Source organism: Poecilia mexicana, unplaced genomic scaffold (genome assembly GCF_051168715.1).
Source record: "Poecilia mexicana isolate PSO_F unplaced genomic scaffold, ASM5116871v1 scaffold_4, whole genome shotgun sequence".
NCBI lineage: Eukaryota > Metazoa > Chordata > Actinopteri > Cyprinodontiformes > Poeciliidae > Poecilia > Poecilia mexicana.
Window position 1 is genome coordinate 17,488,380 of NW_028263373.1, and position 121,896 is coordinate 17,610,275.

The window sequence follows — 121,896 nt, forward strand, 5'->3', positions numbered from 1 at the left end:
CTTAGTCATACCCAGCTGAAAGCTGAAAAAACGATTTGTGTGCCAGCTAACATTGGGTTAATATTGAGAAATATTGTATTAATCGATTTAGACACTTACACTACACAATCAGTTTAAATGAAACACAAGCTGACAGACTTGCTATTGCATCAAACAACATTTGTGTGTGATAGGTAGATGTTAGGTTTTGGACAGAGCAGTAGGAAACCTCCAGTGTTCCAAGTTGAAATTACATCTCATATTGATTTTTGTTTTATTTTAATTAATTAATCCAGAACATTTAGCATAAAATTCTGGTAAAGATTTTACCCAAAATTCAAATTTCTGTTTATTCATTATTATTTTCTGAGACTAAAGCAACGGGCTAACATCAGAGTGGATGTCCACTGTCCTGAAAATGGGATTATGGTTTATGTGTATGCTTTTTTTATTACCATTTAAATAATGGTCATTTTTGGCAAAAAAAAAAAAAGACTTATGTACACAATTTTTCCCTGCAGTAAATAGGGTTAGGGGGCCATTCATGCTTGCTTTTTGGCCAGGATCTCATGTGAACATGTAAAGCATTTTTGTTGATTGACCCTCTGAACAAAATACACAGCTGGTTTACAAACATCATAATTGTTATATTGTTTGTAATACAAAAGAAATGCTGATTTTTTTTTCAGTTGCTTTAAACAGAAAGACCATCACTATTTTGTAGGAAAAACAGTTTACATGAAAAGCTATGACCTTTTTTTTAAAACTGAAGTCTTGTAACACGACAGGATTCTGTTTTGATCTTAGGCCTTCTCAGACTAGCTGTTATCTTCAGCCTCCGGGACCAGCTAATCTGGATTTATGCTAAATAAAAACACTATGGGAGTCAACTGCAGCTAAGACTTTAACTGCTTATATCCTTCTAAGAATGCATTTGCAGTGAAATTAAATTTTACAGGTAAGATAAGTTTTGTTTTCACCTATCTAATGCATACCAGAACTAAAAGAAAAGGAAAAATGTAAACCTTATGACTTTGTCTATAGAGTACATTTGAGGACAAGTTTGCTGAAATAAAGAAACTCTTTTTTTTTTCTTACTTTGGCACCAAATACATTGCAAAGCTAACAAAAAAGCTGGAAATCATCTTTGTGAGAACAAATTAAGTTAAATTAGAAGTTTATAAAGGTCTCCTGTTTTATTTAGAGGATGTGTTTCCTTTTTTCTTTTTTACAAAGGGTGACTCACTCAGTTTTACAGCCACTAGTCAGGATCCTAAGGATTTTATTGGTCTAGAATGGCTTCCTTCAAGCACAGAGTTCAGGTAAATTCAGTTGAATCACCAGTTACAAGCTATGAAGTGTAAACATACTGGGTAATCTTCCTCTGTTAATAAAACCATATGATGCAGCTGAACCGAGTATTGGAAAAGTCATGCTACATTTATTTCATGTGCTTAGTTTAATACTTTTGAGTGCCTACATCAATCTAAGAGGCAAAACTAGGCAAAATATTTGCCTACCCCACTGGCAGCTGTGCTGTTGAATCTCCAGCAATAAATCTGTATCTCAAAAAATATTTTATGAACTTGAAAGTACACCCCAGCATACCTCCCTTTGAATACATTTATAGTAGCTAATTAATACATTTTAACCACAAATCCAATACAAAGCCAACAAGTCTGGCCCCTAAGCACTTTGGCTCAAAAAAAATGTATTGATGTCTAAGACCACAATTTTACTACTGCTTATTTCATACTTGCTAATATTGAAAAATTGGCATGTTAAATAAAGAAACACTGATTTTATGAGGCTTAAGAATGAGAAAGTGGCATTAGAAAGCTTTGAAAACAATATGGCAGGAATGCTAGCCATCCATCTAACCATTGTCTATGCCAGCTCATCCATGCTGGGTCACAAGGGCGTTACACCTGTGCTCATTGGAAGACAGGCAGGGTAGACTCTGAACAGCTCACCAGTCCATCACACACAAGAAACCATTCACACACACACTCACACCCAAAGACATTTTAGAGACAGTTATGATTTTGGACTGTGTGAGAAACACCGGGAAAGAGTCCACACATGCATGGGGAGAACACAAGACTCCGTGCAAAAAGACCCTGAGCAGGGATTCAAACCCAGGACCTTCAAGGTAACAATGCTACCAACTGTACTGCTGTGCAGTCTCTGCTGGAAAGCTAGCCCTTTCATTAATTCTTTATTCTGACATACTCCATCCTGATTCGGTTGAACAATGAATTCCATATGTCTGATCCCAATAGATAGTTCTCACAAGACTGGACTGAAGGCAAATTACTTGGAAATATCTTTATAGGGAACTAGTAAGCATAATTACATAGGAACAGCATTATGACCAGTGTAACAAAGGCTTACTTATGTTTTTCTTTTAGGATTTTCTGCTCTAAATCTGCTCTGACATTAGTTTAGTGTCCAGCAATGGCACATTTTATAAAAATACTCTACTTATTTGTGTTTGCTGATAGCCGTACAATAAAGCATAAAGTTGGGTCGTGACCCAAAAAGCATTTCTGTTGAGCACATTATAAATCTAAGCTCCAATAAATGCAGAATATATATTATTAAAGGTCCAGCATTATGCAAAATCAGCTCTTTTTTTAGCTTTATGTCATGTTATAATATTATTCCCTCATCAGAAACATACCTGGATTGTTGCTTTGACTCACGTATGTTTGAGAAATATTTTAAACTCCTGTATCGGCCTTGTCTTTTGCCTGCCATGTGTGATGCATGGTAAACAATTGGAATGTATGTAGATTTAGGCAAGTATTGTTTACGAACATTGTGTTAATGTAAATATTGTTACATAAGCAGTAACTGAATGAGCTGAAGTGCAGCAGAAACTCTGACTATAATTTAGACTATTTTGGGTTCACAGGTGTTGCTGCAAGCTGGAATTGTAAGTTTTCAGCTTTGTAGGAACTAAACTTTGGTTCAAAGAACTCAAGTCAAATTCAAAGTCATCACAAGATACAAAACAACTAGTCGTGCCAAAAGATCAACAAGCATTAAACATCTACAGATATTGTTCACAAAAATCCTTCGCAATATTTTTGAGTTTTTACTTTATAGTATAAATGTATTTCATATTATAATAACTTGCAGTTTACTGAAGATCCCAGGTTCACAGCCACTTGGATTTGAACTCCTGTACCAGTATGTGATGTCTTTTCCCATCGTCATATGATTATTTCTCAGGTCATTAGTGCAAACAGATTGTTATGACCTACAGTTATAATTCATTTTGACTGTGCCCTCATCACTGAAGCAATTATGACTGGAGCAAGGGACAAAGCAAAGTGACGTAGGTGCAGTGCTACAGTGTTAACCTGGGGACAGGGTCTGGGTGGGGAGACTATTAACGTGGGAGTCCTTTCCCATTTGAGAACAACTGTCATTTCAAAACAACTGTCAACGTGTCTTTTAACCGTGACTATTACACAGACCTCACCTTCATTATATCATTGGAACCATCACAACACTGAAACTAACATATTCCTCTCCAAACAATGTGCTGTTTGTTTAAACCTAACCAATCACATGGGAACATTTGCACTCTATTAACATGTGCCTAGACTACACACTGCTTGTTTGGAAGATTTTAGCTCTTGATGTGAAAGGAACAATAGTCTGTATCCTGGTGACTGGTCTGGTTTTCTTTTCTTTTAAGGCAAGTCTCGCTTTAAGCTCAAATCTATTAAATTTTCTGCCTCACCCAGGATTTGAAATCCTACCTCACGGCAATTAGCAAAATGATTTGGAGAGATGGATATGTTCTTCATAACATGTAATATAAAATGTTCAAATATTATTTTAGCATGAAGAGACACTGTTTCTCAAAATTATATACTTTGATTACCCATTTCTGTTTCTTTTTGTATTGATTTGTTTTGAATTCTCCTGTAATTTTTTTAGTGCCCCACCTTCATTTAATTCATCTTCACTTAACGTGTGCACCCCTGTTTTCTCTGTTCTTTGCCTTGTCTTTGCATTTTTTGTTTTTCATTGTCCAATTTATTTTTTAGCTTTTGGTTAGTGTTTTTTATTCCCATGCTCACTCATAAAGGCTAACTCTAGGTGTACAGCATGATCTTGAGATTTTAAACTGTAGCTTTTGCACATTTTATAATATAGACTTTTCCATTTATCTTACTATGATCAAAATTAACTTCATGATGTTGATATAGATATTTAGATATAGCATCCAAGTGAACAGTGCTTTTATGCTACTAAAGTCAAAGACTGTTGAGGGAAAATAATGTTTCTTCCTTTAACTTGACTGGTGTTCTGCGTTTGTCCCTTTTCAGTCCTTTTGACCCCAGTCCTGGACATCCTGCCTGTGCCTGTTTTGGTGGCTGTCTCTTTCTGTCCAAATGGAGATGTTCCCTTCCACTGTTGTCAGCAGTGAAATACCTACACAGAAAGGTATGAAATGATTGTTTGAAACTTCCATATCAGTTTCACTGTCTTCAGGACCCAGGTTGTAGAAGAAAATGATGAATTTAATAAATAAGGCTCAAACAGTCCAATACAGGCCAGACGGCAGACAGAATAGCACACAGCTAACTACCGGTAGCAACAGATGAATGACTGATAAAGGAGCAAGCTAACCAGGACTAAAACAGTACAACTGGAGAGCCGAACACGCAACACCAATGACTGGCATAAGACGTAACATTGACAAGGACCCGACAAGAGACAAAGACAACAGGTGGGCTTAAATACACAGGGAGGGTAATCAGGTAACTAGACACACCTGGGAAGCAATCAACAGGGAAGACAGGACAGGAATAGGACTAAACACAGGAAACCTCAAAAATAACTACACAGAAAACACAGAACATAATACTTGGTACATATTACATCTAATGACTGTGATCGCTCTAGAAACATTTCCAAACCATTACACCCAGAAAACTATGGAAATGTACCATCTTTACCTTGTTTTGGTGAAGCTAGAGATGTGCACAGATGCCCTTGGAGATTTGCCTTTTTGAACAAATCTCTGGGGGCATTTAATCAAGTATGGTTTGTACAATTTAGAAAAAGCAGGTAGTATTGGAACATTTTCCTAAGTCATTTAGGGAGTCCATCAGCAGATGTTTTGTTTATCAGCAATCTCCCACCAGAAGCTTGGCTTTGGGCCTTTGTGTAGACCCAACCAGGAGGCTCTACTGGAGTTACTGTAGAGTATGAGTTTCCAAAGCTTGAGTGGAAAAAGAGCCCTTTATTCTGAAAAAAAAGACCACACAAGAGTCACATTTGGCATTAAACTTTCCCACTAAAAGTTTATTGAGTTATTTTTGTTGCAACATTTTAATATCCAGCCCACTATGCAGAAAACAAGTATCCAGAATAGAAACTTCTCACAGTAAAACTTGATCCCCTGAAGCGATGAGGTGCTGGGTGGGTAAAAGCTAGCGGGGAATCCTCAACATGTTATAAATTGTGTGAAGGGGTTTCCCATTGTTCAGGAAGTTCAGGAGCCGACACATGGCAGGCTTTTGCATTTTTTTTTTTCTTCCAGCAACAATACTTGTCTTGACGCCTTCTCCCCCTTCCTGTCTTTTAATGGGCTTGATTCTTCCCAGACAATTTTGTCTCCTCTTTTTATGTTGGATCAGTGGTTTTTCATTTAAACTGCCATCTGGGACTTTAGTAGAGATTAGAGTGAGTGGAACATGTAATAAATCTACAGGAAGAGTCACTGGGGCTCTCTGCAGAGAGATGGATTGCATGTTTACCATACCTATTGTGAAGAAATTCATATTTTCCAAAGAATAAATTTCCCAGTGTTGGAGAGCATGTAGTAATCACTCATTGCTTCAAGAAGACAGCAATAGTGAAGCCCTGTTATAATTAGTCTGTTAAGCCCTAAGGCTTATATTTCCATCTGAAAATATGTAACAAAATAAATCAAGTACAGTTCCACAGTTATGAGATCAAAATGCTAATGTTTTGTACATGTGTGAAGGTTAAACATCAAAGAGTGTTGTTCAAAACACAGTGAATTATAATTTTTTTGATCCACGCCTAATATTTTTTTCTAAATAAACATTGTAAAACAACAAAAATCCTTGTCAAAATGCACAAAAAATGACTGACTTTCAAATTTACATCTTAAAACTAAAAATAAAATCTTTAGTGAGAAGTGTACCAAGCGGAGCTTCATTTTGGCACACTTATAGAAAATGTGCCAAACATGTTCTATAACTCATTAGACAGAATCTGATTAAGTAACAAGGCCAATTTCCACTGTCAGACTCTTTCTGCATTTGACATAGCCTTTGTTCATGACGTTTGTCTTATTTACCATCAAAATGCATTCTCAAACACCTGTTAGTTCTGGAACCATATGTGGTTCCATAGTGTAGAAAGGCTTTAGAAAAGACTTTAGACAAAATTCTACTCAAACACATATAAAGGACTGATCAGTAATCCTTTATAATAAGCGCTTTCATTAGACTTTTAAACGCTTCTCACCTATAGCATTTATAATTATTATAGTGAGCCCTTCAGCAGCAAGGAAAAATAGAACAATGCAAAAGATAATGAGATGACATGTAAATATTCAAAAACAACATTTTAAGTGAAAGAGCCATATCCAAGACCTCAACAGTATGAAATTTTAGCTTTATATGGGTGTAAAAAGGAACATACACTCAACCAACAGACAGTTTCCCACAACTGTTTGTATTGTTGATCCCTATAATTGTTCACTTTCCCAGGGTAGTAATGGAAAAAAACCTTTGTTCTTTGGCAGAATAAGGTGGAAAGCTGGACAGATACTGACTTCATGAGCACAGAGGCCTCAGGTTAATGAAAGGAAGGCGTGGAGTTGCATGGGATGGCAAAATATCACAGAACGGAAAGGGGGTTGTGGGTAATCCCCTTTTTATAGATCTGCCGTGAAACAAACACTTTATTACATTGGAGTTAATTTTAGTCTTACATTGTTAGGTATTTAACCATTACACTGACACTTACGTAAGTTGTTGTTGTTGTTTTTAAAGTCTAGCTGAAAATACATTTCTTTGATAGAAAATCAACATGAAAGTAATTAATACAAGCTATAATTTTGTGAACACATATGTAATAAAGTGACCTTAAACAACATAACTGTTTCAGGTTTTTGTTAGACATGATAAGTAGATTAATCCAGTAACAACATTCTTTAACATCTTTTGTAAAAAGAAAAAAAACAACATATTTCATTAATACATTACTTTTTGCATGTTGGATTTGTAACCTTTTATTTAAAGATGAAAAATAGAGTTTTAAAAAGTGAGTTTTTCCAATCCATTTTCCATATTTTCCATATTTCTGCTCACCCATCCATCTTCCCTTCCACTTCCAGTCATGTTTTGATCATGTATTTCCAGTCAAGCCCCAGAAGGCAAAGCTGAACCACCAGAGATTCCAGTGAGATGTCCTGGTCTCCCCGATCTCACTCTAGGTCTTTGATTAGTTCTTAGTCTGAGTCCTTCCTGAAAGATAATTTACCATTAATAGCTGGAACCCCAGAAAATATAGCCCCCAGGTTCACAAAGCTGTTCCAATCGCTCCACCATATTAAGGTGACAATTCAGAGGGATAAGGTGAGATGTACAAACTGCTAGCTAATGCAGGAAAAACATTATTTATTGTTGCTTCCAAATATTGATAAAATTTGAACATTTTCACCTTTTGTCATTTTACAGTTACATCAGAAGGCAATTGTTTGTGCTGGATTTCGTGCAGGGATGCAGGGTCTCAATGTGAGTGCACATAAAATGGCCTCTGTGATTTCTTCAAAGCTTGGGATATTGTTTTAAAAAACAACATTGTCTTGAACAGTTTTCTGCCTGGCCTGTCTGCTGTGCTACTTGGCCTTCATGATGCTGTCTGATAACTAATGTTCTGTAACAGCACAGCTTTACTTACTGTGATTTATCACAGTAAATATCAGCAGACTCTTAACTGATTAGGCGACTCCTGAAGGCAATTATTCTCTGGATTGTATTTAGTGTATCAAAGTAAAGAACTTTTGACTGAACCATTCTAACTCATGAATATAACTTCACTTAAATCGGTGGTCTGAAAACACAAGTCCTCAAGAGCTGATCTCCTGCAACTTTTAGAGGTCCCTCTGCTTCAGCCCACCTGGCTCCAATATATGCTCATTAGCAGTTTGGCAGAGTTTGACTGCATGCTAGTGAGGCAGTTTCACCATTTAATTCAAGTGTGTAGGACAAGAGACGCATCTAAAAGTTGCAGGACTCTGGCCTTTGAGGAATGCAGTTTAGCACCACTGCTTTAATTCATACCTTGTACTTTGACTGTATGCTTAGGGCTGTTATCCTGCTTGAAAATGAACCTCCACCCCAGTCTCAAGTCTTGTGCAGTCTTCCCACTATTACTCTGTATTTAATTCTATCCACCTTCCCATCAACTCTGTCCAGATTTAATGTACTAAAATATAATGAAGAAAGTTCAAGAGTCTTGAATATTGTCACAAAACACTGTAGGTACCTCAAAAGCAAAACTTTTATCAAGTAATGTAGGTTTTCAGTTTTGCCCAGTGAGCCAAAAGAAAACGATTCCTTTAAACAACCGCTTTGAAATCCACTTCAATCTATCAAACAAACAGAGCAAAGGCAGAGCTGTTTTTATTCCAGTGCCTTCTTCTGATTACAAAATCCATTTTAAAGTAGCATTTGGCGGCATGACCCCTGAAGATCAAAGAACCTCGATTGTCAAAATAGTGACATCATCAATTCAGAATCGTTAAAACATATTTTGGGAGGACCTTGAATATGGAGCCTAACTTAATCTTCAATTACCGTTTCATTACCATGACCTATTCTATACCGTGACATCTGAGAAACTGAATGGACAAATTCTGCTCTTGGATCATCTTCCACCCAGAGTACAATTTTCATTTCTCTGTTGTCATGCTTACTTATGTCATTTGGGGTGGTCTAAAGGGCAAACATCAGCTTGGGAGAGAATAGAGCCTCTCTGTGTGTCTGCAGGACCTCAGAGTAAAGGATAGGATGGAGCATTAAAAGTCCTTTAAAAAATTCATTAGAAGAAATAGTGGAAGAAATGGCAACGCATCCATGCTTCAGGAGCACCACATTTTGTTTTCCATCATACGATACATGAACGTATCATATGATTGAATGTGAAAGAACTCATAAGTGTTTATGTCAATGTTGCTGTGAAATGCCCAAAGATCCATAAATTAGCTCTATAAAACATATATAAAACAAATGCCATTTCAGTGACATAATTTTGATAATTTTTCAAATTGAAATGCTTTGACTAAGATTTTAACAAATTTGTAAACCAGAAGAAAAGTTTTACCCTATGAATAATTAATAGACTAAACTTATAACTATAACTTTTAGATGTGTCTCTTGAGCCACATGTTGCATTCATGCACCACAGAGACACCGTAACATGTCGTAGAGAAAAACTGGACTTAAACTCACAACCTGCTGATCCCAATAACAACCCTTCCCATAGTTCCATAAATCGAAGGCTCTAAAATACCGTGAATCATGTACACAATGCTGTGGTGTTCCCAATCAAACATCTATGATTAATTCTGAAGTGATATGTTTGGTAATGGTTTTCACAACCATCATAAAAATACTTTATGAGGAAACTTTTTTTGTAGGAAAAGGCTGTGAATTTCTCCAGTAAAATTCATGATATTAGCTAATTTATGACCAGCATCACTGTGAGAAATCCGATGGCTTGCGGTAATTAAATTTCCAGCGTGGGGAGTTGTGTGTTGGATGTGTTGTGAGAAACACAACATAGTTTCCTGTTTTTGACTGTATGCCAGCAACTGCTACACCAATTTTTGCAGTTAATGGTCCAGTGGCCTAACAGACCATTGTTTACTTTACCCTGATTTTAAAATAAACAAACATACTTTATTTGTGTTCTGTAGTGTTAAATAAATTTCCACTTCAGTAGTACAATTTGGCTAAGTTTTTTATTCCATTGTAATTTATTTATTTTTTGGCATATTTTAGTAATCTGTAGTCACTTCGTCAATTTCAGCTTCATCAATTTAAAATGTCTTATCATCTACAAATGAAGCCTAATTTAAAGTGTTTGTCTTTCTGCTCTGCTAAACCTAACTCTATCCCTAGGCTCCACAAGATTAGTTCACTCCTGGTTCACATGTTTAAATCAGATACTTGTTAAAGTATCTGATTTAAGAAGTCTGCTCTGACTTAACCATCAGTAAGTCAGAGCAGGATAGAAAAGACTAGCTTCGATGAATTTATTGTGATTTGCAGCACGGTATTTGCATTACGATCCAAGTAGCAGAAAACTATTTTCACATAAGGCCAATAAACATACATCACATTTACGCCATTAAAACGATTTAAACGATTTCAGTAACTGCACAACTGAAGCAAATTTGGTAAGGGCTAACTTATTTTTATGTAAAGCTTTTGTTTAGAGAGTGCATTCACTTTTTGCAAATAAACATAAAAAACGAATGCCTCAATTTAAAATCTTTTAGACTTCCATCTGATTTTTCAATGTGGTAATAGGCCTTGTGATAGCACAGCAGCATCAACCAGGGGCTAAAACAATGAGAATAAAAAAGGTAGTAGTCTGTTCATTTTATGTTTTCTTTCAAGATATTTTAAAAATATCACATCATAATTGTAATAATATTTATTGTGGCAGCACCCTCTGGTGGCTATGAATGGATAAACAAAGTATCGTGACAAAATACTTACAAGAACATACTACACATATGAAAGATTACACATGAAGGCCAAGCAATTTTTTTATGCACTCTTTTTATAATCAAAACCAGAGGACATCCTTGAAAATCAGTTAACAATAAATAAATAAATATGTTTCTTTTACCAATTTCACATTAGCATGGCATTGAAAAATGTCTAAACACAATAACAAAACTTATACGGGTCTTGAATTTAGTAATATTAGTATCCAAAGGCAAATATTATTTTCTTACAGTTTGACATGATTGTTCAATAAACATTTGTTTTAAATGTTGACAAATAATAATGTTAAATACAAATCATTTTTCTGGGATAAGATCTTATGGAAACTTCGCACTCAGTTTAAATTCAGTTAAAGCCTTTATGTCATGTTTATTGAAAGAGTCCTAACATCCTCCAATCAAAGTTCAACTTTTACACTGTATTTGCAATGAAAGGCATTTATAAACTGCTTTTGTTGTCTCGCCAAGCACTCAGAGCACTTTCACACAACAAGTTACATCTGCCCATTCATGTACAAGTGCACAGAAATCAAGTAACTGGGGTCTAATGTCTTGGTAAAACTGATCTTACCCCTAAGATGACGACATTACCTCCCTATTGAGTAATGGCCATAACCTTTTCAAAGCAGATAAGTCATTTTAACTCACCAAGAGTCCTTTTTGTGGCTAAATGGACACTGAACTGGGCCGATTACCATATATAAAGTAATTACATACTACCAGGAACTGCCAGAGGGCAATAGCCAAATAGCTTAAGTAGAGAATTACAGAAACTGGACTGTTTTGTGGACAAACAAGACATTCTAATAGCCAACGCATAATAGATGGAAAACAAGTATTTAGCTTGGCTTTAGGGTGAGGAACAAACCAGTCTGACGGATATGGCCCGTTACCTCTAGAGCTTTCTGAAGAGCATGAAGTCATGTGTAAAGGTCAGTATGTATGGACCTGCACAATGAGTGTGCATGTGTGTGATTGTCTGTCCTGTATGTAGGCCTGTGATAGAAGGCGACTTCCTGTCAAGGTTGTACTTCACCCAATGACTCGAGAAGTTGTCCATCAGTCTATACAAGGATAAGCTGGTAAAGCAAAACTTGATCGTGAACAGCATCTTCATGACATTCACACTGAAGTCTTACTTGAAACTCAGTTTAAATGAAACTGTGTGGATTTTCAGTATCTCAGTATCTCTTTCTTTTCCTTCCCTGTTTTTCCTGTAGCTGTGAACTGTCATTCCCATGCGGTGCAGGCGCGGTTTTACCCTAGTCCAGAAGGAAATTACTGGGAAAACATCTTTGGTTCCCACCGTCTCTGTAGTTATACTCTTTCCCAGTTTTTACAATAGGCTTGTTTGAAGTCATGAATGAAAAATAACAATACTTTCTTGGTGGTGAGAGGTTTAAGTAGAAATTATGAATCTTCTATAAGTACTTTAGGGAGGTGCTGTGCTGTCTCATTGTTATTATCCCCTATTTGAATGATTCAAAGTTGTAGTAGAGATTATAGTGAAGAAGTAAAGTCCTTCTTCAGAGTTATACAATATTTGTTTGAGGTAAAACAAAAATACCCCATTTCAAAATTAATAATGTTAAACTGTAGCCTATTGTGAGGTTTGAGACACACTCTTTGGCAATAGGAAAAGAATAACTGAATTACAGGCTGAAGGTTTCAGCAGAACCTGAACTATTTTTAAGTAACAGGGTTGTTATAGTAACTTTATGGTAGTTTTATGTCCTGATCAAATTATGAAAGAAAAAAAAAAATCAGGTAATTTGAATCTAATGTCGTTAGTGTGGGTGCCAAAAGCTGGTGGTTGGATAAGTTGCTTGTGGTTAGTTTCAAGAGAAGAAGTTGTCATGCTAAGAGAAAGAAGCCTCAAGAAGCTAAGAAAAAACACTTTTATCAAAACCCTTTTGTATGTTGGGCTTGCTCATGCTGATGGAAACAGTAGATGAAACAGAGAACTGAAAATATCAAAGGAATTATTGTAAAAGACCAGTGGTTATTTTGATTGAACTCGATCTCAGTTGCGCTGGTCGTTCGATCCACCAGTCTCTCCAGCGAATTGGAACTATATAGATAAAGTAAAGTGAATTGACATATTTAGTTAAATGAAATTCAACGATTTCGAATGATCACTGACAAATATGTAATTTGTCTTTCACAGTATATTTACAAGAGCATATGCTACAGACTTTGCTATTCTTGCAGTATTCTTCCCATTATTTTTACACGTTTGCAGAAGAGGGCTGCATTTCTAGGTGCTTGATTTTTACATACCCGTGGCCATGGAAATGATTGTAACACATGAGTTCAGGAATTTGGATGAGTGACGAAAAACCTTGGTAATATGTACAGCTCTTAAGATATTGTTGGGTAACTTGATACATTACTAATGGCATTTAGGAGTTTCTGTGCATCTAGTTGCCAAGAATACAGATTACTGTTTGCTCTTCACATCAAATTTAAAAAAAGTTCTCAGAACATGCAGTTTCATTGAGTCATACGGTTTTAAAAAAATGTATGAGGTTCTATATACTCACCATTTACTTTTAGGCACATTGCAGAAATGCTGCCATTACTCCACCATGGCAGAATTAAATCCAAACGGTCTTATTCGTGCAGATATATAAATTATTAATCATTATCTAAACCTCCTATTATTTGACTCAACATTGGTATTTACATCCAAGAACTTCAAAACATCTCCTTTATCATGTCTTTGAATCAAAGTAAACCAAAGCTTATTACACAAGTCACAGTTGATCAAACCTCCAAATGGATGGACTAATTTTTACAAGTCCAGTTACTTGAGAGAGTTGTATTCGCTCTGCTTCTTCACACTCAATACTTTGGAAGATTTATTTACCAAACCTCCATCCTTACTGGTTTTGGGGATTTTAGTTTTTCAGAGAAGTATCTGACAACTTCTGTCATCCTGTGTCTGTGACTTTTTTTTAATTTTCAACTGAACACCACAGGTACATTAACTGAAAAATCTAATGATTATTGGTTTGTGTTTTATTGACAATTAATTCAGCTTTTTTTTTTGTAAAATAACAGAAAATATAACATTTTTCAAAAGCTTGAAATTTGGCATGATACTGTCAACAACCAACTGTTAAATTGATCTTATTTCCAAATAATTAGTTGCACTTATTTGCTCCAAACGGATATCCCAGTCTTGCTTGGCTTGTTTAAGTGATTGACTCTATATGCTTCCTCATGTTTTGCTCATGTTTTTTAGCTTTGGGTCTTACCATTATTCTATGAATTAGATTCATGTCCCTTTGTGAAAATTAATTTTAAGTCCCTATTTATAGTGACAGCATGTTGAGGTTGAATACAAAAGCAGCTTTTTTTCCTGAATAACAGAGCTGTTCCCTGTGATATTGCAAAGAAAAAAAAGGTGATTAGTGCAGAATTTGCTTAATAATTACAGAAAATTAAGCTCTATTGATGTTCGTAAATGAAAGCTCAGCTCGTCAAATGAATAAATAATTGCTTTCATCAAATCAGACGTTAACAAACAGCCCACACTGGGTTTATTCCTCTACAGCTGCCTAATAGCCCTCCAACCCCTCTTATACATGCCTGACCACTTAGACAATTACAGAGTCTGCCTGTTTTGCCTTGAGAACTTTTGTCAGTTTATGATACTTCACTTAGGAAGAAACAATTTGGTGCCCCAATGAGACAGCAGGGTAAAAAAAAATCTCCATAAAATGTTTTGTTACATAGTACAGGTATAACAAGGGCTCTGTATAAAGACTGCCATAGTCTCAAAAAGTTGAATTTGATGAATTTTGAAAGTGTTATAAAGTATTCAAACATGCATGGTAAGACTCGTAGGGTGCGCAGTGACCTTTTGGTCATGCTTAGGAAATTCAGTAACTCATGAAGCATCAGGAATTGTAAGGTTTCTATACATAAAGCTTCACTGGGATAAACAACATTATCTGTATGAGGAGCTATGCTGAATCCTCTCCCTGCACAACTAAAACTGGAGTCAAAGTCGCATTTCATTAGACTAAAGGTGAATCTGTTTCTTAAGAAAGAATTGTGATGTAGTCAAGTATGATTTACACATTTCTCATCCTGATGTTACTGGCTTTTATTTTCAATTTTGTATGCATTTATTTTGTTATGTGACCAAAAGCCCATCTAGTGACAGATATTACAAAACAGCTTAATCTATAAATGTTGAAATATAGGCATACTTAGCACTAGTCCGAGTACAAATAATACATTTTAAAAAGTTCAACAAGTATGAAAAGATTTCCAAAGCACTGTTTTAGGCCACTCATACAGTAACACTCAAAAAGTGTGTGTAAAAACATCTAGGAGAGGTGGGGTGGGGGGGGAACCAAGTCATGACGTTTGTTCTAGAGCTTTTCTTTTGTTTTGTTTTTTCTTATGATGAATGATGATGAAAAATAACAATTTCCATCAGCGTCAGGCCATCATGTGCCCCCTAGATCCTGTTTGATGTCTCTTTCAAACAAAAAGACACAAACCCCCCACAGAATAAAGAACAAAGGCATGAAACACTTTTCCATATAAATGTGGAGTGGAAAGAACTCTAAAACCAGAGTAAGAGTGAGCAGATGTGCCCGACATGGAGATGACACCATGTTGTTGGCTTTACAAAAAAGCCACATGTGTCTGATGTTGGGGACATGTAAAACATCCATCTTCGTCCGAGCAGCAGAGAGGAAAAGATCTGTGGTGCTGAAGCTGTTGGTTCTGTTGTAATTTTCTTTTTTTGGTGCTTAATTGTCAGCAGCGCCACTCCTCCTGCTACCTTCTGTGGCTTTTTGGGGACAGATGGAACATGTCAGGCGAAGAGGAAGAAACCCAGATGTCAAAAGCACAAAATGAAAACATAAGACATCATCTTAAAGGAACTCATACTGAGGGATGCATGGAAAGTTTTTTACTTCTTCTCTGGCATTTCTTCTCAGCTTTATATGTTGTGCAAGAGGTTGATTTAAAGGGACAAAAACATGTGGATAAAGTGCTTCTATTCTACTTGTTACCTGTCATATTTTTTTAAACAACCCAAGATCGTATTCTTGACATGCGGCCTAGCTTCTCCAAGTTTTAAAGTTAAAGACAGAAAGCAGGCCTTTTCAAAAATGGCATTAGATTGGAAGATCCTTCCACAGCATTGGCCGCAGGCCTGACATTAAGCTCAAGTTCCCATCATGCATTTTAGATGGGACACTTGAGGTTAACTGACCAAATGCAAACGGAGCCAGGAATAAGACCTGGTGAAGTGGCAAAGTAAATGTATCACACACCTCAATGTGAAGATGAAGATAGGAAACTAAACAATACAATTCAATTATCTTTATATCTAATATGTGCAGAAAAAAAGAATAGCTATGTTCTAAGTTCTAAAAAAGTAACTTTGAATACTATTTATTTAGCCCAACACAAAGCACATGTGTAGAATACTTCTGTTAAAGAAATATTACCTAACTCCCTGCAAAGGGAATCAGGCAGTTTTAAAAAAAAATCACAAGGGAGACGGTCCAATGTCCATGTTATTTGCAAACATTTCTGAACCTCGATATTTTTTTCTTCTCAGAAATCCAGTATGAAAAGCAAACAAAACAAGACATGTTCTGGTTTTTGTTCTGTCTTGATGATTCATTTTCATTTGGTTTCGTTTTATTTTTATTTTGAAAATAGAAAGAAACAAAAAATTGACCTGTTTTATTAAAGTGCTTGAGAGGAATTGCTGTATTCTGTGATCTTCAAAAGTTTTGTTTCACAAATATGGAAAAGATAATGACCAAGAACACCAAGAAAAAAAAATAAACATAACCAAAAATTTGTAGGTACTTGGACAGCCATAAACTTTATTACGGTTCAAACATCCTTCAGATTAGCACTGTAAAGTATCTTGCTGGAGAAAACAAGCTGTGGAAAGTGTTATAATATGTGCATTCAATATGTTTTTATATTTCCCTTTGCTGCTGAGTTTGTTGTGTTTATTTCTGTTATTTTATGTGTTCCAAAAAAATGAATAAAATTTGAGTTTATGTACATTAACGTTTGAGCACAAAACAGCTTTAAAGGAAAAAAGGGGAACACAAGGAAGACTCATGGTTTTCGGTTTTTCACTACTGGTTTCTGTCGCGGTCATCGTCTTAACTTCTTAATTAACTTGTGACAGAAAGCTATGGGTCTGGTGGCTCTGTTTTTCATGTTACCATATTGTTTGCTTGGTGGCAGAAATCAAAACAATTCAAGGAGATGTGATAAATCTCTGGATATGTTCAGAACTCCGTTAAATATTTTTCTTCAGACTGTATGTGGACTGTAATGAGTCTAGTTTTGTTTCAATGACAGACTTCAACGGTTTAATTTTGCTACAGGGAAAGCATCAGAAAGGTTAACATTGAATTGGATTAGACCATATAGTCATGATGACCTGACCTATATTTCAAGAGTCAGGAAACTTCTCAGGCCGAGACCAGCTGCACAAGCAGTTCAGGCAGGTTTTTGCTGCCTATTGATCCTGATCCAATATGATCTGGTGTTAATTCCCTGTTGAAAGCCACCCAGTCAGTCCAGCGATTTCTGAAAACCACAAGGTTTACATGAACAAGCTCTGCTCCCGAGAAGAACCCAGGAACTAGGCCGGTAATAACAGACCTCTGGGAAAAAAAAAAGAAGAGAGGTTTTGACCAAAAGAGAGGGTAGGGAAGAGAGACTCACCCCATTCACCCTGTCGTTTTCCTTTCCTGCAGGTTTTGGGAGAATGCTGAACATGCTTCATGTGCAGCCATGTAGTATTAATTACACCCTACATTTTTGATGGCCGGGGTCATGTAACCTGCTGTCTATTTATCCTACAGGTCATTTGCAACATTGGGCCTGGTTTCAGGGCCAAGAGAGGAAGCAAGGAACGAAATCTAAGATGAAGGAGCTAAATTGGTAGCAAATGTAAAGCTTCCAATTCCAAACTGCCCATTGGCCCTAATGCGTTTCACAAGCACCGTACTCACCGTAGTCCAATACGCGCCGACTGGTTGCCTCTGAAATAATATTTCAACAGTGGTTGCAGACGCTAAACCGGCGCCATCTCTCAGCTTGGGTTATTCCCACCAAAGTGCTGCATAAGGGATTTAGATTTTTTTTTTTTTGTGGGGGTGGGAAATATTATGTCTTAGTAGTGATCAGAAAGTGAAGCAAGACTCATAGCTAAAAAGCTGCAGGTTTGACTTCTGCCTAGATAATTTCTGATGGTGTGAAAATGAGGGGGGGAAACAAAATCCACAAAGGTAAAAACCCTGTAAGTCTTTGAAACCATCTAACAAAGGTATCTTTATACAAAACAAACTGAAAATACACCTATTGACAATGAGAAACCATTTACCAATACTTTCAGTGTTTCAGGTAAGTCATATTTGAAGAACATATTTTCTTAATGTTTGAGATCGGTGCCTTAAGGATGTTTTTGTTGGGGATGAGCTGCCATTCTGCTGCAGCCGAACTCTTAAGTGATGAGTTTGACCATCTCATTTCCACTTAAACGGCTCAATGGAGTCCCATTTGCTCTCTGCTATCCTGCAGCCAAAAAGGCTCAATAAAAACCAATGAGCTGATGCAAACAGGAGAACCTAGTTGTTTTCTTATACAAACAACATATGGTTTTTTCAATGTGGCTGCACATGGTAGCACTGCTTCAACTTTATTTCCCTGCCTGCATCAAGTTTGTCCTCTGGCCATCTGCACTGTTAAAGTTGCTTCTAAGTTTTTTGTTTGTTTGTTTGTTTGTTTCCTTGTCAACACTTCAAAAACTTTGTTCAGTAGTCAGTGGTAACATTTATCCAGAGGTTGTTGTTATCTTAATGGCACATTTCAAGTCTACATCTAGAGTTTATTTCTTGTGAAGATTGCCAATGAGAAGTGGAAGAGATGTTTCGAGTCGCATGTCTGTTATTATAGCAGCCTCTTTTGGAAGCAAATATCATGTTGCGACCATTTATGTTAATGTTCCTAAAGCAAACAGTCTCATTTCTCTAAAACAAACTCCTCTAAACAAGTGAATTATATTTCTTTCCATTGGGTTATCGCTACTGAAAACTAAAAGAAGAAACAGTTTTTACATTTTTCTAAGGTTGTAATATCTATTTAGTATCAGTACTACAGTTAACATTTAAATTACACTATAGAGTAGACAAAGAACCAGCAAAAACTAGTAGGTAATAAAATCCATGATTTAATGTGTGATTCATTATTAATAAATATCTATTGCAAATATTTAACTACACAAAACAAACTCACAAATTGAAAATAACGCTAGCTTGAAAAGATGATCGACCCTCTCACTTAGTTAACAGTTTTTTCACTTGGTGATATCTAAGTACAGTGGAAGGGTGCCTAATATTTTCCAAACACACACCTCCCTCAAACTTCAGGAATTCCTTTCGGTTTCAAAAATGTCAACAAACTATCACTTTAGCCAGCATAATTGCTTTATTCTAACTGTGTTTCAAACATTTCAAATAATGCAACTATTCAGCTGAATAAAATGGAAATGTTTGTGTTCAAAATATGACACTCTGACATGAAATCCTGAAATTGTAAATTGTGAATTATGATATTTATGATATTTACTCTTATTAAACTCTTGGTGTTGAATGACTCAAGTCTGAGGAAACCATTGAAACTGCTCTGGAGCAGGAAAACTATTTTATGTAACAGGTATGTGCTACACCCATTATAGATTACTGATGGCTTGATTGTCTTTAGCACATTTTCGATAAAGGTGCTTTTGATTTCAGAAAAAGATAAGGATGCATGTTATGTTTCATCAGCCTTGCACTGTGCTGTCAGGATGCTGCAGTTTCTTGAGGAAGTATCCCCTCCCCCAAGGCAAAGAGAAATTAATTATCTACTTATAAATTGGTTCCATGCAGCCCAGATCATAAAAAGCCCACTAGCTTTCAGGTAGCTATATTTCTTATTTGAGAGAGTAAATCTAATGTTTTTTTGATTTTTTTCTGTGGTTTTCTGAGATCAGGGAGATACAATGATGCAGATAAAGTATAAAGATGAAGTTCAACAAACAATAGGCTTTTGATAAAACCATTTTCTCCCGTCATGCAAAACCATCTACACCTAATGCAGCAGGCTACTGAGCTGAAATGTAAAGATCCATGTTAGAAAACTGCAAATGAAACAAACCCGGCATTGACACCAGAAATGTTGTAAACTCACTTGTTACTTAGATACAACCTTCAAAATTATTTCAATCAATTAATCCAATAGGAACTGTCAGGCTGCCCCAGGGCAACTCAGGCTATAATGCAGCTTACCTCCATCATTGTGTGAGTGTGTGCATGAATGGGGTGAATGACTGGATAGTGCTAAGTGCTTTGGAATCTTCAAAGCAGACTGAGCTAGATAAAGCTCTTTACAAGCTCAGGCCACTTAAGATTTAATTAATATTACACATCGGGCCTTGTCATATAAATCCAATGAAAGAAAATGTATTTCACTTTCTCTTCATTTACGCCACTTCTGCATACTACGAAAGCCCATTGAGAAATATCTCTGGTCTATGGTTGCTGGAATCTGATGTTTGTTGCTTCTTAGTCTAACTTCCTGCTGGCATTACTCTCTATCCACCCCGATGAGTTAGTGAAGATGCAAGCATTTGCCATTTTAGTAGAAGAAATGTCATTATATTCGTCTAAGGTTTTGACAGAAAAGTTTGCGTGTAAATTAAATATGACTCATGCATGCAGGAGTCAGACATCCCTCTGAGAATGTGATACAAAAGGCTCTTTGTATTCATTAAAATCCTTCCAAACATTTGTTGTAGCTAGATTGATGTTTGACACAGAGGCCTCTTCCATTATGGAGACAAGCCAAAGCAGCACGGCTGCCCATTCATGATTGTTTGGCGAGTCAAAGAAGAGTCGGAAAGTTTGTAACAACTTCTGTGGATCTGTCCGTGTGATTGCTTCCATTGCACATTAACAGGAGAAATGATGGCTTTAATCTCTGGTGATGAATTATGCACCAAAATCACCACTAGGGGGCCTCAGGATACATAGAATGTGAGCCATTTCCATATTCTAAAATGCAATCAAATCATCTACTGTCGATATGATTTGATTTAAGATCACCTGTTTTTCTAATTTTATTCATTATCTTGGGGGTTCAGAGCTTTAGATGATATTACATAGCATCACATATAACACTAGTTAGGGGAGTTACTGCTTCCTGATATGCTTGCTTACACATATTTACTCAAACTAAGCTAATTTTTGTCAAACTAAACAAAGACAATGACGGAGATTTTAGAAATCATCAATGAGATTTCTCACGTCATAGTAATCAGCCCTTACTATGAAGTGTGTTGCTACCCTCTGCCTGACATATGTCTGTACTACACATGCTCTCCTACAGTAAAAAAAAAAAAAAAATAAATAATAATAATAATAATAATAATAATAATAATAATAATAAACAGGATTTAAAATAATAGAACAGTCTGAAATAAAAAAAAATTTCAGTTGTGAGTAGTATTTTTTATCTGGTTGAGGGAAATAGGAAGACTATTTATGTTATGAATGACTGAATGGAAAAGGGGTATGATTATATAAGTTAAATCTCATCATAATGCTTTTCAGACTCAGTCACCAAACAAGTGGTGTACTTACATGTATTTGAGTATGTATATTTGGTAGCAAGGTATTGTATTTTCACTTAGAAATGTGAAAGTCTTTGTTATTGTGTTTTGTTGGTGAAATGTCTGTCTGAAATAAAATGATCAAAGGGAAAGCATACAGATGTGTAAGGAGTCACCTATGAAAGAACCTAAGAGTAAAATTAATACTAAATACTACTGAATTTGTAATGACCGATGATTGACTTAAAATAGGTTTTGAGCACGAATTGACTACAAACTACATCTCCCACAATGCATTCCGATTGTTACCAGCCAAACATTACGGCTTCTCGCCACTAGAGAGCAGCAGAGTCACCTCAAGCTGCTTATTGATTTTCCCAACGAATAAAACTGAGATGTCGACAAGCTAACATCAAAACCATAGACATAATATAAGGATAGACGCCTCATGGACCGCTCACGCCTATTGTCGCTGACGAGATTTAGGGCGGCCATCTTGGAGCGGTACTCCGCTCCACTCAGCCTTATGTGTTTAGCAGGCACAATGATGTATCAGCGCATTTAATCGATCATAACACACTTTTTTGTTTCTGTAAACCATATTCAAACATCTATCAAAGCAACATTTATAAACAATTGTATTTTTAAGTATGTTTTTAATACATAGTTCATTATATTTAAATATGCTTAGTGGCTATAACAATAGAATAGGAATGGAATATTCTGATATCGATGTATGAAGAGCATATTACAAAGCACACACCCGTTCATAATTTATTTAATACATTTAGTAATATCAATACATATTTATATAACTATACAAACACTAATAAATAAAGATTAATAATGGCACAAATAAATAATGATTAATACTGAATTATATACATATTTATATAACTATACAAACACTAATAAATAAAGATTAATAATGGCACAAATAAATAATGATTAATACTGAATTATATATATATATATATATATATATATATATAAAATAAAAAAAAAATATATATATATATATATATATATATATATATATATATATATATATATATATATATATATATATATATGTTTATATGTATATAATATGTTTTTCAGCCGACGAGTCCAAAATCCGATGTGAGATTCAACCGTGCTGCAGTGAATCCGTCTCTCTTTATAGAGACGGATTCACTCTATATGAATAGAGTGAATCCGTGTGAATTCCTCACACCGTGAGGAATATTTATTCCTCACGGTGTGAGGAATAAATAGGACATTTATTCCTCACACCGTGTCTTTAGGAAACTTTCAAAACAAAAACGGAAGATTTAGGATGTATCTTACTTTTGACAGAGTGAAAGAATATAAATAATAGTCTTTACCACCTGTGTAAACTTTGCCGGTGAATGTTATAACACATAATATAAGTTTTATAATATGTGTTATATTGTTTCATTTCTAATATAGGCCCTTGTGTCAGATAATCTAAGCCAATGTTAGAGAATAATTAATTTTTTTTAGATTAACAGAATCTCAGTTAGCCTTCATAGCGGGGCTGAACCCGTATTACACCAAGCACTGTAGCTAATATTAGCTGGTATCTCGCCGGTGGACATAAATACAGTAAAGTAATATTCTAATCACAATATATACACAATAATATGTCCATCTTACTTGTGAAATGTTGTCTGTGGAGCCCTCACATCAATAATCCATCGACCAGAACAACAATATCCCTCAGTGCTGAGGCATCTTCTGCTGTTTTGATTGAGCAAAGTAGGAGGGTATACCGCTCCAAGATGGCCGCCGTATTTCCTGCGCCGGAGCGGTTCATGAGGCGTCTATGCTTATATTATGTCTATGATCAAAACGTCCAAGAAAAGAAAAAACGATTTACAAGTAAGACTGTGAATGAAGATGTGTGTGAGTTGGTGTCAGGGCGGCAGGTCGCGCTAGACTTTTTTTGTTATCTGTTATCTTGACCGACAACATAAAAAAAATCGGTCATGTACTATTTTTATCCGTGAAATTACAATCATATTAACATCGGCTATTTAGTCGCATTTTATGCGGTTTAGTTAATATTCACCGTGAATCCAGATCCCATTACAGATTAAGCAGATAAATGTATCAACATTTTTCTCGTAGTGACAAAAACCACTGACTGTGGCCCCAATAACTTTTAATAAATTAAATTAAGCGACTTCACTTAAATTAGCATCACTTCACCCGCTGGGGTCTGAACGCACTTCCTCCTGGTTCCCATCTGCAGAAAAATCTGCGCTAATTCATCAGTCAGTTGGATCTGTCTGATCCAAGCAGATCAACTGAACTCTGTGAGTGTTTAACCCTGAGCGGTCCGGTGTGAGCTTTTACCAGGATTTTTTTTTTTTTTTTTTTTGCGTGGTTTCACTTCTCCGAAACGGACAGATGTTACGTCGGCAGCTCCTCCAGAGCGCCGCTCCCCTGGGTAACTTGCACCCAGAAGGCTCCATTTGTTAAATCCGCTGGATGAGTTACTCCCAGCGGTTTTTAAGTCTTCGCAGTCCGCAGTGGTTGAGCTGCGGACTGCGCATGTTACAGTCTAATTAACTTTTGCATCGTCATTTATTTCCTCAAGATAAACTACCTGCTCCTCAAATGGATTAACACAACGTTGCATTCTCTTTAGTTTTCTCTGGTCTGTAATGGAGACTTGAATTTAACGTGTCATTTCAACCAAAGATTTGTAATGCGCTTAAAAAATAAAAATTGATTTTATTTTTTTTAGCCATGACTCTGTAGAACCATTTTGAAGTGTTGATTTTATTTTTGAACCATTTTTAATTTTGAGATGTTGATTTTATTTAACCATTTTTTATTTTGAAGTGTTGATTTTATTTTTGAACCATTTTTTTATTTTGAAGTGTTAATTTTATTTTTGATACCTTATTTATTGTAAAGTGTTGATTGTATTTTTGAACCCTTATTTATTTTGAAGTGTTGATTGTCTGAAAGACCTTAGACATGAATTGCCCCATATGGGGTTTGAACCGATGACCTCAGCATTACCAGCACAGTGCTCTAACCTGCTGAGCTAACTCACCTACCTTACAAACTGTTGAGTTTCCATGGATTTAAGAATAACTTACATGATCTTACCACAATGAAGATTTGATAAAAGTGCTTATATTCCAATGTTTTTCAAAACAACATACATGATATTTTATTTTCCAGAGATTTTGTATTTTTAAGTGTTGATTGTATTTTTGAACCATTATTTATTTTTGAAGTGTTGATTGTATTTCACAGATATTTTTAATTTTAATGTGTTAATTTTATTTTTGAACCATTTTTTTATTTGTAAGTATTGGTTTTATTTTATAGCCATTTAGTCAAATCTCTGCAGAACCATTTGTCTCTGCTAATGACATCTTTAATACAATTTTTTGATCCCAGGCTTAGTTTATTGACTGTAATGTGAAATTGGACACAAGTATAAGTTTGACAGTTTGTTCACCAAGTTACTGTGCTCTCTGAGAGGATCTGTGGTATAAATATTTGACATTGTTCCATGCCCATCATTGACATTAGTCTCTAACAAAATGTGGATCATCTACCAGGAAAACTGCAAACAGCATGAGTTTCTATAGTGTAGTGGTTATCACATTTGCTTCACACACAAACGGTCTCTGGTTCGAAACCAGACAGAAACAGATTTTGCATGTTCTATTCATCACAGGTGTTTACTAAAGGTCAACAAGGGTTCTGTGGTGTCATGGTCTGTACTCTGAATCTAGGCATCTGAGTGCAAACCTCAGTTGAAATTTTCATGCGCTGCACCTAACATCATCAACTTTGGAACCTCAAACTGAAACAAAGCAGAGAAGTTCAGTTCCTGTAGTGTAGTGGTTATCATGTTTGCTTTACACGCAAAAGGTCTCTGGTTCAAAACCAGACAGAAACAGTTTTTGTAGGTTATGCATCTCTTGGGGTGCAGTGAGATAACAAGAGCCTTCCTCTTTTGTGATGGTTCATTTGCCAATCGACTTCAATGTAGGCTTCTTTGAAATCGAAGCTACTTTACTTCAATTACCAATTGGCAGTTCAATGGCGTAATGCAAATGTGTCAAACTCAAGGCCCACCGGCCACATGTGGACCCCCAGTATTTTATAGGCCATGGAAACTCAAATGCAATATTTAAAACTTCAATACATAAAATCAGTTATTTAACAATATGAGGTGGTGCTTAATTTATTTTTAGCATTGTATTTTTATACATTTATGCTAGGGCTGCCCAAGTCTAGTTTTCCAGAGCTACCATCTGCAGCTTTAGATGCATTCCTTCTCTAACACACCTGGATCATTGACTCATTATAAGCCTCTACAGAACTGAATGAGGGAAGTCAACCTTTTGTCTGGGGTGTTTTAGCAGGGATGCACTCCTGATTTGTACCGTCAGTGTGGCCCGTTGAGGGTGGCCAATATGCTGAAGTGGCCCTTGGTGAAATTGAGTTTGACACCCCTGATCTATACCATGAAACATGTCGCCACAAAGTCACTGTAATATAAAACTCAAGGAGTTCAGTTTACATTTGACCTTTTAATACAGAATGAAAAACATAAAAGGAGATGAAACAAAAATCTGCACAGCCATTAACCTGAATTATGTGTAGTAATACAATGTTACAATGTCTTCCTTTATGACACGTAAAACCAATGACATATGATGGAGTACATCTGATGAAATTCAAATTATTGTGCATAAATACAGCAAATGACAAAAGGAAGGCAAAACGTCATCACAGCATGTAGTGTGCCTTGTACCAGCTATTGAGAATGCAGAGCGCCAACAGATAACGGCGTCATAATGTCATCATCTAAAGACGCAGCAGTGTATGGACACACGTAAAAAAAAAAAAAAGTGATTCAAACTATTTACATCAAAAGTCATAAGACACAATATACATGATCTGCCTCATTAACGTCAGACATCCTGAGGCTACGGATTGGCAGTTCAGTCACTTTCTGATGATTCACTAGCTGATGAAGAAGAGGATGATGATTTGTGTTTTCTTTTTCTCTCTTTCTTTTTGTGATGTTTCCCATGCTCCTTTTTGGGTTTTTTGCTTTTCTTCTTGTGACTTTGTTTCTTTTTCTTTCTCCTGTCTTCCTCGTCTGACGAGGAGCTGGATCTGCTGTGTTTCTTTCTCTTTTTTGGTTCGTCGTCACTGGATGATGCAGATCTAAGTGAAAATTTAAAAAATAATAATAATTGAGACAAAAGGAACATGGACAGCTTTAGTTATTGGTCATGTCCTGTATGTACATCAACCTTACAAAGTGTCATTATGAATATATATTTCTGCACTCTTCTCACATCAGATCAAGAGCATTTAAGATTTTATGCTGACGCTGAAATGTGTTTTTTAAACTAACCTTTTTCTTGATTTTCTGTCTTTGCTCTTCTTTCGTTTACGTCTCTTTTTTCTGTCATCTTCATCATGAGAATCTGAAACATAACATTGTAGAAAGGTCAGTGTTCGAAAAAAAAAATCTTAATATTTTAATAACAGAGCACATGTATTTCAGAAGAACATTTTACTATTACAAGCATTTACATATAAGCCTCACTGTAATTCCTGTTCTGAACAAGGCTGAATATGGTTGTAACAGCAAAAAGTGGAAGATGGGAAGGGCTGTGAATACTTTCCAGATGCAATATAAATAACTAAACTTCACATTAGAGCTCAATTGTGTTTTCATGTTTGTGATTCATGAACAAACACACAAGACACACATAAATATGTAATTTGCAATGATGACAGCAACAGTGCAATGTATTTGCATAGCTTTCTTAAAATTATCTATATGAATTTGTACTTGAAAAATGCTTGACACGGAATCCGACCTTTTTGGCGCAGCACACTTCGACCCAATTTCTCACTGTGCTGAGAAGCAGGCACGTCGTCTTCACTCTCCTCGCTGCTGGTGCTGCTTACATCCAGAACAATGTCCTTCTGGGGGTCGACTCGGACGAAATTTCGACACTCGAATGTTAAATGGCCCGCTGCAAAACAGGTGAAAAGAGAGCATTAGGATAAAGGAACCACTGGCATCATTTACAGTTGAGGTCAGAATTATTAGCCACCGTGATGAAGCCCCACAAAACTCTTAATATTTTCATTGACACTGACCAAAATAAAAACTGTTCACACTTGTATTGCTTCCAAAAGAACAAAAACAAAATCTCTCCTTTGCCTTCTCCCAATCCTCTAAACAAGAGTGGCAATCAAGTGAACATAACCTGCACAATTCGAATTAACTGCAACTTCACAACGAACAAAACCCCTTTAGAAGTAAAACTGCATTATAATTAGTACAGAAAACTTGTTCTCTGAATTGTGGTGTGAAGCTTTACTTACGATATCCACATTTCTTACACCCAGCTCTGATGTTGTCCTTATTAGGTCCTGAAAGAAAACAAAAGCAAAAAAGTTAAATAATTAAATACAGACCAGTGGGCCTTACCATAAATAATGAAGATATATATTTGTTATAACACATCCATTGACTGACATTCAATAGTAGTAGATCAGTAAAACGATAGAAAAAATCTTTTTGTCTTAGAACCCCTAAACCCCTGCTAAAATTATACTATTTGTTAATTCATAAAACTATGCAAATATCAGACAGTGCCTTCTGCTTAAAAGAAAAATAAGGTCTCAGGAATAAATTGCTTAACTATTTGGCATTTAATATTAATACGGATATATCATCCGGTTAGCACTACTTTAATTGTAATGTTATTGTCCAAGCCTTTGTTTAACATCACTCCGATAATAGTAACCAAGAAACAACAGAAATAAAATACATACCAGGGAGCGCCATTATAGTTTATGGGACAAAGCCAATGCTGTCCAAAAATGTATGTTGTTTAAGCGCGAAGGTGTCGACAAGTCCGAAGGCAAAATACCGTCGGCCGGAAACATATATTTCTAGAAACTACCAGGTTCCTCTGTCTTCTTCTTGGCTTTGTATGTTCGAAGCTTTCAACATTGTGCAAAGCCGCCATCTTCTGGTTCGTGTTGAAAATGCGACGATAGTCTACACGTACTTTATATATTATGGAACCAGGCTTTTAATCTTTTCCTGTTTTTTTTAGCTAACTAAATAAATACAAACCAGGCAAAAAAAAAAAAAAAAGAAAAAGAAAAACAACTAACAAACAAAAAGCATTAACAAAGAATCTAGTAATCTAGTTTTTTCTTTAAAAGTCCAATAGTAAATTTAATACTTGTGATGTTTTGAAATTATTCAACTAAAATCAAAAATATATTTTTTAAGGCCTTTAGACCTCTTATAGGTCAGTTTTTCTGTTAACATGATATAACACAGTTGGCTTTTCAATACATAATACCAAACTTTTGATTTTAATGAACAATATTTTTTGTGCTTTTGTCTGCGGGATTGCTAAATCTTGAGGACATTTCTCCCTTTGTTATATGAGTTGCACTGTTCCAGATACATTTTTTATTTATTGTGCTCATGTTTCAATCTAGAATACGAGTTGGTTAAGCAAACTGATTTGTTCAAATGTTGCATAGTGCCATGTAAATTAACAAATTACAATTTCCCTTGCAGCTTTCACTAAGCTGTCATGAAAAATATGATACTCCATTTCATTAATTCATTAAGAAATGTTAATGTATCAACATCTAAGCTTGTGTTTATTTTTATGAAAAAGAAAAACACTTAATTCCAGGTAAACACATGATCTCACATTTTATTCAGCACCTTTAAAACATGATAGAACTCGTAGTGGGTCCTATGATGGTGTTCTGGCCACTTAATGCTGCAGCAAAGCATCAACAAACCATGATGATCCTAGCTCGATGCTCCACAGTTGGTATGAGATTCTGTTTTTGGAATGCTTCATTTGGTTCACACCAAGCATGTCTTATTGTCAAAATAATTCAATTTTGATTTTTTTAAGGAATTTTTTAAGCATTGTTTGGTTGAGTGTTGGGGTAAACCTGACCCCAACACTTTAACTAGGCTTTAAAATCCATATTGGATTTTAAAGTTTAGCTAAGATGAGAAACCTCTGAATTTCCAAATTGAAACGTTGGCTTCTTGGTTAAAAATATAACAGATAGTTAGTTACATGACTACAAAATTCATGTTGTCATGAGTTTTGTTTTAAAATGTCAGGGTTTGGGCACTTGGAAAACCTGAACTGAGGTTGGACTTGTTATAAAAACATTGGAGAACTATCACTTTAGTCTTAGCTCTCTTTGCATACTGATCTCAGAGTTTATTTCCAGAACACTTTCATGTTTTAGTATCAAAACAAACCTCTATCCACTGGAAAGCCAAAGTCGCTGCTATAATTTGTGCAGCAAACAGTGCCAGTTTATTTGTAGTTCTTGTTGAAGAGATTATACCAAGCTTGAGAACTAAATATGCAACTGACAATTTACATGTTTATGCTTTCATTGGGCCATGTGCAAATACTTGCATTTAATTTATTAATCACTAATTTTCCACACATTTTCCAGAGTCAGCATCTTGTCTACAAGAGCTGAATCTGCTTTTGGGTAAGTCAACATCCCTGGCCTTTCTTCCCAGGCCATAAGAAGAAGAAGCCATGGCCTTTTTTATTTTTTTTTTAATTGAACCTTTTAAAAAAATAAATAAATAATTCATAGTACTTTTGTCAGTACTCAAGACAAAAATAACCTGTGTGTCATTTATTCTCCTGTAATTTTTTTAAAGTCACTTACAGATGTTTGAAACTGTGCAGACAACCTAAAACTAACAATGTAGGTCAAAGTGCTGAGTTACTGTTCTGGGCCAGATGAGCGTTTTAGGGTGCCAGATGGGCAGTGGTCGACGTGCCAAAGACTTTAAACATCAGATAAATAGTATTTGTTTTGCTATCCCCATCGCTCTAAACAATAAAATAAAGTTTTTAGCAATCGCTGCACCTTTTCATGATTGATTTCCCAGCAGAGCCCAGTTGTGGTTTTTTGTCAAGGGTTAATCGACGACAGCCAGTCTGGCAAATGGAAAATGCTGACAGATGTGGGGCCCCGACACATGCTCTCATCATTATGTCTGTGGCCGTGACACAAATGAACAGAAAGACTTACACACACACGGGTACTATCTAAATCCTAAGCTTCTGATGATGCCACATGTCTTTGCAAAAACTAAAAATAATACTCAATTTGAACTGCAAGAAAATATGAAATTACTACTCTCCACGAATCATTGGACTCTTAACAAGTTGATTCCTATCTCCTAGCTCAGCTAAGACACTTTGATCAGATACAATTCTTCTCGTATTTTGCTCACGGACTTCAACTTCTCTGTTATTCAAATCCTGGAAGAAAGTTATATTTGACATTTTAATTTTAGTACCTTTGTTTTCTATCACAACTCCTTTAAAGTTCTTTCATCTGAAGGCCTTTGAATACAACACATAAATGTCATTCCACTTTTTTAGTTTGAAATTGAGTGGTTCATTTGATTGATTGTCAAATTTAAATAAAAGAAAAAGTGCTACCTTATGAGTAAGGTGTAGTTTAAATGCAGCACACCTTTCAACATTTACATCAATTTTAATCTCACATCTTATATTCTGTACAGACGTTGATGAAACAAAGCTGCGACACAGTTCAAAAGTACACGCTTTATCTCTGCTGGTTTACGGCCTCAGATGAGAGATTAAAGCAGCAATCATGACTCAGAAACATACAGATGTTTTCTGAGATTGGTTTTGTGTGTGTGGAGCTGTGAGGAGAAAGTCTGTAGCTAATTCAATTTGTATTGCTGGAAACTGCGAAGACCTTTTGCAAGGCTAAAGGTTAAAAGTCCTATAAGTCCTATAAAGTCCATAAATGCTTTACATTTGATGAAACGTAAAACATATGTCTGAAAGGAATGATGATACTGCTTAATAAAAATTATGTTTAATGTAATATGGGTGCTCTCAATCGTTCAAGCACAACAAACACAACATTTCACAGAATTTCTTTTGTAATGTCGAGGTATTCAGTAAAATGAATATAGATATTTTAATAAAAGCCAGTCTCTTTTACACCTTAGGTATCAAACCAGCAGGTGACAGTGTTGCCAAGTAGGTAGTTACACATATGCTGATCCATTTCAATAAAAAAAAAATTCTCTAAAAAGAAAATGGTCCTTTAAAATATATGACAGAATTAAAGCACTTTCATTTGAAAAACATTTAAGAAATGTAGTATGACTTTCAGGTTTCATCAAACTTCAAATAGTTCAGACATTATAAATAATTTCCAAGGTTTTTTCATCCATTTCACATGACTTTTATCCTCTACAATTTAACGCACAAAAATAAAATAAAATAAACTTGATAGGGGGAAGAAGATAAGAATGAAAGAAGCAAAGATGTACTAACCTGGTTGTCCAAGTGTGAATAATTACGCTTAAATTAATAATTATGACACACTTTTTGATAAAATTTCTGATTTTAGTTTTCTTTAGTAAACATGATAAAACATAAGCAAATATAGAGTTAGCTAACATAAAGCTCAGGTGTTCTTGAAGGATTTTTCTGACAAAATAATTTAATATTTCAAAGGTACTAGCAAGGAGACGGGTACAAAAATAAAAATTAAAAGAAAATAAGTGACCACATAAAAACGTGGATAAAGAAAAATCAAGCCAGTAACACTGAAGAAGTTCCACCAGCCAAAAAGTGTTTGCCAGAAAGCTGAAGATAAAGATGGATTTCATTTTCTAGAATCAAAGCAACCCCGAGCATTTTCAAATAAAAGCAACCATATTCAGAAAAACAAAAACTTTTAAAGTTTTGGTATGAGCATGTCCGAGTTGTAAATGACAGAAAATCTGTAGGTTCACCGGAGGTGGCTGTGAACTTAAGATGTCCTCACAAAATGAAATATTTGGAGAACCTTTTTTAGAGGTGGAGTTTTCAAGTATTGTCAAATCTAGTTGTGGCATGCTCATAAACATCTTCCAAAAGAAAAACAAACTACAAAAAAAAGGGCTAAAATTAAATTCAAAAGTAGTTTAGCAGTGTATAGTTTGAGGTTGTGTGCATGATGTGGCACACATCATGCAGCCAATCAGGTCATTGTAGGCTTTTTACAACCTTAAAAGATTTGTTCACTTTGCAGTGAAACTGCACATGATGTACGCCAGCATAAAAGCGGAAAAGGTTTGTTAATGATTTGTTATGGCCTTTGAAATCCACTGTATGCTGCTGCTCCCATTTGAGAGTGTATTCATGTCATCTGTTGCATTGTATTTTTTCTAACATTGCTACATTGCTATATTACTATATGTTTTTTTCTTCTTCATATTTTTCATTGACTTGGAGTTCTATCTACAAATGTTAATGTTATGGAATTCAAGTCAGTGTTATTTGAAAAAGAAAGTTACATGAATAGACATGTAACTACTTCAGAGAACATTTAAGTACTTCAACTCAGGGTTTTTTTTTTAAATCTAAAAATATATGTCTTATTTCAAATCTAATTTCTTAACAGGATGTATTAATTTATCACATCAACCCTTCATTAATTGCCTTCAATAAAGGCTTTTTGTAAACATATGAAGTAAAATATAGCATTGAAATAATGTGTACACTCCCCCCCACAAACAAAAAAAAAATCAGTTTATAATGTATTCCAAGTTTGGGAGCCAACATTCCAATTTATAATTCACATCTCTGGCACAAAGATTCAGCTACAAACTGTGCCTATACATAAGTGGTCTGGTGGTTCCTCAAATCCCTTTTTCCCCCCCAACCAGAATGTTCTTGTTGCCTAGTTTTATGTTACCAAGGAAGTGCCTGGAGAGCTGGACTGTGCGCGGCAACATGATTAAGTATGACAGGGTTCCTTTCACTGACACAAGACAAATTCATATACTTTCCCTGTTAAGCTTTATTTAATTCCAGAAGAAATGTTTGGAGCTCCAAAATTAAAATTTATTTGTCCTGTTGGAGAAATGTAAGAGTGAGTTAAATTTATTGGCAATCTGTCCAGTGGCCCTTTACCCAAAAGGATATATCTGACAGTAATAAATTATCTAAACATAAATATTAAAATTCATTTTTGGCTAGCAGCTAACAGTGGAACAGTTTTGTATTCACAAAAAAATAATAACTAAAGGATAAAACCATATTGTTCCTAAATAAGAAATGCCTACACGTCTTTTTTGTCTTTGACACATATAAAGGTAAACCACGGGAAATTCAGGAAATTCAGCAGCACTCTGCTGCAGGGTGCTGTTGATAGATGCTATCAATTTACAAAAGCTGATAGCATCTATTTCAAAGCAAGATCTTATTTTAATTTATTCATCCTGGTGAAAGAGTCAAAGTGGTTCAGTGAAGAAGATAAATTCTAAAATTCTCCCTAAATGTCCTAAACTATAATGTTCCCTATAACAAACAAGACGATAGAGGGTGCGGGAAACCTGTGGTTAATGCTACATTACACACAGGTCATCAATAAAGTCAGCAGTTCACTTAATTAGAAACATCTCCATATTTCTATGGGTGGTCCATTGTGGTTCCAGAAAAAATGTCCATGGTATGTCTGAGCGGTAATCCATATGCGAGTGTGCTACCTAAAAGCTCAGTTTGGAAAACGAAATGAACAGCTCTGTTGTAGTTGAGTGAAGTAGCCTGTCCGTCTCACAACACCTCCACCACATTCACTGCAAGCACTCTCTCTGGTCAGCACCTGGAGACTGCAGAGGATGTTTTTGGACAGAAGCTTGGCTGGATAAATAAACCTATGTCTGACCTCAAGCGCCAGTCACAGAGTTTTCTAACCTCACGACCTGACACGGTGTTCCCACATCAGGCCTGGGTGGTCAATAAGGAAAGAAAAACTTTTTGGATTATTTCAAAGTGTGGAAACAAAAGAAATGAGGAAAAGAGAAAGACAGGATTGGGCTTTCAATTTATTATGACTCATCCTTGTTATCGTTCATGTCCCTTTAAGATAACTAACAACTGATATGTGAATGTTTTTTTTTCTAATTTGTATGTGACAGTGGTTTCTTTGTTGTATGACCGTGTTAGCCAAATAGCAACATTATATGTTTATTCAGTCTACAGGTTATTTGACACCTAAAACAAATCCCTCATTTGATTCTTATGTTTTTTATACTATTGTAGGACTTCTCTGCGCTTGAGGGGCAGATGCATTTTGCACTGAAACTTTCCATGAATCCACAGCTGGGAGTCTGATTTATAAGAAGCACAAGGCACACCAATGTTTACGCGCAAAGAGTCTGAGCAGGAAACTGTTTGCCTGCTGTGAGTCTGAGTGGTGTAGTAGCTGTGTTGCAAAAAGTTACAATAAATCAAGCTGTTTGGATACCAACCAGGTTTTGACATGATTCAGCCTGAGTATTTATTTTTAATAATTCTTAATAATAACCAGTAGGAGTGCATGTGGGATATAAATGACTGAGCAACAACATTCTCTACCAGACCCTTAAACCATTCAGAATGTACCCATGTGCTGCCTTTGTGACAATGAACCAATACTAGTTTTGAGGATGTACAAAACTAGTATTGGTTTTGGGAATGTCTGAGAATTGTTGAGAAATTTGTGCTCTATCAAGTCCAGAGGAGAGTGCACTGTGTTCAGAGCAGAAAATATCTCCAAAAACTTTAATGGCTCCAATCCTTGCACCTTCCTTCTGTATCCCTTTTAGATTTATTGTCCTTTTAATTTTCTATGCCTGTCTGAACATTTCTGTAATATAGCCTCTTTATTACTACATTTGTGGTAAGTGCCAAGTTGATTGAGAAGCAAGGAATGCAAAACAGGTTGACCACAGTTGTGTCTGCTAATTAAAATCCTCCTTACATCAGACTTTGCTTGAGCTGTACTGTAAACTTCTATGGTTTTGTGCATTATCCCCAATTCTTGTTTATTTTACCGCAATTCCCAAAAACTCTGTGTCCCACATTGACTCATTTGAAACAGTTCAGGCCCTTCCTGCAGCCTAAACCCATGTAAGCTGCTGACAGCGAAGCATTTGAAATGAAAAATGAAACACACTTTCATTCTAAGTGAAAGTGTGCAAAGTGAGAAGTTGGACAGAGAATCGGGGAATAATGAGCGGCTTTTTTGATTTAATGGATATTTCTTAAACGTTGATGTGTTTCCACAATATTTACCTGTCCTTTTGGATTGAAACATGAAGTATGTTGAGGGGCTAAAGTTATCTTGCCACTATGAACTTAATTGTTTATGCTTATTTTGTTTTTTGATCATTGAAGACACTCTTGGTTGTATTCAAAATTGCCCATTTCCCGGGGAAAGATAACAAAGGTGCTATTGTTTCCTGTTTTAACAGTAATCCAGCACTTTTTTTCCATCTTCCCTGGGAATAGATATCACTGTCTCTGATGCCTGAACAGGATGAAGGATTCCCAGGAAGTCAATGACTTTCTTACAATCTTACAAGACACATCAGTGACAACTAATCCTCTCACCATGCAGACAACTTTCGGCTCAGGTCCTTTGAAGGTAAAGATCAATTTGGTCTGTGAATCAGGGAATTGAAACGATGACGTAAAACCTACCAGGAAGTTTTGCAAATGCATGTGTTTATTAATGTGTGCCATTTTGTTGGATTTAAAAATATATCCATATTATTTTAGAGAGATATCACTGAGGTATCTGCACTTACACTGTTTTTCTTTACACCAAAATGTACTTCAGTAACAGTGATTCTGCATTGTTCTCTGTCTCCTTCCTGTTCTCTCGGGAAACTAAGAGAACAGGAAGCAGATAGTCGAGGGAGATAGTTAACAAATGCCGAGTTTGATTCTTCCTGACTAATAAGAAGGATTAATTTCCATTGTTGTTACCAATGCTTGGTCAAGATAAAGTCGGTGACTTTCTGGTTATCTTACAAGATTCTGCAAGCAATGAGTAATCCCCTCACTCAAATCAAACAACTTTCTGCTCACGTCCTTTGAAGATATGGATCAGTGTAGTCTGAGAGTCCTGTGAATCAGGAGTGCACAGGTTTAGCTTTCCGCTGATGTATCCAAGGAGAAAAGTTTTTCTTAAACTTTTCTCCAAGGAGAAAAGATGATAGTTTGTGAAAACATGGCTGGTGCAGGACCTGGCTGGTTTACCACTATAGAAAATAGCATGAGATATATCATTATCAAAAACTGAACTCAAAACTGATCAGGAAATCACTCAAAAACTTGCAGAGAATAAAACATTTGGAAGACCTTGAATAAGTGAAAGCCCAGATCTTCATGCCACTGAGATTCATATATGTGTCTCATGTTTTTTCATAAATGCATTTTTTCCCAGCTGCAAGTAATTATTCAGATTAATGTGTATCACTTTATTGGATTAAAAAAACTGATCATGTTGGATTATAAATGTTTATATATCCCTATTAGTTATATAGTAACATGCTTGTGTCTGGGCTTCAGTAGGTGCCTTTCTTCTTATGTTCACATGTTCAATTCATGGTTATGCAGTCTCTTTAATTTTCTTAGTCAACACACACACTCATCCACCCACACACCTACACACACACACGCACGCACACCCACACACACACACTAGCCTTATTGGAATAGTTCCATCTTTCTTTTATGAGTCAAATTAAAAGTAAGAGAGGCCCCTTTTTCAAAGATATCAGCCTGTTTGATGTTAAGGTAGTTGCCTTTTTCTGTCGCTGATGGGAGTAGCTTGTGGTTCTTTACCTTCAAGTGCTCCCCTCTTCATTTTTCATGTTGGCAGTGAAACCTTTATGACTGTCTGTCAAAATATTCTGAGATCTCAGTATTTCTCATGCATGTGTCCTGCATTGTTTCTGGTATCTAAAGGAAGGGTTTTTTGGGACAAAGACAGAACAGATTACTGGCACAGTTGCTGATTTAGCTTAATTGTTCCATTAGTTGTTACTTTGGTTTCTCTCTAAAAGATGGGAGCCTGTCTTTTCAGTTACTATGTGCTTGTTAGTTGAAATAATTATTTTTTAAGTTCTCTGTTATTAGTTTTGGGGACAGATTCCCCTTATTTTTAAAAAAAAACTAGGGCTGTGTGGTCTGGCCTTACCACAAGTGTAACCTTGCTTTGACAACCTGAACCTAAACATTTCCCAGCATGAGCTGTAATCTAAGCGCAAACTCTACCTAACCACTGTAATTTACACAATCTTTAGGTTCAAGGAGCCTTGCATGTTACACAGAGGAAGGGGGAGAGAGTATAGCAATTATCAGTGAGTTCTGAGAACACAGTAAAAAACTGTAGGGTGAATTTAACCAAAAATGTCAAATTGGCAGCAAGCTGTAGTTAAAAATGCAAACACGTGACTCCAGAATTTTATGCTCAACTCTACATAAAATTCTGCTTGGAAATGCTTATTTTACTTGTACTTAGTCTGTCTAGGTCACTTTATTAGGCACACTTTGCAAGTAACTTGTTAGTTGAACTGCCTTTTGCCTTCAGAACTGCAATCATTCTTGGTGCCATAGATTGAACAAGATGATGAAAACATTACTCAGACAGTTTGATCCATATTGATATGATAGTGCCACATTGTGGCTGCAGATTTGTTGGCTGAACATTTTTGATGTAAATCTCCAACTTCAACTCATCCAAAGGACTATGGAGGCTCATTCAAGAAACCAGTTTGAGGAGATCTGTTTTTTTTGATATGGTGCATTATCCTGTTGAAAGTAAATGTCAGAAGGTGGGTCTGTCCTGTCTGTTACTCTCCAGTTTTGGCGAGTCTGTAGGGTCAGATCTGCTTCGAGGTTCAGTGTTATGTGGGTTTTAATTTCAGTACATCATGCACACAAATAATCTAGCAATCATATAAAACCCAGCTTCAGCAAAAGTCAGGATCTGTTCTCATGCCAGAAAAAATAATTACCCTTATGGGGCGGATATTTTTCATACATATGGACATTTTCTGCTTGTGCTGTGAAGAACAGGAAGCTTACCTAAACCAGTCCTAGTTTGGAGCAAAGCTCCCTTCTGTCCAGTTTCTGCTGATTTGTGATCTCAGTCAGTAGTGAACACAAGTCACCATCTGCTGCACTATAAATATACTCTCAGTCTTCACCAGAAGCCAAGCGTTACTCCTCTACTTTGTGCAAATAAATCACTATGTTTGCTATAAAATCATTCATTCTTTGGAGATAGCAAGCGAAAAATAATTAACAATCTCAAAAATGTGTTACACCATTTTGTTTGTTATGTGGGTGTTTTGCTCCGTTTTTCAAAGTCTTCTAAAGTGGTTTTGTTTCTGCTTCTATTGTGAACGTTCAGGCTTTACGTACACAGCTAAAACCAGATGTTTACACACTCTGTGTAAGAAACACACGTAACTTCTCTGGCTGACTATAAAACAGACTAAACCTTTCTAGTTTTATGGAAAATTACCAAAACCGTTTCTGTATCCTGAAAGTCAAAATAGAGAGTAAGAGAATTTATTTGATCACTATTTTTGGTCAGAAGTGGACGTGCTCTTCCTTGGCATTCGATGGAATTGACTTTATAACTCTATGACCTGGGCCAGACATTTTATATCCTTCCACACACTTCTCCCAGTAGTTTATTGGGGGTTGAGCCCATTTCTCATGACAGAACTGGTGTAACTGGTTCAAATTAGTGGGGCATTTTTCATGCACACACCTTCTCAGCTCTGTCCACAGATGATGTGTGGGACTGAGATCAGGGTTTTGTGAAGACCACTCCAAATCATTGACTTTGTTTTTCTAAGGACAACAAGTCAATGATGTGATTGGGTGATTGGATCATCATCCATTTAGAAGATCCATGTGCCGCCGAGCTTTAACTTCCTGGCAGACGCCTTGAGATGTTGCCTCAGTATTTCCACAAAACATTCATCACTCATGAGGCCTTCTCTTTTGTTAAGTGCATCAGTTTCTCCAGCAAGAAAACTCTCGCGACATGATGCTGCCAGCCCCTTGCATTGCAACTGGCTTAGCACCAAAATGCATTGAGGATCAGTTGTCGCTCCTCCCAGACCACTCAGGTCTTCTACTTTATGTCTCTTCTGCATCCCCAAAATCAGAACTAAACACAGAGAAGTGGTTTCCAGGTTTATGGTCCTCTAATTTGGAACAAACTTCCAGAAAACTGCAAAAAGGCTTAAATCAAGGCTGAAATCCCATTTGTTTTTATGAAAAATAAGTCTAACATTACAATCTGTTGGCTGTTCCTTGACTTTGCATAATGGCCAATATGGCACTCCACAGGACATTTTTCCAGAAATTAAATATGTTTGTTCAGGTGTGTATTTGTAGACATATTTTGTGTGTGTGCGCGCGTGTGCGCGCATGTACGCGTGTGTGTGCGTGCATGCGTAAACATCAGAGTACATGAAAAGGAATAAAACAGTCTCCTAATAAAACATGTCTGTTGTGATTATGGCATTTAGCAAATAAAAGTAACATTGGCAATGCTAACTGAACATAAACAGCAAAAATGTTGTCTTATTTATCTTCAGACAGTAAGAAACAATGAAAATGCTGTTATTTAAAAATTCTATGTAAATATTTGTTTTCAACTGTATTCCTCAAACAAAGGCATGACAATGGCTTTTGTTACTGAGATGAGAAACAGCCGCCAGGTATTTACACTTGTCATACATGAAAATGAATCTGACAAAACGGTCTATATTCTCACTCAACAGCAGAGTTGTACAACAAAATGAGCAGACAAACATGCCTGCGCAGGTTTTCCGGTTTTTGCACACGCCTGCTGGTATTTTCAGTTCATCTGCTGTGGGCAACATCACGTGGTTTCTTCAGCCCGATTCCTTGTATGATTTTATTGCAGCCTTGATTAGATACATGTGACTGACTTGAAACTCCTGCTGGCAATACATGACTGACTGGAGAAAAGCAAAGATCCTCCGGAGCTCTGAAACGTAACAAAGATTGAGTCTTGTGGGTTCGCGAGGCAAAAAGGCGTTCACCGGGAATTTGATTCCCCATCACTGTGTGAAACAAGCTTGGCCTAGCTCACCTCATTTCATAAATTCACTTCTGAAGATGTTTTTGTTTTTGCAAGTCAGCTCCACTACCTCACAGAAGAAAAATGCTTCACTTGCCACAGAAAAAAACTGCCAAGATGAGTTAGAAAGAGGAAAATATTGGGGTCTCGTACGCTGCAGAAGAATTCAAAGAGGGGGAGAAATGGAAACCTGACCGACTGACTTAAAAGCAGAGCACATTGTGATATTCTCCAGAATAGCTTGGACAATTCCCCTCTTTCTTCCCTTAGACTGCTTTTCATGGGGACGGAGCAAGTAATGGAAAGAGCCCAGCTAGGATTTATATCTCGCTGGATGCCAACATAAACTGGGTGCCCAATTTTTCTTTTACAGTTAGGTAGATTACTGAACGCTAGAATATTTGGACTTTTACCACATCAGAAGTTAATTCAGATCTCTATCATGCATAGAGCAAGAAACCAGAGAAGGTAGGAAAATCACAATTAATTCAGTGCTCAAAAATAGTAAACCAGAGTTCGGGCATTTCTGGAAATCAGTGTGAGCCGAGGGTCTTAAATGCCACACAAATCTTGTGTGGTCCTAACTTTTCAAATTCTCTTTCTGTCTCTCCTCTGTCTCTTCCTCCTTCTCTTAGATTTCACCCCCTCCTCCCTTTTTTCATGGCTCTGAGCCTATGAGCTGGCGAAGGCCCTTCCTTGTTACACACCCCAGCGGGGCTTTATAAAGGAGGACTGGAGGTCTCACCAGCCACACACAGTCTCTGCCTTTTGGTCTTGTTTCTTCTTCTTCCTCAGTCTCCAGGTTGGATTAGGGATGCTGATGGAACTTTGCGGGTCCAACAATTTTCAGGTTATACTTTTGGGCCTCATCATGATGCCTGCAGGCCTGGCCGCTATGGACAGCCAAGGTGAGAAGATGACAGGGTCAGGATATTGGTAGTGTTTGCGGGCAGACTAGAGCATACAAGCAGGTAACCACAAGCTGGAAAGTGTGGGTTTGTGACGGCAGACGTGTTGTTGAGAACTGCATGAAGGCATGGTCACGGCTCAGGTGTGTGGGTGTCATGGAAAGTCTCTGCAGATGAACAAAGCCTTGAGTGAGGATATTTTTTGCCTGTGTCGGTCTGTTTATGTAAAGTGTTGGACCTTCTGTTTGACTTTCCGTTGTTCTAAAGATTTTCTGGGTGAATGTTCTTTTTTTTTAACTTCACCGACTTGAAGCTTCTTAGTGAGAATGAATGGACAGAATTTTAACTGTGTTGGCAGTTTATGCTAATTCCCTGTGTAAACCCTGTTCTTGTTTGTCTTAGGGCAAAGTAAACATCAACATGTCAGAAAATGTCTCAAATAAATGTTTATGCACATATGCTGCCCTTGCACTCCGTTTTATATTTCTTAACCTCTAAAAATGTTTCTATTTTTGAACAGGCTTTCATGAACTTGAGAAGGACCCTTCCTACTGGGACTCAAAAGCAAAGGCAACATTGGATGCTGCACTGAAGCTCCATCCTCGACAACACCGGGCTAAAAACATTATTCTATTTCTTGGCGATGGTAGGTAAATGTTCTTTTTGTGCAAAATTACTTTATTTATGATATCTGAACTAAGTTTTTATACTGTTCAAAACCAAGAAAATCATTTCATGTCAAATGTTTAAAACTCATTAATGTCAAAATGCTTACATGTTAATGGGTTGATGAGAACACCAGTGTCATCATAGATTACTGGTTAGTTATTGAAGGATGCATCTTACAAATAAATAGTTCTGACCACCACGTTTTGTGCTGATAATTAAATTTTGTCGTAGCCTGAAGGTAATAAAACTTGACATTTCTCAAGACAGTGGGATAAGACAGTAATGGCTTTTTCTCATGATGACTACAAATTATTTTTGAAATTGGAGCAAAGCAAAAGCCTTCCTCGGTTTTCAAAGAACAGGCAAGTAATGTCACAAGGTAATGCAACTAACACAGTTCCGTTACTCTGCCCACTGTTTTAAATTGTTAAGTGGGCTCTTAAAAGTATACACACTGTTTTTTAAAATGAAAAATTAGGTCAAAATATCTGATTGTGCTAAGGTATCAATCAGAAGAAGGGTGGAAAAAACAAACAAAAAAAAAATACTGAAATGTTTTTGTACAATGGCAAAATGAAGATTTTCTCAATAGCTGGAGATAATATAGTACTACAGGGCATTACAAAAACTGGATGTTTTGTCAAGTATCCTTCAAGCCTGAAATAAGGAGTAGAGCTCCATACAGAAACACGGAATTTCAAATAAAATAATCAGTTGTTAAACAGTTATGGCCTGACGAAACCAAATTTAAACCTTTGGACACAATTCCAAAAGGTAAGTTTGACGTAATCATAATGTAGAACATCACTAAAAGCACACGTCAACAGTGAAGTTTGGTGGTGGCAGCATCATGACTTGAGGCTAGTTTTTTTTTCAGATGGAAATGATTTTTTTATATATATAAAGGTGGATAAAGTTGTAAATGAACCCAAATGGCTGTCAGGTGTCTGTCAGACAGCTCAAGATAATGAAGGATTTTGCTTTTAGCTGTTTTGTAAGTCATGCCTCCATTCAACAAACCTCATGAGAGGAAAATTATAGCTTTGTAGACATATTTTCCAAGAAAATATGTGATAAGATCCATCCATCCATCCATCCATCCATCCATCCATCCATCCATCCATCCATCCATCCATCCATCCATCCATCCATCCATCCATCCATACATCCATCCATCCATCCATCCATCCATCCATCCATCCATCCATCCATCCATCCAAAAAATGTGCTAAAATAAAAAAGAAAACACATATTGTGCTCGAAATACATTATAGTCTTCAAAGATTACAAGTAATAAAGCGTGACAGTTTGGTTGACTGAAGTTGGAGAAAAGGTTCAAAATACCACATATGCATTTACTGATTATTGGTTAAAGAGTAGATTTCCCTTGGAAACGGCTTTGGTCTCATAAAAATAAATTAGCAGATGTCTATTGTATGCCTTTTAGATTTTCTTTCTTGAAACACATTTATAAAGTATTTTGATGTTCCTTGTAGATCATTTTGATTTCTTTTTGGGTCCATTGCTACATTTATTGGCACCGTTTACTGGTGAAAGAGTAAAGAGTATAATGGCAATGGCCACAACTGCTTTTGCCTGTGCATGAACGATCCATTAACATAAGAACATAACATAAGTGAGTTCAAAATGAAATTGCATTGTAATGTTTTATATTTTCCAACTTGAAAGGGCACCTTTGTGTTGTGTTTGCTGACTTCTATAGTCAATGCTGAAATGTTAGCCTTGTCTTCTGGCACTCCCAAGTAGAGTCAGCTACAGTGAAAAGGAGACCATATACATCTGGATTGGATAGAAATTCTTATTGTGTGTTTATATTTACAGTCGACAAGGCATTAAATTCATCTTTGCAGGAGAAGCTGTTTAAAGGCACATGGATTAAAGAACAGTTTTCCAGTTAACTATTGCAGTATCTGTTTTAAATCAAACTCAGTCACATTTCTGGGTGGTCGGGTTCAGCTTTCTTTGTGCATCTCCCCTGTCTGCTGTGCCCAGAGCCTGTTCTAAGTTTTACGACTGTGATTTTTGAGTTAAATTTCCTGCAGCTGCCTTAACTCAGCTAGGATTTGTTTCGTTTAAACGGGCAAAGATAGAGCAAATCCCTTAACTGTTTCACATAATTCACTAAGGTAAAATTAGTTCCATCACAACAGAGTGCTATTTTGATCTGGAAAGACTTTTTTTTTTTTATCTAAAATTTGATTTTGCTAGTTGCATGTTTTCTTTAGAGATTTACATCTTCATAATATTTTTAGTATTTACACAAACTAGAGAAGCAGTTACAAAGGTAGCGGCATAAATTTGTGATTGATTGTTTCATATTATCAAACTGGTGGCAGATAATCTGCACAGTATGTGCTGTGAGTTTATGTAATGTCAAAAGGGCGATGAATGCAGAAGCATTGCTGGCAAAATATGTGATTAATTATGTAATTGCTTTGAGATAACAAAGATGAGAAAAGCAGATGGGACATAAAAATGAACTTTATTTGTCTGTCATCCTTCGGCAGGGATGGGTGTGTCTACAGTTTCAGCAGCACGTATCCTGCGAGGTCAGAATGAGGGCGGGTCTGGGGAAGAAACGGAGCTGGCCATGGACACCTTCCCATATGTCGCCCTCTCTAAGGTAGTGACACAAAGTAGAACTGCTGACATAGAAATGATAAAAAAGTTTTAAAAAATCTTAAAATTTTCAGTTTAAAATATCCTTAGGAGGTGTTATCACCAAGCTTTAATATTTGTAAGTAAGTCGGCACACCCATTTGTAAAAGAAACCAACTACTTTTTGGCATGATTCGGTTAACTTCTGTTAATCTCCTTTTTTCTGGCTGAAACTTTGGTTTCAGTTTAAAAGTAATTCTAGAGTGTGTGCGTACCACAATCTGCTCCAACAATGGCAACACTTATTTCATATGTTTTTTGTTTGTTTCTTCTTTTTTTTTCGTATGGTTTTCAAATTTCAGGCACACCTTGACTTGAGCCCTGACATAATCTTGAAACGGTTTGTTTTGCATCTCACAGTGTAGTTCATCTCAGCCTACTGAATCTGATTTGACCTTTTGGAGCACATTGAGCTCTTTGAAGAGTTGGGACAGAAAGATGGAATGAGTAATTATGAAGGATTTGGGTTAAGTCTGCCAGACTCCCAGGGGAACCTTCTAACAATTACAGTATTCTGTGAGACGTTTACTGAAACTACAGCTCATCCAAAAATAACGTCCCAGGTATTTTTTTCTAACTATTTTTAGACGCTTTGGTAGTTCAGTCAAGGGAAGGAAAAAAAATTGTCTGAGTTGGTTATCCACACTCACTTACTCCATATTTTTTTATTAAATGTCCGTGGTTTAAAATAACCAGGAGTTTCCTTGACATTTCCAATAGCAAAGAACTCTAGTATTTCCTTTCAAAACACATTGTCCATTAGCTCCCAAGGAAGCCATTAAAGCTCAGTCATCTTTTATTCTTGCTGCTTTATAACCATTTTTCCACTTATTCACATTCATCAGCCAAAAAAGTTAGTTAAAATTATGTTTCTTTAAGGTGCTTAACAGTTTGCCAGGAATTGTGCATTAAGCTCTTTGACCATTGCTATACCAAGTGGAAAAGAGCAGCATAAATATAAGTAAAGTCATGATTCCTACCAACTCACATTTAACTACACAGTGGAACATTGGCAACGTTGTTCTTCACATCCCCTGATTGTCCAGAGGTATTACTTGTGAGCTGGCTGGAAAATCTCACAATATTTCCAGAGTTACTGCTTCATTAGTGTTCTCATTTCCCTCTCCTCTGAAACAGCTCAGGAAAACTGCAAGGTTGCTAAGTTTAAAATGACAAACTAAAGGTGAGCATGCAAAAGCATAAATGCAATTTTACTATTCAGACTTGCTTTAGCCAGCAAACTCCATAATAGAATACTAATCACTTTCACAGAAGAGAAATGGTAAAACTTTAGCTTTGCAAATGGAAAATCTGAAGTAATTTACCTTATTTACCACCACAGACACACTTTGAGTATGAGACTGTGAAGAGAGAGCTGTGCTAAATTTTAAGCGCACACATGCATGCATTTAAATCTTCCAACTTAGTTTTGGCTGCTTAGTAAAATTGCACTGTTCATTATGAATAAAGAGAGAGAAGATGAAAAACAGAAGTGGCACTTGGCTTTCCAACAGCATGTTGCATCTTGTCTTTTAATGAGCATGCACTGCTACGTAAGTTCTTAAACCACAAAACTGAAAGAGATTTAAAGGATTTTGTTAATTCACCCTTTAATTAAAATGCTGACAATAGGCTGTAAGTAGTGATCACAAATTCTGGGTCTCACATCGCTTTCTGGGCAAGTTTAATCCCTAAATTATTGTAACTTGAGCATTATGGAGAGGTTGAGTATTTATTAATTGCAGTTTGCTGTCTCAACCCACAATCATGACAGATTAAATCTTTGTGATAAATATACATATATATTTTTTATTTACTCGACCTTGGAGATCTTTACCAAGAAGAAGTAACATTTGATTATTGTGAGACTCTGGTGTCAACACAAGGTGCTGTTATTGCTTATGTTGCATTGTATTAGTTGCATATTTGTTCTGAATCGTCTTAAAAGTAAAGCAAAAAGATCTGTATTTCCAAAAACATATCCTGAACATTTCAAAATATTTAGTGCAAATTCATGCTGTGTTGCTGTTTTACAGCACCTTAATTGTAAAGTACTTTAAAATGAAAGAGATCTATTTAAAGGGATCCATGACTAGTTAAGCATATTGGCCTTAAAATGTTAGAATTTACTTATTGACCTAAAAGTGGTGGTGTTTTCTGCATAAGAACTCACAATTACTTCGAAGATTGCATATCTTCATTATATTTTTCAAATAAGCAGGTTGCCTTCTTTTTTTTTTTACCTGCACAATGCATGCCAGGCAGAAGACGTGGTTATGTTAAAGTGTGGTTCAAGTCTACAAACAAAAAACAAGAATTCAAAGAGGAGGAGGTCATGAGGGCAACCCAAAACCATAAAACGGCCTCAAAGGTTTCATGAGCCGTTTTATATGAGATATCTGCTGAAACAAACGTGACCGGCTTGTAATCGACTGTGTTTACTATAATAGCTAGAGCTAACGCCACTAGGATGAGCTAACTCGAAATTAAAATCTCAATGGATCTTCCTGGTGATATGAAGGTTAATATAAAATAATAAAAAAGGACACTGGAAAACAATGAATGCGTGTTAAAAAATGTTGATAAATCATACAAGGGTGTATTTTTAGACCGTGTCCACTTTACATTTATTTGTTCAATTGTGTTCTGTTTCTGAAGACCTACAGTGTGGATAAGCAGGTTGCGGACAGCGCCAGCACGGCCACTGCCTATCACTGTGGGGTGAAGGCCAACGCCAAGACAGTTGGACTCAGCGCTAAAGCAGTGGCCTATGAGTGCAACACTACTTTTGGAAATGAGGTCTACTCAGTACTACGACGTGCGAAAGCCCAAGGTACACGCAGTAGATCACTGACAACAGTGGGTGTGCTTCATCTTGGAAAGGTCAACCAGTTGAAACTGCACTCTTATCTCAAGATACAAATTAACCATACTTACTTAAGATGAAAAATGTGTGGGGTTAAACAATCATCCGATAAGCATGTGGTGTCACTTATTCTGGTTCTATGCAGTGGACAGGAATAGCTGCAGTGGTCCACTTCTGTAGTGGTCATTTTGTTCATTTATGAAAATAAAACAAAAAACAGATATATTTCTGATTTGAGTATGTCTCTCTGGGTTGTGCAGGTAAATCAGTGGGTATTGTGACCACCACACGTGTTCAGCATGCCTCACCAGCTGCAGCGTATGCCCACTCTGTCAGCCGCAGCTGGTACAGCGACGCAGACCTTCCTTCCAGTGCTCAAAAACATGGATGTGTGGATATCGCTACCCAACTGGTCACCAACTTTGACATTGATGTATGAAAGAACAGCTTATTATCTTCCAACATATTCTGAGACTGATTAATTATGGTGACATTGGATGCGTGTAGGAACTGCTGAGCATATGGCAGAGTTAATTTTTAGACAATGTGAAATCTATAGAGTGTACCATGAGGCTATGTAGAAACATCAAGCAAATCTCTGATCTCCAAACCCTGTGTTAAAGTCAATAGCAGTCACATTAAATAAAATTAACAGCAGGTAACTGTTAATTTTTCCTCCAGTTCAGGTAGCACGGTCTCTGCAATATTATTTTTAAATGGAAGGACTTATGGTGGCTGAAATTGCGTACCCTTAATGCGGTCAGCCATGTTACTCTTTTATTGTCATCTTGAGAAAACATCTATGCTAGCAAGCTGTGACTGAATTGCTTTCACTGAATATTTAATTTCATTTTCAGCTTTAAAATACTTGAAACAACAGGCATGCTAACAAATTGGCTTATTCAATAGAAACATTATACAGCAAATGTTGCTGTAAGATTACTAAAAGTTCAGAGCAGTCAGTTACTTCAATGCGGATCCTTTAATAAACACCTTAAGCAAAACCCTGCGTCAATATTTTTAATCACACACATGTGGATAGTTATAACTACCTCCCATATATATTTTAAAAATGAATTATATTTTTTTATTTCCTGAAGCTACTCCTTTGCTTGACCTAGCTTGCCAAATAATTTCTACTTCATCCTGTAGACGTTTAGACTGAAAAGATTCTAACTTAGAACTTGTACATGTTGCATGTTGTACACCACGTATTTTTTGAAGCTGTACGGATAAATTCTTTAAAAAGTGCCTCCACCAACATTTTGCCATGTGATTTTCTTAAAGGTGATTCTTGGGGGAGGAAGGATGTACATGACACCAAAAGGCACTCCGGATCCTGAGTATCCTACCTCCTCTTCTCGTAAGGGAAACCGCAAAGACAAGAAAAACCTTATTGACGTGTGGTTGAATGCTAAACCGGTAGGGTTAAAGAGCATTAGCTTGATATATTACCTACCATTTTATGGACTTCTGCTACTAACATATATGTGTGACCATGGATTTGTTTTTCAGAACAAGAAATCACTGTATGTCTGGCATAAGAAGGAGTTTGATGAGATAAATGTGAGAACTACAGATCGTCTGATGGGTGGGTGTGCAAGTAATATATAACATCTTTATCTCTAAGTATCACCTTTCATCTTTACAGCCATTTAAAACAGTCATGTGTTGTGAGTAAATTTGCTTTTAACAAGCATTATCAGGTCCAACTATAGAGATAAAGACTCAAGGGTGCATTTCTTGCGTGATGATGCATTTAACAGTAATCCAGGTGCAGCTACCAAGAGTACACAATCTTTATTATCTTACTATCATGTTGTCCTCTGATATGTGAGGAGTTCAGACTCTTGAACTTTCTCACTGATCCTATTTTAAATGTTTGTTTTTTTTCCCCTGTGGCCTTTCTTTTCACAGCTTTATTGCTTCTAAACAGAGCTGAGTCTTTACTGTATCCAACTGTAAATCTCATAATGCTGAGATTTCACGCTCTTTTATTTGGGTCTAGGTCTTTTTGAAGCAAAGGACATGAGATTTGATGTTTTCCGGAATACCACACGAGACCCATCTATTGTGGAGATGACCGAAAAAGCAATTCAAATCCTCAAGAAGAATCCAAAAGGATACTTCTTGTTTGTGGAAGATGAGTATCATAGGATTGTTGTTGAAAGTAAAATCAAAACAAGAGCTCAAGAAAGCACTTGTCTGCAATGTTGTACCTGAAATAACACAGAATCCTGATTGTGCATGATCATGTGCAGTTGTTGAAATTTGTTTTTTCTGTGTTGTATTACGAGGGAGAATTGACCATGGACACCACGATGGCATTGCAAAACTGGCACTAACTGAAGCTGAGATGTTTGATCGTGCAATTGAACGGGCAGCACAAATCACCGATGAGTCTGACACACTGACAGTGGTAACTGCGGACCACTCTCATGTCTTTACCTTTGGTGGTAACACACCTCGAGGGAACCCCATTTTTGGTATGATTCTAAGAATAGCTACTTTAATGCTGTTCATATTAAAAGTTGTGTGAAAGTATACAAAAAAAAACAAAAAAACATGTAAGACCAACACAGTTTTTTGCTGAAGACTATAAAATGTTGACCTACTCTTGGGTTTCTTAGCTCTAGAAAGTCCTGGGTACAGGTTATTCAAGTTCATTGTAATCTGCTTTCAATATGACGTCAAAGCATATGTAAGTATCGAGGAATACCTTGCATGACAAACATTATTCACTTTCCCACGCAATGATTCAGGTCTGGCGCCAAAGAAAGCAGATGACGAAATGCCTTTTACCAGCATCCTTTATGCCAATGGCCCTGGTTATGTGCATGTAAATGGAACCAGAGGGAACATCACAACGGTGGATTACTGTGAGTCCAGGCTAATGGTTTTCAGATGCAGCTGCTTGTCTCTACTGATCTGTGTACAGACAGTTTTAACTGATGTGGTTATGGCTGACTCATGCCTGAGTTTGTCTGAAAAACAAAGATGAAATATAATGCATTCATTTCATTGTGATCTGTTTTCTTTTTCCCGCATAACCCTTTGCATTTATGTAACTGAACTTTTAAACTACATTTGCATGTCTTTGTGACACGTTGAGAAGGATGGAAATACACATGCATTTTAAGTTATTTCACGGAATACCTTTTATAGCCCTAAGTTTTGCTCACCATTTCTAAATGGACCAGTATTACTTTTTGGAACAAGTTTTCATGTCTAATAGCTATACACTGAACCCAACTGCATATGGAATTTGATTTTAAAATGTATCCATCTGGAGAGGCAGGAAGCATTGCAAAAGAAATACATGTGCACTTTGATGCTTTTATCCGCAGCAACGCAGTGAAATTACAAAGCAACAAGAAAGAAAAGGGCACCAGCATGCTTTTCCAACCATCTGTGCCACTCTACAGAAAAAAAAAATACTTTACCTGAAGTGTAGAAAAGATTGTACTATTTTTAATCATAATAATTTCAAAATACTTTATCTCACTTCCTGTCCAACATGTGCTTCTTGTATTTTAAAAGTCAGGCACTATTTCTGCATTTTCCATCAAAGGAACTTCAATTATCTTCTGGGGCTTTGGAAAGCTGTAATTAGTTTTGTTTGAGTAAATTATGGAAGCTTTGGAAAACCCTATCTTATGGGCCAAACTACAAAAAAAAATGTATGAGGCAAAGGTAATTACAGTATTAGTGCAAAAGCAGGAACAACAAATAAAAAAAGTCTTAACGACAAGGGCAGTAAATCTAGGATACTCAGTTTTCAGTTATATTTTATTTCATATTGTAAGGAACATTGGGGAAAATAATATATATATATATATATATATATATATATATATATATATATATATATATATATATATATATATATATATATATATATATATATATATATATATATATATATATATATATATATATATACATACATAACACATAAACATTCTACTTTTAATAATGTATTTCTAATTATGTTATTGACATGAAATTCACAGCAGGAGTCAGTCACAAAAAGAGGGTTACACAAACTTTTTTTCACACAATCTCAATGTCAAAATGTCTTGTATAGAGAAACTACTGTATTTGTTGTTCAGGTTGTTCAGGTATGTTATGTAATCTTGTAGTTCTGGTGAGCTCTTATATACACTCTGCTTAGGTCTTCCCATAGATTTTTTTTTAAGTTGGATTTGACTAAATTGATTGACTAGGCAGCTGTGTTTTTTTTTTTTTTTTACCCTCAGACCACTTGAGTTTCTTTACTGTGGTATCATTGGGTAGTTGAAATATACTTCATTCAGATTCTTATAGTAATTTGCTGGAAGGTTTACCCTTTCTTTCTTTCTGCTAGTTACATGAAGTGTGCCTGTACCATGTGCTAAAAAAGTAGCCCCACATCATGATGGTCACACCTTCACACTTCACATCTGAAACTGTGAACTTATTGTGCAGTGTGGTTTCTCATATATTGTGATATTTAATGAGTACAGGTTTGGATCTAATATGACCAGACTATATTTTCTTAATATTTAATTGGCTTGTTTGAAAACTGTATAGAAAACTTTTCACAAGTTTAAACACACTTTTTCTTCAGAAGTGGAGTTTTGCATAGTGAGTCTGTATAGAATGTCTTTCAGTTGAGTGCATTAGTTATCGTTTTTATAAAAAAAAAAAAAAAAAGCTAATTAGGACTCCCTGAAACACTCAAACATTGGTCATCAGTTAGGACTAAAATAACAGGTTAAGAATTTGCACTGATAATGTTAGTTTTGCTTTCGGAATACAGATAAAATCTAACTATTGTCCTGATTTTCTATGCTTTTTATACGTATTTTGTTCTGTTTAATTCTTATTTCTTCACTCCAGCTTATTTTAATAACCTAATTTATGGACTAATTTTTGTTGATTTCTTGGATATGGGTGTTGGGAATACGGTGTGAATTTCATGCCAATGTGGCAATTAGAACTACATTTAGGGAGGAAAAAAGTGGATGTGTTCAATATTTATATTACAAAATGCTGCTTGCTGCTTTATATGTAATGGACACTCATAGAAGTATTACATTACATTCATTTTAACGTATTAATTTTTTTGCATTTTGCACTTGTCTCCTTGCAGTGGATGAGGAGTACATGCAGCAGGCCGCTGTACCACTGGATGCTGAGACACACGGTGGAGAAGACGTAGCCATCTACGCCAAAGGTCCCATGGCTCACCTGTTTCATGGAGTAAAGGAGCAGAACTACGTAGCACATGTTATGGCCTATGCAGCCTGTTTGGAGCCATACAGAAACTGCCCTCCTCACCATCACAGCCATTCCTCAGCTGGGTGTGTGAACAGACATTTAGGCCTTTTGGTCAACATGCTTGTCCTTCTTTGGTTTTTAAGATGACCTTCATCCACACACATACATTTGAACTGTTACGATTATTTGCATGCAGTAAAACAAAGATTATGGATTAAGTGCTTTCAGGTAAATATGCCAACAAGCCCATTTTGTGCATGGGCTGGAAAATCAGAGTGCATGGATAAACACTGACAGTACTGTATTTATTACCAAAATCTCCCTGGATCATGTGGTAATGATCCACACACACTAGTGTTTTTGCCATAGATTTACAATGCAAGTTTGAGCACGCAAGTGTTAACTAATCTAAGCTGCCTAGCAATAAAAAATAGAGCACTGACAGCTTGTTCACATGAAAATATGCAAAGATGAACTGTTATTCTTTTGTAAACTGAAACAGTTTTTCGAGAGACGATTAAAGACTCAATAACTCATCCAACATTCCAATTGATCAATGTACAAGTTCAAACAGACTATAAACTTGCACTGACTTGTAAGTTCATGATTTAGTGAGATGTTTTCAGAGTTCTTTATTTTATGTCATGGACTTACATGAAATAAAAATTTACTGTGTGCATAAGTTTTTCTCCAAATAACTTGAAGCCAACAACCAAGCTGGAGGCCCTTTGTGGTACATCTGTTGGCATATGTACGTTTACTGAAGGAGAACGTACATATGTTTTCCTTGAAAAAAGTCACTTTTTTCCTGAAAAAAGTGACTTTTTTCCTTCAGGTTTAACTTACTTTTGATCAAGTAAATTAAACCTGAACTGTGAGCTGTTTTGGCATTGTTACAATATTAAATGACCTTCGATGAGCCAATATAAAACGTATCTTACTTGGTCTCCTATGGTCAATAAATAAATATATATATGAGTGTGTGTGAGTGCGTGCGCACGAGTGTATATGTGTGCAATACATATACAATGCAGTAATGCAACAATATATGTAAAGAAACATTGAAACATTTTTTTTCTCACTTGTATTTACTATTCAATAATTACTGCATTCATTTATCATAAATGCTGCCTCAGGAGTTCTGTTGTGGAATTTTTTTTGTCAGGTACTATGACTTCATTAATCTGATGCTGAATATATTACCTGATAAAAAAATCCACCATAATCCCCTCTTTTGACTAGGAAATATGTAATACTTTAATATTAATCTCATCAATATTTATTTTATCTCGACAGTTTAGTTTTCTTGCAGCAGTGACCACAGCAAGGCTGGTAGAAGGTTCCTTCTGTCTTTTTCTTCTGTCAGAAACTTTTCCATTTCTAGCCTGAGGAGCAGAGCAACTTGATGAATGTCACTGGAAGCCAATCAGAAAAATGAAAATGGCAACAAAAAAACTCCCTGAATTTCTACTTTGTGGGACAATAAAGGCTATTTCTATCTTCTGTCTCCATCTTCTTTGAAACTCCCATAACGCCCCCTGGTGGCCCCCACTTTTAAAAAAACATTGTACTAGAGGACAACTGGGTGTCCTTTGCTCAACAATGATAATAAAGAATCTAAATCTAAGCTATTTTTAATGGATAGACCGAGAAAAACAAACAAAAATGTATCCCATTGAACTAGATAGAAGAGAATTTAGGTACTAAAATCTTTAGTCTGTATTCTAATCACCCATCTAAGCAGCCCCGTGTGTGTTCATACACATACATTTATTTTGTAACATATAAAATTGTTTGCAGAATATTGTGCCAGAATGAAGAAAACTGAATGAACTACAGCCTACTTTGTGATATGGAAACCACTTACACAGCAGTACAGGACAATATTTATTGTTCCATTTTAGATGTTTGATTGTTCCTTGCAGGGTTTCTGTTGCCTAGCTCCCTCGCTCAGTGAGAGATAGGACAGGTATAATATACATACTGCCAATGAAGTAAACCGTAACAAAACACAGACCTTTACATGATACACATTCATGCATATATTCTAGAATAGAACCCTATTCTAAACACTTTGTTTTTTATTTCGGGCCACATAGATCACAAATGCCCTAAAATGGTTTTGGCTAAATGGATTGATAAAACTACCCAGTAATGAACTGTTAAAATAAAATTAAATAAAATTTTCTTTCTGCACAGACTCACTAGGCACTGACTATGTTACTTTGCAATTGCAGGTATTTCAATATCACACCAACACTTTTAAAACTCAAAACCTTTTTGATGAGTTTGATAACAAAAAGTTTTTTTTTGCAGAATCGAGTTCATTGGGAGGAGTTAGTCTGTTCTTAGTTGCTGTTGCCAGGGGGCAGAAAGAAGGGGTTACTAAAGGCATCATACATAAAAGATAGCACGTTTTATGATAAGGATAAAATTCTAAGAAACTAATAGTGTGTCAAAGTTTACCAGAGTTTTCTGTTGTATGCACTTGAGATAACCAGGAACACATATCATTTGTAGTGAGTTTTTACAGGAATAAATATCATTACAGAGCTCAAAAACTGGTAATGCATTTATTGGAACCAATTAAGAATTAATAAGAACTCCATATTTTGTGCCATCAATTAGTACTAAACTGATTAATACTTTACTGATATCTGATACTGAATACTAAGCACAATATCTAAATTGAAAACTACAACTCTGTAAAGATTCAGAAAAGTAACAAGCCATAAATAATAAAAATCTTGATGAGTTAAAAAGAAGATGCTTACACTTTTATTGTCGAAAAAACAGTTGCATGCCATTTTGGCTGCCTTATTGCCATAAAAACTAAAATAAAACAACATACAACTTTATTAATTACATTTGATTTCATCGACAAACTATAATATAAAATTAAGAGTCTGACTATTAGAATGTTTTGGGTGAGTCATGGACAGTTCCCCACCTGCGTGTTCTTGCTTATTAAGCATAATCTTGTTCCTACGTCGCATGGCATGCCCATGTGCCCTTTGCTCCTTCTGCAGGTATAAAGGGAGCTGAGGTAACTCACAAGCAAAGGTTTGTTAATTTACCTGCAGCCTACACAATGGCAAAGACACAGAACCTCATTTTTGCTGGATTATTAATATTTGTATCAACTCAGAGGACTTTGTGCGTTATCGGTAAGAATACCTATTAAATATTGAACTAAGAAGAGTTCTTAAAAATTGCGGAAACCATGCTGAAATATAATATGACGCTTGTAATTAATACAAAGAAAAACAAATATAGGACATTACATATCGATAAACCAAACTGTTTTATGGCTTAATACAATGACAGTGATTTTCAGGTAAAAAAAATAAAATAAAAAATTGTAAACAAAGAATGTGACGTATTTACATGTAATAACTCTGCAAGGTCATATTTGACTTCTAGCTTTGTTGCTTTTTTTAATATTTCTTCCCATAGAATATCAGTTTGATTAAACATTCATCCTTATCCATTTGTTATTCTATAAATAAATACTTGTATCATATCCTGATGTGTTTATCCTAATGACAGAGGAAGAACTTCATCCTGAATACTGGAACAACAAAGCGAAACAAGCCCTTCACACTGCACTGAATGTGCAGCCTAATGTGCACAAAGCCAAAAACCTCATCCTGTTCCTGGGGGACGGTGAGTCTTTTCTACCATTAAGGAGCCTTTCCTGGATCATCTGGTTTTGTTTCTTTTACCTCCGTTTATTTTGTCAGTCCAATAAAAAACATATATTGCGTTCCAAAACAAATGCAATGAACCTCTGTTAAACATTCCCTACTACCTCAGAAAAACAGAAATCCTGTTTTTCTGAGGTAGTAGGGAATGTTTAACAGAACTGAGGGAGCATGACTTGGGAAACCACTTTTTCATGAGCCTTTTAACTAAAGGCAATGCAAATAAAGTGATACCATAAAATGCTGGATGGTGTTCTAAGCATGGTGAGAAGTCCACCATGCTCAGATGACGTGACAGTCAGGTTTCTCTAATATGTAACAATTTGCTGTTAAATATTACTAAAGAATGCTATAAAGAAACAGACTGCACTTACTGGTTATATATAATTGGATTTCAGCCAACATCATATCATATCATCATATCATGGTCATAATTCTGATTGTGCACAAATTGCAAATTTGCAGCGGCATTATAGAGTTCTGATCACAACATAAGCCACTCCTTCCTGGAAAACATGCTGATTGTGGCATGTTCAGGGCTTTATCAGGGCATGCGATTGATCAGTAACGCTTCATTACTCTGCAATCTGGTATGTTTATGACAACAAATCACGTTGTAAATAAGCTCTTGTAAATTACCAGATGACAACTCTGTATAAAGAGGAATCAGAAGAAGGTTCCAGTATTTTATTGTACGTTTAAAATGCAGAGAAAAAGAATTGTGAATATTTAGCCCATTGTCAATCAATTTCTGGAGTTCAACTGTTGGACAACAAGTCATTAGTTTATGTTGATATAATAAAGTTTTCAGTTCTGAAAGAATAATTAATAATGGTGGATTTCATACTTCACACACGTCCCACTGTCTGTGATTGTGTGTCTCTTTCACTGTCATTTAAATTTCCACATCAGCCAAGTCTTATGAGATTCACAAACCTGGCGGCATTTGATTCTGCTTTCAGGAATGGGAATACCAACAGTGACAGCTGCCCGGATCCTCAAAGGCCAGCTGGAAGGAAATTCAGGAGAGGAGGGAAGTTTGGTTATGGATACATTCCCCCACCTGGCACTGTCTAAGGTCAGCACTCTCTGACAGCACATTTTGACTGCTCAGGACATATATCTAAAATAAAAAGAAACACATTATTTAATGGTGAAGCAAATTTATCTTAATGTCTTTTAAAATTTGAAAATAATATTTTTCCATGAACAAAGGAAATCTAGCCTTTTACACTGTCAGAAATTCATAAAGTTACTATGTTGATATTTTGATGGTATTTTGCTGGGGCCAGTGTTACTATACATCCCATCTTTTATGGTTTTACTTGGTGTGTTCTGTATACTACACACTCCAAATTTGACATTATGATCTGAAGAGAATTCATTGACCTTCTGTAGTCTTAATCAAGTGCATAGCAGACAACTTGTAAAAAAAAATAAATAAAAAATATTGCCAAACAAACACAGCATATGATCACATAAGAGTCTGATCTGGTGATGGTGATTGCAGTCCCCCCTTCCAAATATTTTGTGCATCAAACTACGTAACTAACAGTTGGAAAACATACTTTGAGCTTGTCATGGGCCCTCTCAAGCCTTTGATAGACAATTTCTATTTTTGACTGTTTTTCTATTGAATGTCTTCACATTTGAAAGCATTTTAGATAATCCAGAATTATTTGAATCTGATTCTTTGTACATTTCATTATACTTATAAAATATATTAATTCCACAGTGTTTTTCTCCAATATTTGATTCCTGCAGACCTATAACGTAGACCAGCAGATGCCAGATAGTGCCGGCACGGCGACGGCATACTTATGTGGGGTAAAAGCCAACTATGGGACCCTTGGAGTCTCTGCTGCCACTCCACTGGGTAACTGTAATGCTACTTTTGGCAATGAAGTCACATCAATTCTCCACCGTGCCAAGAATGCAGGTAAGCACCATTATCTACAAAGTTTGGCCACCATATCAATTTGTCAAGAAGATTAGTTTTAGTGTGCGTGAGGCAGTATAAAAGGCAGGTAAGCAAATTAATGACCCTGTAAATTAATTTTGTAGAAATGTTGACAAAATGTTAAGAACATTGTTGTTACAACAGTCTGACAACTACCATGTTTGTTTTAGGAAAATCTGTTGGAATTGTCACAACAACGAGAGTGCAACATGCTTCACCTGCTGCAAGCTACGCTCACTCTGCAGACAGAGATTGGTATTCTGACTCTGACCTCCCTAAAGAAGCTGTCCAAAATGGCTGTCATGACATTGCTTATCAACTGATTCACAACACAGAGATAGATGTGAGTCTTAATTTATGAATCAGTTCCTTATGGCGATGTCCATCGAGTCAATAAATGCAATAAACCTCGTTGGATAGTAATGGAAATGTTTACAAAACCAAATGTCAACATAGCTTTAAGCAATTTGACTTATATGCTTTTTAAATACTTCATGTATTATTTGACTCCTTCCTCACTCATGTTCATATTATTTAATTCAGATCAATTTAATTCAGTTTATTTATTAATCTTTTTTTTAAGTTCATTTATGTCACTAATTCAGTCCATCAAGAAAAATTGATTATTTAGACGTATTCTATAGTCACAATGTTTTCAAGCCTTTGTTTCTGTTTTTATAAGGATTTTCTGCTGATAGCAGCAAAAACACGACATTAAAGATTAGACTATCACATCAGACTGAGAACAGCGAAAACACAATTTTAATAGTTTTAAAAATGACTATAACCTTTGTCATCTTCTTCAATGCAGGTCATTCTGGGTGGAGGTCGTAAGTATATGTTACCAAAAGACACACTGGACCCAGAGTACCCATCTGAGACTGGAAACCGGAAAGATGGAACAAATCTTATTGTTGAATGGGCTAAAAACAAAAAGGTAAATTTAATATTTTACATCTACATTACTTGATTTGAAGTATGGTGTTCTAATGTAGCGTAAACATATTTGGATTTTGTACATCAGCTTATCTTATTTCAAATTTTACTCATCTGTTTGTTATTTCAACTTGTAGAATGCTAAATATGTTTGGAATAAGAGTGATTTTGATGCTGTCGATCCTCGAAAAACAGACTTCCTCCTAGGTAAGTTCTTATTAAGCACTCTAAACCAAAATAAAATAACGCCATGGCTTGGTTAAATGTTTTCTCTGGCCAGTTTTGTGTAGATGGAGGATAGCTAAACAGTCATTTTCACATCTCTCCATAAATTTGATTCAAGTCTGGAGTCTGGTTTGACCATTCTAGGACTGCTAGTTCGCGCTGCTGCAAAACATCCCCATAGCATTATGCTGCCATCACCATACTTCAATGTAGGGGTGTTATTGGGATATTTAGCTTTAAATTATATTTTAAGAAATGTCCTCTCTCTCAGGTTTGTTTGAACCCAAAGACTGTCGCTACGAGCTGGAGCGGGATACCTCTATGGACCCTTCGCTAACAGAGATGACAGAAAAGGCAATCAAGATTCTCCAAAAGAATCCCAAAGGATATTTCCTGTTTGTGGAAGATAAGTATAATGATACACACCCAAAATTCAAAAAAACTTTTCTCTTTGTATTGCTTTTGAAGTTTGTATAATTGCATAGTTTTGTTGCATAGATTTATGTGTCAATGCCCCTTCTTATCAATGTATTACCTCATTTTGTTTTTAATAAACCCAATATTAAGTAATCTGCATTTAAACCTGTAGACACAAATTATTCTATGAGTGGCGTTAGCTAGTTTTAAATGAGCTACCATTTACCTAAAGAGATAGCTTAGAAATTTTGATGTCAAGTTCCGTTAAAACATAATGAGTTAATATTGTACCTGCAGTAGATACCACTCTCTGCAACAATTAGTGTCCATCCCAAAAACTTGTGAAAATGTCCCAATTCAAAGACCACATACACCCCATACAAAGACCGCAGACCGTCCTGGGTTCGATTCCCAACCTTAAGACATTTGCGATATGCTTTCCCACTTCACTCTCTGTTTTATAACTGTCAATAAAGGCCAAAAAAATCTTTAAAAAAAAATAATAAATAAATAAAAATAGAAAAACAGACAAATGGGATTGTCATGCTTATGTGTCAGTGTGCTTCTCTTGAACTTTAAGGGGGAGAATTGATCATGGTCACCATGCCACTTGGGCTAAAAAAGCTCTCCACGAAGCTGTAGAGTTTGACCGTGCAATCGGGCGAGCAGCAGAACTCACCAATGAGATGGACACACTGACTGTAGTCACTGCTGACCACTCCCATGTCTTTGCTTTTGGAGGATATTCTGCAAGAGGAAACTCCGTTTTGGGTAAGATATATGATGAGAAAATAACATATTATATCAAAGTTAAAGTAACATAATGTCCAAAATTTGTATTTTTAAACAAAATACCGATGTGTTCTGCAATCCACAGGAGTTTCTCGTGGACTGGCCACGGACAAAAAGCATTTTACCACTGCTGTTTATGGCAATGGACCAGGTTATCAGATAGTCAATGGAACTCGCCCTGATATGAATGAATCAATTTCATGTAAGTACATGCTGATTTTTGTAAAAAAAAAAAAAGAAAAGCCAACAGATTTGCCTAAGAGACTGACATGTTACATTTTACATAATACACATAAACAACATGAAAACAAGAGTCAATTTAACCAGTAAAGTGAATGTGTGTGTGAAAGGGTGAATTTAGTGATAATAATTTAGTGTAAGTGTTTTAGAATCCTCTGGGCTTGATGAGCTACTTTACAAAAACAAGCCATTTACCAGTTGTCTAGGCAACATGTTAAAGACTATTTGTACTAGAAGAAAAATTTAAAGTGCAAAAATTGAAGTTTACTTATTTCCAGTAAAGCCAGCCTTGTCACCTGTATGTTCAGCTTTTGACTCAGTTCAGTTGTTAATTATATCATCATTACTCGTAAACTCAAATAAACATTTCAGTCAGGTCAAGACATAAGATACACATAATGATGATTTATGGCCATTTTTATCACTGCTAGATAATGTTTTACTTCCAAGTATGTTTTCTGAGGCTTCAAATATCCACACACACAATGGAAGGTTTGCCAATTCTGTATGAGAAAATGTAAACTTAATGCAGACCTTTCCATTTCTCTCACAGCAACAAATGACTACACACAGCAGACTCCAGTCCCTCTCGATTCAGAGACCCATGGTATAGACGATGTGGCCATCTTTGCCAAAGGACCAATGTCTCACCTTTTCCACGGAGTTCAGGAACAGAGCTACATTCCACATGTCATGGCTTACGCCGCCTGCATAGAGCCCTATGAAGACTGCCAGCTACTCGAAGGCCACAGTGGAAGAATTCACTCTAGCCTGCTTCTTATTCTGATGGGCCTGCTGCTTAGCCTGTACTCTGCCTGAGACCACAGTCCCAACAGGATTTGCTAAGACGTTGGAATTAGTCCACAATCTTTTATTTGGTTGAAGTATAAATTATTATTGTTGTATTGCATTTCAGTGTTGTGCTAAGACCTTTGCTGCCATTCAGAGTAAGGCATTTTTGTTCTGCATTTGAGGTGAAAAAGTATTTCTAATAATGCTGAATAGGGAAGCTGTGAATCTGAACACTTTCATTTGTGTCTAAAATATGGCCGCGATTCTTTTAAAATTCTACTTAAAATAACTTACTTTGTTTTCCTGTTGGTCTGTCAGCTTGTTTAAAATATGTCTTACCTCCATGAATAAACATAAAATGAAAATAAAACAAAAACTGTTCAAGTTAACCACTATGTATGTGGTTTTAAAATTGCTGATATTTTCTACTGTTATTTGGCAGGTTTTATTGCTAACTGCATGTCTTATATTGTAGACTTTTATATGTACAGTATATTAAAAAAACTTATATTCTGACACAGTTATGGAAATTATGCTCAACTTTTCCATGAAAGTTGGTGTATTATAAGCTTCCTTCTCAGCTTAAAGGAAGCTTAACAAGTTACACAAATGAATGATGTTGCAACAATTTTGGCTGAAATTCCAATGTTTAGTAAGAATAACAGCATCATGGCAACCTTTTTAAAAACTGCTCTCTTCCGTGACATCAACCAAACTCACTAAATATAACTCACCTATAGAATAGCATCCCACAGTTAGTTTTTCTATTTGTTTTGATATTTTGCTGCAAATTTTTTTATTAGTTCAATTCAGTTATCTTTATTTGTATGGCACCAATAGGCAACAAATGTAATTTTGAGGCACTTACAGAAAAAGTCACTTCAGTCATACATTCCAATAAATCCTAGTTTTTATTGCAGCACATTAAACTGTGACTATGGTGATGGAGAAACAGCTTCTTTTTTGAAGCGCGGAAGACGCTGTTGACAAATTGTCCAATCAGAAGAGCCCGTGGGCGGGACTTCCGCCTTCTTGCTTGGAGGGAACTTTAACCATCAAAACAATAAACGCAGGTTTTCTGAATCTGGGTTTCGGATTTAAATTCAACATTATTGAGAGCTATAAAGCTTCGTAAATATTTTAGCTAAATAATAGACGATTAAACGAATCGCCTGTTATTTGTTAACTAAATGCATAACAAACTTAGCTAAACATGTGTATGCATTACGGAGTCGTTTCTGCAGAATTAGCCCTATTAGCTAACGTTTGTTGAAAAGTTTTCCTCCGTTTTTTTGATCATTTTCATCATGATCTAAGTAGAGAGACGTTGCAAATAACAGTGTAGTGTTGTGCAAGCAAACATCGGTGGTCATGGATTGCAGCAAGAGGAGGCTGGCAAGTCAGTTGTGCGTCGCGGTGAACGATGGAGATACCAGGTAGTTAACAAATATATCCAGGCTTTTCTTTGTTTTGTTCGGGCATGTCCTGAGTTGAAAGAGACGCAGCAGACGGCGGAAACTCGAAGTATTTTGGATGCTGGATTGTGTTTTCGAGTTGTTTAATGCTGAACACCTCTTCAGCAATTTTTGTTAAGTGATCGGCACTTTTTCATATGTAAAGTTTGATTGGAGTACTTTGACGTATAATAATAACAGCGGGTGTGCATATGCGGTGGCTGAAGTAATTGTATCGTAATATGTGATGATTGTGCAGCTGAATAAACGTTAGTCATCAAGGGCATGCTTCCATATAATAAACAATGCTTAGGGAAATGCATCATATCTTTAACTTTTACTCGTTGTCAATTAGTTCTGGAGTTAATATTTGCAATAGCATTTATTTTATTTTATTTTTTCAAATTTGGTGATGCAAGTAGGTATTAAAGCAAAACGGTTATCAATATTAGGAATCTTTTTAGTTTTCTTTGATAATTTGCCAGAGAGAAGCCACCCATAATAAGCCAAACACCGACATGTACCTATTGTATGTTTAAACGAGTAACTTTTAATATTTTTTTATTTGTTCTGCTTTGTAGGAAGATGCACAACTTTTGGATAAATAGAATGTTTATGATCATGTTTTGTTTGTGATATATTATTAAATCAATACATTAATTCCAGAAAGCAATGTGTACAGATCTGTGCAGCTATTCCTTTCTAAGGGTGCAAACCCAAATCTGGTGGGTAGTAAAGGTGTGGCTGCAATACACCTGGCTGTCGGCAAGGAAACAGAGAAGAATATACGCTGCTTGAAAATGTTGCTGCAGCATGGATCTGACCCCAATGTCAGGTATAGTTTCATTCATTGAAATTAAAACATGTACCGTTTTACCAGTTTACAGATAACAGTTGAATTACACCTATAATCTTGTAAACAAATATATTTTAGAAAAGCATACGTTGATTACCTGCATTTGTCTTAGATCTTCTGATGGCCTGACTCCTCTTCATGTTGCTGCTCTTTGGGGATGCTATCAAAATCTCAAGCTGCTCTTAATGAATGGAGGGAACCCAAATTTAAAAGATAATGTAAGTCTTTACAGTTAGACAGATTAATTACAGCTATTTTAATACAGAGATGTTGGGCAAGTTTATATTTTAAATTGCATTGTATAATAGTTGATGCCAGGGACCACTTGTGATGGAAACTCGCTTTACCAAGTTTGTATGAAGATGAACACGTAGGCCGCTGCACTTACAGTAAGCAAATATAATGCAATCAAACTGGGGATAAATGAGCATTTTGGTTCCTCTAATTATGATATTAGCTTCCATATTTATTTATATGATTAGAGTTTAGTTATACAACATCTATTGTATTGTTGAGGCATCTTTTAATGTGCAAATCATATTCATTTTGATAAAATTCAGATCTTTCCAGAAATATATCAAACTCAAATTAATTATAAAAATGATCCTATTGTGTAGTCAGTTAAGATCATACAGTTGTTCTTACAATAAGCTCCTACAAAGCCTAGCCAACAGTATTAAATTGTTGACTTACCAGCAGTTCTTCATCTAGAGCAAGTATTTGGGGACTGTGTAAAGAAATGGCTTCCTTTAATCAGGGAGAGAGTCCTAGCAGAACCAGGTTCAGGGAGAGGTCATTCCCTAGATGAACACAAAGACCCAGTTGTGCTTTTTATGGAAACGGACAAACACAGAGTATGCATTATGACCTCAAATTACACAGTTTTAGAATATTAATACCATTTAAATTCACTCAACACACATCCTTAAAAAATATTGATTTGCTTTGCTCAGATATTGATCTGAGAGCTTTTCTGTAAAAATGTCCTTATGCATCCTGGACTACTTCATATGGTCAGAGTATCCAGATTACATTGTACAACAATGCCTCACTCCTGAGGTGTCTGCTTACTCCAAATGATGAATGTGACTGCCAGGAATTAGAAATTTTTAAAGAATAAATATTTCATTTTGCTGTAATATTTAATTTATGTAATCTGACCATTATTGTCTGTTTATTTGTGCAGGAAGGGAACACAGCAGCAGAACTAGCAGAACATCAGGACAATCGGAAATGTGCCTCTCTTCTTCATGAGTACCAGTCCTCAGCTGATACTGAAGAAGAGGACTTCCCTCAGTTTCAATACTGTAATATATGTCACCTTGTTGCAGACTGCTGCAAAAATTGTGGACTTTGTGGGGTCGTTTTGTTTTAAAATGCTTCCATGTGAAAAAGTACATTCTCATACATTTGCAATTCTTCGCGTACAAAGAAAAAAAATCATTCTCATTATTATTATCATCTAAAAAATAGTTACTTTTAACAGGTGAAGATCAGCACGTTCACATTACTATTCTCATCATTATTTATTTGAACTCAAGAAAGCCAAACTGCTGAAACAAAAGTCTACCATTAATAAGAACATCAGAGGTAGCATCTCATTGCAGTTTAAGTATCCAAACAAATCTATAAAGTAAGTAAAAGAAAACATCTGTAATCAGTTGTTATAGACTATGATAAATAATTAATTTAGAGTGAAATGGTAAAGTCAGTTTTCACATTCTTTTGAAGAGGATGTGCCAGCAGATTCAAAGTCAGGCTAGAAATTAATTGTTAAATGTAATAAATAAACCAATGATTAGCTGACCTTTCCACCATGTTGGTTGCCATTGGCAAAATGCTGCAAAATGAATAACGTGAAAATGTACACAGTGTGGTAATATACAGGGACTTGAAACTGTTGTGATAAAAATGTGTGTTCTCTTGTCACAGCTGTGTACGCAGACCAGACTGACACGTCCAGCTATCCTGAATCAGACTACAGTTTCAGTTCCCGCTCGTCCATGATCAGTGGTTTTGGTGAAGTCCCACTGAGCAGCACGAGGCGTTCATCCTTTCTCAACTTGTCTAACATGAACGGAAGACCAAGTTGCAGGGGAGTATCATTTAATGGGCCTTCTGTACTGTCGAGCACTCGCATTTCTGCTGCAGGACCTGTAGCTGCAACGGCAGCTCCGGAAAATGATGCCTTAAGTTGTGACGATGGATCAGTCACAGAAGATAATGAACAGGCGGCTTCAGCTAACGCTCCTTCAGAGTTTTTATCCAGGCGAGCCAGTCGGAAGAGTGTTAGCTTTAGAAATGTGGATGACTATTTCCCAGTTTTCAGCCCGGAAACCCCCAAACCGAGCACTGCTGCTGACATCAGCCAGCCCACGGACACTTTACCCTTTGACATGTCTGAATACTCAGACTTTCTAGATTCTGAACGCTTGGCTACGGTTTTACCACAGCAGGGGATCGACGTCACATCACCGGACCATGTATTTGTCTTCTCTAGGGAAAGCAGTGAGAGCACAGAAGAGGAGCTAGAGAAAACAGTTATCAGTCAGTGTGCTCTTGAACTCAGTGATGACGAACCAGAGGGGCAGAGCGACAAAGATCCACCAGTGAATCCTTCTGAACAACAAGAGCAGGCCCATGTGGGCAGCAGCAGCAGCAGTGGGACTTGCAGCAGTCATTACAGTAGCTGTGAAAGTGACCATTACACCAGCTGTCTGGATGCTCCTGTACCCCGAAGACATCCTGTGTTCCCTCTTGAAGAGGAGGCTGAGTCTGATACAAGGACCAAACAGGATTCTACAGACTCTGAAAGTGAACTCAAAAAGGGAGATAAAAATATGTTAAGAGTTCAAGCAGAACCCAACAGAGAATCTGAAACTGTACAGCCTTTATCAGGTTTGCTTGATAAACTGACCTTATCGGAAAAACAACATGAAGAGACGGCTATATTGAAAGCTTCTTTTGGTTCTTTTTTAAGCACTGCAAGAAAACTTGATGGGGTCAGGCAAGATGCTGAGGCATCAGAAGAAAATGGTGGACTTCAATTTACACCCAGCCCTTTTGTGACCGGCAGGACGCGGTCTAGATTGAGCCGCTGCTCAATGAGAACAAGCAGAAACCCTGAGAGCGTGTTAAGCACATCTTCTTTATTTGACGATACGCTGCCAACGCCAGTTCGAATGTTTCGGCAGACGCCAAGGTGTCAGAGCAGCGGGCATGGATTCAACTCGCCTTACACACCTAGTCATACGTCACGCCACTTGGAGAGGTGCACTGAAAGAGACTCGCTACCCAAGGACAGCCAAGACCCCCAGTCCAGCACTCTTACAAGTCCAAGTGTCAGCAATAGCCAAGCTGATACTCTTATTCTACACAACAGCGAAACTGATTCTGTTGAGGGATCACAGTCTTTGGATGACACGGTCATATTAGACAAGAACCAGGACGACTCGGTCGCTGCTTATGAAAAAAATTTTGCGGAGATTATTCTCGCCATAAGAGGACAGAACAGGCATCTTCCTGAGGATGAGGAATTTCTAACGGAGGATCTTACCGGTTCGGATGAGGCAAAAGTAGCTCATCTGGCAGATGAAGATCAGGTAGATGGTTTTAAAAACGACGACTGTTGGATTACTGAAGACTACGGGTCAGAGTCCAACTCTGCGTCCTCTTCGTCCACCTCCAGCTGTTTTTCTCCAAGGACATCCACGGAGGACACTGACCCTCCACATACTCCAGGTACCGGATGCACCCCGAGATACAGCATGAGCCGGCTGTCGAGCCGTCGGCCACAGCGCTTGGCAGACCTGTCTTTCACTCCTGGGGGGCGTCCAGTAATCCAGAACCTGGATGAACCAGTGGAGTATCTCTACACTGACACAGAGCAGGGCCACAAGCTCATTGAGACACACGTCCCACCTACGTCAGACACCTCACTCAGCTCCGGCACAAGTACCAGCATCAGCGACGAGACCGTTTTGTACGACTGGCGAGCTTTGCAAACTGAAACAGAGAGCAGCAAAGGGAAAGAGAACCTACAGCCTGAGATGCGGGCTCGGGAAAAGGAAGATGATAAATCTGAGTGCAGACTGTTGCCAGAAACCAGAGGAATGACTGACAGGGAGCTGAGACTGAGGCTGGTGGAACTGGGAGAGAGTCCCGGTCCTATCAGCAGCCGCACCAGGCCAACTTACCTGAGGAAGCTCTGCCGACTGTTGCAAGAGGAAAACTGCAACACACAGAGTGACAACAAGCAGTCCGACCAACGGCAGAAAGGTTATGTTTATTTTCAGATATTACATTACATTAAGTGAAGAAACATTCAGGAGAATTTAAGCGCGTAATTTTGCACCTCGTCATTCACAGATGTTTTCTTCTTTAACTTTACTAGCTTTAGGGTATAGTCCAGATCTCTGTCGGGTCCTGAAGACTTTCCAGCTGCCCAACTCCCATGGTGACGAGCAGTCTCTGTGCCAGCAGTTTGACCAACCGGATCAAAACAGGAAGTGGAGGGAGGGCATCATCAAGTCCAGCTTTAACTATCTTCTTCTTGACCCGAGGTGCAGTATATTTTTTGCTTTTTGATTTCTGGTGCAGTCCTTTTGCCTCGCAAAAAGTTTTTGAAGTTTCACAGTTTGATAAGTGTTAACTTGTTTTCATTGTTTTGAACGTACGTGATATAGACTCCTATAGCTCTTTTGGAAGTTTTATTTTTGATGTTTTTGAGTTTCTTATTATTATCAAAAAAATCAATAACAAAGCAAATATATAAAAAAGAGACAATATGACAGTATAAGATGACAATTGGATAACAGAGTAAAAATGTAGAGGGTTCACGGTATTTACAAAAATATTCTAAACAAAAATGTGTAACATGTCATTCTTTTTTCTTTTTCTTTTTTTTAAGAAACAGGGAACATTTATCTCCCCTGCTGTTACACTATGTTGTAAATTCCAGTTACGTTTAGGGATGCAAAATACTAAATACATAATAAATATATCATTTTATTTTTAATTCCACTGGAAAACCACAATAGATCAGATTACTTTTCATCAGTCATCATCTTAATTAAAAATGAGCCTCTAACATGGTTTTAATCCCTGATTTGGGTTTTATTGAAAAAAACAAACAATATGTAGTATTACATCTTTTTCTTTTTCTTTCATCAGAGTGACAAAGAACCTCCCGTTCCGCAGTCACACCATGACTCCTCAGGAATGTTTCCAGACTTTCATCCATGCCATATTTTACGTGGGCAAAGGAAAACGCTCCCGCCCCTACAGTCACCTGTATGAAGCTTTAGAGTACTACCGAGGGGAGAAGACCGCCAAGGTAACTCTGCCCGGACACCTCTGTCATGTAAAATTATGAGGAAGTTTAACCACGGCGGTATCAATAGGTAACAGGGCTGCTTTTCATCCCTTTAACAGAAACTCTGTCCAAAAGTGCAGCACATTCTCCAGGTGTGGACCGCCGGACAGGGAGTCATCTCTCTGCACTGCTTTCAGAACGTCATTCCTGTGGAAGCGTACACAAGAGAGGCCTGCATGGTGGAGGCCATCGGTGAGTGAGGAGCAGTCGTAACTTGTCGTTGATAATCACCTATGTGCGATGTCAGACCCAGACCGGGTGTTTGATGTGACGTCCTTTACCCACCCGGATGCGCAAATCTGAATATGAAAATATAAATCTGAATATATGGTCATATCCTTGAAGGTTTGATTAAAAATAATTACATCGTAGATTTTTAGGAGCCTTTGAGTTGAAAATTGGTTGATAGTGTTGAGCGAAACTATATTTCCTCCCTTCCTGACTTTTTCTGCTTTTTCTAAAGTTGAATGCTTTAATTTTTTCCCCTCACTGCAAATTTGAAATCACACAAAAGTAACAAAAGTAAATACTCATATTACAGATTCATTTATTAAAGTATAAAAGTTATCCAAAACTATAGTGATGTCTATGTTGAGCAGCTACTACACTCCTTGTTAAATCTTAAATTAACTGTGATTAACCTCATTTTGGGAAAGCTTTCCTAGCGACACCCAGATCTGAACTGTGCTTGACTTTTAGCCTCTAAAAATCATTTAAATATAACGTATCAGACAATCAAAAAGCTACACATCATTCTTCAATCTAAAGATATTATCTTAAAAAATTGAACAACAGATAAGTGAAATGTACTGTAAAATGTCCCTGGTGTATAGCAAGAGTTTACCGTAATGTGGCATTTTTTAATAGATCTCATTGTGATGAAAGCAAATTATTATAAAAATTTTTTTTTGGAAAATTTCAAGTTTAAAAAAAAAAGCAAGCTTAGTCCTTTTTAAAATCTTAAATATCTTGTTTTTCTTTTTCTGTGTTGGTGTTGAGATAGCTTTCTACACAAACACTTTCTTTATAATGACAGTCCAAAAATGACAAAAAAAAAAAATTAAAAAAACAGCAGTGCCTTGACTTCTACTCCTCCTTTCTCTCTGTCTCTCTTCCTCAGTTTTTTTTTATCGGAGAGTAAAAGAGATTAGATGGAGAAAACATTTCACTACATGTATATTTAGAAATGAGAGGATAAACTATGAGGAAGGATTGGTGCTGGAGCTCACACATCTTGTAGTTGTACAATGAAAAAATATTTTAGCTGAAAATGTTTTTCCCTATTTAGTATAAAAGACAGAATAGATCAAATAAATGGCATGAGTTTAAGAAAAATACCATTAATGTATCTACTGACCACTCTTAAACTTATTTAGTTGTGTCTATTGTAGACATTACCAGTATCTTACGGAAGTGGTTTTCACAGACCTGTTTAATTGCATTGAGTGCAACATTTTTGGACCAAACTGTCCTTATTCCAGGGCTAAAGATGCTGACCAATCAGAAGCGAGGAGATTTCTATGGTGTGGTGTCAAACTGGGAGCTAAAGAGGAAACGGGAGCTCGGGATCCACCTGCTATACCGAGCCATGCAGATCTTCCTGGCTGAGGGTGAGAGACAGCTCAGACCAGCAGACATCAGGCAGTAAAGAGGCCTACAGTAGTAGGAATTGTGGGAGGCACTATTAGCTGCAAAACACCAACACTCGTCGAGTGAAATACCGCTATACTGACAGACATCAGCCACATGAGCCGCTTTAAGCTCTTTATCAGGGATGGGTCTTTCTCCCAACACCAGTACAGTTTTCTTTTTTTTAATGCAGCCTGACCATACAGTTGATCCTTATGCAGACAACTGTACAATGGATTTTTAGAGTTCACTGTCTGTTTTAATAAGTATGCTATTTATACATTTTCAGTGGATATTCTTTGTGGAATTTGAGAAACTCACAATAACTTTGTCTTAGCTTTTTATGACGTGAACAAAACAATGAATTCTGTTGCATTTCACCTTTCTGGATTTATGCCACAACTCATTTTGAAAAATGGTATTTTTACTTATGGGCCAGTGCTTTTTTTTTTTTTTTTTTTTTTTTTTTTAAAGGGTCACAGATAAAGAATTTCAAATTAACTTTATATTTCATGAAATGTGAGACTTATTTTTTTACATAGCTTAGTGATCATAGCTTGTATTAATTTAGTTTTGATTAAAAAGAAGTGATGTATTAGTGAGGAATTCTATTTTTTTCAATCGTAAAAGGAAAAAATCTTAGCTTGAAAGTAGATGATGAGTTGTTTCTGTTTATTGGCATAACTAGTTTAAACTTTGTTCCTACGTGAAATATCTTTAGATTGCATGCTGGATCTCAGGGGTTATCACAGCTGTTACTTGGTGTCACGATCTCCATAATTTTACCATCTCATTTACTACACATCAGTGACCCAAGCAGTGAGCTTCCGAATCACTCATTATCTCCACAGGGAATTACGATTGATGAGCTCTCTGAGAGACTTGCACGACAGAAAAAAAAAAAAAAAAAGCATTAGCTCTGACAAATGCAGACTTTGTGTTTTAGAATATTTGCTTTACATTCCATTTAAAGCAAAATTAACCAATCGCCACTTTAGTAAAACATATCAAAGGAAGCACTACAACTCAGGTTTCTGAAGGTTTCACTTTAATTGATTAATCTAAAAGCTCACTTTTAAGGTCGTAATAACATGAAAAAAACATATGTGTGCATTACTTCTGATTTCTTTTGTAGTTTGAAAATAAAGCTCCCCGTCTCGGATCTGTTTTGATGCATCTGTTTGATTTCATTTATCATGAAATAATGTCTTTATATAATCAATGAAATTGTGTTTTCATTCTGACTAGACTGTCTATATCACTGCTTTTCTCCATTCCTTGCACGTTTCTTTCATTGTTTTTATAAAGAGGGAGGGATAATGTGGGAAGCTCACATTAAACTGTATCCTGCTGAGTTTTCAGTGTCTGCTTCCTGTTGTTTGGTGTCCCTCTAGTGGACTAAGGATGCTATTGATTTCATTCGCTCACTTTATTTAGTACTCGCCCTCGATCGACTGATCATTGTAAGAATTTGAGAAATCCAAAGATAATTTGATCCAGTTTGGCTCCTTTAACATTTTATAGCTAAAATTTAGTTTTAAAAAGTATTTAAAATCTTAATTTAAACAATGAAAATTTTAGATTGTACAATGTTGTATATTAAATTGGCTCAATTATTTAACATTACATGCTTCAAACTATTTTTTGTGTAATAAGCATGGCGATTCCTCATAAAAAATTGCAAGGTTTAAGCAATCAAAATCAAAATTTGCTTGCTACTCTTCAAACTGACTCCTACGTCATGGAAAAGAGTATCTTTAAAGTGGTTTGACCTGAAAACAGGAATTTTAAAACCTCTCATCAGGAGCTGAAATGAGATGAAGTCTCATTCATACCGGCATGAAAAGAAAACGGAGAAGAAAACCATCAAACTGTTTTCCTAAGTTAGATTTTATATGTTTAACTTATGCGATTAACCTATTTTTTTTTTTCACTATGGTGATCTTAAAGTTAAATTGCACATCTTGATTAAATCTCGCAGAAACCCTGAGCTTTACTTGCATCGGTCTCCCAAAAAAAAACAAAAAAAAAAAAACACAAGTGAACTGAGAAATTAACTGTGTACATCCACTTGGTTATGCGAGAAGGGTTTTGTTTAATCAAAGGTGAATCTGTTTTTCAAGAATTGGCTTTCTTTACTGTTAGTGTGACTCATTCAGTTTCAGCTGCAGTTTCTTGGTAATGGTGAGGCAGCACTTTCTTACCAGCATCATCATCATCATTTTCTCCGTATCACCACAGGCCCTTTCTTTAAGGCTGCTGCTAATCCTAAAGCAGTGACCCAAATGACGCATTATCTAATCTGGTGGAGAGAGGGCTGCAGATCTCGTCAGTCACTGCTTATTTGCTCAGGATCAATTTACTTTTTACTTTTCATGAGAATTCTGATATAATAAAGGGATGTGAAAAGTCATCTATAATGGTGCAGCGTAGGCAGAGGTAAGTATAAAAATATGAAAGCATAAAGCCATTTTGAACAGTCATGACCTCTGAGTTGTCAAAAAGAAATGGGGTCTGTTAGAGTTTGTGGCCAAGATGTGGTTTTATTTCAGAATTAGCACCTTTCAGTTATGTTTTTAAGAAGGTTCCTTCCTGGCTGAGCTGTGCAGTGCTCTGTGGAGGGAAACATAAGCTTGCTACATCACCAGCACAACATTTTGAAATGTAATTTTAGACATTTAGAAATATTAAGACTTTAGACTTTGTATTCTGCTCCAATTAAAATAAACATGTAGAATAAAACGTCATTTCAGCTTTTTTTAAAGTTCTAGGTGTAGTTATAGGGGACTGAACGGGTGGTGTTGCACTTTTGTGTGTTTTAACAACATTAAATGCACAGTTGCTTGTACATTGATGTAGGAACTATGTATGTATCCTATCCCACCTCCAAGAATACAGCTTGGCAGGGAAACGTGAAAAATATAAGAGCAGTTTTGCTTATTTTTCTTAGTTAAAATGGTCCAACACAATTAAGATATTAAATTTTGTAATGTGAAAAACTAAGCAAGGCCGTGATAAATAATTCAAAAACTTTTTCCACCTTTAATTGTTACATTTATCCTGTTGAAACGCATATTGATGAAGCCTAATTTGTACAACACTGGAAATAAAAAAAATGTGGCTTAAAATTCATGGACACATTGGGGAAGCACATCCTTCAGTCAACCTGAAATACATTTTGATTTTAGTTTTACCATTCAGTTTAAGCACTCAAATAATATTAATTGTAGTAAATCTGACTAAAAAAATAATATTGTAAAAACTAAAATTCTAGAAGAAATTGGTTTTAATTTGGGCTGTAAAAGATAAATGCCAAATTATATGTGGAAAAAAAGCTTTAGAATGACTTAACTGGTCATGTTTTTACTTCACAAATTTACTTCTGGTATTCTAAGAGGGCTCCATATTTTACATTTTCATCAAACACAATGTGTCAAAATTTGCTATAATATTTCTAAAATCTTAAGACTAAATCTTGACAGCTGCATTCACTTTTTTTTTTTTTTACATCTTGGCTTGAGGTGCTTTGATCAGTGGGATTTGCATATTGCAGATAGCTTTCATTTTCATTCATGTTTCAGAAGAGGAGCTTTGACTACGTTGGATCCAAAATCATCAATTTCACATGTTCCCCTGGAAAATCAATGAGTATCAACAACTTCACTGAGAACTGAGAGTGTGATGATTTATTGAAATTTATCAAAGACAGTGCATGCCCCATGTTAAGAATTAGAAACGCACAGTGAATTTAAATTCTTATGTATTGTAGTAACTTAATTCCTGGAAACATCACAGAAATAAAGACCACCTGATTTATGCCGTTTTATACCTTTACATACTAACTACTCCAATTACAATGTGCACAAAAAAAAAAAAAGAAAAGAAATTTCCAGTTAGTTCAAAGTTCACAACAAAATCATGTCTAGCATTTCATGTCCTAAGTGTAGTTTCACTGTCTTTTCTTCTGTGACTCTTAAAGCCAAACTGTCAAGAAGGCAGTTCACACCGCCAGCATCGCGGTAGCTGAGGGAGGGAGACAGGCGAAATAAATAATGCCATCATCAGCGCGTCGTGACAACATTCCTTGTGACGGTCGGATGAAATCTGGGACACAGTTGCATTCATCGTTCAGTGAGCTCTTCCACAAAGTCAAACCCACCGACAGCAATGAATGTTGATTGTGACCTTTGCTGTGATTTAGGAAGCTGGAAGTATGTCCGGATTGTTTTCCTTCCCAAGGAATCATCAGCCGTTCTTCCTCTGGTTCGTGTGGTGGGGCTTTATCTTCATCTTTTTAAAATACATCTAGCGACAAAAGCTGTCCGCAGGGTACAGTCAACGGTCGATGGTTTTTGTTAAATTACGCTCAAACTCACCGACAGCGTTGAATGTTCACTGTGGCAAGCGTGAACCGGACGGCGACCAGAGATGACAGTCTGCGTAGAAATGAGGGCGAAGCGTGGATGCTCTGACTTGCATATTCATTAACTAAATCTTTCTTTCATTCTTCGGAAGTAAACAGAAAAGGTCATGGGAACTTTACCAAAGACAGCAACATCGTTGGACATTTAATGATTATGTGCTACCAATGCTTGAACTGGTTACAGTAAAACTCAACATTATTCATCCCTCTGGCAGATTTAGACGTAAAACTTGCTTCATTCGGCCAAGAGAAAATGGAAAAGTCTGCTCTTGATAGATAAGAAAATACAAAAGAAGTGTTAATTTCGTGTATAAAGTTTTTTTTTTAAATCATTTTAATAAAATAAATAGTATGTTAAAAATTCTTCCCAATAATCAATTTTAGATCTTTATCAGATTAAAGCAATCACACCCTTTTATGATTTCTGATAAGAGCTTCTGGTGATTTATGAATAATAAATCATCATCTTGATGATTTATTGTCCAAGATGAGCTCCAAGTCTTTGACATGAAGGCCTCCTTGCCATCACCCTAATCTTTAATTCCTTCAACAGATTCCCATCAGTTTCAAGTTGGAACTCTGTCTGGGTCACTTCAAAAATAATAACAGACAAAAGAAACATGTTGATAAAATTACTTCAACCCTAAATCTGCCAAGGGTATCAATAACATAACTCTGTGTTAGTTATGTTATTGTCATGTTCCAAGTTACATGACAATAACATGTTGGTCATTTTGATTTAAATATCCAAAATATTTCTTTAAATAATAATAATAATAATTAAAAAAAAATTCCAAATGTGACACAAAAACGAGTGTGTGTCTTTGCAAAGACTTATCCTCCCCCAGTAGTTTCTTCCACCGCAGCTCATGAAAAAAGAAACAATTTTGACTCACCTTTTCTTTAAATCTTAGAAACCGAGCAGTGATGCGAGCGTAATTTAACTTCCATGAAATACAGTCAAAATTACACAGACGGTGAGTGCATGGGAACACGTCTTATTTTGCTGAAAGTAGCAGATACACAAAGAAAGTCATCTTGAAACTCCTGACTCATAGTAGTTCTTAGTTAACACAGCACCTGGGCAGGAGCTGCAGTTGGCTGTCTTTTTTTTCTTTTCTTTGCCGTTTTGAAGCACAGCTGCTCGGCCTCTAGAGGAGCATCGACATGCCTCAAAGGCTTCAGCGCAAGTTGAGGATGAGGGAGAGAACGGGTATGAAACTGCCGACTCACCCTGATCAGTAACGCTTGATGTTTCGTTATGATGTGGTCCCCTGAGTCTGAGGACTGAAAGACTCAAATGTGCTTTATATTTGTTTCCTCTCTCTTTGCACTAATACCAAGAGAGAAACTGTCCACCATCTTAGGCAGTGCTGAATCATTGCTCATCTTGGGAAGGAAAGACAAATGCGCAGACAGTAAGAAGCATTTGAAACTCGAATGCCGCAGAGCTGCTGTAGTAATTAGACAGGACGTGACGGCAACTACGCTGGTGAGTCAAGATTCGTTTGGGCGATAAACATCATCCTGGGATGCTTTAACAGGGCAGGATAAGGAGTGACTAAGGCATTCTGGCTGAATGTGTCACCACCTGCCAATCCCTCTCTAAATACCCCTGCACTCGTACAACTTTGATTTTAAAATAACAGCTTTTGCTGTCTTTACTACAAAGAGTACTAAGACTTGTGGAGAGGAGTATGCCGCCTCTTTTTACCCTCACATCTCATGCCACTGCTGTCGTTTTATCTGTATCTGATGAAGATCTCTTCACTTCAAAGTAAACCCCCACCCAAAAAATAAAAAATAAAAATAAAAAAATCAAGTCTACAACTCTGTTAGCTGATGAAATATATATCTATATATAAAAACATGTCCAACATTATATATAAACAAATAGTCCTTGCTGCGACAAACCCCCCAATGGTGATGTGAGTGACAGTGTTTGAATTGACAGAAGTGGATGAGAGAGAGTGTAGCTTTATAAGGTCTTTTCTGGCCGCGGGACGGGGTGGCTGACAGTGGGAAGAAAGAAACGGGACACGAAACTAAAGAGAGAAGAGCCCTGAGCTGACAATGTGGCCTTAATCTGAATGACAAGGCCTGCACATCAGCCTTCGAACCAGCCTGGGTTGGAGCGATGGTGAGGGGGTGCTGGATGATGTGGGAGCTAACGGCGGGGGGGTGGGGGGGAGGAAGGGGATATAAAGAGACAGAGGAAGAAGGAGGGGAGGGTGTCCTTCCTTCAAACACGCTGGCCTTAATGGTACGGACAGCTCTGACATTTAACCACTGAATCATTTTTAGATAAGTGGACGGGCTGGGGGGAGCTGAGACTTTGGCTAAATATAGGGAGCTTTGAAACAGACAATAAAAACGATCTTACCGAAAAAGTTTAGGACCGCTGAAGCAAAGTTCTGTAAATGCTTAAAAGCAGGTAAATATATCAGAAGTATATTACGCCCTTTACGTCTTCATTGACTATTCATTTACAATTTTATGAACCTCTAACCTATAATTACATATATATTGGACAGTGAGGCTAATGCGTATTTATAACGGTTAACACAGGCTTCCTCTGTGTAACGCGAAAATGGAGGATGTAAGTGTTTCCATACATACCTAACAGAGAAGTGAACCAGTGGTAAGATCAATAAAAATAAATATAAAACAAGGTCCTTCAATCATAAACTGCTTTAATATTTGTGTGTTTTACACACCTTCCCTTTATATCAGAGTTACACTGAATGGACATGCTTCCATTCTCAATAAGCGTTTCACACAGAAAGTTCATTGGTGTTGCACTTTCATTTCCTGTGGAAATCATTGTCAGCTGCTGTAAAAATAGCCACAAAGTCCAAAGAGCTTAAAGGTATATAAAATAGGGTTTGCACTAAACACTATGAGATTTCAGAGTTTCTATACGGACCTAGACGTCCACTTTAGTCTTAGAACCTTCTTGGATAGCAGTTAGTTTAAGCAGCCGGGGCCAAGCAATCTGAAATTATACAGAATGAAGACACCATGTGAGTTATTCCCAGCAGCCACTTAATAGAACCTCACTTCAAAAATTATGAATTTTACCCCTGAAGAATAAGGCAGCACAGAGAGTTTGGGCAATAATGGGAATGACTTAATTAAACAGCATCATTTTAAAACGAGGTGACCAGATGAGGCTGTGACCAAAGAGCCAGTGAACAGAACAAATTTGTGTAAGACATGAACTGGAATCCCCCCTTTTCTATCAAACCTCAAATTGCAAATTTCTTTGTCAACAATACTCCGCACAGTCGATTCAGCGCATCTGAGCGGCGACGAGCAGAAAACAGAACAAAACTACAGGGGATTTTTCTTAACGTCGAGTAGCGAAGTAAGTGATAATGGCCGTGTTTCCTCAGCAGACTGGGTGCAAGGACAAAAAGGGGGAAAGAAAATAACAAAAGAGAGCCCCGACAATGCTCCAGGATATTCGTAAGCCAGGTTTGTGTAATGAGCACTGTCAGCGTTTCACAATTAGCACCGTGGACTCTGTCAGAACAGACTAGTAATTCCAGACAGACGAATCATACAGGAGGTGATTAAACACTGAGAATTCTGCTCCACTTGACAAGCTTGTGTACACACTGTTTTATTTATTTTTCGTCCTTTCAATATTTGAGTTTTACAGAATGTAGGGACAGATATGTGTTCTACTCAAACATGGAGCGTCTGCAGAGATTTTGCACCTATTTTTCTCCACCGCTGTCAATCTGATTTCTCCGCTTCGTTTCATCACGGAAGCTAATTTTAGGCTTGCAAGTGTGAGTTTTTTGCCTGGAGGGAAAATATGCGTAAAATTTAAAAATAACATGAAACAGGCGAGGTTTCTATGGTGAAAAATAGGAAAATTGAAGGTGAAAAACAAATATTTTCACAAATAACTTAATTAATGTGAAAATGTAAAGCTATTTTTAAAAGTGCAATTAGCCTTAAGACATACTGTAGGCTGTTTTCAATCTTTAAAAAATGTAATTTTTCTACAAAACCTACACATCGAGATGAATGGAAACTGTTCAAAAATGTTAACTACAGCAATTTCAGATTTAATAAGGTTAACAAGACGCAGCTTTGAAGAAAAACAGCGGAACCTGCAGTTTGCACCCGTCTTTCACCGTCAACCCGCCCTCCACCCAGGAGTTGGAGGAAATTCCTGGCGAGGGTGCTGCGAGTCGCCGCGCTCAGCCTGCAGGTACAGACCGGCCTCCTCTGTCTGTCTGCCTGTCTGCAGATATCACACCGCGACGTGATCTGTTTAGCACCCTGACTTAATGCTCACCTGCTTGCGCTCAACCCCCACCTACCGTGTGAGTGTGTGTGTGCGCAAGTGCGTCAGTGTGTGCAGTGTTTATTGTGACCGTGTGTACACGACGCCTTCTGTCTCCTCACAGCTGGAATGGCGTCTCCTTCTTTATCTGCTGCACTGCAATTATAGACACACACGCACACAGAATGATAGATGGATTCTTACTGCAAGGACAGGATATTTTTGGAAATTATTTAAATCTCTTATAAATAAAGAAGGACTAAAAACTCATATGGAAGAAGTGAACTGATTAAAGTGCCTAGAAAAATAAGAAACATGGGACGACTGAGTGAAAGATGGACGTGAAACTTGCAAAAATGTAACAATTCTAACCAATCTCAGAATGTATCTATGCACTTTATGACAAAAATCTAAAAAAAAACTAAACATTTTAAAATGAGCTTGAAGCATTCAATTTTCTGTGACTTGCATGCATAGTTTGTCATTTCCCCCTGAGGTTGTCACCGCTCTGACAGATACAAACTGACTTGTACAAGCGCACTCACAAAACACACACCAAGACACTTGAGCAGGGGTCTGAGTCCAGCTGGAGGTGGTCTCCTGCCAAACCTGCAGGGAGGCTGACTATTCATATTCATCACACGAGCACACTGATTGGAACTGACAGGACAAACACACACACACACACCCGCGTTCTTACACGCACGCAGTTGGGTAAAAAACAAAACAAAAAGAAATCTACTGGCGCGTGATTCAGTGGTTAGACTAGGCAAGGTTTGTTTATACGAGGTACAAAGGTTAAAAAACAAGTTTACAGTTTTAATGTATTTTTTTAAGGATAGTGTAATACCGCTGCCCCTCACTCTTTGTCTACTGTTTGTCAGCTGGCTGAAAGAAAGCTACTGTATTTTACAAGAGAGACGGATTTGGCTGAAAATATTTCGCAGCACCAGCTCGCCATCTTATAAAGGTAAGCACTATTTTAACACTGTAGCTGTCAAGCTACAAGCAACATGACTGAGAAGCAAACAACCATAGCCTGGCTACCGAGTCAGCTTTTTAGTCTTTTTAGTCCATTTTTTTCCCTCTTTTTAAATAGGTGTACTTAATGTGTATATTTATGAATATCAAAATGGAATATAAAATATTACAGTTACATCCATAATGACAAATACGTTTATTTATTTCAGTGGGGGAAGCTGTTACTTTACTCAAATTAAAGCAGTCGTATGATGCTATATGGTTTGGTTTTACAATGAACAAGCTTACCATGACCTAACCGCATGCTAGCCCTGGCTGTGTTGAGAACGCAGCTGTCTTCTTTGCTCACGGTATCATCTTTTACTTCTGCGTTTTAGACTATTTTACTCATTGTTATGAATGATATGCACTGTAGATTAAAAAATATGGACTGTTTAGAAAAGGAAAACGAGGTGTTTATGGTAAAGAGACAGCCATGATTGGATGAAGAGCAGCAACAGTAAGTAATGTCGGGAGAGGTGTAGGGCGGGAGAGAAAAAGCGAGAAGTTAATAATAGCCAATGGACTGGGAAGGCAACATCATTGGGAGACATGGAGGATGAGTACCACTCCTCTTCCTCTCTCTCTCTCTCTCAAATACATACACACACACAAAGGCAAAAAAGAGAGAGACTCCATGGGGCGCTGAATAATAACCTTCCTTGTCATTATCATCGCCAAGCCAAACCGCTCTCCTCTCCTCTCCACTCCACTCCTCCACCACCACCACCTTCCATCTTCAGCACAATCATTGCCCTATCGTTTACAGTGTGCCGCCAAATGGGAACATCAATAGACACATCCATTAGCAGCGTGAGTTCTTTCCTCTCTGATTCTCAAGTGCTTTAATAGTTGGCGCACACACAAACACACACGCCGACACACAGACACACACACATACACACCCTCGACCGACTGTTAACCAAGCTGGCCTCGCGCAGGAAAAAAAGCTGAACTGATGGAGTGTATCATTAAAGCTTAACTGTGACACGGCTGCTGTGAGGTTGGCTTCGTCAGTTAACCCAAAAACGCTGGAAATGACCAGGGCTGCTTTCTCAAACTGAATAGCTCACATTTTACTAGTTTTTTTTTTAAATTTTTTTTTAAATTCAGTTTAAGTTCCAAATCTGTATAATTAGCTCAAATTTGACAGCTTTGGTGAGCTTAACTCTTGACAGCCACATTCATTTCTTGATAACTGCAGCCACTGGATAACATTTAAAAATCCTAATGCAGTACTAAAATATGCACATTCTTCTTTGTCCCACAAAAAGCCTGAGCAGTTGTAGCCTCTTCAGTGCGTTCTGAGTGGCTCAAAGTGATAACAGGAAGATACATTTAAAGAGGACAATCAAAGAAACTTAATTAGTATGCTAATTAGTAGTTCATCAAAAATGTAAGAAAAAAAATAACCCTTTTTAGAAATTAAAACTAATTATCAACCTCTCTTTCCATTCACATAAAATCAGACACAAAAAATGTAGATTCTATAGAGGGCTACATTCATACCTTCTAAAGTTAACTGTAACTACAGATTGAAATTAGTGTGGGTCGCCATAGTACAGACTGATTTACAATAAAATTATCTGCACTGTGGATCAAGTGAAGCCTAACAAGGAGACTAGGGAAGGGACGTCGGGGTGGGGGAGCAGAGATACAAAAGAGGGAGGGGTTTCCCAGAGAGCCGCCGCACTGTAATTTCGTCTTGAAGGATTTATTTTGGAGGGTGTGCTCGGCAGGATGCTGGGAAGCCTGGGAGGGGCGCTGGGTGGGTTATGCGGGTTGGTTACGGAGGTGTTGTGGGATGTGCGGTGGGGAGGTTAAACTTGTATGGATAGGTTCAATGGACGGAAAAAAAAAAAAAAAAGGGAGCTAAAAACAGATTTAGATTTCCCTGACGCAAGTACACTTAAAAACAGTAAGACATTGTATAAGATGTATTTTTAATAGCTTAAAACATCTAGACTTTAAAGGAGAAAATTGGTTTTAAGTCGATGCTGTTCTAGTCTGTTTTCACAATAATTTTCTATACATTTTTTGTAATAAGTTTTACATTTCAGTGTTGGAATTTGGCTTTGAAGTAAAAGACGAAAGCAGCAAAAGATAATGAATGTGTTTTCGTGAATTCCAACTGCGATTATCATCGTGACTCTGTGGTCTGTTGTTCCTTACTGTAACAGTCTTTGTGTGCAAGTGCGTGTACGTGGGTGTGTGTGTGTGCGTGTGTGTGCGTGTGCAGAAGGGTGGTGGTAGACCGCAGACAGCCTCTAGGTGCCATTGCACTGGGTTTGTGTGTATCCTTGCGTGCCTCCTTCATGTCTGGACCTGGGCAGAAAACAAACAGGAGTACAGAGTAAATTCAGGGTGTCGTCTGGTTAAAGCATGTCATTGAAATGTTTACACACGCACATTCATCACACTGCGTACACACGGGAGTCGGAAGAGGCACATGCACTCAAAAAGAAAAGACAAGATGCAAACAGGCGACTGATTTCAATTAGCACGCTGCATTTGATGCGTGCGCCGAAGCTAGTGGTTAAAAACAGTTTTAAAATTCGACTTTAAATTATTCAACAACAGATGATGTGCAAACTAATGTTTGCTTCAACTCTGTTAAATAACTTGCATGAATTTATTTGTGCAGAAAGCCCACTCTGAAGTGGACCGGATCCTATCAACAGCTTGGGTGGTCTTAGGAAGCACAGAAAAGGAGTTGCTGCTGGGTGTGTACATTAACCTCTGATTGAGCAACAAAAGGGCCCCACTTTTCAGAAACATATGAATTCAGCATCTTTGGAGTCTGTATAATACAAGGCCTTGATAAAAAAAAAACACCCGACAAATTGCGCATTGAAGTGGCTGTTTTTATCTCCTTTAACAGAGCTGCTGTAAATACTGTGTTCTTCTCATGTGGTGCTCGACATAAACTGAAGAATTTCAGGATTATGAGGGCACTGGCTGTAATGCGTTATCGGCTGCAGCGCTGCGTCTGACGCTGAAGCAGCAGGATGAGGCCGAGAGTGAATGTGCGGAGAGACAGAATGAATAATCAAAAAGAATTTCTGAGTCTAACGTCTACAGCTGGCCAGACTGAGAAGGAGGAATAAAACCGTATTGGGGTGTAGCAGGAGGTGATTGATGCAGCAACACTATGTAATATATATTTCTGGGTGTGTTGAACTATTTTAAAAAAAAAATGTTTTAAAAAGTTAAATTTCTTGTTATGCTACCTGAAACAGGTTTGCTTTTTGCAATTATCCAAAGCTATGTTTTGCTTTTCTTTTGAACGTCAGAAAAAAAAAAAAAAAAAAAAAAAAAACATTTTGATTTAGACTTCATTTTTTGTAGTTGTATTATTTCATGCTGCTTTATTTAATTCAAGGGTCATTTGGCTTTCTGTTGTTACAGATAACAGACATGGTACTGTGGAGTTGTGGCCAGTAAAGCACATCTAAGTTCCCATGGAAATCATATTCATTAGTGTTTTTTTAAGGTACTTAAGCTGCATTAATGATTTTTTTTTTCCACTGCTTGTAGTTTTAAGTAGTCCCTCAGAGTCCCTTTAAACTTCCATCTTTTCTGGCTTGGGATCATTTCTGCCCTTTGGCGAAAAGCAAAGCAAGTGGTCATAATTAGATATGGCAAGTGCATGCACTCCTTATTAAATATATCTAGAAGTCAGAATATCATGTATTTAAGCACAGCACATATATCTCAACCACTTCTTTTTATTCTTCATCAAAGTGTGTTGCAAAATTAATACACTTACATTAGCCATTCTTATCCTCATGTTAATCTAAGTTTTAATCTTGTTCGCTGAGTTGCATAGGAGTACGTTTTACAAACATAATTTACAAAATAACACCACTGCTGTAACAAATGGGCCAGAAAATTTCAGATAATTACATCTACATTACGAAAAAAAATATCACATTTAGAAAGAAAAACATGCAGAAATGAAATATTCTATAAATATCTGCCTAAAACGTGTTTAAAGGGTGGCTTGCAGAAACAGACATGCCATGGAAGCATGGCTTCTCAGCCGGATCTACATTTTCAGAGGGAGAACAATGATTGACCTTTACCGTGCGAAAAATTGCCTCAATTGTTCATACTTTCCTTTGATGTTAAATACAGGGAAAGAGGGCAGCACAGGAAAGCTGCTCTCTGCAGACAAAGGAGAAATTAAATCTTTTATGCCAACTAAGAACTTCCGTCCCCAGTTCACAATGATGATTAAAAAAAAAAAAAAAAAAAAACTTCATCTCTGTTTAGGCACAATGTAGCAGCCTACATCAAGGTATATCAAAGTTTGAAAAGTTACAGTTTTAAGCTGCTCCTTTCTCAGCTGTTGCTGCACATTGCTAATCAGCTGGCTGAAAGAATTTTTTTCTGCTTACAAGGGCAAAGGCTGTAAGAGTTCATACTGTAAGCAGTGGGTTGACGGTTCAAAACCCTGTCTCAGTTGTTGTGCCCTTGGACTAGACACTTTCACCCTTCAAAATAATAAAATAAGTGCTACAAATAACATTATTACTATGTTATTGATTGTTATCTGTGAGTGAGGTTATTTTAGCAGCAATAAGATCAACCCAGCTAGACCATGTTTTACAATTTTGCTTTAGTATTTTGTGTGTGTAAACATGATACAATGAGATGTGGGGTTTTGAACTTAATATTATAACACCATGAGCGTCTCATACTGCTTTAGTGTTGGCATTGGTCAGTTCAAAATGGAGATGTATTTTTTATTTCTTATTTCTGGAAGGGGAAAGTGGTACATCCTCTTTTCTATACCTTTTTATAGCAACAACTCATTTTTTTCTGTTTTTTTTAGCAACAGTTTATTGCTAGAAAAAACTCTCTTTTTTTCTTCGGTATCCTATTTTTCAATCTTTCTGTCTCAATGCCTGCTGTGAACAGGGAAGAGTACTGCCATCATTAAAGCCCCAGTATACTCACCAATATAAACCCCCTAAAAGAATGGGACCACCCAAATGTTTGTAAAGATCCGTGTTTACCCTGCTGCCCAAAGAGACGAATAGAGATAATGGTGAAAATAACCACAAATTAGGATACTTGAACATTAGATGGAACACGGGAAGTTTTCTTTCATTTTTTTTTTGGGTTAAGGTTAAAACAGTATCAGTCAGAATTTCTGGTGAAGCTCTTTCCTTGTGGGACTTACCACTATTCCATTGTTTTTATCAAAGTGTCAAAATTTAATTATAAGAAAGCAATCAATATATTGCAACTTTGCAACTACTCTATTAAAAAGCTTTACTATGCATGTTTTCCTTCTAAAATGTATGTTTATATTCAGTGGCTTTGTTGGCTTTATGCTGTCACGAACAAAAATAATAGTCATGCACGAGATGCATAAATTGACCCATGTTACACTTTTGTGCCGTTTCACTTTGAAGCAAATGTGGTCCAAAGTGGTTCAATGAGTGGAGAACACAGAAAGATTTAAGAGTTCCTCTTCTAATGGGCCACCCAGGTTTGCAATGTACAATATGTGAGAATGTGAAATGCTGACGACAGAAAAATCCAGCCATTTTGTCACAGGCTCCCTGGGCTATGAGATCGCTTTAAGAACATAAATACATTTCAAAGACCAGAGAAGCATTTATGGTTTTTATGGTAAGTTTACACAGATAAATGTAACCCTTCAGTTTTGGATCATCTGGCTTCTATTCAGAGGCTAAATACAGGTTTGGATGGAGGCTAAAGTTAGCTATGTGAGGAAATGCAGGAGGGTGCACATTTACAATTCTTAGTAAAGTGAAGCAGTCGCGTTCAAGTGCGCATCTACGAATGTTTTGATCAGTTCCGTTGCACCCTGGCGAAAACAACTGAAGCAGGTAGTGAAGCAGGAAACGTCCAGCATGCCTATTTTTTCCCCCCCCGGATTACGTTTACGTCGCACCACGTCACTAATCTGCTTTGCTGGTGTGTATGTGCTTTTACCATGTTGTGCCTGTTTGTAATAAAACTAGCACAGGCATGTAGAGCTAGACCACCCAGAAAAGTTACCAAAACACCCTCCCCAAAGAAATGCGCTAGTCTTAATTATATCCATCTTCTGGGCGTGACTTTCAGCTCAAAACAGACATCTAAGCCACCCCTCGACCGATAGGCCACAAACCTCATGACAAAGCTTTACGGAAAGAACTTTTTGGTCAACACACTGACTTTGGATGGAATCAAACAAGATAAGTGCAGTGTTGAATTATCAATATTCTTATCATTTTGTTTTTTTGGTATTCTGATCTTATATTCATTACATCTTGTAAAGGGACTGCAGCAAAATTAATCAAGATATTTAAAGGAAAGGAAGGACAGCTAACTAAAATAAACACCTGCACAGAGTGTAGCACTTCATTAACAGGAGGAAAAACATGACAGCTTGTAGATGTGGACACACACACATGAGCTGCAATATGAAAACAACTGTTGAAAGAGGAGGCTGTTGTGACTAACCCGTTCCCGTCTGTGATCTCTAATTTTTATGTTGGGAATATGAGGGGGCAACTGTTTTGGTTGAGCATGTAGAGACTTAAAAAGGCACAAGAAGACACAAGAGGAGAGAGAGTGTAAGCAGACAGGACCTCAGTGACTATCTGCCAGACAAATCCTCCTCGCGCTTTGATCCGCTGCCCACTTCTCCCTCTGTGGGTTTTGTCTTCAAGCACACAGCTGTGATGTTTAGCTGAAATGCAGCAAGATTTCAAGGCTCAGGGAAGTGAAAATTCAATGAAAATACGTGCCAATTTAACACCCTGCAATGCTGAAAATAAAAATAATCAAGATTTACAGCTACTAAATATATATATATATATATATATATATATATATATATATATATATATATATATATATATATATATATATATATATATATATATATATATATATGCAGTAAGGGGAGAAAAGGGTTAATCTCTTCTTGTTGTAGTTTGGCTGAGATGCTATCTAAAGCCATTTGTTTCAAGTAGTGAGGCTAATGACCCTGATCTGACTCTTGGCATTAGGCAGGGAGCAAAAGAAGGTAAGTAACCTCATATGTTCTCAGGGGGCCAAGATAATGAGAGGGAATGGGAATACGAGCTACGGTCCATCATCTACTTAGAATCCAGACAGCAGCGCCGTCTTACCACTCTTTCCCACCCCCAACCAAAACTCGACAAGACGCACAAACACAACTCTTCTTCCCCATCCAATTTTGCTCCCGTCTTGTTAAGTAAATGTAATGTATGTTGCATGCAATCATCAATAAGTCAATAGTCTATTAACTCTGAGACATTGGTATTATTACTGTAAACAAGGAGTTCCATCATTAGGATAGCAGGCTGTTTCCATTTGCCTTTTCTTTAGTTTAACCGCTTGGTTGGCATCGCCCGGTCTGCAGGGTCACTTTGCTTTCTAGACCTATTTTACATGTCGCATGATAATTGATGGACTGGAATTTTAACACAAATACATACATGCAAAGTGGGTTTTATGAGTAAACTGGTTTCTAAGAAATTTTGGTAAATAGATTATGGTATTTTGACAGCAATAAAGCCTAAATGTCCATTAGGCTTGTATTCCGAGAACAAGTCTGAGTCAGTTTTTCACAAACCAAGCACATTCATTTTTATAAACAAATGCTAGAGTTCATGTTTAGATTTTTTTTTTAAAAAGTCTATATTCTGTATGAGAACTGCATGAGAGGGCTTACATAGCTACCAAAATCAAGAAAAGAAAGATGTAAAACTATTTGTTTTTTTCAAAAGAAGTTAATTGAGATTTGGCTGTAGAATTAACACAATGTGTGTGTGTGGTATGGTTAAATATACTGTTTCTAAATGGCTACAAGCGGCCCATAGATCCATAGATTGTAAAATTGAATGTTCTACTTTGATGTTCCATCCTACATCTTCTTATTGTAAGTGGCTAATGACTTCTGTTCTATTTTTTCTTTTATTTAAAATTAAGGTTCTAATTTTTTTCACTCATTTTATAAAGATGTTTCAATACTGCATACTTTTTCTGCTCACTTTGACAATCAATTCAAGTAATTGCCCATTACCCACAGTTTACTCTAAAATAATGTGATTGTGTTACTCCAATAAGTAACTTAAGGTAAGGTAATTTTATTTATATCGCACATTTTCAGCAAATTCAAACGCAATTCAAAGTGCTTTGAATTGCCTTAAAGCAGCAGGACCAAAAGTAATTGTTATTTTAGTTTGTTTATTTCATCGCAGATTCATGTGAAGGAAAACGTTTGTTTTTAGGTACAAAATGAAAATATGTCGGGACGATTCGGCAGCATTTGAATACATTTGAAAGTGATGCTACAAATACACGATGACACTAACAGACCAGAAGTTGGTTGCATATAAATTCATCATGAAAAGACTCATAAAAACAACATTTACACTTCGTTTTCATTCCCTTTTTTGAGAACGCCACGTCTTACCAATAACGGCTTAACGACAGTTCAAAGTTACTGCCATACGCGAAGAGGCCGAAACGTATGCATAGACACTGTATAGCCAGGCATGGATGTTCTCACATTATGAGGCAGAGAGAATTCGGCTGTGATGGGAAAACAGCGGGGGGTCCACTCCTCAGCTTTTATTCGATTCAAGTCGAGCATGGCTGCCTCTTTTACTTCTGGCATGCACATGGATATTTTATGTGTGTGTGTGTGTGTGTGTGTGTGTGTGTGCGTGCGCGCGCCCGCGTGTATGTATGTGTGGAAAAGAGAATAGGGCACCAGAATAAGTACCTACTGCACTCTGTGTATGTCTGCGTGAGCATAAATGTTTTTGTGTGTGTGTGTCAGTAATACCTCCTATGGCAGGCTAATGATAGGTCTTATCGACACCCAGCAGTGAATGCAGGCCTTTGTCTCCTCTCGGGACGCATTATGAAAAGCTTAGGGGGCTGCCTTTGACTCCTCTTTCATTTGTTCACCCACTGATAAAACTGGGTACAAAAAAAAGCAACTCTTATATGGCTCCTATAGTGCAGCGAGGTTGGTTACAATAAAACCCCAAGCCTTGTGTGCTCATCAACAAAATAAGCAAAGCAAAGTTAGAGCCGCAGCTCAAAAACTCATAAGTCGCAGACAAAAGATGGAGATTAAGACCGAAATTTACATTTTGCTAAACAAAAACACAAAGCTCCAAGTCAACGAGGAGTGAACAGATTGGAGAGAGGAAAACAACATGAATGAGAGCTTGAAGCATAGTTTAAAATTATTTTCAGTAATACCTGCTCTGACAGTATGAAAAAAAAAATGATCTGGGACCATAATGGATATAGAAATTCTTCTGGGTTGGCACAATGTGATTTCTCTCTGTATACCAACACACTTTACCAGAATCTATAATTCTTTTTGTTTGCTAATTCTAAAATTCACATTAATTGAAATGAAATTTAACATTTTCAGAAGTTTTACTTTTAGTTTTGTTTTTAACAGATCTTGATTGTCTTCACCGAGATCCACAGCATTTTCTACCCGATGAACCGCTAGTGTTACTACTTATAAAACATTTATTAATAGTAATAATGTTTTTTCTAAGTATGCTGGCACTCATCCTGTATAGTTAATCTATTAAAGAAAAGCTGAAAGTGTATGCGTTTGTACAAAGTAGAAGAAATACACGTTCTTTTTTTAAAGGCCTTGCTCATCACATTGCTTGCTTGTGGAGTTGAATGTTGGGGCTCGATTCTTTGGACAAGCAGTGTTTGTTAGAAGAAAAATGTTGCATTTTTCCATTATGTCAACCATTCTCACATATTTTTGTGTACAGCCCCTTTGGGGAAGCCCAGTCAATTTCCTGCTGAGTCAGCAAAATAATCTCGCTTTATCTACGTTCTAACTTTGCTTTTGTTAGAAACTGCACTGACAGGGTTTGGATTGTAGCTTGTGGTTAACCCCCCGCCACCTTTTATTCAACTGTATTTCTGACATAATCATTTTTTCCCATCTTATTATTATTATTATGTTTTTTTTTTTATCTAAATTTTCAATGTAAGCTTTCTTTGCGTCACCGCTCTCTTTCTCTGTCGGTTTTACCGACATGGTGGCAAATAATGAATCACCCCAATAAGCCGTGCAGTAAGGACTTGGAGGCTTCATCTAGTAGCCACATAGTGTTGAGACTCCCCCATCCCATTCCTCACAGCAATTAGAGAGAGGCCAGGAAGTGCATTGCTTTTATGATCTTATAAAGACCTTAGAGACTCCACTGCACAGACCCTCAACACTTCTAGATTTACTAGTTCCACATTATCCTTTCTGTCTTTCAATTATCTTTAAAGTTAACTTGGAAACTTTGTGGACTCCGCTCACTCTCTTTCTCTCCGTTGATTCCACATGCTGCAAATTCTCGTCTGCAAAACCACGTATGCTCTCCTTTTGAGAATCTCACACTGATACCTTTAGTTTCAAACTGCAGTGGCATTTCACGCCATAAAAGCCCTTCGTGCAAACACAAATGCCATCTAATCTTTCACTTATCTTTTAAGTTTTCATGCTTGTTCACCAACTGTCCTGACCATGACCACTGTGCATCATTCGCTGTTTTTCTTATCTTTCTTTTGGCACAAGCATGAAACCGAGAATTACCCGCTGTGTCCGTTCAAAATCTTTCACTGAATCGATACAACATGACGGAGAGCTCATCTGCCTGTCATCTTCCTGTATGTGTACATCCGTAAAATAAAACCTTCTGACATACTGTGACTTGAGCATTTTTAACCTCGCCTCTCTCTATCTAAATGGACGCCATTAGAGATCCAAGCTGCTTTTTGGGCCAAAGCTATCTTAGACGGACTCGTCTGCTGCTGAAACATGTCACGTCTGTAGAGGGGAAAAAAGGGCGAAGAGGAAAAGGCAGCAGCATGTCTGAATATTTTTCTTACATCCTCCACCGTTATCCTTCCTTTCTTCCCAGGACAACTCATGCATCCTTTGACAAGTCCCTAAAACAATGGGATTGTGTATCACGGTACAATGTATGTCTCCACTAATCCCAGGTGGTTGCTACATGGTTCATCCATCAAAAGGGTGATGAAAGAAGGCATTCCAACCTCAAAGACATCCTAAACCACTTCTATTTAAAAATATTTTTCCTAGTCTTGCTAGATAGATACAACCATCGCTCAACAACCCATAAATCCTGGCAAACCATTTTATCATTTCCTGTTTTTTTTTTGTTTTTTACGGTTTTGGATCATAAAAAAAGTGCCACTTTGTGAATACACTGACATAGAAACAATCACGTAAAAGAAGAACATAGAGATGAAGGTTGCTTCCATATGGATCAAACACACACAAAAACATGAAACTACAAAAAATAAAAAGAAAGAACTCAAGAGAACATAAAATCAGTTTAGACACAACAAAACTGCTGCAAACAATTAAGTGCAAGAGATAAAGTGCAAGAAGAAAGAGGTGAGAGCATCTATGCTGGTTTGATATAAAATGAGTTAACCTAAAATGAAATGGAGCAAACGTGGAATTGAATTCGCTCTGTCTACTGCAGAACATGAGTGTGAGCAGCAGTTCGGATTGAAAGTTGATGATGTAATACCTGCAGCTGAAGAGCTGACATATTTAGTGGATGAGTATAACATAAAATGTCTGAATCATGTTGGGGGGGGGAGTCTGAAAAAGAAGTTTTGTATTCATTGAAAGATAAATTAATGCTATAAAAACAGAAGTCTAACTAGTTTCTAAACTTTTAAAAACACTCGAGGAAAGGGAGAAAAATAGACAGATCGTTTGTGCTTAAAAACTAAAACCCCTGGAAAGCTTTGAAGAAGAATCCCATCATTGCTGTTGTAACCTCTGGGTGGAAGGTTGAGGTGGAAGAGTGTTTCATCAGAAGGGAGGATGACATATACAGAGAAAAACAACATTGTCTTTTGCCTCTTGCTGGATCTCCTCTTTAACCATCCCCCCTATCTGCGTGTGCTGGTGGCCGTTCTGTTCATGCCTGCACGGAGGAAAATGATTTACTGCTGCTCTCAGCTTCACACAGAGAGTGAGAAGATTACTCACGGAGACGACACACACTTTGGGAACTGCTGAAACACAGTTAAAACAATAAGGTGGCTCCTCTGCCAGGTTCATTCCTGTGTTTTGCCTTGTGGGTATGCTATTCTCCCAGGTAATGATTTATTTCTCCCTCTCTACATCCCAGTATTGTTAGGCTTTCCATACTTTAATAGGGGTTGGAGGAAAAATCCTAACTATGAAACAGATTCTCTGATCGCACAGGCGAGTCCCCATACAACCCTTTAGATCGTTAAGCATACTGTCTCTTCAAATGATCCCCGACTGAGATATTTGCTTCCAAAAAACTTTTTTTTTGCTTACTTTCTTAATTAAGTATCCATGACCATGGGCCACTTCATATGTAAGGATTTTGTAATTTCCATGGAATTTTCTGTCAGTGTGGATTTAAAGTTAATCTCTTCACATTGATTAAACCACCGGAAATATTATTTCTATTCCTCAAAATTCCTTATCTACAGTTTTTGCCGACGAAAATAATCCCCTCGTGACTTAAAACAGCTTAGATGTACTTCAACACCTTAGCCTCATTTATAATGCGTGGATGTATGAATATGTAAATTTAGTCTCCACCTCCACATCTTTCCTAAGGGTTGCGTTTACCTGCTTGACTTACACTCTGCTCGACACTTCAGTTATATAAGTGAAGGAGGGTGAAGTGTTCGTGGATGCCTTTAAGTCAGTTTATCAAAACAGAACCATATTTTGTCTATCTCCAGCTAGAAAGTTAGTGTTGAAAATATGTCTTGAAATCCAGCAAACTGTTCAGATTAACTGGGTTTTCTTGGGTTCTGAAAGCTACATTGAACTCTGGATGTAATTTTAAACATGAACCCAATTTTGTATTCAGACAAATATGAACTGTAGTTGGTGAGAACGTGAGACTAAAATACACAACCTTAGGTTTTCGAAATTTGTAAAAATTTGTATTTCTGGATACTGCAATCTGTGATTGTGATCGAAAGGTGCTGCAATGCCAATCTTGTGTCAGCAGAAGGCAGAAATGTAAATATTAACAAAAAATGAAAGATAATCCTGAGCCTTGCTAAATTAGTGCTAATTAGTACTGTGGTTTGTGATTTGTTTGACGATGATTTCCCTTTTTTGTTATTGAGCTTTTGTTTGAACTCTAATGGAAATCGAGTCAGACCAAAGTGACACAGATAACTTAAAAAGAAAAACTACATTTGTCCTGGATTCTAGCTTAGGGCTTGTTAACTTCTACTTCCTAAAGTTGCAGAGATGCAATTCAGCGGGGTTGGCCACAAATGTCCACTTTGGGAAGTCTCTTCCAAAACATCTGTATCTGGATATGATTTTTTTTTTTTTATATTCATGTTCATGTGAACGATTGCTAACAATCAATACAGAAATCTCAATCTGTGCTCTCTGGGAGCTCAGTGTGATGTAGACATTACGATTGCCACTTATTCAGAGGCTTCTGTAATATTTTAATTTTACAATAATATAACTGCACAATATTCAAAATAGCAATCATCATCATGATGGCAATGTGTGTGAAATCCAAATCATATCAAACTGTTCAGATTAAATAATTAATACACTTTAGGCAGCATGTTTTTGCCGGTTAATATAAAAAAATAACATCTTCTTATTCAGGCTTTACAGTGTTGTGGAATAGCTAATTATATGTTCCAAATTACCATTTTATTATATTTTTGATATTTACATTTTCAGTTTGTTTAAAACAGTGAATTCACTGTGGAAATAAATGAGGAAAGAAATGCAAACTGGTTAAAAAGTGAAAGACAACCAACCGTGATTTTTTTTTTTTTTCTTGAAGGTAAAAAGGGAAACTGAGATTCAAAAAAGAGAAAGAGATGGTGACTGGGACAGGAAATGCTATTCACCTGTTGGTTGTGACTTAACACGAGGGAGGGACTCACACACACCATGCTCACTTAAATTCTTAAAAACAGAAACATGCAGGAATGCAAACATGAATCCTGCCCCAGCCGATCACCTGACTCAGGCAACCAGGTGGAAAGGACAGAGAAATGCTTTGAGGCCAGGTGTAAACTAAGCTCTCACCTCGTCAATGTCTCCCCGTAGCTCACCGCTTGAGTTAAGGGGTCTTCTGCTTCCTCCTCTCGCCTCTTGGGTGAAGGCCAGCACTGTCAATTCTCTTCAGCTTCTTCCTCTTGTGTCAGCTCATTTCATGGCCTGTCACAGAAAAAGACCAAAAGGGGGAAACAAATCATTAAGAAACTCTTTAAGTGAAATGCGTTGAGGTCAACAAGCACCTTGCACTGAGAGAGAAAAAAAAACAACATATAAATTTTCCTATTAAAAGAGATGGGCGTAATTAAAATCTCTTATTTGTCCTGCATAAAAGGAAGGCAAGACAGCTAAAAACAATTGCAAATCATTGCAAATTCCAGGGTTTTATGCGCTTATGGTAAAGAACAGTCCCATAATGAATAATTAATATTTAGGCATCGTATGACTATACAAGTGTCTTTTATAGTTTGCGTAACTGTTTGGACTTGCTACTCTGTCCGTTTCGTCTCCCTTTTCTTTTCCTAAACTGTGTTGACATGCGCAGTTTGGGCAATTTTCTCATGGCTGTAACTGCTTCGAAATAATTGACACGGTTTGTTTTGCGAGAGTGCGTGCAGGGGGCGTCTTACAGTGCACTGATGAAATTGCTAACAGCTGTGACAGCCGCCATTGAGCACACAGACCCTCCCTTTCGCCATCTCATTTGTAGCGTACAGCTGCACAGATAAAGCACGAGGGTTAAGCAAATAATGCACAATAGCCAGAAAACAATGTCCCTCCTCTATCACTCACTCGCACACACTCGCTCCAAGTGTTAGCGCTGCTAAAAAGGAGCATGCCAGCTGCAAGTGTGGAAAAATGACTGGCACTGCTTGTCCTCTTTATTACCGGGGGCAGCGCAGACACCCCTGCTATCCCTCCATTCATTTGAATCTCTTTTTCTTAATGATAAACCCCTCCTTGGTCACACTCTCTGGTTGCCTGCAACCCCTCTAACCGCACCCCTCCAGTCTGGTGTCAACCCTTGAACAAGCCAGCAACAGTGCTCCTTTGTCTGTCCTCCTCCCCTCCTCTCTCTCCTTGCCCCCTCATCCTGGTCGATGCTGGTTGGCGGGGACGGAGGCATGCCTCGACAGGAACGCCAGAGGAGAGGAAGGGAGGGAATGCAGAAGGAAAAATATAGGTGGAAGAAGGTCAGTGGGGGGAAGAAAAAAAAAGTATGGTTCTAATAGTCAATTGCTGTCATTTTTTTCTCTCCTTTCTGTACTTTTCTGGTATTTATTCAGACCGAGAGGAGTGCAAGCTCAGAAAGTATTTGTGGGGAAAAACGAAGGTGGGTTTCAAGTGACCACACCCTCAGTGAACCCTGTGACTCCAGGCTTACCATCACAGAAAGTAATTTCCAAGGGAATACAGCTGGTTTGGACAGAGAAGCTAATTTTAAACTCTAAAGTAAAGATGGAAAAGACGTGGGGGAAGAAAAAAAAAAAACATTCAGTCTTATTTCTTCTCTTTGAAAACGAGCTCTGTTCATTGGATTTTATGATTGAAAAAAATAATGTGTGCGCGACTGGGAGTTTGCAAAAATAGTCAAAAGTACACAACGTGTAATTTATCATTTATGCAAAGAAAAATACCAGGTCCGAGCCCACCGGGGTTAGTCAGGACATAATTTTAGCCAATTCATTCTGGTTCCACGGCGGGTGCTGCAAACCCAGATTCCTAATAGCATAAATACTGCTCTTGTAGTGGTGTCTGGGGAATGTCTCATTTGGTATCGAGCGAGACCGAGAGGCAGAGTAGCATCTTTTTAGCTAAAACACACAAACTCCGTGACAACTTGGAGGAAATAAATCGGATCATTAACCCCACGTAATCTACAAACATTGTGTTTATTGTAAACACATTCCCAGCTTTGTGTGTGGGGTGCGTGGGGGGGGGGGGGGTAAGGGGGGAAACCCATGTTAATTCACTCTGAGTTTGAGGATGTGATGTATAAAGTGAGCCGTGACAACGCGAGAACCACGTCTCTCAGTTTCCATGCACACGCATCTGTCATGGCTGTCTGTGTGTGGAGCATGTGCTGTGATAGACAGAGAGAACATGTCATAGACGGTGAAAACGAGTGTGAAAGTGTGTGTGTGTGTATGTATGTGTGGCATGACTACAGTGATGCAGCTCCGCGTCTTGATCTAGACTCCTGCCTGCTTGTGACACCCGCTGCGCCTGCTTCATTAATCAATAGGACAGATGAAGACAGACTCCTGCTGCGCTATGACGGAGAACGGCGGCTTGCATTCCCCACTGTGTGTGTTTCTGTATGCACGTAGACTCCAATGCCCCCGGGTAGAACGTGGCAGACATGATGCGAACCTTCAAGGCTTCCTGCCCACACAGATCATCTGCATTGTATTTGCTTTCTTGTACCTCCAGAAGAAGAAAAAAAAAAAAAGGCAAAGAAAATGTCCTTGTCTATTTGATGATTTCAACAGACTTGTGTTTGCTACTGTATTAACCAGAATGGCCTGAAGCCTTGAAGTCTTCAAATAAAAAGATAAAAAATTATGTACTGGGATTTTACTTCTGTGTTTAGGTTCTTTTTACAGAATTAGGACATTGTCTCACTTTCATGTCTGGTAGAAAAATTTCCAATAAAAAATAAAAGTAAACACCACAATGACAATGATTACGAGGCTCCAATTATTGTTCCTCTTTTTTCAATGTGGTAGAAGCCTTGAGAACAAGAATCAACATTTTTTTATTTTAGTTATATCCTTGATTTTAAGCGCAGACACACACAGACATGCACACAGCTGTAATTACCTGTTCTTGGAAACACACACACACACACACACACACACACACACACACTGAAAAAACTCTTTGTGTGTTTATTTAAATTCTTTTTCAAAACCTGAGCTAAAAAGAGAACGTGCCTTAAGGGCTTACTGAGAAACTCTTTGTGTTCATAAGTTTATTATACCTCTTGGTACAGTCAGACCATGAGAAAATTAAATCAAAACCTAAAATAAACTTCCCCTTTCATGTGACACCAAAGAAATAAACGCCTCATAATTTCATGTTTTGAAGTATTTTGGTTGCTTAACAAAAAAAAAAAAAACTGGAGCTGTTACAACACAGTCTCAGTCATACTTGTGCAAAATGTGACTAACATACTGTGGCCATACGAAAAAGAATCAAGTAATTTGCAAAGATGTATTAAGAGTGTCTATATGTAAAACTTGTGCAACACTATACATTTAAATGTAGCTGATTTAACAGCAGTCATCCATCTTGACTCCTGTTAAACAACAAGTTGGAAATATTTGTACCTAATGCAACCTGATAGAAGAATGCTATAAATCATAGCTGAGTGTTTTTTTGTGAGTCTAATCAAATGGCCACTTTTAACTGAGCAAAGCAGTCGTGAAAGTCAACTTTTAAGAGAGAGATAAATTAAAGAATATTGTTATAAAGCATGCTAGATAGGATCAGAGGGATGGAAAAAGGTTAGAGGGCAACATTGGTGTGATTTAATGCTACCCTTCTTAAATCGCATGCCGCTCACTGCCTGTCAGCTGGCTCGATAAAGGCTCATAAACTTACAAGGACAGGGTTGGCTCTTTGGAAGCACATGCAATATTAAACAACCGAGACTCATGTTTTAAAAACTGAAGTTAATACAATCACCCTTATTAAAACAACAGTTTTTAGTACTGCAGTTGTCAAGATAAGGGCAGGCAGACTGACTAATTACACAGCTAGTGTTGGCAAAAGAAGCACTAGAGACCTACTAAATTTATCATGTGTTTATAGTTTTTCAAGGTCTATGTATCAAAATCAAAACATATTAATAATTTGAATGGTGATAAACATATATTCAACATCAGCAGTAATAGTTGTTACTTTTCTATTTTAAGTAAGAAAAACTATATTATGTTCTATATATTTGTTTTCCATGTTTTAATTAAATACCATAATACCATATTTATTTAAGGTTAACACACTGAGAACCTTCTTACCAACCCATGACTACAATGCATCTATTTTTCATATATTTCTTCTGAAAACCAAACATTAGTATTACACATAGAAAATACCCTTTGTTACATTGTAATTTATTGTGGAAATGCAGCTCTGCCATTATTAAATCATGCTGTGACAAAAAGTGCATTGACTATAACATTTTGAACACAAAATGTTTGTGACTCGTTCTCAAGTATATTCTGGTAACAGGAAAAGAGGAATGTGTGTAATTTCCTGGGCTCTAAATGACTTGAATGCAAAGCCACTTAGGCCATTTTCTTCCTTAGAAGCTAAATCTTGCAGAACGGTTATCAGTCATTGAGAATTTTTTTTGCCTCCTGACTGTACTGCTACACCGTTTTGTGTGCGTTCAATATAACTTGTGATACTTGGCCAGAACTCAGTGCCCTCTTTGTTAGCCATTGTGCAGTGATGAATGAATCCTTCTTCCAAATTTCATACAGAGTTGCTCTGTGTGGAGCCATAGAGACTCCTTTGAGACCAGTAAACTGATGTGCAGATGATATATGTAGACACCTTTAACAGGAATATTAGCTAGTATCAAGTTGCAAATAGCGACTCATTTAAAGTATATGCAATAAAATTAGAGCATTATTTCTCTATGATACTCAACAAACTGTAATTAGCTATTAAAGGTTTCATTTAGTATTGCATTTTCTAGTATATTATTTTCTTTATCCAAGTAAAAATAGATTAGAGTAAGTTAAAGAACTTTGACTTCTTTTATATATATATATATATATATATAATTTTTTTCAGGTTGAAAACATAGGCTCAGAAGCACATTTGTTTGATTTATTCAAGAAACTATTAAGAGGTTTGATGGATCTCCTACTGGCAATAATACATTAGCTGTAAATATGTGACAGCAAATCATTTCGGTTTATTGATGAGTACCTCATCTGCCTGTATGATTGATTTTCCTTTTCATAAAAGCTAAGCATCACAGCAGCACTGCAAAGAGTTTGTTGATTTAGTGACTCATATCAAAAGCCCATTGTTTACTCATTGGAAAAATTATACGGTTACAAAATTTCTATGTAATTCAAATGTACTTTACTGCAGAGCTAAAAGTAATGGCGCCAAAAGAATGTCACCCGTAAAAAAAAAGAAGAAAAAAAAAGAAAGTTATTTAAAACAATGAATAACATGCAATAATACAATGTTTAAAAGTTTAAAATTTAAAGAAGAAAAAAAAATTGACAGAAAATTCATGTGAATTTACCGAGACATTTTGTGGTCACTTCTTAACCCAAGGTCCCCTGATTGGATGGGCACATTGTGCGTTTTGACATTGTTGGCCTGACATTCAGACAAAGGGGGCCAATGTAGGCCTCAAGAGGGCAGATGACAAACACTCCTAAACCATAGCCAGACATAATCCCCCCACCTCCCACTAAAACCCCACAACAAACGCAGGGAGGAGGTGAACTTATTCAGAGCATATTAGGGAGGTGAAGGGGGCAAGGCACAGAGGGACCCTCTTCTCTCAGCTGTCCTAATCTTCTGAGACAAGCCCTCCAGAGGCAGATATTCCCGCCAAACAAGACCTCGCCCCTCTCCCCCCAAAGGCATATCCCAGACACATCCAGGAGTGTTTACAAGGGCAGACGGCCATGAAGTGGAGAAGCTGACCAGAAATAAAACAGCCCCCCTGGGAGATGTAGTCTAATTGTCCATATTCTTGGTCCAAATTAAACAAGCTTGTATCCATATACTCACACGTCCCGCCCACCATCACCATCCTGCTTTTAACAGACTGGCACGTTCCGCGGAGGACGCTGCTGATGCAGAATGATGAGCGAGACCCTATTGTCTCGTTATATTGTCTTCAATTAGGGAGGAGATGATGGGAGACAATGAGAGGAGCATTTGTAATCATGAGCCTTCCAAACTCACGCTGGGAAACAGAACTTCATTATGCCCAATGGTCCCTCATTGACGATAAAACTCAGAAAATATGCTGTTCATCCTTAGGAAGTTTTCAAGCATAAATGGCTCGGAAAGAAGTGAGTCACCATGAAAACTGTAGGGGGTTTTGAAACTTAAGATAACAGCAGATATGTACTGAGGCAAATTGCCTTCTTTTATCTGAACTGCAGAGAACAACAGATTGCAATCTATAAAATCCCACTCTTCTCATGCAAGCCCGCATTTTATATTGACAATTTTAAAAGTGAGAGAACTTTGAGGAGCAGAGAGTGGATAAAAATTTGTAACGTAAGCGATGGATAATCCTTTAAGAAGTACAAGAAACTCAAAGCTTCTAATTTGCGTTTTCCAGAGATGAATTTAAAGGTGTAAAGTGTTCCTCTGATGTCTTTTCATCTCCTCCCAGCAAGTACTATAAAGGCTAAGCCTGTGAGCAGAAGCTGTGGCACCGTTGGTGTCAAGGCCATCAGTAAAAATGGGTCTTCTTTAAGAAAAAAGAAACTGGAGAACGTATTACTTGCAGTCACCTGAAGAGCGTTCAGCTGAGAAATGACTAACCCGACATATCGGCGGCTTTGTAGCTCACCATGTCATTTCAAAATCACGTTCCACTGTGGCTGCTGGGCTTTGATAGAACCATCCAACCGGACAAATACTGCTTTCAGAAAATTGTGCAAATTATTTCTTTCAACTGGGATTGGGGCTGCATTGTCCCCACCCTCCGCTCCCACTGCTTCACTTCGCTTTCCCCTCTCTCGTGGCACAAAGAGCTAATCTGAGACAAACACTCGCTGGCTTGAACGCATTGTCGGTGCAAAACCTGGGTGATTTTATTTTCTTTAAATCACGTAAAGTGACAGCTGAGGTGAAAGCCACCATCCTTGGAGCGCAATACAGGGCTTAGAGAAAAATTGCTCCACGTTACACAATGGTGGGATTATATACCATGTTTTATTTTACTCATCCAATCGTTCAGTTGTTTTGTCATGTGTACAGTATTAAAAAGACACCAAATAGATCCCGAATTTCATTCTAGTTTGATTTTGCCCATTTGCTGATGAAATCATTCTGCAGTGGGTGCCAGTGAAAGGGATATCCACAAATTCAAGCTGCCCCAGGGCTAAACATCCTTTACTCCAAAGCCCCTTATCTGATTCCACCAAATGGGGCAAGACCATGGCCATGCCAACCATAGCCTTCCCGCTTTTTAAAATGTATCCCTCTGCTTTCAAACTGCTTTATTGATCACCGACAGACCTCATTTTGTTCCTCTGCTTCCAAGACGCCCTATTTGTAACATGATCATTCAGACAAGAATGGCAAGAAGATGGATGGATCCTAATCCTCTTTTTTTGTTTGTTTTTTTCCCCTGTCTGGGGCTTTGTGATATTTTGTGGATCATCCCTGTCAAGATCAGTATTATCTGAGGCTCCTGAGGTCAGGCTACAATCTATGTTTGGGAGTTAATTTATGCTTAGAGCAATTGTTCCTTTTTAGTCCTCTTGCAAAATGGGTAAATGGAAACAAGCATATACAGCAAAAAAAAAACAACAAACAAACAAACAAACAAAAAAGGCTTCTTCAATTCAGAAGCATTGATTTCCAGTTTCACCCCTGGATGTTTCTGACCAGAACCCAAACATTAAATGTGCTCATTGACCTCTGAGGACTTGACACATTCCTCCATGTTGAACAACGAAGTGCAGCGCAGGGAAGCATCTGCCTCGTCACTCCACCCAGATGGCAGCAGAAAGTATGTAAATTGGTTCATTAACCTTACAGTGCTTTAACCAGTGGGCCATGCAAAGGGCTCATTCAATCTGGGCTTTCGTGAATTTTATTAACGCCCATTAATAGCATCAGGAAACTTTTGCTAATGGCCTGAGGTAGTTTTCTGTGGCGATATCAAACACTGTAGTAATTATACATGACATCCCTCTGATTAGCACTTCTGTGATTATTACACCATGTAAAAATCTAATTTACTCCCCTCTTAAAAAGAGTTATCCATCTTCTTGGTTGGAGGAAAAATATTATGGCAGCACTTACCCCATCTGCACAAGCAGGTTTGGATCTTTAACCCCAGACAATAGAGTAGCATGTAGAAAAAGAAGTGACGGGGGTGGTGGGGGTGAAAAATGTGAAAGGGAGCTGAGCTGCATTTTCATGTGCCGTTTCCCCCCTCCGTGCAGTGTGTATGAGGAATTGGCACGCAGAGTGTCTGTGTGTGAGCTGCCAGCAGTGAGGGCTTGCACCTGGAGCAGGGAGGAGCAAGTGAAGGGGCCAAGGGTCACCTCGTGGGCTAAACAGGATCGGAGTTCTCCCTCTTCCTAAGGAGGCCAGACGGCCCCCGCGGCTGCATCGCACAAGCGAGTCTTTCACGCCCCCTTCCTTCCTTTTCCCCCTTCTCTCCTTCCTCTCCTGGTCACCTCCTTTTTCTTTTCTCCTTTGGAGAAGGCACAGTAATCCATAACCCGCTCAACTATCAGCAGCTCAATTATCCCTCCTGTTCCTCTATTTTCTCCCCTCGGATGGAGATTCAAAAACAATTAACCTCTTCACGGCTGGGGACTTTTCCCAGGAAAGGGTATGATTGTAATTGAATGACTCCACCATTTACATTCCTGACCATGACTTCACTTCTTCATGCATAAATCTGGTTGCCAAAATCTTAATCTGCGGCTTTGTGATTGTTCAACATTATTACAATGAATGTTGTGTTATCAAGGTGTGGAAACCGTCTTTACCTTAGGCAGAATTTAACTACACAATTTGTTAACATTACCTAAACAGCCAATGACCTGTCTAGATTTTGCGTGTGTCTGTGTGTTGGGCCCAGGGTAGAGAAGGGGCTATGTACAAGCCATTGTGTGATCAAAACATTGGAATAAGTTCAACTGAAAGCACTTTCCGAAAATGGCACTGCTAGACAATTTCACACCAAGTGTCTATAAGCTATAATGCACCTCCTCCTCATCTTCAGCCTTCAATAAACTGCTCTCTTTTTCTCCTTCGATACAGAGGGGCCTCCTATTCATCTCCAGGTAGAGAGACTCAAAGTCTAGGAGGGAGGAACAGCTTGTTGCACCCATTGAGCTTTTTATTACTTCCCCCTTCAAAGGGTGGTGGTAGAAGAAGACACAGGCCCCATACCTCCCTGATGCGATGATGCAAAGAGTTTCAGAAAACAAACACAAAACAAGAGGAAGAACTACAACTGGAGCACGGTGACAGATTTTACAGACACTTGTTCTTCAAAAACATCCCATCTGAGCAGATTAAGTTGTTGATGCACAGCGAGAGCACCCTCCCTCCCCCTCCCGCTCACCCCACTCCAGTTGTTCGGGGGATAATCCTCAGATAAACAAGTTTATCAAAAATGGACACATTCGAGAAAAACAACTGGTGGCATGCTAAAAATATCTCCTTTTTCGACGAGCGTCTAACAAAGACTGATCAACCGTTTTCCATGAGGCAAGCTAGCTTAGTGTCTAGCTAACCCATCTGAAATAAAATGATGTAACGCACAACCAACAAAAAGGCAAAAACAAAGAGGTGTCTAATGGGAAAAGCTTTGAAGATCTGTCAAATGTCCATAATCCTTAATCTTGTAGGCCTAACATATATATTTAGATTTCAAATTCCACAAGACATTAATCATCCACTTAAAGATGATGACATCTTTTTTTACGGCCATTTCAGGTCGAGCTGTCCTTTTCTTTATTTGATGTTAAATTTAACATTGAAAATTGTATTTTTAGTACATCCAACTTATCCAAATTTGCCCTGAACAAAAGCACTGACATTCGAGCTTCAAAGTAACCACGTTGAAATATCAAACGGGGTCTTCATATGGATGTCTTTTACCCTTCAAATAGATTTACATTTTTAAACGGAAGATAATTTAATATTTTCTATACCTAGTCATTAAAATTTTGTTCCAGACAAGCCACTTCAGAAGCTTCAAGAATTTGCTGAAGCGAAGGAATATCATCGAAAACGTTGGGACCTATAAAATCTTATTTGAGAGTCTTGAATACATACCACATTTCTTCTAAATAAAAGCAAAACCAAAAAGCTATTTTCTGCAAGGCAAACTAGTTTAATGCATACCAAACTTGTGAGATACAAAATGTCATAATCTCACCCGACAAACATCAAGAAACAAAGAGATGTGCAAGAGGGAAGGACGGTTGAAGGTAACTCTTTCAAAGACAAGCGTAATCACTAATTGAAATTTTGATATAGTTTTTCCTCTTAATACGTTTTCCATTTCAGGTGTTAAAAGACCTTCATGACAAACTAGAGACAGTCCCCATCAAACACTTCATATTCATGGACATCATATTATGAGTCTTTAAGTTTGACCAGTCCTTATTCTTAATTTATAAGGAAAAATAAAATCCATCCATCCAGCTAGCTCATTTGATCAAGCCCCATCGCCCTCTAACTACATTTGTAAATCAATAATGCATTTAGGTGGAAATCTTGTCATTGCTTCTTCAATCACACATACACATTTAGATTAAAAGGAAAAAAGGTATTTTCTATATTACTTGAATTCAATATTAGAAATAGTGCGTCATTGTATAAGCCTCACAGTGAGTCAAATCAGTCTTTGTTCGAGAGATGATCACTCGGTTGATACTTAAAAAAGACCTAACTGTGGTTTAATAATAATAAGACGCTAGTGGTAAATGGAGCATATTTTCTAAGGACAAGATCAATAATTAACCCAACTACCAATATTCTGCAAAGCAACCCGTCTTAATATTTTTGATAGCTCTACAGTAAGACACAAAATGACGTAATCAACATCCAACATGCATTGAGAAACAAAGAGAGGCTCAAATGAAAGACAAATCTGTTAAAGAAATAGATCTCTGCCAATTTGGAACTTAAATATGTTTTAGCTTGTCATATTATATATTTAGAAATCAGATTCTAAAAGACCTTAATCATTACCTTGACACCGGATGTCTATAGAAATGTTGTCATGCCATGTCTTTCTTAGTGGTTTCAAAATATGTTGGAAATATGACTTAATTTAGCTCATAGGTGCTATCCAAATTTTGCCAACTGGTCAGCTCAGATGTTCAGATTTAACAATCCTCTCTCTAATACATATATAAATATGAAATATACCTTCATATATATATATATATATATATATTTCTTTTTTTTCTTTTTTCATATTTATATGTGTTTTTCAGATGGAGAGCAATGCTGTTTTTCTATGACTAATCAACAGAATTATGCTTGCGGCAGGCCATTGTAAGGACTTCTCTGCGCCATCAATCAGTCTTTGTTCAAGAGATGGAGTGCTCAACCAAGACTTAAAACAGAGTTAACTTTACTGTGTGAAAAAATTATGTCCTGATGTTTTATGGACCATATTCCACATCGACATTTAATTTGGCCAACAAAGGAAGAACTTAAAAAAGATTTAAAAAAATAAAAAAAATTAAAAAAAATCATGGATCAAAGTTTCCTGTGGTTCATTTGGAAACAAATTGTAGCAATAGTAAAACTAGACAAAAAATGTAAAGCGAATCACAGAGCATACCACCGAAAACTGTACACTTATACATATGCTTGCCTGGAGAACACAAGTAGAATCTGCATCAGACACACTCACACAATAGAAGGCAGAAGAAGTCTTTGATGTTTCCTCATGAGAGTGCGTTTGCGTGTGTGTCTATTGCAGCTCTGTGACTCACCCACATTCATCCAATATCCATACAGGCTGCACGGCGACAGCAGCACAGTAGCACTGAAACTGCAACCCTTTTTTTGCATGCAAACACAGGAACTCACAAACAACATAGTGCGTCTTGATTTGGGGTTGAGGAGCAAGGGACAGGCAGGGCAAGCCAGGCCAGCAAGAGAACAGGAGCGGGGAAAAAGTGGGAGGAGAAGACGAAAACCTAAAAACAACTGGCTGCACTTCAGACAGACTGAAACTTCTCTTGATCATTATGTCTAGGCTTCAGGTGTCTGGGGTCGGTGTACTGTAGGCGATAGTTAGGTTTGAGGGTTGGTGGGAGGATGGGGTGGGTGAGAGTAGATAAGACAGCAGCCAGACAAAGAGGGGAATAAGAAGCGCTGCCTACATACCACCAGCATCAAGAAACAGAGGGTGGGAGTCTAGGGAGGGAGCGACAAGAAGAAAAAGAGGAGGGTTATAAAATTTTGATTAGACGATCCTCCACTGAAGTGACTTTCTGTGTCGGGTTTGCTTTTCTTTTTTCCCTCCTTCTCTCCTCTTGCCCGTTCCCCTCCCTTTCTTGCTTTTCCAGACCGCTGCCTGAGAGAACAGGGCAGACAGATTTTATAGGTCCTAATTAAAGCCATCTGAAGCCTTTCAAAACATCAAATGGCCCCGGTCCCCTGCTCTTTCCCTCTGATTGTGTAGTAGGTACCAAAAAAAAAAAATAAAAGAAATCTGAGGGCACCAATTTTTTGGATCGACTCTGGAGTGTACATAAATGTTGTACTCCCTCCTCCCACCTATGACCCCCAGCACCCTCTAATTTCCAATCAATAAAAAGGTTCACTGAATGACATGACCCCATAAGGTGCATAAGGTGAAATCCAATTTACTGAAATTTGACATTTAAGGTACTTTACTTAACAAGTAAGAGGGGGTGGGGGGGAGGAAAATGTATTTAATTTTTTATCTCGATATAAGACTTAAAATTCACCTTCATCTCCGTCAGGCGGTTTGAAGTGAAGCGCAGACCTGTTTCAGTGCGCCTCAAGTACTCCATTTATTTCTCCTGTCGGCCCCCCCTAATTGTCCTCATTGAGCCGTGTGGACCGGTTGCACAGCCTGTCTGCCTGTCTGCCTGACTGGGGTCAGCGGGTTTACTGTGTGCTTTTTATCTATATTTCATTCTATGGCGCTGCGCGGAGACAGCCACACATTCACAATGAGGACATTCACAGAGACACACACAAAGAATGCCCGACAGCAGAGACAGGAAAAAATACAAAACAAACTCAGATTACTCAAACATTAACTTAAATCAAGTGTGTTATGATACACCAGCATATGAGGGTGATTTTTTTTTTATGTCTAAATATCTATTTAAATTAACACTAAAAAGAACAGAACTCATGCCATGCAAAAGTGAAACAAGTTATGCATTTGAAAATGAAGTTGATTTCAAAGTCATCACTTTTGCGAACAAGAGCATCCAGAAAAAAAACGGAAAATATTATATCTCGCCACTTACAATTTATTACAATAACTTCGGGTTGTTATTGTCTCGCTGTCTGCCTTTCCCCCGTTTGGACACAAAAAGTCTCTTCCAGCGGCAAAAGCGGCGCCCATCCTCCGCCGGCCGGAGTGCTTGGTCAGCCTCGTCGTAAGGAGGTAAAGTTTGTTTAAGATGAACACCTGGTCAGTCAGTTGCAGGGAGAGAAGAGCGGACGTCCGATTTCCTCCGATGTCAGGTCTTCAGTGATGCCTGCACTCGCCGGGATTGAGCGCCTGAAAGGACTGGAGAGCGCACAGAAAGGCGTCATGTGAGCGGGGAGCGCTGCGCCATTGGCCAGTCGGGTAGAAGTATGATAAGGCTACCCTGCGCGCCATTGGCCCAGGACGGACGCGGAGGCGCCACCTCACTTGGCTGTGCGCAAGAATGTGCGAGTCTGAGTGTTCATAATTTTCAACATGGCAAGAGCGGGTAGGGGGTGGGCGGTAGGAGAGCATAAGTAACAAATTGGTATTGAGATGTTATGCTTTTTTATCCTCTGGTTTGCCTCTTTGGTCAAGGGTGAAAGAGGAACATTTACACCCTCAATTTCCTGGCTGGTTTCCTGGATAAATTTACAGGACACATTTAAAATATTTTTAGTATTATAATAAAAAAAAAAAGAAAAGAGAAGAAAAATCAGTTTGCAACTCTTTCAATAAATGGCTATGGCTTTAAATTTTGCCTCAAAATAATTTATAGCAATTAGATTTCTTGGATGGATATCATCCGCAGTGAATTCCTGTGTTTCCACCCTATTTGTGCAACTCTTGAAAAGATTAAACAGCCACATCAAAATCTTCAGTCCCTGTAATTTTGCTGATGCATTTAAATCAAAAGTTTTATTTCATAAAATGCTAGCAGCCTTTCATAATCATTCATCTTGAGACTTTCTTTACAGAAAATGATAAAAGTTTTGTAAAAAAAAAAATAAGAATAATAATAAACAAACAAAAACCCTGTAATTCCAGACCTCAAATAGCTCAAGGAAGTTTGTTGTAATTTTAAAGAAACAAACAAAAAGACTAATGTTTTGACTTTCCACCAGGCTTTTACATCTTTGGGTTGAGGTGATGCTTTCTCAATAAGCAGGGTGAGGTGAGAAAGAAAACTGTTACTGACTTCAGGAATAACACAAATGCCAAGAGTACATGTGAAATGAATGAAGTTAGATGTTTACACCAGTGACTTTGTGATGTTGGATGTCAACTGTGACAGGAGCTTAAGTCATCACAGTCAAAGCTCCTCTTAAAACAGGAATAAAAGTAGAAGACATGCACAATATGCTAATCCCACTGATCAAATCACACCAAGACAGATTTGGTAAGAAGTCAGGATACATGTAAGCATGTCTGACAAGTTAAAATAAATAAATATCTATACCTATACATCATAATATAGACAGACAGACAAGAATATTTTCATTTTAACTTGTCGGACAAGCGTATATGACTATATATTGGGAAAATCCTGACCTACATTTGGTAAACATCATTGGCTCAGATTACCTTTAGCTGCATGCTTTTTCCGAACATTTATTCGTTTTACTCCACAGTCTGCTCTGGTGGGGGTGTCCAGGCAGGGTAGCCAATCAGATTCAAGCACAGCTAGTATTTAATTGCTGTAGTGTTGCTGAAAATTGGGATGACAGTATTGATTGTAAGTAAACAATATTATCCTATCAGTTTCTTTCTTTACCATTGAATGATGTCCTCACATCTGATCTAAAAAGATACACATCAGGTGTGGCAGTTAGTCTATGTAACTGGCTAAACACATTACCAATATGCTGGTGCTGAATGCATAGCACTTAAATACACTGCTCAAAAAAATAAAGGGAACACTCAAATAACACATCCTAGATCTGAATGAATGAAATATTCTCATTGAATACTTTGTTCTGTACAAAGTTGAATGAGCTGACAAAATCACACAAAAATCATCAATGGAAATCAAATTTATTAACCAATGGATGCCTGGATTTGGAGCCACACACAAAATTAAAGTGAAATGTTCCCTTTATTTTTTTGAGCAGTATATATATATATCACTAGCAACTATCCTAGTTCAGGTTTAGCCAGTCGAACCATTGCAGAGTTTGAACTTGAAATTATTAAGTACAGTTCAGATTCCTCAATATTTAATAAAATAGTCATTGAGTTTAGCACATATATCTGAATCAGAGACCAACTTCACATTTGCAAATCAAAAAAATGGAGTGGGCCACTTCCCATTGATTGATCATGCAAATATGTCACAGAAAATCTGCTCATGGAACACCTTGGTGAAATGGCAACATTGTATCAGCCCCGCCCCCAGTGATTTAGAGTCTGACATGTAGCCCTGTGAACTTTGAACACTTTTTTTGGGGGGAGGGGCAGGTGGGAGGGGGGTCTGCCTTGACTTTGATGTAGCGTGAAAAGTAAAAGTTTCATTAGCATTTAGAATATTTCTACATGACACTATTTGTGACACATCCAGCAGAATAGTTTTCATGGATCATTATTATGCGCAGTCATCTTCTGTATAGCACAAAGGCAACTTATGTTCACAAACATGATGGATACTAAGAAAAAAAGAGGAATTTTCTGATCACACATATCTCACACAGTTAATGACACACGTTTACATTTTCACTTTCAAGAGAACTAAAGGCCAGTTTGAAAGATTTTCCTCCTGCTTTGCTGTTGTAGCAAGATCTACACCGGTTTTGCTATAGATTTCTTTCATCCTGATAAGGTCCCAAGCTGATTTATTATTTAGGAGATGTGGAGATAATTAAAAGAGAAGGAGGCAATCCATAGATATGGAGGTAACCACCAGAAAGTGGCCTCTTTTGTATTCTCTTTGAAATACCTCAAATTAGCATAAAATGTTCCTACTATTTGTGTTCTCCCGCAGTTTTCTTTATTTCCGCATTAATTCTTTACACAGTTGGACTTCACAGAGGGAAACGGCACATAAAAGAGCATCCTTTCCCCGTCTCTCTGTGGTCCTCCAGAGTGTGGAGACAGAGGAGCTCAAGGATCCTGTATGGGTGGGAAATAGAGCGCATGTAATCTGGAGCACGCATCTTCCCCCTGCTCAGGCTGCAGCATTAAATCGATATTCCGCAAAGCTTTCCCTTGTTTTCACATTCACTTGACTGCTGCCGTAATGCGCCGCGAGGGTCGAGCAGCCTCTCCCTGATTTTTGTGGCACTTGCCTCCCACCCCTCACCCCCACTGCTCTCCACTTCCCTCTTCTGCCTTCTCCACCTCCTTCTTCACTTCAGTTCACTTCACTCCATTGCAGACACCCTCATTTGGATGGCTTCAAGGCGATGCTCCTGTTCCGTTTGTCTCCTGTGCTAACGCGAGGCGGCAGGAATAAGGCAAGGCGTTATCTCAATACAAAACATTATCTACGCTTTGGTCCTCCAACACCGTGAAACAGTGATTATTAACTGCTCGAGGAGCATGTTTAAGGGTTTTGAGGCTTGTCGCCACACTTAAGAAACATGAAATATATCGCACATTACACGCCGTGCAATATATTTTTAAATTTTTTTTTTGACTGATTATAATGCTTCCCCTTTTTCTCACCTTTTGCTACCGCTTTTGATTCTGTCTAGTCTATAACCCTCAGTAAAGTATGACTAACGGCGTTATTACTGGACGCATGACAGTAGCATTTCTCACCAGAAACCAACCTATGATTTTCTTTTCAAGATTTAAAGGCTTGTTGTGCAGCAGCATCCCGGCGCAAGAATACACCATTTATGCATTTGTACACTTGCTCGTTCCCTCACACTCCGCTGTTATGAAAGCAAAGCCCTGCCTCTGCAAAATGGGTCACATACACTGCAGTGACTTTATTTCAGCAAATGTATTGTGCTTGGGTGAGTCAGTGAGCAGGACACATGTGAATGTGTGATTGCACATCAAAGGCAAAAAAAAAAAAAAACTGCGGTATTAGAGGATGGATGTCTTTGCTGAAACAGGACTTGAGCAAAATCGAGCAAGTCAATGTTTTCATTGGCTGTGAGCTTCTGTGATTAGAGTTTGCCCAGAGAGCTAAGATGTCATTCTCTATTTAATGCCTTCAAACAGCCAAGGGGAAGATGCCCACACTCAAAAAATTAACTCCAGTGGCATCACTTTTATTCCGCTGCAGTCCCTTGGAAAGGCTAATTCTACCTCAGGTTTGTCCAAACGTTTTCAGCACATGAGATTTTTTTTTTTTCCCAAAGACAAAAAAACATTTATCTTATTTTAGTTGTGGCGTTCCAAGCGCTAGCAATCAAAAGGAGAAGACAGCACTGTGCTGCCGTATTAAACAACACCCATCACGACACAGGCTAATCTGCAATGTGCTGTAGCCCTATATTTAGAGCAATGTTTTGTGAATACTTAGCATAATGCGCCGAGATGAAAGAAGCTTTTCAAAGATGTTAACCTCATATCTGTAATTCTTGCATATGAGCTTTCAGACATGGATTCCAAAACACCTGTTCTCACATTCACTGCCTTATAAAAACAAACCAGTTTTGTGAGAAGGATGTTGATTATGATTGGTGATAATGGTGCAATGTTTCACAAAGATTTTATGGCTGTTAATTCCAGAATATGAGACAGTTGCACAATGCTGAGCTTCAGCATTGTGTGAACGTATCTCCAAACATTACGTGAGCTCTATTTCTGTAAAACTGCACTGCTTAGTCTGCATATCAGAAAAAAAATATTTACATTTAGTGCTTTTCACATTTTGTTTTGGAGCAACCACAAATGTTCTTTTTTTTTTTTTATCAGCATCACGATGATGCATAATTGTGAAATGGAAGAAAAATACAACATGGTTTATTACACTTTTATAAATAAAACGGTGCATGGCATGTAGAAGTTGCAAAATTTAATACATGTATAAAACCTTCTGTGAAGTCCTCTTTTGTTAGAGAACATAATTGAACTAATCATCAAGACCATGAGACATACCAAGCCAGGAAAAAAGTTGAAACATCCAGGCTATAAGATTCTCACGGAGCATTATGCAAGCTCTTATCTAAAAGCGAAAGGAGTATTTCACAATTCCTATGATTGTTAGATACATCGTGGTTCAAACCTACTAAAATGTGGCAGTCTTCCTGAACTGACATGTCGAGGAACGTGGCCAGCGAAGCAGCCAAGAGGCCAGTGGTAACTCTGGAGAAGCCACAGAGATCCACTGCTTGGCTTAGATAATCTATCAAAAGAGCAACTGTTAGTTGTGAACCCCACAAATACATGGAAGAGCGGCGAGGAGAAAGCCACTGATGAAAGACAGACATTAGAAAACTCACACTCATTTGCAACAAGCCATGTAGGCGATACAACAAAACATGTAAACGTGTAAAAACAGCTGCTTTGGTGTTTTTACATGTTGGACAAAATTAAATATTTTGGCCGACATAAAAAAAAAACAAACAAAAAAACACTATGTGAGGCTGAATACTCACACCTCACAACACTATTTCTGCATGGTCAGGGAACACAGCCCGTTAATTCACCTTTCAGCAAGACGAGGATCCAAAACATAGGATCAGAGCTACAACGGAATGGTTTAAAACACAGCATATTCATGCATTAAAAGCCCACTCAAAGTCCAGACATGATCTACGTCAAATATGACTGAGCATGAGCTATTTTGCAAATAAGAACAGGAAGCAAATTTATCCTCTAAATTTGCTGAGCTTGCAGAGAGCAGCTGGAATTAAAACAATAGGTGGTTGAACATAGTTGATTCTGACAGGTTTCACGTCAATAAACACCATTGTTTTCTGATTTTATTTGTTAAAAAATGTTTTCACTTTTCTCCCACTGAACATTTTTGTGCTGCTTTTCATTGGTTTATACCATATAAAACCCTAATAAAATACGTGGATTTTTGAAATATTGAGTTGGAGGTATAAATATTTTTGAAAGGCATGACACATCATGGTTATTCTCATCTCTTTCTTTTCATAATCTAACATATCACCGACTGTGTTCAGAACATCAGGCATGGTTAACGTCCAATCCAACCTATTCAGGTGGGACAGCTGCGAGTCGGTCATTTTAGGAGCCTTTACCTCCATCTGCTGTGTGGTCGGCACAACCACACGCATTTACACACAGATGCACAGACAGGCAAGATCGTCTGTCTGGTTGAAATGCCTGTCCCTTAAGCGTTATACGCTATATGCTTTAGCCACACAAATGCGCCACGCCAGGGGCCTGCATGGCATCTGCCGACTTGCTGCTGAAGCCAAGGCTTGGGGCCGAGGGAAGGACCTGGGGGTGAGATAAGCTCTTCCTCCCCTGGTCAGCGCTACGCCGTGGGGACCGGACAGGCCCGGAGCCTCAGCTGAGCACAACTGATAGTATCCACCGGAGTGTACGTGCGTGTGCAGTTGGATGAGTATGGGTTGTACGTGCAAGAGGAGGCTTGGTTGTGTGCATTGAAGTGTGTATGCGTGTATCCACAGTTGCTCACACTTCTGCACATTTGTGGGAATGGACAAATATGACAACAAAGCCAAAAACGCCGGTCCCCAAAGTAATAAAAGTTGTGCAGTTTAGTGGTAAGTGTTAATAGAAGTGCTTACAGAAATGTTTCCTTTTGAGGGAGGCTTTTGTATTCTGGAATCGACAAAAAAATGCAAAACAGACAAACTTCTTCTTTGCAAAAATGTCTAGAAATGTAGAAACTAATTAATGTCGCAATTTTCCCAAGACACAGACATAAACGTGATGCATTTAGGGACATTACATTTATACACATCTGTGTATAAAACATATGTTAGGCATTGAAACACAGAGCTTTTAAGATCAGTACATTACACTAAAAACATCTGACAAGGAATAAACATGACTTCCAAAAAGCTTCTCATTGAATTTTGACAGCCTTTGTGTTTTTCCTCTTGCCTGCTTTACAAGGTGAGATTAATTTTGTTGCTAACTGCAAATCAATCTGTTCTCATCCACTTGCTCCAGTTCATTGCTAATTGAACATGAGTGCAACCTCCTCCTTTGTCAATTTGTGGAAAATGAACTCTCTTTGTTCAACAGCACTGACCTTATCATTTTTACTTGTCATATTTGGAATACTCATTTTTTCATTATGGTTAGAGTCACATTCCCTAATTAGGCGGGGATAGCAAACTGAATTAATTCGAGGCTTGTTTTAATTTTGTTGACATTTGTGCATGGTAAAGTAGTCTGGGCGATGAAATATAAAAAAGAAGGATAATTTTTAAAATATAAAAACGTAAATTTATTGAAATATGGTAATATTATGACATTTCACACGAAGAGGATTGGGAGTGATCTTCTGCGCAGCATGATATTAAAAAGAAAAGCTGCAATAACCATAAGCCATCTATTGAATGTGATGTTGGTATCGTTTTAACCACAGTTAATCATTACCATGTTGATTTTAGGAAGGGAATCTAATAATTAATTGGGTAGCTAGAGCAGAAATTGCTCTCAGGGGAATAAGAAGCAACTGTTTTACATCAAACATCCAGAGTCATCAATGAAATTTACTTGGAAATGTTTAAATTCTTGTAAATCAACGGACAGCAGATAGTCAGCTACATTGTTGTTGTAAACAGGACTGAAGCTTTGGATTGGAGTGAATGAACAAGATCACTTCAGCTTGTTTTTCATCTTACAAAGACAAAAGCGGGGGGAGGTGGTGGTGGGGGGACTGGGGGGGGCTTTGATTAAAAGAGCTTTGTTCTCTTTATGGTGGGAAGCAGTGAAAGTTATGGGAAAAGTGGTTTAAATTTCAGAAGCACTGACAATGCCAAGAATTATGACATGCAAAGATAAGCCTTGGGAGTCTTATTGCATCATTACTGTCTTATTATCCACTTGGTTTTTATCCCTATGGCAATTGCATTCATTACGTTATTGGCAGCTATTCTGTGGTGTCCGTTGGGTCTAGAGATCTAAGATGTCTAATTGTTATAGCCTGATTGTGATTTTATTATGAGACATTTGCTCTCATCCCATAAGTCATGATGTCTCAGCCAAAGGTGACACCTGCCATGGGATATGCATCGTATCTTCTTTGAAATGGACCAAACAGAACTGCACACAATATAGTATGTTTGCCTGATAAGTGACTAAGTTTGCATAATGACAATTACAACAATTTCAAACTATATACACATTTGTATACTTTGTTTTTTTCTTAAAGCAAATGCCTTTTTTGATTGTGCCTTATAGCTTTGGTTTCCCAGTTTTGTTCCTAGTGATTGTTTAGCTAGGCTTGGTTGTCAAATAACATTTTGTTTTCACAATGTTATTCCAACATTTTTGAAAACAATGCCACAGACAACACAAAAAGAGGAGTGGCTAATCAGAATGAAGTAAAGAAAAACAGACTGTCAGAGCATGAAACCCAAACTAGCACCACCAATCACTCTTTTTAAGGTCGTACCTCTAGAAAAAAATATATACTTGTTGTGCAAATAACATGCTAAATTTATGTAGCATGTCTTTCTGTTGTCTGTGCTGATAGCCAGGCTACTTGACCAGCAGATATTAGTTTGCTTTAGCCCAAAAACTGCTGGAGATAGACCCCAGTGATCTCTTCATGGATAAGTAGGTATGTTCCATGGATGGATGGATGGATGAACTACATTCTATAAAAAGCAAAACAGTAAAAAGTCGTCCAGTAAGAATGGCTTCAAAGGTACAAAGAGAAAGGGAACAGAAGAAGCTTTAAATATGGGATCATTGATGGTGTCAAGTGGGCTAGTCCGAGTACTTCAGAAACTGCTGATGTCCTGGTAAATTCAGTTCGGCCATCGACAGGGAATGGTCAGAAATGAACCCAAATATTCTACACTGGACCCATAACCATCAACTGAGCGTTGTTCAAATCTTAAAGCCTACCTAAGTATTGCTGATGAATATCACGATGCCTTTATCACTAGAGTGTTGAAGTTATGACAGAGTTAACGCAGGCAGCTTTGAATACAAAAGAGGGTCTAATACTGAGGATGCCTATTTGGTAGTAAAAATCATTGGTTCTTTGATTGGGAAACTTGGATGACTACTTGAAGAACAGAGAGCAAGTATTGTACATTGTTATGAGTGGAGCTTCTGGAGTTTAAGTCAGCACATGTTTCGACAGAGGGAGCAAGAGAAAAATATACATAAAGACAAATATCCAGAGATCCAGGTCAGCTGTGTGGCCTCAGCTGGAGTGGAAGGCTACACCTGTCAGTGCTTGGGGGCCTCTCCCTCTCTTTTTCTGTCCAGCTGGACATGCAGAGCCTCTCAACTCCTCCAGCCCCCCTCCACCCTCCACCTCCCAGATTCAGGCCAGTTCAGCTCAGCCATGCGTGGCCATCTCTGGGAATTTATTCCGGATGCTTTCAGTTCCTTACATCCACTCCTCTCTCATGCACAGTTCTTTCCCAGTCACTCCCTCCCTCCATCCCGTGCTTTCCTTTTATCTGTCCCATAACCAATCTCTGTTTTATCGCATACAGGTCAATCTCTTACACTTTTCTATCATTCTCATACATTCTCAGTGATAAAGTAAAAGAGTAAGATTTGTGGGGGAATAATCCAAAACAGAAGTGACTATTATCTCTCCCCGGGGATCTGATTCAAATAAAACACATGCTTTCTGAATTTACTTTTAGTACATCGCAATGAATTCCAAAAGATTTAAACTAATAGAGTAGTGCTATATCCAACAAGCCACAGGCAAAGTCATCCTTTCTTCTTGCACTTACTACACTAGAGAAGATGATGGCACAGATACCCAAAGTTCCCCTTTCATTGTTGAATTTCAGCAGGAACCACTGAGGAGCAGAACACATTCCACCCAGTTTTGTCTCCCGCTGTGCATCCAATGCTTCCTCCCAGCACAGTCAGCAGAGACGGCAGCTGGAAACACTAAAATCTAACTACAAGCATCTTTTTTTCATATCGTGTCTATAGCCTGTCTTTTCCCAAAGTGTGCCAGCACTGTAGAAGTACAATACCTTTTTTTTTGCAGCGTTGATTACAGTTTAGTGTGCTAGATGAGCACAAGTAGAAACTTTATATGTGCATTTATTTATGTTTCAATTTTTGAATCAAAACAGTGAGCACAAATCTGAATAGCTAAGGAAAATCTTTAATTTCAAGAACAGGATTAATCAAACCCAGTTTTTATGTATATCTATCGGATTGGTAAAATGAACAGCGGTCTGTAACTCCAGTCCTCAAGAGTCGGTGTCAAATAATCAGGGGCCTGTATTCTCAAACATCCTCAGTCCTCTAAAAGACATCTATCCTAGCCTAAAAGTCTAAAAGAAGGAAGGAACAAAAGGAAAGAAAGAAGAAAGAAAGAACGGAAGGAAGGAGGGAAGGAAGGAATGAACGAACAAATGAAAAAGAACCCAATAAGTGAATAGTGCAAATGAGGAAACAAAGGCACGAGGAGAGAAAGAAAATGCATCTAAAAATGTAAATATTTTCTATACTCGTCCAGATCTGGTCACTGAAACTCAATTCCAGACTTTTAAGAGCGCATTGAAAATCTGTATTTTCAATTTTTACACATAAAACGTTCATTTCCCCTTGATTTTACAGTTATGTGCTACTTTGTGTTGGTCTGTCAAATAAAATTTCAGTAAAAAACACATTGAAGTTTGTGGGTGTAGTATGACAAACCTTGAAAGGTTCAAGCTGAATGATTGCTTTACCAAACCGTAAGCCTCAGAATATAAAACTATTAAAAAAGTCAGATTTTACCTCTGACCATAACATCTGTGGGTGTGATTTAATCTAATGGCTGTTGTGAACAAATGTACACACTAAAACTGATACTTTCCCTCAGTTCAGAATTCAATGAAGAGAAGCTCTGTAAGCCGCACTGACGATCCTCTGCCAAATCACGTTGGTTATATCTGTGACGAATGGAAAAGACAGCTTTCATTCTGCCCCAATTTTGTCTCTCTGTAAAAGAACGCCAGCTGAATTTATGCCTCAGTTCGGCATTTAATGTTGCGAAAGCCATAGCAAACAGGGCTGCAATAGGTTTTTCTAGGTTTGCCTTTTCCCACTGTTATTTTGTAAAATGATCAAGTTTTCAGACTAATTTTGGGCAGTCTATGCTTTATGTCTTTTTTTTTTTGGTTTTTAAAGGAGGCAGAAAAAGAAGCATCAAACATACATACAACACCTATTGTAACTTAGATTGCAGCAGCTGGATTTAATTCTATTTGGCTTACACAAATCTAGACAATTCCTTAAAATAAGAAGGTATAAAAGAAAATAAAACACCAATACCAACATTTACTGTTCCCTCTCTCTTTTATCTGTGGTTCCCTTTTTACACGAAGCTCCATTTGCAATTTCCCCCACCTAATGGAGGGAGTCTAAGATGATATGGTATCCACAGATAATGGTAATGGATTTGGTCAGGAAGGAAAGCAGTCAAATCTCCATTTGTGACATGCAAAAGTCTAAAACTCTGGGCATAACTGTGTGCTTTATAGCTTGGTCTGTGTTTGAATTGATTCTCACATAAGTGGTTTGCCGATGACATGAACTGGCATTAAAAATAAAACACCACCCAGCTGCTGTCAGTCTGGTGTAAACCAAAACATTGATGTATTTTTCTTCTCTCGCTTTCCCTCTGCCGGATACATGTACCTCCGGTGGCTCAGGCCTGGGACAAGCTGGTAAAAATCAGATATTTAACCTCGCTCAATCTCCATTTTGTCCCGCAGCAAGATGAAGCTGAGAGTTGAATAACAGCGGGCTTTTTTCTCCCACTGCACTCACACCACATCCTACCCCACATGCCAACTGCTGAATTATTCAACTGTTTGTACCTGTGAGGCATGCAGACTCTGTTAAGGGCTGCCCCAGCATGATCTATAATTAAATATAATGCAACATGAAAGTGCATAAGTCATGAGTTTAGGGTTTGGACAAGGCAGTAAGACTTCCTCCAAGTTATCCGTTTTGTGTAATTTCATCTGCTGTTTTTACTTTTAGTTTTTTAAATCCTTTTTTTTTTTTTTTTTTTGCAGTCTGCAAACAGTAATGACTATGCTCTCTTTTGCCTGGCCTCACTCTGATCCTGAGTGTTTGCCAATAGCGATTGACATCGGGAGGGCAATAGGATCATGTCATGTTTGATTATACTGCTACTGTCTGACACAGTGCACAGCTTTACACCCAATAGGGCCGCCGTTTTTAACAGTATGTTTGTTTTGATTCCCCTTGCAGCTCAATCACAGACCCTTTCATAGCATGCACTCAAACAGTCCTGCTGTGCAATTAGAAATTTGAGCATAACAAAACCATTTATAGGCTCTCAAAATTGGCCATTTGGGATACATAGACCTCAGCAAGCATCTATTGTTCTCAGCAAGTGTCCAATTCTCCCTTAATGTCGACATAATTTTTAGTTGCCTGCAACGGTGTGCAAATTGAAATCTCACTCAAGAGGAACAAAACATTCAAAATTTTGTTTTGAATATTTTGCTTCCAACAAAAAAAGACCACACTATCGGAATTAAACAATCGTAGACAATGAAGATATAAAATTCTCAGCTACACAGCTGAAGATCCAAAGTAAACACACATATGCACACACACAATGCAAAAGGATCTCCGCATCTGTCCAAAATGTGAGCAGCAATATCTTCACCTTGCAGGCGGCTGTGGGGAGGAAAGGCTTAGCGGCTTGCTCACTTTCTTCCTTCACTGGCTGTGAAGTGGAGTCTGAGGTGTCAGGAGTTTTTTTTTTTTTTTTCCTTTTTCCCTCCCTTCCTATTTCTCTACTCTTTCTCTCTTTTTTCACAGCAAGTATGTCTGCATAGTGGTTGAGTTTGAGCTTCACGGGGAACGCTGCAAGAGCTTGATAAGAAGCTAAAAGCTAGATATATACATCCCAGAGTGAGCTGCAGAAACACAGCCAGTGAGACAGTAAACAGATCACACGCAGAATGTTTCTTGAATTTGCACGTGGCAAATGATATGGAGGTGCTAGCGTGAGGTAAACATAAAAAGTTCTTTGCCCCTAAAATGTATTGTGAAGGGACAGCTAGAAATAACATTTGCCTCCCATGCTTCCATATTGAATTGACCCCTTCATTATTTCCCTCTAAAAGAGACTAAATTAATATTCAGTGTTTATTCCCTTTATCCTCTATTATGGGAGCTTTTATTTAAAAAAAAAATGCATCTCACACATTCAAGCTTTTAGCTCATCTCCTTTTATAAAGACCAAGCAATTACTCTGGTTTGCTGACACACTGAATGCCAACACAACAATGCCTCTTCTTTCTCCTCAGGACTCCCCCAACAACATTACCAACACCATGAAAACACACACACGCACACACACACATTGATTTCACTACCACTCTCCCCACCCAAAATCCCTTTCACTCCGCCCTGTTCCCCTCCTAAAATACAAGTTGCAGCTGGTTGCTATGACTACAACAAGAGTTCATAAATCCAACCACAGAGGGACTCTTCATTCCTTAAAAATTATCAGCAGGATTTTTTTTTTTTTTGAGAGGGAGGGCAGAAAGTGGAGGGGGTTGTGGGGTTTGGGGCTGCGGCAAAGA

At 37.6% G+C, this 121,896-nt stretch overlaps 4 protein-coding genes and 1 long non-coding RNA gene across 5 annotated transcripts; 3 read left to right on the top strand and 2 right to left on the bottom strand.

Annotated features, from left to right (window-relative positions):
- Positions 1-25,990: 25,990 nt before the first annotated feature.
- On the bottom strand, positions 25,991-28,607 carry srek1ip1 (SREK1-interacting protein 1). The gene is made up of 5 exons (XM_015011460.2): positions 28,281-28,607; positions 27,828-27,875; positions 27,314-27,472; positions 26,842-26,914; positions 25,991-26,648 (listed from the first exon to the last, which is right to left on the bottom strand). The coding sequence occupies exons 1-5, from the start codon at positions 28,291-28,293 to the stop codon at positions 26,420-26,422; spliced, it is 522 nt and encodes a 173-aa protein (XP_014866946.2). The 5' UTR covers positions 28,294-28,607; the 3' UTR covers positions 25,991-26,419.
- Positions 28,608-41,192: 12,585 nt separating this feature from the next.
- alpi.1 (alkaline phosphatase, intestinal, tandem duplicate 1) lies at positions 41,193-54,344 on the top strand. Its single transcript, XM_015011459.2, has 11 exons — positions 41,193-41,368; positions 41,889-42,014; positions 44,566-44,681; positions 47,375-47,549; positions 47,843-48,015; positions 48,870-49,004; positions 49,098-49,173; positions 49,591-49,725; positions 49,877-50,068; positions 50,345-50,461; positions 52,717-54,344. Exons 1-11 carry the CDS (start codon positions 41,275-41,277, stop codon positions 52,989-52,991), a joined length of 1,614 nt encoding a protein of 537 aa, XP_014866945.2. The 5' UTR covers positions 41,193-41,274; the 3' UTR covers positions 52,992-54,344.
- A 1,518-nt stretch (positions 54,345-55,862) lies between these two features.
- alpi.2 (alkaline phosphatase, intestinal, tandem duplicate 2) lies at positions 55,863-62,261 on the top strand. Its single transcript, XM_088005281.1, has 11 exons — positions 55,863-56,011; positions 56,394-56,510; positions 57,511-57,626; positions 58,313-58,487; positions 58,679-58,851; positions 59,320-59,445; positions 59,582-59,651; positions 59,941-60,079; positions 60,667-60,857; positions 60,964-61,080; positions 61,672-62,261. The coding sequence occupies exons 1-11, from the start codon at positions 55,936-55,938 to the stop codon at positions 61,935-61,937; spliced, it is 1,566 nt and encodes a 521-aa protein (XP_087861407.1). The 5' UTR covers positions 55,863-55,935; the 3' UTR covers positions 61,938-62,261.
- A 701-nt stretch (positions 62,262-62,962) lies between these two features.
- On the top strand, positions 62,963-72,578 carry ankle1 (ankyrin repeat and LEM domain containing 1). Its single transcript, XM_088005033.1, has 9 exons — positions 62,963-63,346; positions 64,047-64,199; positions 64,333-64,438; positions 65,407-65,527; positions 66,153-68,498; positions 68,614-68,782; positions 69,393-69,555; positions 69,654-69,786; positions 71,076-72,578. The coding sequence occupies exons 1-9, from the start codon at positions 63,282-63,284 to the stop codon at positions 71,240-71,242; spliced, it is 3,423 nt and encodes a 1,140-aa protein (XP_087861159.1). The 5' UTR covers positions 62,963-63,281; the 3' UTR covers positions 71,243-72,578.
- Positions 72,579-74,887: 2,309 nt separating this feature from the next.
- LOC106922348 (uncharacterized) lies at positions 74,888-109,422 on the bottom strand. Its single transcript, XR_001419176.2, has 3 exons — positions 108,285-109,422; positions 95,098-95,229; positions 74,888-83,291 (listed from the first exon to the last, which is right to left on the bottom strand). It is a non-coding gene; the product is annotated as an uncharacterized LOC106922348 (long non-coding RNA).
- Positions 109,423-121,896: the final 12,474 nt, after the last annotated feature.

What these genes read in the sequence shown, in the direction of transcription:
- ankle1 (XM_088005033.1), top strand. Translation starts at nt 63,282, where the DNA reads ATGGATTGCAGCAAGAGGAGGCTGGCAAGTCAGTTGTGCGTCGCGGTG. An exon ending in GTGAACGATGGAGATACCAG is followed by an intron (nt 63,347 to 64,046) that starts GTAGTTAACAAA and finishes CAATGTGTACAG; the next exon opens with ATCTGTGCAGCTATTCCTTT. An exon ending in CTTCCCTCAGTTTCAATACT is followed by an intron (nt 65,528 to 66,152) that starts GTAATATATGTC and finishes CTCTTGTCACAG; the next exon opens with CTGTGTACGCAGACCAGACT.
- alpi.2 (XM_088005281.1), top strand. Translation starts at nt 55,936, where the DNA reads ATGGCAAAGACACAGAACCTCATTTTTGCTGGATTATTAATATTTGTA. An exon ending in TTCCTGTTTGTGGAAGATAA is followed by an intron (nt 60,080 to 60,666) that starts GTATAATGATAC and finishes TTGAACTTTAAG; the next exon opens with GGGGAGAATTGATCATGGTC. An exon ending in AAGAGGAAACTCCGTTTTGG is followed by an intron (nt 60,858 to 60,963) that starts GTAAGATATATG and finishes TGCAATCCACAG; the next exon opens with GAGTTTCTCGTGGACTGGCC.
- alpi.1 (XM_015011459.2), top strand. Translation starts at nt 41,275, where the DNA reads ATGCTGATGGAACTTTGCGGGTCCAACAATTTTCAGGTTATACTTTTG. An exon ending in TGTGGTTGAATGCTAAACCG is followed by an intron (nt 49,005 to 49,097) that starts GTAGGGTTAAAG and finishes TTTGTTTTTCAG; the next exon opens with AACAAGAAATCACTGTATGT. An exon ending in AACTACAGATCGTCTGATGG is followed by an intron (nt 49,174 to 49,590) that starts GTGGGTGTGCAA and finishes ATTTGGGTCTAG; the next exon opens with GTCTTTTTGAAGCAAAGGAC.
- srek1ip1 (XM_015011460.2), bottom strand. An exon ending in AAGTGTGCTGCGCCAAAAAG is followed by an intron (nt 26,915 to 27,313) that starts GTCGGATTCCGT and finishes GTTATGTTTCAG; the next exon opens with ATTCTCATGATGAAGATGAC. An exon ending in GACAGAAAATCAAGAAAAAG is followed by an intron (nt 26,649 to 26,841) that starts GTTAGTTTAAAA and finishes ATTTTCACTTAG; the next exon opens with ATCTGCATCATCCAGTGACG.